Source organism: Pseudochaenichthys georgianus, chromosome 11 (assembly GCF_902827115.2).
Source record: "Pseudochaenichthys georgianus chromosome 11, fPseGeo1.2, whole genome shotgun sequence".
In the NCBI taxonomy this organism is placed as follows: Eukaryota; Metazoa; Chordata; class Actinopteri; order Perciformes; family Channichthyidae; genus Pseudochaenichthys; species Pseudochaenichthys georgianus.
Window position 1 is genome coordinate 23,956,071 of NC_047513.1, and position 144,179 is coordinate 24,100,249.

Here is a 144,179-nt window from a genome sequence, read left to right on the forward strand (position 1 = left end):
CTGCCACTTAGACGACAGCAGCTCCATAAAATGTCGCGAAAGAACACCAGCCCTCAGAAAAAGAGAGTAAAATAAAAAAACAAAACCGCATTTGTTTTTTTCCCCTCATTTCATTGTAATGATGGAAATAAGGGCATCATTTTGAGATTAGTGCTGCTATTTCTCCCCGTCTGACGTTAAACACTATACGAGGGCCTGCTGAAGAGCTTTGCAGAAAGAGTGGAACAACAGCCCACTGAAGAGCAGGGTGGCTGGATATAAGCAGAGGTAAAGAAGACTGACAATTGTGTTTCTTTTCTCTGGGTCACCTAACCTGTTAATTGATCGAGTTAAGTTGGTATAACGAACAAACATAAGTTCACCACTGAAGGGCTTCATGATCTATACATCAAAGTCCTCAAATTGAATGAGAAAAAAACTTAGAAAACACAAATAAAACCTTTAAAAAAAACTGAAGAGATTTCACAGAGAGAATCAAAGGAGCCTCTTACTGGATGAAAATAATGAGCACATACTAGGTCAAATGTTTTACCTATTCTTCAAATGCTTAGTTCCTGATGAGTAGATGGTGGTATGATCTCAAAAGTTAGAAAATGAATCCACTATCTCTAAATATCACAACTATTCGGTCGATTGATAAACATTGTACAGATATTTATGGTCCCAAGAGGATCAATCTTACTGAAGGGGACTGAACTATTTGGGTGTTTTTGTTCTCATTCATTTAAAAAGTAAAATGGCCACAGAGTCACTCTCAAAGGTTATTCTTTGTTCACCTATGTCAATAACTTGACAGATAGCACAACTTCTTCAGCAACATGCAGCACTAACCTTACAAAACCAGACAAACAGCCGATACACAGAACATCTTTTATTTTAGGTTACAGCGTGACTGAGGATCTGTTTAACAGAGCAAAGACAAACTGTAGACACTATTAATGAATTGTACTTCAAAAGTGACAGTCCATTTAGATTTTTCTTCAATACTACGCAACAATATGAAATATACATTATGTACATTTGTTTAGAGCAGGGAGGAAATGTTCCTCGCTTACACTTTAGAGAGGAGAGATATTCAAAGTCAAACCTGGCGAGAGAAAGTGCTAGACAATGAGAGAACAACATTTTGTAGTGAAGAGTAGATTGGTTACAAAATAATACTCGAGTGGCTCGATAAGCAGAAGTTTGAAAGATTCTGTAACTGTATCAAAATGGCCCGGCACATCGCACTGCGATGCACACAGTGCAAAAATAACCAGGTATATATCACAGTATTGTAATGCAGAAGTTGAGTGGTCTATCCAGTGAGGGCTGATGCAACTGTTGTTACAAAATGAAACGTGAAAAATAAACTGGATGACTGAAAAATGAAATCAACAAATAAAAGTGTATACTGGCAGGATGACTCACGTGACGAGGAGGTGATTGAATGACATCCACCTCCCTGCCATAAACAGACAAATGTAACAAAACAAGTGAACTTTGAGCCCATGGCGTGGCTACCTTTGGTTACCTTACATGTTGAGAATATGGGATTTTCTCTTCTCCCAATAGAAATGGGGTGCCTTTAACTCTGCACTCTCTTGCACTGTCTCTTCAATGAAAAGTCCATCACTATGTGAATCCTTACTGTAGCTTTCTTTTCTGTCCTCATTTATTTAGCAATGACAGGCCAGAGGTCATTTGGCAATACGCAGCACAAACCCAACAAAAGCATACCTTAACTTTGAACAATCATGCAGTTATTACTTATCAATCATCTTGAAAATCCACATATTATTTGATTGCTATACTTAAGCCTTCAGTGCCTCATCCTACTTCTCATTTTCCACTCTCAGCCCAGACGGGGAAGAGAGTTGCTTTGTCTCTAGATACTGATCTAAGGTCAGTTTTAGCATTTCCTCCATGCAGGGAGAGAGTCGTGAATTGAAAATATGTTTCAGCTAATGCTATGAGGGGACATGGGCCGACATACAGTATGTTAATTGGAGCGCAGATCTGCGCCGGAGGGCAAGGCCTTCGTCTCTCCTGAGCATAGTGGGATAAGGGGCACTGGGGTGTGTGGTTGTAGTGTGTGTGTGTATGTGTGTGTGTGTGTATGTATGTGTATGTGGGTGTATGTATGGTCACATCACAGTTAACTGTGCTCCCCCTCCATTCACTGTCCTTCCTCCTCGCGTAGGAATTGGAAGACGGATGAGAAGTCCTTGTTAGCGTAGCCGCGGGCGCACATGACTCTGAAGATCTGGTGGGCGAGGGAACCCAGAGGGATGGGTGTCTTAGTGTTGGTGGCAGTGTTTTGAGCCAAACCAAGATCCTAGATAGATGGAGAAAGAGAGGCAGGGTTTTTACACTAACATAGAATCTATTTCTGTATATCTAGGCTGATCAAATAAATATCCTTATTTTATCAGAAGTTTGGCGTGTTAATTTAACTTCCCAGGCTTATGTATGCAGAGCACACATTGCAAGTGTATTAAACGACCCCCAGATGCACTAAATAATACACAGGCACAGACTGACCCATACAGAAGAGCTAATGCAGTGACAGTAAAATGAAGTGGCGCACAATAAGTCACAGATGGGATGGTGAGGAGGAGAGTGGGAGTATCACACACAGACAAAAGAGCAGTTAAAAAGGGACACAACATAAATGACAGGGTTGAGATTGAGAGAAAGAGATTGACAAAAAACAGACAAAAAGAAAAGAAAAAGGGCAAATTAGCCGTAGTTGCTAAAATAATTAGTCAATCAGGACTACATTAGATTCTAACAACTTTGATACATTATTAACCATTAAGGTTATTATCCTGGGAAAAAATCCAGCTTCAACAAAATATGAAGATTTGGGACTTTGTTTTATTTTATTATAATTTGTGTTTTTGCTTAATCAAGACTTAATTGAAAAGAAAGTGACTTAAAGACAGGGGACAGGTTGTACCTTGGCCATTAGTGTGGTTCCAAAGCCCCCCTGGTAGTTGTTGGCAGAGGGGACTCCCTCCATGACGCCAGGGGCTGGATTGTACGTATCACTGGACCAGCAACGACCTGAAGACATGTTGAGGATCTTTGCCAGCAGCTTGGGGTCCAAACCCAGTCTGGGAAAGGAGGAGAAGGGGTCAGTCGGTTCTTAATGCATGTTAACATCAACATTTATGGTTGATTATAGGAGTCTTTCTTTTACTCGCTATGCTGGTTTTAGTACATATCAGAACAAAATGGTATTAACACTGTCAGACTTCCTTTACACAAACTGCATCCTCGATTAAAGGCTCAACCCTCTGGATTTTGCTAGCTCGACCAAATTGAGCATTTTTAGTATTTTAGAGTTTTCTTCAGCTTTCAAGGTGTGGTTAAACATTGACCAGAGCTGTTGACACCAACTAGTCATTATCTGTGTACTGCCATGGAAGGTTGTCCTTGTGTTTGAAGTGTGTCATGTACAGTCATTTAATGATTACCTAAACCAGTGGTTCTCAAATGGGGGTACGCGGACCCCTAGGGATACATTGCAGTACTGCAGGGGGTACGTGAGATTTATTTTATTTTATTTAAACGTAATTAATGCATTTAAACAACCTACCAATAGTAGATTAACTACTTTATTCAAAGGTTTACAGTCATTCTGGATAATAAAATGGGAACAATAAACGGGGTGCTCTCTTTTCCTCTCCCTCTCCTGACAGCCTGTCAGTCTCGTGCAGCTCGCTGAACCTGTAATAAGTGACCCCACAGTAAAGAATAAATATATTTATAACTAGTTTAGCTAGTTCAAGAGTAGATAAACTAGCTAAGCGTGTTAGGTCTAACTCTTAGTGTATTTTGCTCCACTCAACGGTCCGTCACAGCGGCGGAGCTGTGATCATGCAGAGCTGCGTGTTCTCCGTCAGCAGCAGCTGATCTGATCTCTGATCCCTCTCTCGCGTCCTGTTATACTTCACTCGTGTTTATGTCCAAATCTGTCAGATCTAGCTAGTTCTAGCTAATGATATGACTGCCTGCTTATCAAAGGACACCTAAACAATAAGCATTGCTTGGCAATGGCGTGTGGCCGCAAAGTATAGCGCAGCATTATGCTCAATGTTCAATGAGGAGTCAAAATCCCATGCTCATAAAATGCTCATATATCTTTTTCTCTTAACAAAGTTTGAGCAGTGTGGGTTTTATATGAACAGAGTTACACATATTTCAAAACGTGAAGTGTAATAACTGCAGTGGCCTCCCTGTCAGAATGACAAAGGTCCTCAGTGAAGCACAAGCCCATGTTTCTCACTATGTAAGTACAACTTATTAAAAAGATCAGTTCAATGCAACTAATGTCGTCTTAGTGTTATTGCATGATGTTAAAATTGGCTTGCCATGAATTTAGTGACGGATTGTAAACATTTGAAATGTAGCATTTAAGTGTTTCTCAGTTACAATGTTGTTGTTTTAATAAAACAGACAGTGATGGTGCAGCGCTGCACTGTACCTCTTCATATAGGCATTTTTTCCCTAACATTTTGTTTTGCTACTTGGCTGATGTTTTTTTTAAAGGCAGTACATTATTGAAAACATTTGAGAACCACTGACCTAAACTATCAATGCTCATCAAGGAACTTGTGTTGGAAATTATCTTTAGCTACAAGTGTGACACGTTGGACACTTCTAGAAGTCACTGTTATTCTGTACTAATGAATGTCCCTAATGAGTATACACAAAACTACTACATACTAATAAACTAGTAAGACAATGGGACAGATGACTCAGCGATTATTGAATCCAATTTCAAAACTGAGCAAAATAGCAACACGGAAAAAGATGGGTGTTGGGCGGCTGGTGATCGTGGTGACCCCCATTGAACCTTATGCTAGGCTGTGACCATACCTCAGTGTTAATGGCTGAAGGCTTTGTAATGCTGGCTAATGCAGTATTGATGTTTACCAGCACATCTATCCTTCATCATCCCTCTTTCATGAAAGAAAGAGGAGGAGAAGTGGTTAAGCAGCACAGGGGAGCCATAAACCTCGCTGTCACGTATAGAAGAACGCTCTTATTTCTGCTGCCCCATTTTGCAGCAACCCACTTTCATATGCAAGTCTCCAAGCTATGATATGCAAAAAGCAAAAAGACAGACAGAAGCAGGGAGTGAAACAAAGTGCCAACCATTACAGGGAAGAGGGTGTAACTATAGCGTCTGTGTCGGTTTGTGTAGTGCAGCTTTTGTGTATTAACGGTTTAAAGGCCAGTGTAAAGCGGACCACATCAAGCCCTGGCTGCCTCACTTCACTGTTGCTTACAGGCCTGTAACTCTTTTCTGCTCTCAATTTGACTATTAAACCATCATAGGTCCTTAAGGCCAGCAGCCTCCCTCCCTCCCTCCCTCCCTTCCTTCTGCCCTCCCTCCCTCCACCTGGCACTCATTCTGCCATTACTACCACAGTTTTTATTAGCTGTCTACTAACTAATTAAGAATGGGGATTGCGTTTACACTCTCCATGTCTCTCCCTCCTCCCTTACCCTTTCGTCTCTTTTGTGTCCCGTGTTTTTTTAACAAACAGTTTTGGAAATGTGGCATGAGTGCAGCCGCATGCGTGCATATGCGTGTGTGTTAGTTAACATGTGTTTTAGCTTGCAATTTGTTAATGTCAGTCTCGCTCATGATGGCTTTTTTAGTTTCCGTCTGAAGCATCCCTCGCCATCCTGCCTCTCATCTCCTCCGCCTTCTCTCCTCTTCCTCCCCCTCGTCTTCCCCGCTGACACCTCCCTGTCTGAGGACTCTAGGGGACATATGTTTGACATCGCGCACAAACCCCCCATCTCTCCACACACACACACACTCTCGCACACACAAGCAGGCAGCCCCTCCCTGCGTTCTGGGTCAGCAGCTGAAAAGGTTACTGGCTGAGCTACAATAAAGCGCGTCCGAGCGCACAGATCGTTTGTTATAGCGACCAGAGACGCTGACGGGGAGCTGTTGTCCTCTGTTAACGATAAATCAATGAAGTTCCCCTCCTGCTCCCATCACACACGCACACCCGCACAGCCACTCACACACACCGCTGTGGTTATTAGCTGACGCAGTGGTGTTGTTCCTCGCCTGCGGTAATTTGCGTGGAGAAGAGGACATGTCACGCTTTAACAAGATTGACATGGATAAACACACAAAGACACAAACGGTGAAACAAACGTGTTGCTGTGCGATGCCGCTGCACATTAAAGAAATGTGAGAGTGAGAGGGAGAGAGATGGAGAAAAGAGAGGAGGGTGTTGATGTGCTGGAGGGCTCTAGCAGGTGGAGTTCATTTGCAGCGCTGATATTAACTGTCTGTTTCATTGCGATTAGCTTCTCGTCCTCGTTTGATGCCACAGGAGAGGAAGCCAACCCGTGCCCAATTTATTATTACATTACAGTGCTAACGAGCACATATACACACACAAGCGTTTACTATCCCATTTATAGAGGCAACAAGCGCGTTTATCACCCAACTTTAATCTTCATCGGAACATATGCTCACAATTCATTAAAAGGGGGGAGAGATGTTCATCTGTGTGTCCTGTGGCAAACCTATTTCTGTCTCTCAACACAAAGGGTTTTGTTGTTATGCCCTTAGATCCGCCCGTTGTCTTCCTCATAAAAGAATAAAAGAGCAAATATGTGTGTCCCTACTTGTGACTGCTTGTCTTTATGCATGAATGAGTGCAGGTACACATGTGCAAGGTGAACCGTAAAAAGCCTCATATCCCTTCCTGGGCCAGTCGCCTCTCTTCTCTTTTTCCTCTCCTTTCATCTTCATGTGCATCATTAAAATCACTGCTGCCCGCCTCTACCACTGACTGGTTGGCTGCGTGCAAAAATGATGGCAGACAGAGGAGAAATGAAGGGATTAAAAGGAAAGAATAAAAATGAGGAGGGACAGAAAACAGGAATGGAGGGAAAAAAGCCAATCGAGAAGGACGGCAAATAATAGGCTGTGTATGCGGGCTGGGGAGTGTGTGTGTGTGTGTGTGTGCTCATAATTGTCATGCGTGGCCATTCCTTGCACTAAGAAAACGTCACGCTCTGTTGGAGACGGCCCGAGCTTCCATCTGAGATCAACAAATTAGCTCCACGAACGGAACTGTGCATGTATGTGTCTAAGTGTGTGTGTGTGTGTGTGTGTGTGTATAGGTTGGAAGAGAAACACACACTCATACACATATTCGAGAAAGGGCAGCTCTATCAGGCCCAAGTCCAGCATGATAAAATGTTATTGCCATTTTCCTGTAAATTGGCTGTGAGTGTTCGGTTTCCTTTGTTTATGACTGTGTCGTGTGTGTGTGTGTGTGTGTGTGTGTGTGTGTGTGTGTGTGTGTGTGTGTGTGTGTGTGTGTGTGTGTGTGTGTGTGTGTGTGTGTGTGTACATATATACGGCTAAGAGAGCGCCCTCTCTGCATAAGAGGCTGGGCCGCAATGCAGCATGGGAGATTTACGGGTGTGGGCTCTCTCTAAACGATGACAGTCTTTGTCAAACCCCATAATAAAGCCCCCGAGATTGGTTAGTAAGAAGGGGGGGAAACATGGAAACCCACACACACACCATGCATGTATGCGCACACACAATCATAACTGAATAACTGAAGGGTCAGTTTGCATGTAAAAAATAATTCACAATCAAAGTGAAAGGATGCCGTAGTTAGCATTCGTATCCTTTTATTCATTGGCATATGTTTCAGTGATGTGCACAGTCTGTCGCAGTTTGCTAGAAAACTGCTGTCTTCAGTGTCTGTGGATGTGAATCTGTGTGTCAAAGTGTGCGTGTGCGTGTGTGTGTGTGTGCATCAGAGACAGTGTGGCAATGTGTAAATCTGTGTTGCTCCCTTAATGCCTTCATATTTCAGAGGCCTAGTGGGGGGATTTATGTGCGACTGCTCATGCCAATTTTCCTCCTCTGTCTCAGCACAGATAAATCAGCGGCACTAACACAGCTGCACTGTGAGAAGAGCAATTCGCGTACATGCACGCACGCACGCACGCACGCACGCACACACACACAAACACAAACCATTTAAGGTGCAAAACCCATACAAATGCATAATAGTTACACACTAAACAGAGGGAACAGTCTATTATTGGCAGGGGATGTGTAATAATAAAGTAGATTATAAATTCACATTTGTGAGGTCAAAAAAACTATTGTGATGGCTCAGGTTAATTCATTCATGTGAAGAATAACTGATGTGTAGACTTAATTTCCTAACAATTTAACCAACGATTGATTGATTTGGATGTTAAGATACTTTTGAATCCTTCGATGAGCCACATATTTTAGGTCATATCCAAATGATTTGGTTTAATTCAGAAGACTTCATATCCCATCATTCTCAGCCTTTGTGCCATGATGAATGATGGGATATCTAGGCGGTGTTCAATGACAGGCTTGTGACAGGATACTGGTGAGAGCTCAATCAGTAGATGTAAATCAGAATCTTTGGCTCCGCCCCCTCATCCATCTCTCTCCAGCATAGGCGGCTCCCAATCGGGGCTGGGCTGACACACACACACACACACACACACACACACACACACACACACACACACACACACACACACACACACACACACACACACACACACACACACACACACACACACACACACACACACACACACACACACACACACACACACACACACACACACACACACACACACACACACACACACACACACACACACACACACACACACACACACACACACACACACACACACACACACACACACACACACACACACACACACACACACACACACACACACACACACACACACACACACACACACACACACACACACCTGATGTAGCAATTGCTTTTATAGTGACAGCTATATCAAAGGGCCAATATCATGCGTGGTTAAAATGAGGGACCCTCAAACGTGCCACCTCGAAGGTCATGGTGATTGTACGGCTTATAAACAAATATCTTGATTTTGCTTGGCTCAGGAGGAAAAGTCTACTGCTACACGTCCCTCAACAAGAAAAAGGAAGCCCACTGGATCTACTGAACAGCTGGTTTTGACATGAAGTTACACCTCACTGGTTTGCACGAGCAATATATTGTGATTACTAGCTCATTTTCCATTTAACAGCTTAGGTGGTATAAGTTGAAGTAAGGTATATCCATTTGTAATAGCCCAATCAGAGATCACATCCCTGTGTCAGAATGTCTCTGCTCTGCTGCAAAGTGTTTTCCCATGTAAATCTATCTTCATCCTTGCTTTTCCCTTTAGGATAACAGGCAGGAAGCAGCTTAGCGCAGCATCGGCCGACTGTACCTGATGCCAAGGTTCATCGTCTCTGCGGTCCCAATCATCCCGATGGCCAGGAGCATGTTGTTGCAGATCTTAGCGGCCTACAGAAGATTACATTAAAACAGAACAGGCACTTTTATTTTGTGTATAATGAGGTTTCCAAGACAACATGTAATACAGGATGTGAATACATTTAAAAAGGTACATCATACTCAGATACTATAGACTTGTGAATGTGCCAATCAAGTGGCTACCTACAAAGATATTTCACTAAGACATCAAGCATGACAATTCCTGGATTAGTTATTTTTTAAATAATTTTCAAAAGTTAAAGGGCACCGAGCATTCGCAGCAGCTGGCCCTAGGCTCTGGAACACTCTGCCCCTCCATGTGAGGTCGGCCCAGACCCTAGGGGCTTTTAAATCAACACTTAAAACTCACTTCTTCTCTCTGGCCTTCTTGTCTGAGCGGAGCACGACTCCTGACATTTCCCTGTGTGTGATTTTTTTTATTTGTGCTGTTGTATTTGTTGTAAAGTGTTTTTATTGTAAAGTATTTTTATTGTATGTACAGCACTTTGGCTCGACCAAAAATCGTTTTAAAAATGTGCTATATAAATAAAACTTGATTTGATTTGAAAGTGTGATATTCAAACTGCTTAAGATTCCTTTTTTATTATGTTAAAGGAAAGATGGTAGAATAATAGACTGTCATTTAAAAGTTCAAAATGAACAATATTATAGTGCATTTTATAAATATTTAAATACACAAACCATGAGTTGTTTATTTTTATAATAATAAGCTTTATTTGTATAGCACTTTTCTTGCATCAGGGGCAGCACAAACACAACTTAAAACACAACCAGAGTTTTACATGCAGCATCAAATAAAAAATAAATAAAAACACTTTAAGAGACACAGCAGTAAAAGCTAAAAAATAAAACAATTAAATGGTGATCCCTTTCGGTAAAATAAAAGACAAAATCAATAAATAGGATAAAAAAGAAATACCTATTAATTAAATAAATAAAATATAATGTAATCAATGAAAAGACGCAAATCATGGAAAGGAGTACGTTCATATATAAAGTACAGTATGTGTTTAAGTTACTGAAACAAGGCAGTGAGTGTGTGAGAGTGTGTGTGTGTGTGTTAGCATGCATTAGTCTTTACCTGTCCAGTGCCAACCCCTCCACAGTAGACAACATTGGCTCCCATGCAGGTGAGCAGCTCCTGCGCAGCGGTGTATTCCTCCTCCGCTCCCCCCACCATGAAGGTCAGTTTGGCCAAGCTGGCAGCGCCGACACCTGAACGCAGAACACATGTTCAAACTGGGCTGATCTTAACTCGGGTGAACACACATTCATCATGTCCATCCCTGGCTCTGAAATAGTACGACCCAGACCTGTGGACCTGAAAATAGTGTTGGAGGGAAAATTGATTCGTGTAAGAATACATATTGTAATATATATATATATAGAAATTGTATTCATTGGGATAAACCCCTTGAGATGCACCATCTCGTTTTCAAGGGGGTCCCGACAATAAATATTCTGACTTGATTCACAACTTTAAAAAATTGAAGATGTTTTTCTACAAACATAGATTAAGATACAATGAGGACAATCCTACACACCCAGTCAAAGTTGTAAGTAAGTTGTATTAAGCATTATTGTGTGAACTGCCTACCAATTTTATTTATCTAATCAGACAGCCTATTTTTTTTTGTATAACTTAAACTTATTATTTTTTAATTAACTGAGGATTGAGAAATACTAAACAAAAAGTGAAATGTTACTAATGCCCAAGTGTAGCATGAATACCATTTGTCTAAGTTTTGCAAGGGAGTTTCTTTTTTTCCCCTTAAAATAATGTTTAATTACGTTATACGTACTTTCATGCCTTCATGCAATGATATTTCACAAATCCAAAATCAAATCAGATCATGACATAATGAAAAGATTAACAGCTCTGCCTGCAACACACTACACACTTTTATACAAGGTTAAAGAGTGAGTTAAACGTGACAAAAAAAAATAGCGCAGCCGCAGTTTGAGTAAACAGGTGTATCCAACTAAAATGTGTAGATTTGCCACACTAAAGAACATAATACATCAGCCACTTGACTGTTTCAACACTAACAACAGTGTGTAAAAGGTCAAATGTGTACTGTGTGTGTGTGTGTGTGTGTTGGACTCATAGTGGGACAGGCGTGTTAAGTAGTCGAGCACCAGAGGGACAGAGGTATCTTTAAAAGCCGATTGTTGCCATCATCCTCTGCACAACCCTCGTGGGAGCCTTTGCCTTTTGTCCTGTCACCCTTACTCTCTCTGACACACACACACACACACACACACACACACACACACACACACACACACACACACACACACACACACACACACACACACACACACACACACACACACACACACACACACACACACACACACACACACACACACACACACACACACACACACACACACACACACACACACACACACACACACACACACACACACACACACACACACACACACACACACACACACACACACACACCAGCTGTGCCTAAGGCCAGCCCCCCTCATGGGGGTATCAGTGACAGGCGTGAGGGGTAATTAACTTTACACTTTATCATGTTCAATTAGACGTCCCTCACCGTGCCTGATGGCTTAAGGAGCGTGCCATGTTGTGGGAGGCAACCTCACCCCCCCCTCTGCCCACCCCACAGGGTCCTTAATGCAGAACTAACCCCTTTCAGAGTGGGCTCGACCCAGCAGGCCTGAGTCTCCTGTGCAATGGCAGTGTTCCTTGCATGCTTTATTGAAGAACTCCAAACATTAACACATTACACAGCACAGCTGGTACACACATAATGTATACACAAACTCACGCAGGGACAACAATGTAATATCATTCTGATCTCAAACACAATACTTAGAAAAGTACTGAAGTAAAAAGACTGTGACTCTGCATGCAAAGGGACTTTTCAGTTATCTGGGAAAAGGGAAGGCAGAGAGAGAGAGAGAGAGAGAGAGAGAGTTCAAATGTCTCTTTAGGGTGTCGTCTGGCTCTAATGAAAGGGCTCTTAATAGTGAAAGCCTAATAATGTCAGTGTTAATAATTAAAAGGGAATTACCAGGGACAAAACAGCTGAAGTCACATTATAGACTTTACTGCAGAGGAAAGGGGAGGAGAGGAGAGGAGGAGGGGAGAAGAGGGGAGGGGAGAAGAGGGGAGAGGAAAACAGAGGAGAGGAAATAAGGGGAGAGGAAATAAGGGGAGAGGATATGGGAGGCGAGGAGACTTACTGTACTATGATCCATAAACATAAATATACATCTCTTGTTCCTCCCCCTTCTTTAATTGGCTCTTCTGTTGTCAAGTGTATGATGCCACTACACTGTGTGTGTGTGTGTGTGTGTGTGTGTGTGTGTGTGTGTGTGTGTGTGTGTGTGTGTGTGTGTGTGTGTGTGTGTGTGTGTGTGTGTGTGTGTGTCAGTGCTGAGCTGTCAGCAGGTCATTAGGGCCACACAACGAAGCCCACACTGCGGCAGCTGCCGATGGACCACGGCAAACACACGCTTAACATAAGGCCGCCACACACACCCATCATACACACATATGGTTCACAGACCATAGACATGATAGACTCTGATCCTTTCTGTGACTTTCTGTTGTCTTTTTTAATGTCATTTATATGCCTGACTTAGTCTATTTTAGTGTAATATAAGGACAGTTTCTTTTGGTGACAGATTGCTCAGATTTATGGCGATTTTACTGTTTGTTTGGCCAAATAGTTGAAGTTAGTTGTGATACACACGGCGGAAGTATCATAACACTTTTCTCGACTATGCCATCATTATAAATGTATCAATAATCATACAAATAATGACACAGTCGATTAGAGTGCATCTTACTTACAGATAGTTGTAAAAGTTCAATACATCTTATCACTTATTTCCTTTACTAGTTTTCATTCTTCAGGCTTGTGTTCTCCCTAACAGGCAAATAGGCAAATACACATCAACACAAACACACACGGACGCACAGAAAGAGCAGTGTGACAACTGTGCTGGTTCATTAGTGGAGACCACTGTTTGTGGACGACTAAAGAGGAGATTATTGATAACACAGTCAACGTGCTGATCAATATATTTGGCTAAGGAGAGAAAGAAGGAGAGCAAGAGAGAGAGAGCGAGAGAGTTTTAGAGATGACAGCAGAGAAGGAAAACGATCTCTCTCTTCCTACCTCCCAGCGACCCCCCCAACTCTCCCTCCCTCAAATTAACTAATCACCCATAATAAGCTCTTATGATCTGTAGTGGATTTCTATAGGCAGTGACACCGGGATGATGGAAGATCCTTGTTGGTGGAAGAATAACAAATCATTAGCATAACAGTGTGTGTGCTGGGGGTGTCAGCGAGTCTGTTCATTGTGCATGGGCAAAAGTGCATTTGTGTTTTGTTTGTGTGTTATTCTGTGATGTCTATGCAGTGTCTTGGCTATGCTTCTACTGTGTGTGTGTGTGTGTGTGTGTGTGTGTGTGTGTGTGTGTGTGTGTGTGTGTGTGTGTGTGTGTGTGTGTGTGTGTGTGTGTGTGAGGGGACATCCCGTTCTCGGACTGGTCCTGTCAGAGACGGATTAAAGAGGAATCCTAATGAGGCTTCCTGAGCGCCGGGCCCGCCGGCTCATCCATCCCAGCGGGAGTGACAGTCCGGGATCGTTAGCACTGCACAACTACACAACGCCCCCTAGGGGGGGAAGACAAGATGTGTGTGTGTGTGTGTGTGTGTGTGTGTGTGTGTGTGTGTGTGTGTGTGTGTGTGTGTGTGTGAGGGTTGGGGGGGCACTTATGATAGAAGATACAGGGTTGAGATGGAGAGGAAAGAATAGAGGAGGGATGCAAATACTGAAAACACTTCCACAATGGAGAGGTTACGTATATAATGCCAAAAAAATACTTAATAAATATGTAATATAATTTTGAGATTTGGATAAAAAACATGTATATCAGTCTAATGTCTAGCAGGCGATCCTCTTGGGAAATAATTCCCTTGGGAAAAAACTTCTCTTCTCCTCGGTCACTTTCTCTCATCTTGCTCCAGGGGACAAGTTCTGGTTGGTCCTTACTGTGAAATAACCAAACACACATATTCTCACAGTACGCTGAAGCTGGCTGGAATATTAATGAGCTACTCTGTGGCTTTTAATTTGTAGAGTGAAAGAGTAAGGCGCTCCAATAATATGTTGCATGACGTATGGAGGCACCACACAATGTGCATATATGTGTGTGTGTGTGTGTGTGTGTGTATGTGGCCCGTGCAAGTTAGCTTTAATTCAAAAGGAGACATACATCTCCTTCATCTGATCTCCTCAATTAACAAGATTCAAGTTAATAAGCAGGCAATCAAGCCCCATTAGTACAGATGCTTGACAGCAGGCTTCGACGACAGTCATCAACCATAAACATGAGAGGGTGAAGCTGGCTGTGTACAGGCGAAGGAAGATCAGAGAAACAGCTTTGGTTTTGTAGTGAGCACTCAATTCATTAGCACTTCTTTCATTACACACAGCACAATCAACCAAAGCAATTCATGACAAGGTTATAACCTTTTAAACTCTTTTTGAAGTGGCGCATGTATGTACAAAGTAAGTGAGAATGTCTCTGGTGTGTGTGTGCATGCAGTAGCAGTGTGTGTGTGTGTGTGTGTGTGTGTGTGTGTGTGTGTGTACACCAGAGACAGGTGCAGATCCCAGAGCTGGCCCGCCAATAAGACGTCAGTCTGAGCTTCTGAGGCCGTGTCTCGGAGTTACGAGCCGCATGTTAACCAGTAGGCACTTTTTTATTGGTGGTGGGTTTAAATGAAGCTACATTTGTGAATATGAGGCTACGCAAACAACACACTCAGTTGCAAACGCACACACACACACAAAAAGAGTTTGTTACTGAATGACGCATTTGACAACAAGCCACAACCCTTTTTTCTCCCGCAGAGTATACAAAGAAACACTTTAAGCAAAAACAACACCTATAATATAATTTGAGCTCTTCCCTATTTCCTAAAATGATAATGTAAATGTTCTGTGAGGACGCCAGGAGTGATTAAGGGTTACGCTTAAGTCCATGTCCAGATGTAGTTCGTGTAAACAAACTCTGGTTTTGGCATTATTTTCGTATTGTTTGCTAAAGTTCTTAACAATATCCACATGTTATGTTTTTGCTTGCCTGACAGCAATCTGTAAGTCAGACTGAAAATAGCTTTCACACTTGAAGCCCAACAGCTTTGTCGATGGGAGTTGACTGTTGGCAGTGTAAGCCAGTGGGGGTAGGATGTTTACAGGCCAACAACGCAGCATCATGTGGCCCACCATTATAATTACACCCCAGGGCAGATCTTTTTCTCAAACAAATTAAAATCCCAAGCAGACGCTGTAAAAAGCACAACGGATATCAAGTAAATGCGTGAAACTGTACGAGCAGAAACCAAAATCGCTAAATAAAAGAAATCAGCACTTTCAACAGTTTGTCTGCCAACTTTGCTAATGTTCGGAGGTTGTGTTGAAAACAGACTCTTTATCGGCTCCAGTTAACGAGCGCAGAGCCATGAGAACTGACTGCTGCACGGAAACGCTCCGTGAGAACCGCGAGTGGAAGTTTGGGTTTTTAGAAGAAAATAACGGAAGAGATAATTCAAGCGTCAACATAGTTTCTTATAAACTAATGTTAATACAGCCCTAAGGCTTTAGTTTGTAATGCCTGTCCATTGACCACTAGGCAAGCCCTCATCATCATCATTACCATCATCATCATCATCATGAGTAACTGCTGCAGTCCGTGGGGGAGAGGCTGGTCAATGGGAGGTGACACAGGATAAAGGGAGCAGGAAAGGTCCACGATCGATCCCTTCTCCGGCCCAATGAGACTCATCTACGACGGAACAAGTTAATAATGATCCTTGGTCTCAGTTATACACAAACACACTTACAATCCAACGGTTGAAGTGCAGAACAGAGCTGCACTCAAAGATTTTTTACATTTTTTATTAAATCTGCACCCTATTTTCTAAACTAAGTATTTCATTGTTGGTCCATAACATTTCAGAAGTAGTGAAAGTATCCATCCCTGTTTCTTAAAGGCCATGGTTATGTCTTTAAATGTCTTGTTTTGTCAATCCAAAACCTAAAGATATTCTATTTCAAATGATAATAAAAAAAGAAGCAGGAATTGTCCATATTTGAGAAGCTGAAAACAGCATTTTCTGGTGTTTTTGCATTAAAAAGTGACTTCATTATGAAAGTAGTTAGGCTAAGATTATTTGTAGACTTTTGTTCTGTCATTGCAACTTCTTTCTCCCTATAACTACTCTATCAACAAGTACAATTATGGTATACCTTTTTAAGGAAAGTACAATACCACACCATTAAAATACTCCATTAGAGAAAAAGGTTGGACTTAATACTGAAAAGACATTTAGTTTAGTATTAATTTAAAATGAAAAAACAAGGGAATCTCTATACGAGACGCTGAAAACAGCATTTCCTGCCATTGTCTGCATGTAGAATTACTTAATTAAAACAGTTATTGGATTATAATTGTTTGTATTATAGCCGATTATTTATCAGTCAATAGACTAATCTGTAAGCAGACCAATTATTATGGCTCTAGTGCAGAAACTGTCCTTGATACAGACAGAATGCTAATTCCCTTTTGGGTGAGTGACATGCAGTTTGACGTTTGAGCTACATTTGACAGATTGTTTGTTTTGCTCATACACCAGCTTACGATGTGCCTGCACACACAGCAGCTGACATACGGGCAGAGATGTGAGAGCCAGTCCCCAGCTGCTGTGGGTCTCGCCCCATCTGGAGCATGGGCTAGAGTCCCCCCCCCACCACCCCTCCATCATCGACATCCCTGGTCACTTTACCGCCCTACACCCTTTCTCCCACTGCCCCCCCTCTTTCCCCCTATGTCACCAGAACCCGTCAGTGAAAGGCTTGTTATGCTAATCTAGTCTCTGGACCACTGACGCTCTCTAGTACTGGTGAGCCATCAACTTGACGGACTGCGACAGCAACACCCCCTGCCCGTCCAACATGATTCCTTAACTCAGTGTCAGAAAATACCACTAACCTTCACTAACTGCCTTCAGAGCCCTTATGCTGCTTCCTCTCACCAAGCATACCAGTGGCAAACATTTAGTTAGACTGGTCTGAACTGGCTACTGAGTCTTTATTTACTACTTTCAACCACTTAAGTGAGAGTCTGAGTTCTCAGCGTCACATTAATGCACCATATAGAGCCAAGAAAAAAGCCCATCATGGAAAATAAATTATCCAAAGCATGCGAACTCATTTATCAAAAAATGTCACTATTTTTAGAAAATGGTATCATGTTATACTGTGATTCAAATGTGTGACCCAATCAAAACAAATCATATTGCTTTGGGACCAAAATAATTCTGCGAAAAAACTTGGAGAGGCTTCCTGTTGTAAGATATATAAAAAGTATATTCTTGGTAAGAACATTAATATCTAACATGGTTTTTCCCAAAAGTCCAACTATGTAAATGTCAATGAAAACTCAAATCACACCTACTGGACTGAGATGGGCTGCCGAACTAGTTATGAAAAGTGTGCTCATACCTCCTACATTCACATATCAAATAAGCACAGAGAAACTTACTCGTATATCAGATGAATATGAAAACTGGTTTCCTGTTTCAAACTCTTCACATACATTACTCTGCACAGTGAGGCTCAGAAATACAAGGGAAGTAACAGAGACAAAAAGAACATTTAGAGGTTGACTTCAAGTATCAAAGTTCATGCTTTAACGAATAAACATTAGTTTAGACAGTGTAATGTCAATAAAAGTGTTTTGTTCAAATCTTATGTCCAAGGGCAAGAATAAACCTTTTTAAAAAATACAATGATGACTATCTATCTGCATTTCAAGTCTGACTACATGTTAAGGGTTACTCATAGTAAAAGATTATTTTGTGGGAGAAGCCCCGGGTCCTGTTTGCCTGGAGGGAGAAATGGAGTCTGCATCAGTCGGCATGCAGTGGATCTGCAGTGTTGTGTGACGAACAAACTGGTGCCAGCGTTGGTTTGAACACGCTCCTACAGGCTGGAGGATGACGTTCAAACTGTCGGCAAATGACACACTGCAACACTCAGGCTTCAGTTGATGTGGTATGGTTATGATTAGAGCGGTGTTGAGTCTCAGCCTAAAGAGGTAGTTAGCTAAGGATTATAAGAGCTCGCAAACAAGCAACATATCTCGAGTGCCGATGGTCCCACAACAGCTCCTTCTTGCTTTCAATTGCCCCGATAGCAGACTTTCCCAGCGCTGGGAACAACACCATGAAAGCTTTTTAGGGCCTTTTAAAAGCCATCGTCCGTTAGCAATGTGGCAGCCCACCATGGGCACACAGACACAAACACAGGCATTCTGGGTAATTACTGCTAACGACCCCGCAACTTTTTAGCCAGACCTCCTATTTTTGCCATCGCCGTGCCAACACCCTGAGCCTGTGACATCAGAGTTTGTTTTGTTGTGGGTCAACTTTGCATGCGGACGCTTTTAAGGACACCAGAGAGTGGGAGAAGTGTGTGTGCAAGCAAATGCCTGACGAGCCAGTGTCTAAGTTAATATAACTGTGTCTATGCAAGTGTTTGCTCAGAGATTAAAACTATATATATATATATATATATATATATATATATATATATATATATATATATATATATATGTGTGTGTGTGTGTGTGTGTGTGTGTGTGTGTGTGTGTGTGTGTGTGTGTGTGTGTGTGGACACAGCTGGGTCTTGCAGGGCAAAAGCCAAGATAATGGTCGGTGTGCAAAAATGAAAGCAGGCAAGATACCCACGAGAAGAAAGTCACAGTTTTTTTGATAGATCTTTTTAAAAAGGGTTGCGACTCCACTATTCAGATCCCACGGTTGGCATGCCAAACCTCTAGTGACGCACACAATGCACATACACATCTCTGTGTAAAACACACTACCTCACACACCACACATACACGAAAGGATTAATTTTATCTAGAAGTAAAACCTAAATTAAAAACAAATGCAGAAACCACAAAAAGAGCAGACTGTGTCTGCAAGAGTTTACAGGGGATCAGCAAGTCTGTGCCGAGTGTATCGTTACACCAAGTGGACTAAATACATTTTTATTAGAAAATGTCTATATTTATAAAGTTCATTCATTCAAATATAATAAATGATGTTAAAAGAATAGAATAAATCAATGTGTATCATCATTGTGTGTCTGCTTGAGAATAAGCCAGTTGTTTTTTTATGTATTAAAGACAATTTCTATTTTCACATGTAACATTTGGTTTATTTGTGGATATATATATGGCATTTTATAAGTACTGTTGGTCACAGTCAGAGCTGAGCTGAGCTGCTGTCAAACATACTCACAGACCTCCTGAGGATGACAATGCCCTATTTGGGTAGGGTGCCATCTCCTGGTTGGAACAGAGCATGTAACCTCATATCCCACCCAGAGAGATGGGCAGTGGGCTAGGGATAGGGAGGTGGTCATGTTTCTTGCCAGTGTGCGAAAAAGTACACATCCTACCGTCCGGGACGTGTTATTTACAATATCGGACAAGTAGATCTTTCAATTGACTTGTCCGGCGGACAAGTGACGTTTTTCGCCCTAATTTATTGACAAATTATTCATACATTCAGTTTACAAAAGGCAGAACTCATTCACAAATTGTACGTGTCCAGCATTGTTCGTTTAGAAGTGTTAGTTTCGGTTCTGCTTGTTGATTCCTAAGGAAATGCATCTCGCTGCTTTCTGTACAGGGGCGGGAAGTGTAGCACAGTGGCCGGGTTGGGAAGCAAAACTCGGTTCCGAGTAGGAACAAATAACAATTGTCCGTATCGGGATTAATAAGACTTGTGAGGACAGGAGGCGAGGCCGAGCCCCGCGGACCGCAGCTCTCTCTCTCTATGCTCTGTATCAGCTGATCGCTGCACGGTGCGGCTCAGCATCTCTCTCTCTTTCTACACACAGCGGATCCGCTGCCCGTTTAACAGCCTCATCGTTGTCAAACTTTCTTATGTTCTTTCTCTAACACGTAATGAAGGTTATTAAGCGTTTTAGCTCCTGTGTTAATATTGACCGCCATTTCCTTTATGAAGTAAAGCAGCCTCCCTGTCTGTGTCCTCGCGCTGTCCTCACATCCCCGGACCCCCAGACTCGGAGGAGCACAGGGATGTCAGTATTGTTTATGAAGCAGGGTATAGAAAGTACATTATTGAAATGAAAATACTATTTATTTACTTTTACAAACAGTGAGCAGCTGGGCAGCTGCAGCATGTGTATTGCAGGACATGTGTAAGCGTCTTTGAGTTGTAGAAAAGCGCTAGGCCTATAGGCTATAAATATAATGTATTATTATTATTAGGTTATGTCCTATGTGTTGGACATGTGTGGTTGGACTCTGTCTCGCAGGCAGGTTGCAGTGTAACATCAGAGGAGACTGGGCCAATTGTACATTCTCAAACTGCACCACTTAGAACTAGCTAAACAATGCAGAGATTATTTTTATATAATTGTATTCAATAACCGTAAGAAATTCAACAGTATGAAGTGATTTGTAAATATGAATACAGATTTGACTTAATGTTTTCATAAATATATTTTTCTCCCAGTTTGACTTATTTTCACCCTCTCAAAGAACCGGAATCGAGAAACGAAAATAACCGGAATTGAAAAGCAGAACCGGAATCGTTAAAATCCAAACGATACCCAACCCTATGTGTGATGCACGATGACGAAGAAGAAGATTCCAGTGGCCCCAATTTTTGTCCATTCTGGACAAGTGAAAAATGTATTCGGACAAGTAAATTGCCTAACTCACTTGTCCATGGACAAGTACTCTCTAAAAACGTGTTCTCACACTGCTTGCTATTGGGAAAGAAGTTGCCACATGCTGAAACCATCTTTCATGAAATGTATGTCTCCTTATGTTTAGCCTGGGACATTAAGATCACACACAAACTACCTTTCACGAGTCGGGCTGAAAGTCTAAGTGTGTGCATTTTAAAGACATCAGAAACATTTATCTTTCTAAGAAATGTCAGAAACTATTACAAATGCTCATCACATTCCTAAAGACGTGGCATCTTTAAATATACGTTTTTTTGTAAGACAAACAACAATCAAAAACCGGGATGCTCCTTACATTTCGGGGCAAGTGATTGTTTTATGCACTTTGTATTTTTATGCACTCTTGAATGTGACGTGTGGATGTCCCAAGGTGACACTGTGTGGGAAAGAAGAGTGTCTGCACAGCTAGTTGCAGAGGCCAGAGGTAGAAGGTAAATCATTGGTCATCTCAGGCTAGTAAAAGAGGCATAGTTAAGTGACAGGAAAGGAAGAACCTTCACAGAGGACTGCACACACACAAACTGTGAACTGTCTATAGTATGTAAACAGAGTGTGTGTTAAGGGAGAGTAACAGGCTTAAGGCTCTGATCTCACTGACTGCAGTCGGGTCTGTTCTGCAGACGCCAGCTGGTAAACATGCCAGTGTGGGCTAAGTCTGTGTTAGTCAGGGCGAGGGCGGGGAATACAGTGCGTTTTGTGCATGAATTAAAGAGTGTGCAATAAAAGGCAAATCTGTTATGATCAGAGTTAGTCACCAGATGAGCAGGAATGTCAGCATACCTTCACTGTAATCCTGAATGAAAATAAGAAATGTGTGTGTGTGAAAGAGAAAGACGGACAGTTTTACTGCGATGTGTCTCCTTCATGTCTTATCTCCCTCCTCTCCTTTCCTGCACTCCATGTGAGGGCAGATTCTCTCCTCTTTATGACTCTTTATCTGACATGAAAGGCACTAACATGGGATACCCGCCATTACGGCTCCATCAACATGAAAAGCTCTGACACGGGATTCTCCACAGCGGCTCAGCCCATTAAGGACGACTGGTGATCCTGTGCTCTGTCAAAGAGCCGTCACAGGGAGACAGCACCAACATAATGAGGACTTAAAACCTTAACCTTGCCTTTAAGACCTCTGGTCAAAAGCAGCAATAAAACCTCAAGAGGGCACCTACTGGCTGGCCCGCTCAGTAATTACAACCCATGTCCTAGCACTAACCCAAAAGGTCCTATAGTTTAGATATACAAAAGAGAATAAGACCCTTCAGAAGTAAGGCTGAGGGGTCATGGCTCGAACACTATGATTGGTATTCTTAAGTGAACCAAGAGTCTGACTCTGCTTTTGATAACGCCATCCACACCTAGTCTTAAGGGCCTAACTACTGGTTTACAGTTCGTCATAAAGAAAGAAAGAAAACCGGAGATTCCTTGAGACAAAGCTTGCATAAGCAAAAACAGAAAATTACACACAGATCTCAAAATCTAGAATATGCAGAGATGGACTTAGCAGGTGTAAAAACATTAGAGAGAAAGACAGCAACTCAAACACATGCACATGTTTAATAATGCAGTGTTTTATATAGGATGACTGCTTGTGTGCAGCAAATGGGCACATTTATTTAAACACTAATTTGACCAAAACATCTAATTCCATTCTCCAATTTAACACTTTAATATATTTATTTTAAATTTATTTTAATAACGTTTATTTAATAATAAGTGAGTTTATTTTCAAAATATTTAACAATTACTTTTTTAAATCAACATGAGACGCTCTTCACATTGAAATGAACGAGATTCATCGCCCAGCACATTTAAATGTGTCACATTTGAAGCTGGTTTGACTGTTGCCCCCATTTGTTCTTTCCTCCATAACAGTGGGGAAGAACACCGTGAGCAAATGCCAGGGGTTGAGTATCCATCCAGTAAATGATAACTGGTGTGTTAACTGTAGGCTCACAAGTTAAGATGTGACCAGTTGCTGACAACCACTGTAGCATTTTAAAAAAGGCAATTCTTTTTAAATAGGAGTCAGGCAAAATGTCCAATCCTAATAAAAGGCTCCGGCGCTTCATTACATCACTTGCAGCACTTCACGATTCACAATGCAGGCGCAACACGGGTGTAACGGTTCACAGAAGTCACGGTTCGGTTCGTACCTCGGTTTGGGGGTCACGGTTCGGTACGGTTCGGTACAACAAGAAAAAGCAAAAAAAAATCCCAAATGCGTAATTCCAGGTTTGTTGTTATTTATTTTTGAACAGTAGTGCAAGTTTCAGTTTCAAAATAAGGAACTCTGACATTTTGAATAATTAACTGTATTAAACAGTTACAAACAAACCACAAACAGCACCACACACTCAGATGGCCATATTATCTATAATGGCTGATTTCAAACTAAAAGGTTTCATCAAGCTGTAAAACTAAAAAGAATGTCTTGAAAATATTACATCATAAATAATAAGAAAGTGTTTCCAGAGTGCAAAGTCGTTGAAAAACATTATGCCAAAAGCTTCCTTTATTTATTTTGGTCTCACTGCTCTCATGTCTATTGGCTTCTTAAAAACAGCGGGGATCAGCTGTTGAACTGCTGTTGTCTTCTGCCGGGCTCCGTGATTGGCAAATCTGGGTGATGCCTTCTGATATGATTTAGCATGTTTGGCGTGTGTTACCATTAGCATACCGCACCGCTGTAGAACAACGCCGACACACCGTCCTCGTCCGATCCACCACTCGCACACCTCATCGTTATTGTAGTCCACAGGGAACCCGAAATGTTCCCACACAGCTGATTTAAAAGAAGCAGGTGGGTTCTAGCTCCTGTGTGTTATTTGAAATCGCCATACTAACTTTTCTTCTTCTTGTATTTTGTTCGTTTTGTTGTTGTTTCTTCTTGTTCTTCATTTGTTGTTTAAGGGCGGCTGGCAAACAGCTTTTAGGCGCAATACCGCCCCCTGGATTATATATAGTGTAGTGGATACTGCCCTGAATGACACTTTTTTCCCACTCGTAAAAAAAAAGGCGCATTCGCCGTGTGACTGCATGTGCCGAACCGTGACGGTACGGGACGAATACGGATACCGTTACACCCCTAAGCATCACTAATCTGTTTTAACCGAATATTAACTGGTATAGCTCTGGTTACAACACCAAAACAACAGTCTCCCATGACGTTATCATGTCAATCATTATGGAGTCTGTTTGTAACCACGTTATCTATTTTCACTTCAGCTGTTTCTCCACTGCTTCATGTGTGAGTAGAGAAACAAAGCTCTGCACATGGTGAAACTCGAGAGCAGAGAATATGAACGATTCTGTGACATTTTAGCAGAGACGGGATAAACATTGAAACAAATGTGGCTGGCACCTTACCTCCTGACACTGGAGCGTCCATGAACACAGCACCCATCTTCTCTGCAGCGACGGCCATCTCTCTCGATACGGCAGGGTCGATGGTGGAGGAGTCAATCAACAGGGTTCCTTTCTTCACTTTCCTAAAGAGGGCAAAACAAAAAGCATTCACACTTCATGTATAGCAAATGTTTGGCCAAGCCCCTCTGTTCATACATTTAACATGCTGCAATTGTGATGTTTCTGTCTTATAATTGTTTAAGAGGTACATTAGGGTTGCATGAATGCGTGAATAGTAAATGATGCTTACTTGAGGATGCCATTTGGACCTGTGTAGACTTCAATCACATTTGGACTGGAGGGGAGCATTGTGAGGATGCGGTCGGCTTTTTCTGCCACGTCTGCTGGAGAGTCTACTACCTAAAGATTGGAGTCAAAATTGCACAAAACATTAGATCAACAACACAATATTCATTAACACATTGGATGTGTTGAAGTTCTTATTTATGAGAAGCTGTTGGCCCATAGCACATATTTATTTTGTAGCTCTTCTAAAAAGATCTGCATTAAGTTTCAATAACTGCTTCGCAAAAGCTTGCAATAATTGTCAAGTTTGTTGGTTTACTGTTACTTGGTTATATTCTGTTAATTGTTAAAATGTCAATATGTAGTGTTACCTGGGCACCCATGTCCTGCAGCTCCTTGCAAGACTCAGGGAAGACATCAGTGACAATAACAGGATAACCGTTTCTTAGCAGGTTTTTGGCCATGGGGCTGCCCATGTTCCCCAGGCCAACAAACCCAATGGGGGTTTTTGAAGCCATTGATCGCGATGACACTGAGGAGGAAAACAAAGTTGTCATTAGATGTGTGGAAAAGATAGAGACAATTAAGAATCCCAGAGCAACTCAAACACAAGTTATACACAGTAGCTATCTACTAAAGATAGTGCAGTTGATTAGAATATTGGAGTACTTAATATGATGGTGAGACTACTTTCTACTAGCAGTCTTATGGAAAACTTTGGTTTCTATGGCTAATGTCTATCAGGAAACATTCCAGTTAAAAGCAACATACAAAATGACAAAATGTATATTTTCAAGATTTAAATTCTCTATTTACAATCAATAACAACAGAGAAAATCTGTTTTCTGTAATTTAAGACCAGCTTTCAGCGCAGTCTGGCCAGGCTATTAAACACTTCTGGTTCAGCCAAGGTCCAGCCAGGTTAACAGGTACTAAACAGAGTGGAAACCCTGGCACTGAACCCAGAACACAGCAATAGGATTAGGCCTGGACAGTGAAGCAAAAACAACAATCTCTACTGTAAATGTAACAACCTCCTCATCATATACTATACTCCATCACAACGCTATTACTCTGGAGATAAAACTATTCCTTCAAGTTGATATTAACTGTCCTAACATAAGTGTTATCCTAATGACACACCATCAGTTGGTAACATAATTATCTACATGTGATCGATGAAATAACAAAGATTGAAATGACCACATATTTTGCTACTAATGACACTATTTACTATCTTTCTAGAACATGTACGGTTATGATGATGTTTTAAGAGAATAATAATAATATGGCTAATGTTGCTGTTCAGACAAGTGTGGTAACCCATTTGAAGTGATTGCTGTTATTACTGTACAATGGACTTTGAGACTTTCTGTACAGGAATGGGGAAAGACCACGTCTGCTTCATGAAGGTAGTACCAGGGGAAAAGAGAGAGCACTGTTTTTGTTGCCATTATTAAGGGAAATTATTTGTGTAGCCAAATAACACCATTGCAATGCAATGACAACATTAAAGAATAAAAAGCAACAGTTCATACTTCATAGAACAACAATTTGAACACCAGAGAGTTCAATGCAGTGAAGTAAGGAGCAGTGTAACTATACTATCATGGCAATTGTTTTCGAATTACAAGTAGTGTCTTAACAAGGACAATTTATATCCACATTCACTGTTTCTGATACAATAAAACAAGTTTTGTTATATTGTAGGAGGGGCAGGAGGAGTGGGCGTTGTGTCTATGGTTGCAATCAAAAGCTACCTATTAATGTGTGTAAAGAAAAACACACATTGGTGTATTCAGAATAGCAACATCCAGAGCAGACTAACACAATAAGAGCTCAATCCATATCTTAACCATCCATCTAGACTCTAAAGGTGTCTTTAACAAAGAGATCATGGTCAATTAAAATGAGCTGCTGCTGGCTATTGCATCACATTTCATTATGCATTAAGCACACTATCCTAACAGACTGTAGACTGAACACAACGCAGCAGGTGACAGACTCAGGACATTGTGTCCGCACTATCTTACTTAACGAGCATGAGCAGTAATATTCACAGCTTTTTCAGTTGGCTAACGAGCTAGCTAACAGGCTGTAGCCCTTTATGTTCCGCTTGCCTTTTACCCTCAACACACACGGGGGAAAACGTCACAAGGAAACTGACAACATAAGCGAATACGTTACCGAAAGCAAGGTCGACATGCTTTGTCCCCCCCAACAATAGGTTTCGCGACCCTCTAAACAACGCAGCCATGCTTCTTTCCCCTTGACCTCAGCGTACAGTGACAGCTGTCAAGGAAGGAAAGCCCAACCGAACTGCTATGAGTTGCGGTTTCCACCAATCGCAGCTCTCGATAAGTTTCCGCAGCCAATCAGAAGAAGGTAAAGGCGGGACATCCTGTGCTACTGCCTAATGCCCTTTAGCCACTTTTGTAAGTACAGTATCCACTTAAAATGAAAACAAACGTAAAATCATTAGATTTCATAACAAATTATTTAGCTATGCAGTATATATTTTGTATTGTAATGAATGCTATATAGTTACGACATTATATATACACAGCAGATGATCTCCACAGCAATTATGGGTTATTATTGTAAGTGAAATTAGCTATAAATGTATGAGGCAAGAGAAGATAATTATTAAACTGATTGAATTAACTTTTGTAACTAATTTAGTTATTTTCTGTAGTAGAGACATCTGCTTTCTCCCCCTCCTCAGCATCATTGGTGGTGCTCAGCATCCCGGAAGTGGAGCATCATTCAGGAAGAGACGCATCATCGTCAGAGCTTTGTCAACAACCGGGACAGTGGCAAAAACATCGGCCTGCCCGACAGAAACTCGCTATTTTTTGCAAGTGGATTTCATATGCAAAGGTTATTTTTTTTAACTGCATGCTCAATCAATGCCTGTGATTGTCGCGTCTTGTGCCAGCATGCTAGCAGACCTACGAGGAAAGCTAGCTAGTGACTTGACACGACATGGCCTGTTCACAAGCTAATGTTAGCTGCCTTACCACCGTAAATAGATTATCCTCTGAGTAACTGAGGTTATTTTATATACATAGCTCTGCGTTAGATGTTTCATGAAGACATGTTGATCAATGTGGCTCACTGTACAGACAATGTTATGTTAGCTACTTGGCTGGATTGAGAATGTGTTGTGACTTACTTTCACATTTATCTTGAGTGGAAATGGTTTGTTGTTTAATCTTTAATACAGTAAAAGATGCATTGATTTGCATCACTTTTAAGCAGCTTCACATTTACACTTGCTCTTCTTATACTCTGTAATGCTTAGTTTCATTAGTTAAAGCTAACTGCCTTGCTGTAAGGTGATTCGTCACAGTGGTGTGGTGTTGTCTTGTAACATGGGTATAATGTTGCTTTAAGCCTCCTTAATTATGTTAGCTAGGTGATCAATTTGGTGTAAGAAGTTATCTTTACTTAAAGGGTCTGTTTGAGTATTGTTTTTTAGAGGCTAAGAAAAATACTACAAATGTATTCTGCAGTGTTATGTTGTCTTTTAGTAATATGTAACAGTCTTAAAACACACTTTCATTACAGTATACTATATGTCCTACTGCAATTTCCTTACACTTTCATTGCCTTGTTTAAGGAAGTAGATTAGACTCACAATGCCATCACTGTCTTTAAACTAAGAAAGCTCCTCTTGAACCTCAGACAAAACATTCTTCTTCTTCAGAGCTTAGAAGTTATTTCTAATGTTGCAACAGCCGATTCTTTTTTATATTAATTGATTGAAAGATTGGTCTATAACATGTCAGAAAATAGGGGAAATGTCTATCCCAGTTTCTCAAAGTCAAGGGGATCTCTTTAAAAGTCTTTATCTAAGTCCATCACATGCACTTTAATGAGATATAAAACAGATAAAAGCATGACATCTCCATAATAGAGAAGCCAAAAACAGCATTGTTTGCCATTTTTGCATGAAAGGTTACTTTTAACCATTCGTTTATAATCAAGTAAGCTGGAAATTACTTTTCTGTTGATCGACTAATCGATTAATCAACATCGTGACTCCTCAATTGACAAGTAAAATTCCCTTTTAGGTAAATATACAATACCACACCATAAAATAATAAATGTAGAGAATAGGGTTGCACTCAAAATGGTAAATTTGTACTTATTATGTTTACAACCCATTCTAATGTCCTCAAAATTATCCCACGATTGCGCTCCTCCGCCTTCGTGTTATTTACGGACGCTGCCTCAGTTGCTAGGTTACGGTACTGAAGGCAAGTTCGGAGAGAAAGGTTTTCTTTGTGCAGAACATATCCTTGATACAGCATTTATCTTAAACGATTATATGCAGGTTTAGTTCTGCAAGATGGAGACTGTGGCTATTTTATTCGAGTCATTTCAATTATGTTTATACAGCTCAAAATCATACAGTCGCCTCCGAGGCTTCATCTGTACAGCACATTATACCCTCTATGATAAGACCCTTGTATAGTATACTTTTACTTAATATGAAAAATACCTCTGCTTAGGGTTTGGTATATACCACTACACCTTTGCTTGGTCTTTAATACAAATACATTTTCTGAGAGGTCTTGGGAACTCATCACAGAATAAGCCTGTTTGACTACATTTGTACCCTTTTCTGTTTTCTGTGTGCAACTGAATGACATACTTCTTCTTTATTCTGCTGTTCGTGATACTTAACGTCTGTGTCCTGTGCTCTTTTGTCCTACAGACCAATGAAGTGACCGACAGGATACAATGTCATCGTTCCAGGTGGTGGACTCGCCGCCGGGCAGCAGCGTCAGCATCATGGAAACGTCCAACTTTGCCCACGTCATCTTTCAGAACGTGTGGAAGAGTTTCCTGCCCCAGGTGCCCCTGGAGTGTTGCTACACCCTGACCCCTTACATCCCACCCCACCCAAAAGACTGGGTGGGCATCTTCAAGGTACATCACACACAACAGGGAGGCTTTTACCCTCACCATGCATCAAAGACATTGCCAAACATAACCAATTTAGGAGCAGACTTTTATTAAGCTGAATCATTTCTGTTGCAGAGAGATTATAGAGATTGGAACTGCTCCAAGCCCATTACATAAGTGTTTGTTCGATGGATTATGTGTTGCTTTTTCTTTTAATGGGCCGTAGGTTTTGCAGTTGGTAGATTAACACATGTACGTCCGCCTTGACACTAATGGTTCACCTCTTCACTACATGCCTAAAACCTCACCACAAGCTTTGGTGTGGTTGCTGTGCCAGGGAAAGAGGAAGAGTGTGCATGGTGGGCTGGTTGCAGTAGGTCTCGCTGGGGGGCAAACATTTGGTGCTCTTTAGGAACCACTCTGATTCTTATTAGACCCCGCTTCACTTGTTCATCTTTCCATCAGTCCTTCTCTCTGCTTCCTGCTAACCAACCTCACCCTCTGCTCTTTTATCAAGGCCATCAAATCTCACACGTAATTAACAGGAAATGTGAATGAGGAAACTTAATGTCTCGTAAAGCCAAAAGACAAACATTTTATTGTTGTTTAAGAACTGACTTCAAATCTGCCAGCTCAATTTAAAAGGAATAAAGACGCTGTGTTTATATGGAAAAAAGTCAATTGGAAAATGTAATTGTTGTAATCCACGCTAATGAAACCTGTTTGATGGCGTTTCATGTCAGAGAACAAGCAGACCGCGCTTCTTTAACGCTTTTGACGTACATGTCTGTCTTCCTGTGCATAGATGCTGTATCTGTTCAATTCTGGGGGGGAAACGTTTGGCAATGTTGCCATGGCTGCGATTTATAATAATCTTCCATGACTATTAATCTGTCAATAATCTGTATTTGATCGATTAATTGTTTAGTTGTTTGGTGAAAAACGGCGATCAGTGTTTCCAGCCAACAGGACCTTCTAAATATCCTTTGTCGAACACTTAGATATACTCAGTGCACCCTCATAGCGGAGACATATGTAAATATGTAATGGACAAACATGTAATTGTTTAATCATTGCAGCTCTAGATATATTAGGAAGAACCATTACTATGGGTATTATTTACTCTTTTTATGAGGGCGGCATGTATCAAGAGGACTGTAACTGTGTGCTTTTACAAATAATAACCATACACTTTGATCATAATAGATTATTAACCATTGCAATAATTCAAATCCTATGAAATCGCTTGTCTTGGCTTGAAGTTTGTTAGGGAGTTATTAAATGTGATTGATTCGATTTGACTGATGCCATTCTGTCAGCGGAGTCTTTTTTCCTCCCAGAGGCAAAACCTATGTGCAGAGATGACTCAGGGAGAGAGCATGTTCTCCCTCTTACCCCTTCACATCCATATGCCTTTCAGAGAGAGACTGAGCAATAAAGCTGACTCAGGCTGCACAGGCAGGACCGGCTCATTTAAGTTGTGTACAGACACCCCCTAGTGGCTGAAATTGTGAATAGTACAATAATGAGGACCTAATTTATGGTGTCCTCAAACAATACTCACAACAAGTAGTGCATACACAATAAACATCAACCATGAATAATATAATCAAACGCGGCATGTGTTCTTCTGTTTTCCAGCATAGTGTCTTTTTGTTTTATCTATGAAACATTGAATATGTTTGTTCTTCTTTGTTATTTCAGTGAAAGCATAAGTTTGATATTTGAAACACACACAACTCCCTAAAAAGCCCTGTGGAGGTTTTTGGTCGTGACATGTTTGTTCGGTCGACAGGGAGAAACCCGTTGTGTGAGTGTATAATTAAAGTGTCATCGGGCTGTTCCCTCACACCTTGGCTGAGTGATTGATAGTTCCTCTGCCTGTGATTATTTTATAACATCACTCCTGTGTTGGAATGCCACACCATACCTGACCAAATGTCAGTCAACTTCACTCTGCAATTAGCAACATTATTTATGTCTGTTTTCTCTTAAGCAAACACACGTGAGCTCACAAGCAAACTTGGCAGGTGTTCATCGCAGCTTCCCCTCTCGCTGAGATGCTGTTGGATGTGGAAAGAATGTCCTCGGTCCAGGTTTCCAAGCGGACAATTACCATCGGTTTGGAATAGCATTATAGAGAGTGTAATGTCCTGATAAGGCTCACGCGCCAATTATGTATCTTGGAACAGTGTCTTCACACCTGAAATTATGACAGATGTTTTGAGTGGCTCGGTTGATTTACTGTTGTGTTTCAAGCTTTCAACACTTTGTCAGCTGTTGAGCTATTCTTCTTTGTTTTTTCACCTATAGGAATTGATTGATAGTTGTTTATTTAAGTATTTAAGTCCATATATGTTTTTATGGGAACATGGTTAAGAAAAACTGTTATAAATCTACAATCCCTCCCACTGTGTTGTGCATCCTATCATTTCCTATACCATTGTCACACTACTGCCGAGACTGTAATATATTACAATTGCTGTATGACAGCTGTCCAGAGGAGAAACTTTCTCTTGTGCCACTTTGTCTCCATTTTAAAATGTAAAAAATGTGCCATGGAGCCACAGGTGGTTGAGTTATCCACAGCTGAAGTGCAGTTATGCAATGTCACAAACATGTAACGCACATGTGGGTTTAAAACGAGGTGTGTGTGAGTGTGTTTTTTAGCGTGTGTTTGTGTGCGTGAGCGGCCCAGACACGGAGAGTGTGCGGTTGGGCGCGACAGATTTACGACGCAGGACCTGAGTTATGATGTTCACAACTCCCTTTCATCATCTGTCACCTAACAACACATGAAATCCATGGAATTACACCTCCCTTGCCATTTTGTGTAAAATGTTCACCTTTTCTTCCCTCGTTCTTACCCTCTCCGCCCTTCTCATTTCCACGTGGGTTGCTCTTTGGCGTCTCACGAGTCTGCGCATGTGTGCACCACACACACGAAAAGCTACATACACCCCTGCCTTCCCTCCCCATTCTCACACCTTCACTGGCCCTCTTTTTCTGAGCCCAAAAGGGGAAGGAACTGCGGGGAAGGAGAGGAGGAAGGGTTGTGTGAAAGAGTGACGGGGCATGGATTTTAAATGTTTCCATTGCCACTGTGTGTAATCCACCATCTTTTTTCATTCAATGAGTTTTTGAAATCTAATGATGACAAAATAATAACACCTCATCTGTCTATTAAAAATGTAGGTTTTAAAGAACATCTATAACTATTCCCCCAACAGAAGACGACAAGTCGGGCACTACTTTTTGTTGTCGATTAACATTTCCGTTGCCGTTTATTTACGTCCTTAGGTGGGTTGGAGCACAGCGAGAGATTACTACACCTTCCTTTGGTCTCCTATGCCTGAGAACTACGAACCAGGAAGTACAGTGCACAGTACTTTGGTGTTTCAAGGTACACACACACACACACACACACACACACACACACACACACACACACACACACACACACACACACACACACACACACACACACACACACACACACACACACACACACACACACACACACACACACACTATGAAAACCACTATACAGACCTACGATATTCCTACGAGAAGTAGTTCCTCCATTTTACAGCGCATATAAAAACCAACTCTTTTATTTAATATGGGAACACAACCGCAAACTGCAGCCTGGGACCTGAGCACCACTCAAACCACACACACACACACACACACACACACACACACACACACACACACACACACACACACACACACACACACACACACACACACACACACACACACACACACACACACACACACACACACACACACACACACACACACACACACACACACACACACACACACACACACACACACACACACACACACACACACACACACACAGGTTGAGGGCCTGCAAACTGGTTTTACTGGGCCTGGAACGGTCAGATATTACATAGTGAAAATAGGAGAGTGTGCTGTGGTGTGTCAGTAGTCAGTAAAACCGGTTGGCTGCCGGATGTTCTGCTCTTACTCTGCTGCAGAGAAACAGGCCCAACATGTGAAGGATGTGATCCAGTGAGCGCTTACAGTCGAGCTATGGGCTGCTTGAAGCTTAGTCCTATAATGATGTTTCACATATTGAATTATTTGAATATTATTCAATGCATTTGTCGGTCCCTGTGCTGTGCCTGGTTTTTGTGCAGTGTTTTCTCTTTCTCCAGTATAGATGTTTTAGATTTTGTTTGACCAGACATACTTAAAAAACTACCTGATTCAATTAAATAATTTAAAATTGACTCATTCTAGCACACTGTTTTATTTTCAACACCTCTAATTTGCTTACTTCATTTTATTTTCTGGTTTTTTCTTGTTCAACCATGTAACCATTATTGTTTTTTATATTATTATTATTATATATTTGAATAATAAAATGGAATAAGAGAAAACTCACTCTTGTCTTTTTATAGGTTATTATGTTCCTAAATCTGACGGAGAGTTCTACCAGTTTTGTTACGTCACACACCTTGGCGACATTAGAGGAGCGAGTACGCCGTTCCAGTTCAGGTCAGCAACACCTACAGAAGAGCTTCTGACTGTTACCGAGGACGACAGCAACTCAGACATACTGGTCGTCACCACCAAGACTGGCCTTCTAGAGGTATGAATCAAGAGAAGGAGATATTTACTTTTATATTATTCAACGCTCTTGGATTTTGTTAAAAGGCAGAGTACTAGATCAAAAGTTCTGCTTTCCAGTGTGACCTTTGACCTCACTGAGGAGAATGAATCCCGTTAATGTCATTATGATTGATCATTTATTATTCTAGACAGCCATAGATACATCCTACAATATATCATACACATTTTATTTAAAATATTACAATGCGACTTAATACATTTAACTGGTATTTTTGAAAATGACACAAACCCTCCCAAGACAGGGGAATTAAAAGGACACAAAACTTACCATAACAAAAATAAATATTCAATAAGCCGGTATCCTATAGAAAAGGATTAGGGCCACATGAGAAATATATTTTGGGATGTGACCCAAAGTAAGAAAAATATTCGTACTTTCTGATTTTAGTTCAGAATTCTGAGACTTTTGGTCACATCCCCAAAAAAAATTCTCATGTGACCCTTATCCTCTTGCATACTACCCTCACCTTCTTTCTCTCTACCTTTAACCTCCTGTGTGCAGCATGTGGAGGACGTGCAGCAGGAGCGCAGGGAGCTGCTGATGACCATGCGTCTCCTGCAGGAGGAGAAGCAGCAGCTGCAGGAGGAGCAGAGGAGACTGTCCAGGGAGAGGGAGCAGGAGAGGGACACATGCTGCCTGCTGCGGACACACAACCAGGTCAGAGACAGTGGGGGCAGGAAGTCATGCTGTTTTGTTGGTATAGATATAGCAGATATCGTTTTTAAATGCATTATTATACATTTAATTCCAATGCCACAGTAGAAGATACCTTTCCCTTTATTTCAGATGATTACTTTTCTTTTTTAACAAACAAGACTGAGTCTAAGATGAAATCCATAAGCAATGCCCTGTTCTACTCACATTTCTACATGCCTGCTCCAGTAAACCCCCTCCATATATCATAGGGCCCATCATCATCTAATTAACCTTTTAATTTGTACAAAAATTATCTCTCCCTTTAATTCATAAAGTAAAATAAACTTGCATTCTTTCAATGATTGCACAAATTGGGGAAAGAGAATACCACAAAAATAGCTCTTGAGGCTTGAGGTGAGTTTCAGTATGCACATGTGTGTATTTGGAAGTTAGTGTGTGTCTGGGTTGAAACGAAGTGTGTGTGTGTGTGTGTGTGTGTGTGTGTGTGTGTGTGTGTGTGTGTGTGTGTGTGTGTGTGTGTGTGTGTGTGTGTGTGTGTGTGTGTGTGTGTGTGTGTGTGTGTGTGTGTGTGTGTGTGTGTGTGTGTGTGTGTGTGTGTGTGTGTGTGTGTGTGTGTGTGTGTGTGTGTGTGTGTGTGTGTGTGTGTGTGTGTGTGTGTGTGTGTGTGTAAGTTAGTGTGTGTCTGGGTTGAAACGAAGTGTGTGTGTGTGTACGCAGACTCACAGTCTCTATTTGCACACGTGTGCGGAGCCGGTTCCTCACCAGTGATCACAGGTCTGAAAACTTCAAAGGCCCGAATTTATGAATAATCTGTGTCCATGTTTGAGACACACACACAGAGCCCCAGCTTGTTTGTGTGTGTGTGTGTGTGTGTGTGTGTGTGTGTGTGTGTGTGTGTGTGTGTGTGTGTGTGTGTGTGTGTGTGTGTGTGTGTGTGTGTGTGTGTGTGTGTGTGTGTGTGTGTGTGTGTGTGTGTGTGTGTGTGTGTGTGTGTGTGTGTGTGTGTGTGTGTGTGTGTGTGTGTGGCCTAGCATTACTATACTTGTGGGGACCTAAATATGTTTACACAGTCACGTGTGGGGACTCGCCTCCCTTATGGGGACAAATTGGAAGTCCCCATGAGGGGGATCATTAATTTTAGGGTGAATAGGTTTAGGGTAAGGGTAAGGGTTAGGGTTAGGCATGTGTTGGTTATGGTTACGGTTAGGATAAGTCTCCAGGAAATGCATGTAAGTCAATGTAATGTCCCCTGCAGTGATGTGTGTGTGTGTGTGTGTGTGTGTGTGTGTGTGTGTGTGTGTGTGTGTGTGTGTGTGTGTGTGTGTGTGTGTGTGTGTGTGTGTGTGTGTGTGTGTGTGTGTGTGTGTGTGTGTGTGTGTGTGTGTGTGTGTGTGTGTGTGTGTGTGTGTGTGTGTGTGTGTGTGTGTGTGTGTGCGTGCGTGTGTGCGCGTGCGTGCGTGTGTGTGCCAGTCTTTCTTTAACGACCTGACTCAGTGGGCCAGAACGGAATTGGGACTGAGTTTTCTCGGCATCTGGCGTCAGGGACGATGCCATCGAAACCACAAAGTGAACAAACATGACGTCAAACGCACAAACAGAAACACACACACACACACACACACACACACACACACACACACACACACACACACACACACACACACACACACACACACACACACACACACACACACACACACACACACTAAAGGCTCATATGCATACACAAACTGCCCCCGCCCTTCACTCTCACACTCACATTCAGGTTCCACACCATGGAGTCCCTCTAATGTGCATTCACACACGCACACAAACACACTCATTATGCCACCCGCTTGCAAACGCTTTTAGTCTGTGTGTGGAATGAGAGGAGGGTAGTCCGCAAAACCGCCTGCTTGAAAAAAAAGCCCTGCCCAGCCTCAGGGACAAACACCACTCAGTCACGCGATTCAGTGGCCACTGCTTTCTCACCGTCTATTTTCTCTCCCTCTGTCTATCTGCCTGTCTGTCTCTCTACAAATTTGTTGTCTCAATTTAGAGTTGTTTTGTTGGCATTAGAGCAAAAGCCACATAAAAAAGGGGGGGGGGATACATTTGGAAACATAAATAAAAGTTGAACTAAATTGACTTCTTAAATTACTTAGTTTTTTAGTCCATTTTCCTTGTCACTCACCAGGATGAGTCAGATGTCAATATGTTATGAGTCGCACATGATAAGCAGTATCTTGGCACAGACACCTAACAACCAGTCAACTCAAGGAAACAGAAGAGGGGGTGGCAGAAGGAGGGAGGAAGCCAATACTTCTGAGTTTGAATGTAGTCTCTTATCGCCCCCTAGTGCATCTCTCCGGTAAAAGCTCAGAGTGAGGGCAGGCTGCTTTGAGTTAGTCCGCTCTTTTACGAACGACAAAATTGCCATAAATTACATGGTAATACACACACACACACACACACACACACACACACACACACACACACACACACACACACACACACACACACACACACACACACACACACACACACACACACACACACACACACAGTTATTACCACGCTGCTTTTCATTCAACAGGCTTGTCCATCTGTAGATATACGACTTCTCTGAGTAGGTGTGTGTCTCTTTGTAGAGCTTTTACAGTAGGTGCGTTAGCTCCTGCCCACACTGATGAAAATATCTCCAGTTTAACATGAAAACATAAGTACATATTTTGTGGCTGCTAATTTAACGAGTACACTTTTTATAAGGTCTTTATGCACTGCTAAAGTGCTTCCCAAACGCCAGCCGTAAAAATCATACAGTAATCGACGGGCCAAGCCCAGAGGGAGTAAGGCCTGAGTGTGCATTGATGTGTGCATGTCTGTTTTAGATTGATGGCGGTTCTCCGAGCTATCTGTCTCTCTCCATACGTCCTTGAATATGCAGCTGTGTGTCTGTCTTCCTGTAATTGTGTATGTGTATGAGCGTGAGTAAGAGTGTGGAAGCGACAACTAGAAAGGAAGGTGTGTGCAGAAGAATGTTGTTCTGTCACAACCGATATGAGCTATGGATGATTTAACGTCCTTCACTGCTGATTAGCAGCAAGTTCAAACAGGGCTTCGGCTCAGCAGTCACACCACATGGCGGAAACATGTGATCAGCTGCACCAGGAATTTGTCTTAAGGAATCCATTGATAATAGACAGGTTATTTGCATACATTTTTTTCACAACTTCAAATACTGGGTGTGTGTTCTGTGTCCATCACAAGGCTCATTTCAGTCATACTGTAATTTGTAACTGGAGATTTGTTGGAATAATATTTCAAACGAACTAATAGACTTTAAAATATTTTAGAGATGATTGTTGGTAAACATTTCTCAAATATAAGTCCAATCCCAAACAGATTCAACAAAAAAATAACATTGAAACCTACTTACATTTTATTAGCATACTTTAAATATCTAATAAAATCAATGTGGGTACAAATTACATTCATATTCACAAGGGGGGAGTAGCAATAATGAAAGAAAATAAAACTTAAAAGATAAAAAAAACTGCAATTCATCATTGATTTGTAGGCTTTCTTCCCAGTGGTTTCTGAACCTGGATCGAAAGCAAGATCAGCTTCTTCTAGGAATGGTTAAAGCCTCTATGATGTTTTCTTTGACTCATCCAAGTGAGACATACAAATCAGATGTCTTACAAGTGCCTCACATGTAGGAACAGAAGAAAACACAAACACTTGACTGGCAACCTCATTTCCTCCTTGTCAGTCACTGTGAGCCATTGCCTCCTAGTTTTTTGTCTAGCATCGCCTAAGATGTGCTGTAAACATAGGTGTGTGGAGAGCGCTAAATAATGAACATTTTGTACTGACAGAACGCATACAAAACTTGCGAGGTTACATATTTGCCTATTTTTTACGACACCTTTCCAAAGATACCCCTGTCAACGTCCAAACAACCGTGAGAACTTTTTTTTTCTTGCATGTCATGAGAGGAATATTACACATGTGAAACAGTAAAACACATTTCTTTTCAACTGTTATTGTGTCTATCATGTCATGACTCTCTTTTTTGAATGAATGCATTGTGCATAAAAACATATAAAAGCAAACATACAACGTATATTAATTATATAAAAATAATATTTTCTTTGCAACATGACAGTGTTTGTCACATGAAATATAACCATCTGTCATTAATCCCGAGTATTGCATCAGTTCCAGACTTTGTTAGCCTGCTGATTTAGCCGCTGTGATTGGCTGCAGCGCCTGTCACTCACAGCCGCAGCTGCCTCTCTGTCCCGCAGGAGCTGCTGCGCTCGTCGCAAGGCCTGTCAGAGGAGAGGGAGGAGGTGAGGAGGAGGCTGTCAGAGGCCACAGAGCGGGTCCGGCAGCTGGAGGAGGATCTGCTGGGAGTCACCCAGAGAGGCCTGCAGAAGGAGACCGAACTCGATTGGTGAGCGGAGTGGAACACGTGACCATACATCATTCGAGCGCTTCATTTCGGCGCAGACATAACTGTAAAGGGAAGGTTTCTTGCCTGCCTTCTGCGTCCTAAACGTGTTCATCAGTCCTGTTGTCTACAAAATAATACAAATCACAGCCTCAAAAATAATAATTAAATAGACACAAATATAAACATAAGCTCAAGGATGGGATATTTATGACATGAATTTTACTTTGAATAAATACTTTTCCTCCAACTTATTCTTTTTTCAGCACTCTTAAATGATGGTTTGGGGGGTCACCAGGCAAATCTTTTTTTTACAGACATTTAGTGGGTCGTGGTTAATAGTTTAAGACTATAATTACTTATTTAGTCAGCCACCAATTGGAAATACTTTTCTTAAGCATAAATCAATGAATTCGGTAGACGATCAGGCTGTACAAATATTTTTTCATTTTATATCACAGTCTGCGCGACCGCCTGAAGAAGCTGACAGCAGAGAAAGACAGCGTTGAGAGCCATCTGAAGAATGAGAAGGATGAGAGAGACCTCTACAAGGTGGGAGAAGTTTAGTAGCTAAAAATCTTCAACAACGAAAATGTGCATTATGATAAAAAAAAACCTGTGTGATTCTCATCTCATTGAATCTGACATTTGCACCTCTTTCTCTCTGTGTTGTCCCATGTGCAGGCTCACCTGCGCAGCACCGAGCTGGAGAACACGAAGCTGAGCGCGGAGCTGCAGATGCTGAAGGCGGTGGAGCTGAACCGGGAGGTGACCATCGCTCAGTTCCAGGAGGAGCTGGACCGGCTCCGGCTCTGCGTCGCTCAGCGGGACAGCCTGGAGAAAGAGCTGCTGGCTCACAAGACTGATAAGGTAGCTGGGGTTGTACCCACATGTTTGTGTATGAAAGTTAAAAATCAGTTAATCTTTATATATCATTTCTTGCTAAACACCTGAGCTCTGCTAATTGCCCCGATAAACATTCCTGTGTGTTTTTAACCACAATAAACCGTATTTAATTTCATATTCTCTTCTTGTACATATCCTATATTCTATTGACATACAGTGGGGCAAAAAAGTATTTAGTCAGCCACCAATTGTGCAAGTTCTCCCACTTAAAAAGATGAGAGAGGCCTGTAATGTTCATCCTAGGTACACCTCAACTATGAGAGACAGAATGAGAATTTTTTTTACAGAAAATCACATTGTCTGATTTTTAAAGAATTTATTTGTAAATTATGGTGGAAAATAAGTATTTGGTCAATAACAAAAGTTCATCTCAATACTTTGTTATATACCCTTTGTTGGCAATGACAGAGGTCAAACGTTTTCTGTAAGTCTTCACAAGGTTGTCACACACTGTTGCTGGTATTTTGGCCCATTCCTCCATGCAGATCTCCTCTAGAGCAGTGATGTTTTGGGGCTGTCGCTGGGCAACACGGACTTTCAACTCCCTCCAAAGATTTTCTATGGGGTTGAGATCTGGAGACTGGCTAGGCCACTCCAGGACCTTGAAATGCTTCTTACGAAGCCACTCCTTCATTGCCCGGGCGGTGTGTTTGGGATCATTGTCATGCTGAAAGACCCAGCCACGTTTCATCTTCAATGCCCTTGCTGATAGAATCAAATCAAATCAAATTTTATTCGTAGAGCACATTTAAAAACGATTTTGGTCGAGCCAAAGTGCTGTACATGTAATTTAAACACATAAAAACACATTACATCACAATAAATCACAACAGATAAAAACAACACATGGAACAGTCAGGAGTCGTGACCCCACTCTAACTAGAAGGCCAGAGAGAAGTAGTGTGTCTTCAGTGTGGATTTAAAAGCCCCTAGGGTCTGGGCCGACGTCACATGGAGGGGAAGAGTGTTCCAGAGCCTGGGGCCAGCTGCTGCGAAGGCTCTGTGCCCTCGGGTTTTGAGCCTGGTCTTAGGCACTACCAGCAGCAGCTGGTCAGCAGATCTTAAGGCTCTGCCTGGGGTGTAGCGCTGGAGGAGTTCAGCTATATAGGCCGGAGCCAACCCATTTAGTGCTTTAAAAACAAATAAAAGGATGGAAGGAGGTTGTCACTCAAAATCTCACGATACATGGCCCCATTCATTCTTTCCTTTACACGGATCAGTCGTCCTGGTCCCTTTGCAGAAAAACAGCTCCAAAGCAGGATGTTTCCACCCCCATGTTTCACTGTAGGTGTTCTTTGGATGCAACTCAGCATTCTTACTCCTCCAAACACGTCTAGTTGAGTTTTTACCAAAAAGTTCTATTTTGGTTTCATCTGACCATATGACATTCTCCCAATCCTCTTCTGGATCATCTAAATGCTCTCTAGCAAACTTCAGACGGGCCTGGACATGTACTGGCTTAAGCAGGGGGACACGTCTGGCACTGCAGGATTTGAGTCCCTGGCGGCGTCGTGTGTTACTGATGGTAGCCTTTGTTACTTTGGTCCCAGCTCTCTGCAGGTCATTGGCTAGGTCCCCCCGTGTGGTTCTGGGATCTTTGCTCACCGTTCTTGTGATCATTTTGACCCCACGGGGTGAGATCTTGCGTGGAGCCCCAGATCGAGGGAGATTATCAGTGGTCTTGTATGTCTTCCATTTTCTAATAATTGCTCCCACAGTTGATTTCTTCACACCAAGCTGCTTACCTATTGCAGATCCAGTCTTCCCAGCCTGGTGCAGGTCTACAATTTTGTTTCTGGGGTCCTTTGACAGCTCTTTGGTCTTGGCCATAGTGGAGTTTGGAGTGTGACTGTTTGAGGTTGTGGACAGGTGTCTTTTATACTGATAACAAGTTAAAACAGGTGCCATTAATATAGTTAACAAGTGGAGGACAGAGGAGGCTCTTAAAGAAGAAGTTACAGGTCTGTGAGAGCCAGAAATCTTGTTTGTTTGTAGGTGACCAAATACTAATTCATTCATTAAAAATCCTACAATGTGATTTCCTGGATTCTTTCCCCCCATTCTGTCTCTCATAGTTGAAGTGTACCTAGGATGAAAACTACAGGCCTCTCATCTTTTTAAGTGGGAGAACTTGCACAATTGGTGGCTGACTAAATACTTTTTTGCCCCACTGTATATAGACTGTTTGCACTACTTTTTATTTTGTATTTTATTATATATGTTGCATTGTTGGAGGAGCTCAGGTCAGAAGAATTTCATTGCCATTTCTACACTGTAGCTTTGTGCATATGACAATAAAATCTTTGAATCTTGAATCCCTCGGCATGTCTCCAGGCAGATCTGGCCCGTGTGCGTGAGCAGCTCCGTCAGGCAGAGGATCAGCTCCAGGCGTCCCGGCAGCAGGCCTCTCTGCTGGCCTCAGAGCTCCGTGACGCCGCCAGTGCCCGGGACCATACGATGACCGAGCTGTACCGTGCCCGACTGGAGGCCGACAAGCTCCGTGCCAGTCTAGCTGATGCTCAGGCCGAATGCCAGCGCATGGAGAGCCAGCTGGACCGCATGAGGAGCACAGCGCAGAAGGAAGTGGTCAGTCTGACTGTTTGTGCCATGATTCTGAAGACATGGAGAATGTGCTTCACTCCAGTTCTGAAGTCTTTACACTGGCTCCTTGTCTGTCAAATAATTGATTCCAAAATACTGCTGCTGGTCTATAAAGCTTTGAATGGTTTAGGCCCAAAATAAATGTCTGATCTCCTGCTAAATGATGAACCATCCAGATCTCTCAAGTCTTCTGGGACTGGTCAGCTTTCTGTCCCCAGAGTCGGAACTAAACATGAAGAAGCAGCTTTTAGTTACTATGCTCCAAATATCTGGAACAAACTCCCGGAAACCTGCAGGTCCGCTGCAACTCTGACTACTTTTAAATCCAGGCTGAAGACTTTTTCTTTTTGCTGCTGCTTTTAATTGATATATCTCACATAGCACTGTAGCTTTTATTCATGGACCTGGGTTATTCATGTTTTATTATCTTTGCTTTTGAATGAGTGGTTTGAAATGCTATTTTATAATATGTTTCTGCTGCACTATTTCTTAATGCTCTTAATGTTTTTCATTTTTGTAAAGCACTTTGAATTGCTTTGTGTTGAAAGGTGCTAAACTTGCCTTGCTTCTTGGGTGATTTTCACACAAAATGTCCTTCTCTCCCAGGGTGTTGGGACCTGTGGGGAAATGACGCCCAGCATGATGGTGGTATCAGAGGCAGAGGCCGAGCTGCAGAGAGAGGTGGAGGAGCTGAAGCTGCGTCTGCACATGGCGGCTGAGCACTACAAGGAGAAGTACCGGGAGTGTCAGCGCCTGCGCAGGCAGGTGGCTAAACTAAACATAACCGAGTCACAGGGGGTGAGTACTCTACAGTAAAACTCATAAAACAACATGCAGGTCAGTTTTTGTGTAAAGATATAGCAATTACATTTTGTTAAACATTCTTGTTGTTTCTGTTGCAGGAGCCAAAGAGAAATGTGTCCACAGAGACAACACCGGAGCCGCTGACCCCGAGTCCAGAGTCACCGACAGCAGGTGCACACACATTTATCTGCATGTTGTTCATTTTCTTAAATATACTATGATTGCATTTTTGCAAAAACGAATCCAAAACCACTTATACAGTAGGTACCACTGATTATGGTATACATTGAATTTCCATTTCTTAAGTTGTAGAGGATGTTCTGTACTTGCCCAAACATACACAGGTTGACAACATGTATATACAGATTTGTGACTAAACTTGATGTGCATAACATTTCAAATAGAAAGAGAAATTCATTATAGAAAAGTATGTGTAATGTGTTTTGTTTGTTTTCTTTCAAATAAATAATAAATGGTTAGAATATCTTGAATCAACAATAATGCTTTTCAATAGCATAACAAAGGAAAGTAAGTATTGTGACTCGCCCGACTTGACAACATTATATCTTCTTCTCTGGCTTTTATGTTGCTCTCTAAGCAATGTCAAACTGCAATCTTAAAACAACACATCGAAACATATTCTCTGTCTTGGAAATGTACAAGGTAAATAGTTATCACACCCATGTATTAATGAAAGGGTCACCTCTGTTTAACATTTAAAAAAGTTATTGCAGCTTAAAACACTCTTCTATTTAAGTGTTTATACCTGAATCAAAGACTCTTTTGCTGACTATTGATCATCTGTGTTCTACTATAACGTGTTTTACAGGGAATATAGCTATGGCAGTCCTACAAGAAGCCGCTGAGATGACAATCACTCCAGGACTTAATAACAGGGAATCCACGCATGCGGCATGCATCAGCACAGAGAGGGAAGACAGGCAGAGAGAGAAAATGACAAATGAAAGGCCTAAGGCGGAGTCTGAGGGAGAAGAAATCCAAGTGAAGGACGGGGAGAAAGAGGACAGACGGAAAGAAAAAGAGGAGAAGAAGGACAGCCTGCCAGAGAGTCTGAGGATGACGAGCTGGGTGGAGGTGGAGAACGAGAGGCAGAGCGGCGAGGAGAATAGCGAGGCGGAGATGACAGGGAAGGCCGAGGAAGTGAGGGATGTCGTGGAGCACCGGGTGCTGCTGGAGGTGGAGGGGAGGAGCATGGGGGAGGCGGAGAAGGCACAAACCTGCTCAGTGGAAGAGGAGCTGGCGATGATGGAGGAGAAGTGGAGGCAGCAGTGTGCGATCAATGAGACGCTCAAACAGCGGCTGGCCAATGAGGAGGAGCGATTCAGAGTAAGGAACACAAACACACAAACTAACGCACGTTGTGGGTGATCAGAACTCTGCAAATGGAGAGGTGTGTGCAAGATCTACAGCAAGGCAAAGAGTGCAAAACATTCCCTTTGCTAATGTAAGTTAAAACAGCAAGCAGGCTCCATTTTAGATTAGCAATTTTGAAAGGAAGACCTCCACACAAACATATTCTAAATCAATTCTCCAGTACATTAAATGTGGATATTTGTCTTATCCCTGGATGCATGCACTGGATGGAAACACAGAGAGAATGAACTTGTGAGGTTGTGATCCAGTCATAATGGGCATTATAGCATTCACTCATACCTAACTTTACACAGTTGTTTGTACCTAAAATCTTCATTATTTCTGATACATTTTATAAATATATGTTGGTGTAAACAAAAAACACAACAAATAGCATCTGATATGTAACCTTTTTATGCAAAATAAGGGTTAATCAATTACATTTTTTATTTGAAATTGTATCAATTTAGTCCATAAAATGTCACTAAATAGTAATAAATGTTAACAAATTCCATGATTGCATCCTAGGTGGAGGACTATGTCGGAAATTAATATAATTATAAATAACAGAGAACAGCAACATGTCCTCACATTTGGAGGCTGGAACCAACACATATTTGTCTTTATTTGTTCTTACTAGTGCTTGATAAGTCACTTAAAGGTGGGGTTGGTCATTTTGGAGAAACCGGCTCGAGTGCGCTAGAATTGGAAAATACACAGCCGTAAAAAATCTGCCACTTCCTTACAGAGCCCCTCCTCCAACACACACGAACGCGCACATGAACAATGAGGGCACGAGATAAGTTTGTGCACAGATGGAAGGCTGACAGGCAGGTAGGCCATCCAGTTACTTTAGCCGGGCCGGCTAAAATGATTGGTCGTGCTTTTTACAGCACTACGGCTTCCACAGATGACGTTTTTTTATGGATTTTTTGTCAAAGCACTTAAGATATTCATTGCTATCGGGATGTTAAGGGCATACCATGGAATATAACAAAAAGTGTATCTCGAGCCGGTTTCTCAAGCTTACCTACCCCACCTTTAAGCCATAGATTTCATTTCATTTAATTTCAAACCTTTATTTAACGAGATTTGTCCCATTGAGATCATAGATCTCTTTTTCAAGGGAGACCTGCAGCATATAGGTTCCACATGAAACATAAAACAATAAAGGACATCATACTTTATATTTACAGGATACATAGTTATAGACATTTACAAGTGCCCATTGTATCAACGAGATTGTTCCAAGCAAGTGGAGCTGCGCACATAAAAGCTGTCTTACCTAAGACAGTCCTTGCTCTTGGCACATCTAACAATACTACATCATGCGATCTCAGATAGCTGCTTGCAGCTATGAAGAATACTTAGCTTACTCTCTGTGTTATCAGAGAGCAGATATAATACGGGAGTTTACCCAACAAAGCTTTATAAATAAACGTGTACCAATGACTGAGCCTCCGTACAGTAAGTGATGGCAGACCTGCCTTGGCATACAGGGTACAGTGATGTGGAAGTGCTTTACAATTTGTCCCAAATCTCAGTGCGCTGTGATAGGCGGCATCTAACTTGTTCAGGCAATAGGCAGGTGCATCATACACAACAAATCACCATAGTCCAGCACAGGTCAAAAGGTCACAGAGCCTTTTCCTGGCCTCAAGCGAGAAACAGGACTTGTTTCTGAAAGAGAAACCTAGCCTAACCCTCAGCTTTTTAAGCAGGTTAATATGGAAATGGTTACTGCAGTGTACTAAACATTGTATTAAAGCAGAACAAATAGTCTTAAGTGTCAAGAAAACGGGGTACAGTTAGTGGCAGATTATCGAATTGTTTTTGGAGGACTACACTTGGTCTCAGAGTATCAAATGTTCATCAGAGTTGACATGATCATGCATTAACCTGAGTAACCGGCTTCCTCCATGCCACATGTGATCCGATGTGTGTGGTATGTGTGCAGGATTCAGGACCAGCATGTTGCTTTTTGCGTGCGAATGTCGGCCAAAGTACCTACTGGCATTTAATCTCCATGAGTGAGTGTGTGTTTATCAGCGCTGTAAATAAAAGCCCCCCCCTGCCTTTGATGGAGTCTCCCGTCTGAGGCGAGTGCCCCGGGGCCCGAGCCGCTCTTAATGGCCCCTGAGACTGACAGCAGAGGCCGGGCAGCCGCAGAGCGCCAGGCTTTACGGCTGTTTACATCAGCCACCCGAAGGATGGGCCGATGGAGAGGGAAGAGACAGTCAGAGAGTGGTGGGAGGGAGGCACAGGAATACACTGCTGCAGATTCCCTTCACCTGAACCTAACCCGCTAATGCAGTGCAGTAAATCTATAAAGGAGGGGGAGAGCAAGAGAGGACAAAGAGATGAAAGGTTGAAGACAGCATTTAAGAGTGAAAAAAGGTTGGATGGACAGACATGAAGCGGGAAGAGAAACTGCAGGGATTTGGATCCTCTGTGATGGAATGATATGAGAGAAGAGCAGACAACTAGCCATGTAAACTATCCCACAGGCTGCAGTTAGATTTACTACGATCCCCTGCTCTGCTGCAGACTGCCCCGCATGCAGACCCTGTTTCTGTAGCTCTGGCTGGAATCAACAGACATTTGATACCACTTTAGGTTAAGTAAAGCTCCACTGAACATATATTTGTTTACCAACTTGCCACTTCTTTTAAAATGTGGGTTCACTGAGAAAAAGAACAAGAGTTGTTCATCATGTTGTTCATCCAAATATGTTTTTAAATAAAGGGAAAAAAGGTTCCTTTTCAGATTTGTCCTTTTTATCAACTCTGGGAGAACATTTATGCTATTTTCTTCTTTTTTTGTAATGTAAATGGTTTGGTCAATGTACAGATAATTAAACGACAAATATTCCGATTTTTTAAGACAATACCAAATATTTCCGACTTCCAACTTTTTCATGGACTATTTGCTGCACTTCTTTGTCTTAATAAATACCTTTGGATATAAACAAGAGATAAGAACATGATGCCTTGGGCTCTCATTTTATAGACTGAACAATTAATTAATTAATCTATAAAAGGCTCAGGAGACTAATTAATTATTTAAGTATTTGCTCGAGGCAGCCTTAGTTTGTCGATAATGTCACTTCTGCCTGTATGGAGGAATAAGGAGCTACATGCATTGGTGCCTTTCTGTGATTATGCACGCAACACAGCTTTCACTCAAAAGTTCACAATATTCTTTTACTTTCACCAATCAGACAGCTTTTATTTGTAGAACGGCATTTCTTATTTTCAATAGATAGTTGACAGGTAACTATAACGATCGCAGAGGCTTCTGCTCGCACCTTAAAGGGACAGTGAAATAAAAAATATACACATTTCAATTTATGGTCCTGTTCCCCTTTGTCAATTGTTTATTTAGCATTTTTGAAAACCTCTTTATTAAAATGTAAATGTATCTTATTTGTTGTAAACATAGAATTATGCTGTCATGCATTTTCTTTAACTTTCTTTTTTCATTTTCTCTTTATTTATTCTTTCTGTAGGTGCACATGGCAGAGCGAGCCAGCGAAGTGACGGAGCTGAAACGCAACCTCGCCCAGGCCCTCAAAGACAAGGAACAACTAAAGGAGGTGTGCTATACACAGTACATACTATACAGCAGGACATTCATATATCAGAGAGGTGTATTCCAGTACAGCATTGTGACTTCTTTACAGTTATTGAAATAATTCGATTTTAATAATGAATGGGAATGTAGGTTATAGACTTAGAAAAGCCATCTGGTTATAAACTTTCAATATCAAAATGCATTTACTGACATTAAGTCACATTGTAGATAATGTAGGCTCTTCACTAAGGTCTATTATCACATTCAATTATGAGCGCTTTAGTGTCTGAAACCATTCCTGTAGCTTTTCCTTCTCTTCTCCATTCTCCCCTCTCCCCACTAATTAAAACTTACTTGCTTCTTTCGCCCACTGGTACAGTGCCATTAGACAGTGCAAATGCCAAGCGACGTGTCTGTTTCACCTTCCCAACCCTGGTTTAAATGTTAAACCTGATAGCTGCGCACTAATGAAGTCATCAAGAGAGGAGGTCAGGGGGGAATAGCGAGAGGAAGGAGGAGAGGAAATGAGGGAGAGGGCGAGCGCCTCTATCAGCAGAGCCAGAGCACACGGAGCCAGAGTCTGACACCCATTACAGTAATGAGTAGGGTACAAATGCTCCTGCTTCAGATATAATCACAAAGGGCAGAAACAATGTAGAAGGACACTTAACTCGGAGCTGAAAATACTTATTGCCTTTGTGGTTCCTAAAGTGAAAATGTGCTATGGAAATACTTCACTCTTTACAGCTATACTCATCACACTGCTTTAGCAACACAGTTCTGTAAAGGAGGATTTACTGTGAAAGGGAAACTATATATATATATATATATATAGGGAAATATAGATACAAATCACAATGAAATACAGAAAAATAATGAAAAAAATATAAACATTAACATATAAAATGTGTAATAACTTAGGAGAAATGAACAGCTTTGAAAGTTTCTATGTGTCTAAAGGATGTATGTCCTTTTGTTAAAGTTTGGCTGGCTGGCTATTTCTATATTCTCAAATGAATCGCTCCAATGGGCAACAGACTCCTGAGTAATAGCAGTTTAAAAGACATGTAAACTAAATGTAGTTTATCCCTGTGAGGTGCTTGATTTTGTCTCTATCTCTGCTCCAGGAGCTGCAGCAGTTTGTGTGCAGGCAGAGGGAGCAGGAGGCGGGTGTTCAGGCTTCAGAGCCCATGGTGCTGCGCTACCCCCTGCCGTACCCTCAGGACCCGTCTCCTCCACCCCTGGTTCCTCACAGGCCGGCTGAGCTGCAGTACGGCAACCCCTACTCCACTGACACCACTAAAGGTGAGAGGAAGTCAAAAGTTGACAAATAATTTATTTTGTGTTATCTTCAAATCTGCAGTTGCCTGTTCTTCTTAAAGGGACAGTCTTCCCCAAAAATCCCAAATATGGGTTTTTTCCTACCTGAAGTGTATGTATCCATTTAGGTTGTTTTGGTGTTAGCTGCTGAATATTGGATGTATCAGACGTAGAAATGTCGGCCTACTCTCCAATATTAAGGAACAGGATGCCAATGGGATTGTGGTGCACTGTCCCTTTAAGTCATGCTGCTGTTTGTGTTACTTTATTCTAGACCTGGTGGATGTTGCGCTGTCTCCTGAGCACATGTCCCGTCCTCCACCCGAGGCCCCACCCTGCGCCCCTCCCTGTGCACCCCCAATCACGCCCCCGAGCCCAGGCCCCCCAGGCTGGGACCGAAAGGTGGTCTGCATCCAGCCCTCCCGCAGCACGAGCCCCCCCGAGAGCCTGGATAGTAGTCCGGAGGAGCTGCAAAATGTAAGTTTTATAAACACATATACAGGTTGGACGCTAAATGCTAACAAACTAAAATCCCTGTCTGGTAGGAAATCCATTAGTAAGACAAAATAACAGTCCTTTATAAGTATCAATTAAGGTGTCACTTGTGTAGAATTATGCAGAACACTTTTTACTTCTCGCTCTACTTTAAGACACGGAAACATGTTAAAGTGCCGTATTTGATCACACTATTGATTTGCTCTCAATACAGCAGTACCTCTGATATTATAGAACCAGCCTTTGCCTTCTTTCCCCTCATGTCGTGCTTTCAGTATCCAATCATTGCTGTCGGAGTGATCCCTTTCTCTCTTTCCGTCTCTGGAGTTCTCCTCCTCTCTTAATGAAGGGAATAGTAGCTTGCCCTTAAAAATAAAGCGACGAGCTCTTTTGCATAAAGCTCTAATTAACGTCACTCCCTCAGAGCTCAAGAGAGACGAAGATAACAAGGGCTTGGGGAGTAATTAGGGGGGATTTTGCAAAGGGACAAGATCAATTAGAGTCTCTGGGATTATATGTTTTTGTTTGGGAGCAAACTGAAGAGATGCTAGTAAGGAAGGTATTTGTAGTTCTTTAAATAGAAACAAAGCTTTAATGGCTTTAACCCTTTCAATCCATATTTCCCATTTTTAGTGAACAACCTTTTAAGATAGTGTTTGTGTGTGCTCTATGAGCAAATAGATGGCCATCAGTTTCTATCCTTTTGTATGCAATTTTGTTTTATAGGCTGCTGCTGACGGAGCTCAGCCGTCCTGTGATCATCAGTCCGGTAGACGTAGAGAAGCCAGGGGCAGCTTCTGCTTTGACTCCAGGTAGTGTGCCTACACACACACATAAATAGGTAGACTGATGTACAACAAGCAACAATAAGGACATCAATAGACAGCAAAGAGAAGTCACTACATCTCAAAGTTAGTCAGTCAAACCCTGTGTCAGAGATGCGTTAGAAAAGCCAACATAAAAAGAAGGTTGCGGTTTTCGTGCTCATGTTTACCTTAAAGGTTGAATCTTCCTCCCTGCTGACACTATAGATTCACATTTTTCTTCAGTTTCTTGTCAAATGTCATTTCTGTCAATTAAAACTGGGACAGGCAGTACATGTTTAGCATTCCATTGGGTCAGATACGAAAATAACATTGAAGCATATTGAAAGTCTGCCTGGGCTTTTTGGCTTTTCCAAAACTGCCTGCACTGGATTACCACTTGCCCCAGCTAAATCTATCCCCCCCCTAAACAACCACAGCTTGCTGTCTTTCAGTTTGTGCAGGAAATAAACAACATAGAAGTTCTAAAATTGATAGTAAAAACATGATGTAAAATTAGCAAGAATATCTTGAAAGATGCCTAAAACGTTACTTTGTGCATCTGTGTATGCACATGCACCACATACAGTATATTTACAATACATACTGTATGTTGAACAGATCTACGCATGTTCTGTTAAGGATGTAAATGCAAGATGTTCACAACCGCTGCAGTCTAATTTACCTCAATGGTAAACACATTACTAGCATTTGAACTCAAAACTGACATCTCTCCTCCACTCTCCTTTTGTCCCCAGTAGTGTTCACAAGCGCTGCCCGCTGTGCGAGGTGATCTTCCCCCCCCACTTCGAGCAGCGCAGCTTCGAGCAGCACGTGGAGAGCCACTGGAAGGTCTGCCCCGTCTGCTCTGAGCAGTTCCCCCTCAACTGTGAGCAGCAGCTCTTCGAGAGGCACGTCCTCACGCACTTTGACGGCCACGTGCTCAACTTCGACCAGATCGAATGAAAGGCGTAAAGGGCACAATTTTAATCTGACATACCGTGTGGGTAAATGTGTCGTCAGCTTTTAGTTCATTTCGATTGGGTTAAGTTGTCTTGTTATTATACAATCATTAGCACTTTTTGGCAATCTTGACAAAGGTTAGAAAGAATGTAGTCCACTTCAGAGAGGAAGCAGAGTTTGTCCCGTGGCTACCAAGGTGTTTTATTAAGTAGGATAGCTTAATACATCATGGGTAAAAGGACCACTCGGGAAAAGTGCCATGGTCTTTTACTTTTGTATCATTTTTAACGCTTGTCTTTCTGCTTTGAGAAACTAAAGCACCATCAGTAGTGCATGCAATTATTATGTGTTCAAAAGGACAAAATGAAAGCAGTTCAAGCTGAAAGAGTGAATAGTAGCAGGAGCTTGAACCAGAAGAGAAAGTATTTAAGTATGTCCCTGTTATTTAACTAGCCTGGGTATTATTATCTCATGTGATGAAGCAGCCAAGATATATATTGTCTACATGTTTCAAAGCTGAGGAAGGCAGAAAGGAATTATTTTGTGTAAATGCAGAGTGAGATCTGAATATGTGATGTCTTAAAGAATCATCAGAGTGTGTATATTTATTTGAAGAGAGGTGAGGTGGAGATTTTGTTGACTTGAATGGGAAGAGATCTTGGATTTCTCCCAAAAGCACAGTACTACTGTACGTGTAACAGACATCAGAAGGTTCAAACAAAAACAGCACTACGTTTCCATGTATCTGCACTAAATAAGGCTTTATTCTGAATGTACTGTACATATGAAAATAAGTATAAGTTGTGGAGAGACCTGTGACTTACTGTCGTGACTCCGCCTCCCCTCATTGTTACTTCTTCATGTTTTAGTGTTGAAAGAATGGCGGACTGTTTTTACTTTGGTCAGGTGGTAAGAAACTGGGCTGGTCTCTTTGTGTTATTGGAGATCCTGTCATGTTTTAGGCATATACACTGCAGGACATGTGACAACAACTTTTATTGTTATGTACTTCCGCGTTTTAAAGTTTGAACTGTGATGAAAAAAAGTCATTGCTTTGTGTGCAGGTCCATGAGTGAGTGTCATTTCTATGTGTGTCTCCACGGAGCTCCACATCACAGCTTGTCTATTTTCTGTCATTTCAAAGTGGCCCCTGACAGTGTTGTATTCAGGCTCTAAAAATTGCACATGCCCAGTAATCACAAGGCAACTGTGTGTGTATGTCATGTGTCCGACGCAGCCCTCTTCATGTGAGAATGTCAGGACGGTGGTTTAAGTGTGTACTGCAAAGATCTTTACGAATAAAGTAAGCTTGTCTAAATGCACCCCGCTGTAATGTTGTTTTATAAAGAAATAACACCAGTACATATACAGAATGTTTTACTTTATTTTTTTCAGTCATTTCCTGTTTACATTTAGGCAGCTTCTCTTTCGAAAGACAGTTTGACATCATTTACAAGTCACTCTGCTCAGGACCTGTTGTCCCCCCATACAAAAAGGAAACATTGGTCTCCACGTTACATATGAAAATATAATTTAAAAGCACTTGACAACAGACACGTTACAATACATTCACTGTACACAGTATATTGAAACCCCTCCCTCGTCTTCTCCCTCTGCACACAGCCTCCGCACCTCCTCCTATCTCACATGTGTAATACTGCAATTGGCCCCTGTGTAGAGCTGAAACTATTGCCATGGTGACAGGGGCGTCCGTGTGAAGCAGGGATGGTTTTACGAGTGTTTGACAGAGCGCCAACTGGAGACTCTCAGTCTGCGTCCATCCCAGCCACGGAAACGCTTCCCCTACGCTGAGAGGCAGGAATTAAGCTTTTCTATCGCACGCAAGCCATTATCTCAGGGTTACTGTCAGGGTAGTAAGAACACAGACGCTCTTTGAAACTGATACCATGATGTTAGAGATCTAGGTACTTATTGGTGCTTAATAACAGACTTGGATGTCTTTTTTCAGGCACAGATATTTGTGCTTATTTGTTAGGTAGCACACTAGTCAAAGGCATTGTAAGTACAGTAAAGATGCATGGTAATCACTATAATAAAAACAGGATATGACGGAAAAAATATATATTCTTGTAAAATTAAGGGTAACCAATCTGAAAAAAATCTTTCATACTATTCCAGATGTTTCCATGGCAACAAAAGCTCGGAGGACAGGAGGATGTGTGCATGTCTGAGGGACGTTTTACCCCTCAAAAGAAAAAAAGGAGACGCTCGTGCTTTGAGACTTCTGCAGATTTAAAACGTTGTGCACGATGAGGGGAAATGATGTCATGGATCGATATGTGTTGGCACGCGGCGGCCACACAGCGCCGCTTTTGTTTTTCTTTGAGGCAATGAATGATGAAATCTCAGTCAGGAGGGGGGGGGGGGGGGCTACACTACATGAGGCCAAAACACCGCCAGGAGACCAACCGGCTGCCTGGCACAGAAAACACAAGACGCAGAAACACGCAGAATACACAAACACTCTATATGCTGATGACTTGGATACTGCTGAGAAATACACAGGCATACATATCACACACACACACACACATGAAGTCAATGAACTGGAATGCTCTTGTCTACAACAACAAATAACAGGTTGTAGGTGGTAATCTCTTTCAATACAAAACTTTTTTTCTTCTTCTCGTAACGACACAAAAATGCATGCATGAAAACATTCTGTCGACGTACATCCACTCATGCGCACATTTTGGAGGCGCGTTGAAACTATTACAGCTGCCTCACCCTCCCTCCCCCCCTCATCAGGCACATGGTATGGTCAATGTTTGGCAGTGGCGAGCTGATGGCAACATCATGGGAACAAAACACAACAAAGATCTTGGCAACTGGAAATACAGCATGATGGCAGTCACCACTTAGTCTCTTGAACACAGCTCTGGCACTCTGAATGAGGAAACACTGGAGATATGAAATACATGGTCGGCTTTCCGGAGCGAATGAAGCGTTTCAGATATGGATTGTTGGCCTGGGCCGTGTTATAATACGCTGTCCAGAATTAAAACCTTGATTCAGAGTAACAAACAGAAAGGCGTTTTGGCTCCTTATCTCTCTGGGGCGGGGTGAGAGAAAACTCTCTGAACCCGGGTCGGCCAGCTGTTTAACCTTTGACCTCTGAGGTGACAAAACTGGCCATCTCAGCAATTTAGGAATTAAAGGAACACTTACTGATACATAGAAAGAATAAAACACTGACAAAAATATATAAAATAAAGCTTGAAAATAAAGTGTAACTATTTATGTATATGCTAATTCATATTTTTATATATTTTTATGTACACATACATATGTCTATTGTTTATATATCAATAAATCTATTTAAAGTATAACTTGACTCCGGCACTCAAACCCCCAGAAGTTACTGCGAAGGCACAGATCTGAGATCAGCTAACTCTCTGCATAAACCAGGGGTGTCAAACTCAATTTCATCCCGGGCCACATCAGCATTATGTTTGTACTCAAAGGGCCGGTTGTAATTTTAATTATATATAAATATACATATGTAAATGTATTATATTACATTGTTGGCCCTGCATTGGATTATTATCAGTTCTGGTAATATCTTCCTAAATAATTACGTCTGAAATTAGGGCAAATAATTGAAAGTAAATATTCAACAATTACACCAATTGTATGGAATATTATATTCTTTGCAAGCTCATGCGGGCCACATAAAATTAGGTTGCGGGCCGGATTTGGCCCCCGGGCCTTGAGTTTGACACCCCTGGCATAAACGGAAAGGGAGTGTAACAACTACTGAACTCAGATCAGCTCTAAGAGTCAACTTCATGTTAGGGGCAGGGCTTGGTTGCACTTCCTGTTTCACATCTTCTCCAGTTTCTTTCATGTCGTTTGTTTTTGTTTCTTTTCTTTCTGTTTTTTACAGTTAGCACCTTATGTAGATCAAACAATAGAGAACAAAAGAACGTGATAGTATATACGAATGTGCAAATGTACAACAATAAAAATACTACAAAGATATTTTTTTTCAAAAATACAAGTGATATAAAATGGATAGAAAAAAAATATGTAACATACAAACAATTATATGAAAAAAGAAAATTAAACTTAAAGCACGCACTTGACCCTTTAGTGTTGGGGATGGGTGTAAAGGGTGGGTAAGGACAGTCAGGATAGGGCTATGTTCGGGGTAGTGATGGTGAGAGCGCAGGCTCTAACCCTGAATCTTGCGCAGGATCTCGGTGGAGACGGGCGGGTGGAAATTGATGGTGTGATGTCTCAGGCCCTGCGAGGTCTTGTAGCTCTTGCCGCAGCGACACTTAAAGGGTTTCCTCACACGGATCTGCGTGCGGTGGCCATTCTTGGCATGGTACTTAATACCATTCACATTCTGAAGAGACAGGGAAGAAAGAGATTAATTACGAAAGGGGAAGCTGGGTAATAATTGTACCAAATATAAGCTTTAAAGCTCACTATCTGCAAGTGTACTTTTACACACTTGCAGATAGTGAGTATACTGTTTGTAGAGTTCAATATTTTATGTATCATTTATTAAGTTAAGAAGTGCTGATAGGTAGATTATTTATCTTTAGATGGAACCAGGCTAGCTTTTTATCCGGTTTCCTCTCCTTATGCTAAGCTAGCTAACAAGCTGCTTGCAGTAGACTGCACTTTAGTTTTAGTAATCTAAATGTGTATATATGCTTAACAGAGTTAGTCCCTTGCTAAATTAATATAATTCAGCATGTTTACACTAGAAAACATTGGTGTCCTATCAAATGATCATGAAATGTTTTATTTATAGGCAAGGTCATTTTATTTTATTCATATTAAATGTGCAGCCTTGGCCGCTGTTTTTCATCCTGAAGTCCACATATGAAATGACTAATGATACTGATAAAACTGTAGTATATAAACATTCTACAGTTACTTTCTTAAGTTAAGTTCTACTTCATATCTATATATCGTTATATAAAGCTGAACAATATCAGACTGCAACAAACCCTGGTCACAAACTGGGTCAAATTAGATTTGACTACGTGTGTGGATCCATTCAGGTGGTCAGCAAATGTGACTTTATCCCATGACACTATTTTGGTCGAAAAAGTTACAAAATGAATGAGGATTTTCGTGACCAGCTGTAATAAAAGTCAACCAAAGCAAACGCAACATGATATATTTGTCACTGCTTATGTCATTCTTGATTTAAAATGTGATTTTTCCAAATGATAAATGTCCAGACATGTGATGCCAGAGACAAAAGCTTCAATGTGGGCTTTATCAGAAATAACCAGCAACAAGATTTGTTCTACCGTCGCCGCCGGGCAGACGTTACAGCAGGATCAGGAGAAAGATCTTCAGACTCAGGGACAGTTTTATCCCACAGACTGATAAGCTCTTGAGCTCTGGGAAATTGAATAACTTACTTATCTATAGAACATCTACAGTCTAGATATTTATTCATTGACTTTTACAAAACGCTGTATTTATTATTTGTATTTTACATTTTTTTAAATTTGCTTATTTCTGCATTTTACTTGCACCGTTGTGTTGCTTGCGCTATTTTATTTCTTCTTCTTTAATACTGTATATTGTGTGTCGTACTGTTGGAAGAGCATGAGAACTATATTGTAGCTATTAAGCATTTGACACTAAAGCTTTTAGCCGGGCCGCCTCTCAATCCTCGGTTCGGCCTTACCTTGTATCTCTTCTTGCAGCCGGGGACGGGGCAGGCGAACGGCTTCTCCTCTCCCCCGTTCATGCACATGGAGCTGAGGATGGACTCGGAGCTGATGGCGCTTTCTGTGGTCCACGACTCATCGCTGTCCGACTCCTCGTAGTCTACCTCCTCCTCATCATACTCACTGCCTGAAGGCACAATGGAGACACGCAGAACAAAAAAACGCTAGTCATCCGGGATGAAATATGGATGGGGAATGGCCAAAGATTCGTCATGCTTTGGGAATTTAGCAAACAGAAAATATTTGTGGCTTGTTATCAATATAACTCTCTATATTTGGCTCATATTTATGCATATTTCATACATTGGAGAGCAATGTTGATACAAAAAGGCAATGGTGCACTGTGCGTGTGTGTGTGTGTGTGTGTGTACACATGTGAGTCAAAATGCAAGGGCTGGCACTCAGAAAGAGATCATTAAGTGGGAGTGATCCCCATTGCTCAGCCTGGAAAAAGTGCTTTGCTAAGTGCAGAATATTTTCCACTCACACACACATACACATACACACGCACACACACACCACATTACTGAAATGTTGAGGCACACACAAACACACACTTAAGGCCCACTGACCCCCCACCATCTCACAGGAAATGCTGCACCTCAGCATGAGGAAATGGATGGCACCCTGGCACATGTAGAAAGAGAGCGTGTGTTGGTGTGTGTGTGTGTATGTGTATGTGTATGTGTATGTGTGTGTGTGTGTGTGTGTGTGTGTGTGTGTGTGTGTGTGTGTGTGTGTGTGTGTGTGTAATAACAGACACACACACACACACACACACACGCTGGTGTATAGGCCCAGACCTAACACTACGTTTGGAACCATTTGGGCTGGAATTGGACATCTGCTTCTGGGCTGTGCAACACACGGTCCCATGCGAACACACAGCGTGACAGCTGCTATGTAATTAGCAGAGTGTTGACTGGTCTGCTCACTGTAGGAGCCCCTAGTCCCAACACACAAACAACAGACACACACACAGTGGTTGGGCTTTAAGCCTCTTTCAGTTGCTATTTTAATAGAGGAATTAAGGACATGTTGATTAAATTAAAAACATCCACAATTTATTACTCAATAATTATTGTTAGTTTAAAATAAAACATTTGAGGTTTTCAAACATGTTAAAATGTTTCATTCCACTGTGAAGGAGTTTATTTATTTCTGCGTTTACTTGACACTTGCAACGTTCTCTTGCACTATTTTATTTGTATTTCTGTTTCTTCTTGCCCTTTTTTTTATTGTTTTATGTCCTTTGTATATTTATGTAGAATTGTTGGAGGAGCCTGGGACTCAAGCCAAACCCACACCGTAGCTAGTACATTTATGACAATAAAGTCTCTAAATCTTGAATTTTTTTATATTGAGGTGAGCGGGCTCCTGTTTTTTTTTTTTTTTTACATATTCTGAAATATTCTGAAGTAACCAGGTATGAAATAAGCTGCCTTCCTTGCCATTTACGTGACAAATATCTTCATTTGCTCATTACCATGCTGTCTGAAGTTGATCAATGAGCTCCTGATGGCTCAACCATTACGGTGTGCATTAGTCATTTTCAACACTCCACAAATACAAGCAATCCGTCTTTCTTTGTACGCACATTTCGACACACACACACACACACACACACACACACACACACACACACACACACACACACACACACACACACACACACACACACACACACACACACACACACACACACACACACACACACACACACACACACACACACACACACACACACCTGTCGTACCTGTAGGTGTGCTGCTGCGGAAGGAGGAGGAGGGGGTGATGGGGGGCGTGACGGGAGGCGTCAGGTTACCGCTGGTGTGGCGAGGGGGCGTGGCCGTGCTGTTCCTGGACACTCCTCCGGTGATGGACAGGGACAGTTTGGGAGCGACCTTTTTCTTCATGGTTTCCTGCTCCCGGCGTGCGGCATCGGTCATGAACCTAAAGCACGCAAAGGGGGTCACAAGTAAATCCCACGACAAGCTAGGGCTGCTCTGGCAAAAATCATAATCTCGATTATTTGGGTCAATAATTGATATCACGATTATTAAAAACGATTATCCATTTACTTTGAAAACATCAATTTATTGGAGAAAACAGTATGTTTTTAACAGTTGATTACCCTGAACTTTAAGTATAATTCAACTGAAAAACCAATTAAAAAGAAGTTATAATAATAATACAAAAATAATCGTTTTATTTCGATTACGTTATTTTCGTAATCGTTGCAAGCCATAATCGTAATTGCGATTAAAATACGATTAATTGAGCAGCCCTACGACAAGCCAGTAAATCTGATATAATTTACCAAAAAAACCTCCCAATAGACAACTATTTTAATGTTAACTTGGTGGATATACTGAAATACCAAACTATACAAAAATGTATGTATAATTGTTTTAATCGATCATAAAATGTCCCTTTGATTATAATTTATTACGCGAAGAATAATTCTGGTTTGTTACAAATGATTTCCCAATTACAGTTATGGTACAGTTTTAAGAGTTACATTTAAGCACTTTCAAGGGACCTAAATCAAACATTGCAAGACTTCAAAAGTTTATAATGTCAAAGTGTAGGGTTGACAGGATATCTTTAAAGAGAAACAAATGTAGCGACCAGATTGTTTCATTTTAGGTATTTAATTATTTTTGTTTGTATGACTAAACATCAGATTATCTTAAAAATCACGCATTTTCTAATGAACACATTTAAGGGTTATTCCTGCCTTAAAACCATAACATTTAGTCATTTACTACAGAAAGACTGATGGGGTGTTTCACAAGCAGTGAGATCAACTGACTGGGTGCAGGACTGCCAGCGGCAAGCCACATTATTTTGAGGGAAAACCAAAAGTGAGTGCACATAACATGTTGGGAATAATCCCTCATTAAACTGAAAACTGCTCGTACAACTACGGTAAATTAGATGGGGTGATTAAAGCTGTGGTGGATGGTTATAGCAGAGATTTTGGGTAATACTCTTACCTTTGTTTTAGTCCTAAAAATAAGGTGTGTTCGTTTGAAGCCTGTCTGATCTGCTTAACGCTGATGTGTCCTGACCTTACTTCAATTTAGCAAGGTTACCGAGTTCACATATCTTAGTAATTTCCTAGATGAGTACAATGGTTTAATACTGGAAGAAACCATGATCAAAACTACAAAAAACATGTGGAATTACTTTGATAAATCATAATTACTTTTTTACATTATATTTTCTACTGGTTTGTGCTTCGTGTTATTTTTTCTAAAACCGGGGCATTTAAGCTTTCACACATTATTGCTATTCTGTGCACTTGTGCTATGAGAGCGTAAATGTTAGACAAAGACATAATTGAGATGCTGAACGAGCGGCTCCTTTAAATATACAGTCATCACAACAAAAACAGTTAGCATTTACAACCTCACCACTTGAAAACCCCAGAGATGTCCTAGCTGTCTCTGTTTTATCTTCTTCTTCCTCAACGTTGCATCTTTGAGTGATTTAACGGGGCATTAAGTGGGACGTGACACATTGGTTCACCACATATACAAACAGGCAGAAATCTTTAAAGGCTGACTTTGGCTTGGCCGTCTGCAGCGCAGGGATTTAGGAGTGATTGTCTTGTGTGGTTTTCTGAGCCAGTCTGTGGATGAGTCAATGCTGTGTCTATGGGAAGACATCAGTCATATGCTCTCCGCAAGCCACATGTACTGTAGTACACACACATAGAGACAATACTTTCACTGGTGGAGCAATGCTGCCCTGTGTGTGTGTGTGTGTGTGTGTGTGTGTGTGTGTGTGTGTGTGTGTGTGTGTGTGTGTGTGTGTGTGTGTGTGTGTGTGTGTGTGTGTGTGTGTGTGTGTGTGTGTGTGTGTGTGTGTGTGTGTGTGTGTGTGTGTGTGTGTGTGTGTGTGTGTGTGTGTGTGTGTGTGTGTGTGTACCTGTTGATGTAGCTTAGGGCCAGGTAAGTGGGCTGCTGTTGCTCCTGCTTCTCCAGGACCCGCGGATCTGTGTCTGAGAAAGAGAGAGAAGGAGATATTAAGATTAATCATTGCCCTGTAGGAAAAAATGTTTGAGGGAATGTTCTTAGTATGTAGCTGACTCATACATCCATTAGTCCAGCCAGACTGGCTCAGATTACAGGATGTTTCTCACACTGAGTTCTCTGTATCAGTCCACAATATGCGAGAGCCCGCAGATATATTTGCGGACACTTCCATAATTGGCACATTATCATGCCAAGTTCCTGGGATTTATTACCAAAGCCTTTTCGAAAAGGTTGATTAATCATCTTCGGAGTGTGGAGAAATCTGTTCTGAGAGTGAACAAGCGAGTTGGACTCTGTAATGAATGTACACAGTGTATTACTCCAAACATACACACATGCTTTCTTCGGTTGACGTGCTGGGTCAGTAACACTACAGTAGGCAACTTCCACTGCCCCAGGGAAGTGGAGTTAACTTCAAAGCCCCACCTCCCACCCCCTGGAAAACAGGAGCAAGTGTGCATGACAACACTGCGGGTGGGTGCATGTGTGTAGAACCAGTGCCATCAAGTGTTCAACGGGGGAACATTCAGAGGGATCCACACTATGAAAAGAGGACTTGGTTATAGCCATGGCGTGCATGGCTATGTCTGAGTGAGTGCATGTAGGCATAATTGTAGCTTTATGTGTAATGGCTAGCAGATGTATTGCAATGCAGACCCTCGAACTGGATCATCTCTGTGCAACCATTAACAACACACTCCTGGACGCTCCTTCCAACTACTAATCCCAAGTGTGTGTGTGTGTGTGTGTGTGTGTGTGTGTGTGTGTGTGTGTGTGTGTGTGTGTGTGTGTGTGTGTGTGTGTGTGTGTGTGTGTGTGTGTGTGTGTGTGTGTGTGTGTGTGTGTGTGTGTGTGTGTGTGTGTGTGTGTGTGTGTGTGCCTTCTTAGCCCTTTAGTTTTCAGGCTTTCACACCTCATAATTAAAAAAGAATGCAGACTTCCCACAGTGCAGGAGAACACCAAGGAGACCAGCAAACACGAAAACAACCTAGAAAGAAAAGGCACACTGCTGGTGCCTAGCCCAGAGTCTTGTAGATATGAGTACATTTAAAACATTTTAGAGGCTAGCTGAGGAAACTAGATAGCAGGGGAATGCATGTACAAACACATAGACACACAGGCACACACACAAACATCTGTGGTGGTCCACACAGGTGGTCTTTGACAGTCTTTTATAGCAGAGCCTTAATAATCCTACCTGCTGCTCAGACGTGGAGACCAGAGCTCTCTGCACATATCTATCCGCGCACACACACCACGCACACACACACACACACACACACACACACACACACACACACACACACACACACACACACACACACACACACACACACACACACACACACACACACACACACACACACACACACACACACACACACACACACACACACACACACACACACACACACACACACACACACACACACACACACACACACACACACACACACACACACACACACACACACACACACACACACACACACACACACACACACACCTTGACCTACACCACTGACAAGGCTGAGTCCTGATACATTACAATGAGACTTAATGGTATCTTTAAAACCCGTTAATTTGAATATTTTTGAAGCTTGCCCAATTTGTTTTCTGTAATTATATGTATTTATTTGTGTAACAAATTATGTGTAATGTGTATCCAAAGAGGCACTCTGAGGATATTTAAAGACAATCATTTAATTAAGTAAATGTGTGTTATGTAACCAAATAGGTCAGGCTATTCATTGCACTTTTAATATGGCTGAATAAAGTGTAATGAAAAAGGAAAACTGGAAGGGCACTGCCAAAGCTGTTTCTATAAGTGGAAAGTAGTTTGTGTATCTGCCCGGTGATTCGGATCTAAAATGTAATGGGTTCTTACTTAGCCCCAAATAAACCTTACCAACCAGTTTCCTGAAAATCAGGCCATTAATGTTTTCAAACCAACAAACCAAATTGAAAACATGAGCTTATTGGTGGATGTACACATTAAAACAAAACTGATTATTTCCACAGCGGAGTTTCCAACATTTTCTTTTTAAAAGTCCATATTCACAAAATGTTTCGTTTACAATTTTTGTGACAAGAGTGGAAGGAAGCTAAAATCCTGTTAAGCAAATGTTTGACACAAAGGTATTAAACAACAAGTACCAGAATGAGAAATGCCAGAAATGATCATTTGGGATGTACAAGGGCCTCACTTTGAGATGAGGTAAGTGTCTGGTTGTGTCAGAACTTTCTCCAATTAAACAAAGATAAAACTGAGGTAATGGTTTTTGGAGCCAAGTCAGAACGTTTAAAAGTGAGCGCTGAGCTTCAGCCTGCAATGTTCAAAACAACAGATAAAGCCAGAAATCTAGGTGTAGTCATGGACTCTGACCTGAGTTTCAACAGTCACATTAAAACAGTTACTAAATCAGCCTACTATCACCTAAAGAATATATCTAGGATTAAAAGACTAATGTCACAGCAGGATTTGGAAAAACTTGTCCATGCTTTTATCTTCAGTAGACTGGACTACTGCAATGGTGTCTTCACAGGTCTCACTAAAAAATCTATTAGAAAGCTGCAGCTGATTCAGAACGCCGCTGCTCGAGTCTTCACTAACACTAAGAAAGTGGATCACATCACTCCAGTTCTGAAGTCTTTACACTGGTTTCCTGTGTGTCAAAGAATAGATTTCAAAATACTGCTGCTGGTTTATAAAGCTTTGAATGGTTTAGGCCCAAAATACATTTCTGACCTCCTGCTAAATGATGAACCATCCAGATCTCTCAGGTCTTCAGGGACTGGTCAGCTTTCTGTCCCCAGAGTCAGAACTAAACATGGAGAAGCAGCGTTCAGTTATTATGCTCCAAACATCTGGAACAAACTCCCAGAAACCTGCAGGTCCGCTGCAACTCTGACTACTTTTAAATCCAGACTAAACACTTTTCTTTTTGTCGCTGCTTTTAATTGAACTATTCACATCTTAAACTGCACTGTAACTTTTATCCATGTATTTTTTCTTTTAATGTTTATTTTATTATCTTTTCTTTTTAATGACTGATTTTAAATGCCATTTTCTTCATGTTTTTTGTAAAGCACTTTGAATTGCCTTGTGTTGAAAGGTGCTATATAAATAAACTTGCCTTGCCTTGTGTGTGTGTGTGTGTGTGTGTGTAGAGAAGGGGGAGGGGGGCAGGGTGTTGGTGGAAATGGAGTTAGCCAGGTGCAGAGAGAGAGCTGCAGTAAATGTTCACCGGCTTTATGACTTCCACTCACCTAGCAGGACAGGAAGCTAACACACTGCTGATACTACGGCTAGAGCAGGAGGGGACCCACACACACACACACACACACACACACACACACACACACACACACACACACACACACACACACACACACACACACACACACACACACACACACACACACACACACACACACACACACACACACACACACACACACACACACACACACACACACACACACACACACACACACACACACACACACACACACACACACACACACACACACACAGTAAGCTATATGAATATCAATTTCCACTGATTACATTTAACCTAGATTGCCACAAGACTATGTTATGTGTTTTCATTTCCATCTGCATGAGTGTGTGCGTATTCATTTCAGTTCATGTATACTGCATGTCCGAGACATTTCAGAGTCTGGAGGGTCTATAAATATCTCCCTAATTAGCATTCCTGTCATTAAAAACAGCAACCAATCAACTACCACTCCACTCATTTCAACACAGACATCCATCTCTCACCAGCAGTACACTGCTGCCCCCTGCTGAATGCACACGGCATGTATTTGTCCACACATGCATGTGCACATGTGTATAAGTGTCTGTGTGTGTCTTCACATGTGTGTATGTGTCGAGACCAGGCCAAGAATGCATGGCTTGTTTTGCAGACTGCTAATTAAGCCACAGAGAGCATTTTAACGTGTTTCTAGAGCAGCAGGCAACCGGATGGAGGGAGAGCAGAGGAGGAGGTGGAGGAGCAGGGGGGATATGGGTGGGGGAAAAGGCAAACCTCTCTGTAATTACACTTCTCAGAGCTTGGTGGGGCGCTCGGGCCCTGCGACTTCCGAAAGGCAATCTGTGTGACTGTGTGCATGCGGATGTATGTGTAGCGTGAAAAGAGAGGGCCTGCAGTTTCCAGTTTGGGATGCCGATCCACTAATTGCTCCGCTACACCCTGACAGGTCATTTAGGAAGTATGGTGAACACACTCTCTCACATGCACAAGCACACGCCCCTTCCCGTCTCACACCTCGGGAAGTGGGATGGGAAACAATCTGGCAACTAGGGCTGCACTTTAAGTAGGCTGTGATCTGATTCATGTCACAATATGGGCTATGTATGTATGTATGTATGGACAAACACATTTAAATAGAGCGGAAACAGTTGGTCACTTAATCAATTAGTTGAAAGGTCGTCCCACAGCGATCACACAGCAAGAAATATATATTGTTATCTATCTGATGAAGAGTTATAGTTTTAGCTTTTCAGATTGTAAGGATGTGCCGCTTTCTCTGTCATAGATCACTGTAAACGGAATATTTGGAGGGGTTTGACTGTTGGTCAGAACACAACAATACATTTAAAGTTGTCAACATCACGATGTCTTTAGGGTATTGTAGTAGCCTTTTCTATATTCTGTGAAATGTCCTGGACCCTACAAGTAATTGGTTAAAGGTGGGGTAGGTAAGTTTCAGAAACCGGCTCGAGATTCACTTTTTGTTATATTCCATGGAATGCTCTTAACATCCCGATAGCAATGAATATCTGAAGTGCTTTGACAAAAAATCCATAAAAAAAATTCATCTGTAGAAGCCGTAATACTGTAAAAAGTACATCCAATCCGTTTAGCCGGGCCGGCTAAACGGATTGGATGGCCTACCTGCCTGTCAGCCTTCCATCGGGGCACAAACTTATCTCGTGCCCTCATTGGTCATGTGTGTGTTGGAGGAGGGGCTCTATAAGGAAGTAGAAGATTTTCTCCGGTTGTGTATTTTCAAATTTTCTAGCGATCTCGAGCTGGTTTCTCAAACTTACCTACCCCACCTTTAATCAATCATATAAACATCAGATCAACAACCAAGAATTGTTGTTAGTTGCAGGACGCCACACAGAATGTATTCTGAGAAAATAGGGCTGCCATTACAGAATCTTTTTATAATCAATTAGCAATCATTTGTTTTAATTAATCAATCAAAAAAAAAAGTCTGACATGGCCTTCACAACTTGACAGAGCCAAAATGTTTTATTTTGATCAACCAAAAGTCCAAACACCCACACATATTCAGTTTTCTTTAGTATATGACAATAAAAGCTGGAAGCTTCTCAATTTGACAGGCTGGATCAAGTTAATACTTAGGTTGTTGACAAATGCCAATCACAGTTTCTAAGTAAAAAGTGGAAGCTTCAAGTACCTTTTTTTCTGATCAAACACAAAACTTCAAATGATTGACTTTGCATGCAAGACATTTTATTATTATATAAGACAAACAAATGTTCAAATCTGATGAACCTGGAACCAGTTGAACCTTTCCTGGAAAATGTATTTAAAGGATTAAACAATTATCAAAATTGTTGCACATTTTTTCCTTCAATCAGCTCCTCTAATAATTGACTTGCCATTTCCTCTTCAAAGATCATATCACCACAAAATGATTTCACCTGAAAGTCAAATACTGCTCAGACCTACTGGCAACATCAAAGTAACTAATGCAAAGACAAACTCTGGTAATTACCATGATCCTCCTTCGCTATGCAATTATAAAATTATTCAATAAAACTAACAAAAGCAGGAAAGGGGTTTTCCTGCCAGTTAATGACAGAGAGGCAAGACTACCTCACCATAGTGTGTTTGCTTTGCCCTTTTCTGTGAGCCAAGGCAGATAAAGCGATACAGCCAAACATGAGTGATACGTATTTAAAGTTACTGCGGGTTCATTATCAGCATGCTTCAGCAGAGACCGCGTTATTACAACACAATGCTGACCTGACTCCTCTTCTCAAGTCACACCTCAGCCTTTCATTACGTCTATAAAACTAAACCAAAATGAAAAAGTAAATTCTGTCTAAACAAAGCTGAGATGTATGGCATTTCCCTGAGCTTGCCCCCATATTATTCCCATTTTAACCTTTTTCAAATCTCTAACCCACTTTTAATCTCTATCCACCTCCCCCTCTTTGTTGAGATAGGAGGCAGGCCTGTGCTTGTGCAGGCAGGATCACAGCACACCGCTGCACACAGGCAGCAGATGAGCCTGACATCATGCATTCCTCAGAGCTTACCTAGAGTCACTGCACAAAGCCTCCGACAACAACCCAACACCACTTTAACCCCTTTCCCCTTGCTATCGGCTGTAATCCAAACAATGCAGGTGTGTTATTTGAGGGTTGCTTCCTTTTCTCCTAGGATGAGGTCAGCACTAACGACCCACATATAACCTCATTTTCTCACGGAAAGGATCAAGATAGGCTCATCTGGTTTGTTTGCTACCTGCTATTCGGTATTCTGTCAAAGGAGGTCAAATGACATACAAGTTGAGATCATTTAGATACACAGAGGGGGAATACAAATGTGATTTATTGTGGCTATGCAGCACATAGAAGGTTCTACCACAAGAGGGCAGCACATACTACCTTAAAGACCAAGTATTTCTAGCACAGGCAATTCCTTTACCCCCACTCAAGACCTACCGATTCATTTTTACAGCTGTTAACTTCTGATAGTACATTTATGTTGTCGCCTCTAGGTAATCTGATTTATCGTAAGTGCCTGCTTTTTCATAATCTGTGTGCAAACAAACCACAATCAGGGAAAACTGTTATCGGCAAGGCCTCTAACAGCTTATCTGATGTCTCCCGTGAAGAAGCTTTGAGGATACAATTGGCTTATCTTTTGATTGATTCCTGATCACTCACACCGCTGCACTAATTAAAAGGGAAGTCAAAGCTAAATGCCACTGGCCCCTCTTTCTCTCCAACACTCTCACCTCAATCCTCATCCATCTGTCACACTCATCCCTGTGGTAACTGTTCAGAGAGCAGTATTGATTGGAATGAGTGTGTGTGATCTGATGACCAGCCGCAGTATAAAGCGAGCAGAGGGGGAACTCATTAATTCGAGTGATCTAATGGGAAACCGCCATTCTGCTCGGCTGGCGGTCGAGGTCAAAGGTCAAGCTAAGAGCCAGATGGGGCATCTACCGGTGTGTGGATTTGGCTGTAAGACTGAAAGGACAATATATGTTCATGCATTACCACCAGTTTATATAATGTAAATCTTGAACCAAAAAATGTTTCAATAATGTTTTCAACGTTTTTGGTTCTTTTTTCCAAAAATGTAAATATCTGAAAATATACATTAGAGTAACAACAATGTATCATGTTATTAGCTAAGAAAACGCTGTCTATTCATAAGAATATCATACAAAAATATATATATTTAAACAACATTGATGATATAGATGGAATGTAATCGGACTTAAATGACTGTTACGGTAGCTTTGGTTGTGTAATATTATTTGAATAGCTTAAAGTTGTATGCAATATAAAAAGGTATATTTTATTTATACATGGCACTTTTGGCCAAGCCTACATGTAATTGTAAGGCAAGTTTAGTATGAAAATCAATATTAGACATATGTAGTAAGTAGAGGCTCCCCTGGTTCGTGGCTCTATCAACTAAAGGGTCCTTGGCCTGAAAAACATTCAAATGACTATTCACAATGTTAATCTCCACGCCTCTTTGGTTAATTAGTAAGGGATCCATGGAGCATATGGTCTATTTAGTGTGGTCCAAAACCAGATACATCGCTTCACTTTCTGCTCAGTCACAAACACACAAGACTTGACCCCTTTTCTTAAACATCAGTCCCGCCCTGCCTGTGATGTCACAAGGCAGGGCAACCACTCCTCACCACAGCTGGCTGCTCTTTGTTAGGAGACAGCAGGTGTGCAATAACTCACCACATACTCACCCCCAACCCCTTTGGAGACAGCCAGTTGCCATGGAGACTGGCTCAATGAAGCATCCATTCTACCCCCTCACCCGCCTGCCGAGGATGGATACACGCCACTAATAATGATTAGCCCACATCAACTTTGATACAGATTATTGAGTGTTTTTGTGGTTTACAATTCAATAGATCTTAAACTATATCCATTGCCATGATGGATTTTGGGTTAATTTAAGAGTGGATTTGTTAGTGTCAAACCAAAGCATGCGTCTGAACTGTGCTTCAAAGAGTGTTAAATATTTAACAAGATTGCATGGTACTAATTAGACTACATTTCAATGGCTTTTCCTGTTACATAATGTCAATAGAAGAAAAGGGGTACTGACTAATCAAAAACAAGGCAATGCTAATTTACTGAAACTAAAATTTGTATTTATTGCATCTGCATCTATTTATTATTTAACCAATTCATTATGTTTTTCTTAAGAGGCCACATTTGTAACATGCACTGATGGTAAACAAATATAAATTCATCAATTACCAAAATACAGACACATATTACTATCTATGTTACTTGATAGCAACACGTTAAATAGCATGCATTCATATAATATTATTCAAAACTACCTTGAAGAATCCGTGGGGTTTCATTATGTTAAACTGTAGACTAACACCTTGCGAGTATTTTGCCAGGTGAGTTATCATAGGCTTTACCTTCAGTAGAACATCTAACAAACGATGCAACAAGTCCACATGCACAAGTTTGCATGTGCAAGAAAATATAATTGATTGCATGTCTGCCACATCTTGGTTGAAAATATAATAAAGGGGCCAATGGTAATTAAGTAACACCAACATTATCGGAAAGCAATGTAAAAGGTGATGCATTGATGCCTTGTTAAAAAAGCTACAGGAAGCCCAATACACAACCGCGGTGAGGAGCCCCGGCTGCATCAGGCCTGAAACGTAAACACACCGACCCTGCAGCACTGTTAGCTGAGGAACCGCTGCCTGGCCGGAATGCTAGTTACACCTATAAGACGCGGCCCTGGGAGTCGCTGCAAAAGGTAACTATCAAAGCAAATGCAAAATAAACCGGTCACTTATTTCACAGAGAAGCAGTACTTGTCATATGAAATAAAGTCTCTTGTTGCTGAATAACTCGCACTCCGGTGAAACTCGACGGAGAGCGATCAGCAGGAATAGCGGAATGCAAAGCCGAGCCTATTTGCAGCTCTTCAGCTAACTAGCCTAGGATGCTAACAGCAGCTAGCAGCCTGGCTCCGTCTCCCCCCCCCCCCCCCTCCGACTCACCGATGTGATTGTCCTCGATGTGGACGATGAGCTCGGCGAGAGACTCGAACTGGAGACCGCAGCCGCCGAACCTGCAGGAATTGGAGAAGAAAGAAGCGGCGGCGATGCCCGTCATGTTTGCGCCGCTGGTGCATTCACCGGGAGGAGAGAGAGGGGGGACCGGGAGCCGGGGAGGTGACCGCAGGAGGAGGCAGAGTTTTCGGGTTCAGGGGAGTGGGAGAGCCGCAGAGCTTGGAGCGGCGGAGCAGACACCGGGCGGCCAGACAGGACAGCGGCGAGCGCAACTGGGATGCAGGCGGGCCGGTGGGGGTGGGGATGGGGGGAGGAGGATGGTCGGCGGGTGGCAGGCTACGTCACGACCTGCCTACCTGTTGGGACCATGGATCAGCTCTGACTGTGATATTATTATTAATATTGATGATAACTATCACACTAAATTAAATCAAAGTTTAATCGTAGCGTATACATGATAATACATGTGCATGCCTTTGTTATGAACACAATCTGATTTATCAGTGTGTTTTTGCAAATACTATAGATTTAGCAGAGGCAGTTTATTTTAATTTTTTATTTTAATAACACCCTGGTTATATCTCACATCTTAATTCATTGTAAAGGCACAACTTATATATGAGGAATATATGGATTTCAATCATTTTCAATTTGATGTAAATTGTGTGGTCAAATAGCATATGTGTTTTACACCATACTTGTTTGAAGCATAATGCCATATTAACTTTTACAATGAATGTAAAGTTTGCCAATTAGAACCACAAATATATAAACATTTGAGTCTTTGGTTAAACACTACACAGAGAAATGAAATTATATAGTCACCAAAAAAAGCGCATGCAAGAGTATAGTGATTTCAAAATAAATGTATTTGATGGAGACCTATAACAATCATTGGAAATACCAAAATAAATGTAATTTTCACATTTTCATTAACTGTAGACCATCTATAGCAGGTTATTTACTTTACATTTGTCCTAAAGTTGATGATTAAATTAATCAAAGAGTCTAATCAGGACCTTTTAGCTTGCCAATGAATAGGCACTAGCAGTCTTCCAGACATTGTGTGGATGTGATGCAGAGGAGCTACTGAACTCGCAGTGACCAGGGTCACTTAGGAGTGGCAGCGTCACAGTCCCAGAATAACACTTGATACTAAATGCTTGGCTCTATATTCATCATGGCAAATAGCTGTTGGTTTACCATTTTTCCAAACATTCATTTGCAGTCATGTGCTAACAATAAATCCCAATAGCACACATTTCACATTTGTTTCAGAGAGTTGTACAGTGTGTACAGCATACAACACTCCTCTCTCCCTAGAAACCCAACAATTAACGGTGAAAAATGGAAGAAAACTCCGGGATCTGCAACGGAAGATGGATCCCTCCCCAGAACGGACAGGTGTCAAGTGTCTTGTGTAAAGATTCTGAAAAAGGTAATGAAATTACAACATAGAGCGCCCAAATGACCAAATTGATAATGTGAATGACAAAAAATGTCTAACTTGATCGCTGTTTTTAAATTAATATTGCAGGTTTATGAAACATATCAGTGCTTTACTGCAGCTTGCAACTGAATAAAAAAAATACCATTTGCAAAGTTACCCAGAGATCAAAATGGCACATGGGTGCTGGAGTTGGTATCACTGCACTTGTAGGCTATGTGTGTGTTTGTGCGTGCATCACCTGTTGACAACAACATCTATCACATCCATAAAGTTTAAGGATTAATGTTTCCCTGTAATGGCTTGGTTATGAGGAGGAAACTGTAATGTGTGTGTGAGTCGAAGAGAGAGGAGAATGTCCTTAAATCACTGGAGCTGGCTAACCAGGGCCGGCTGGCCTGTGTTGGACCTGTTAATCAAGCGTTAAAATGGCCTGTCATAAACCACTGGCCAGTGATTTCAGCAAACAACCTTAAGACCTAGGAACATTTTTCTGACTGTCCTCTATCCATCCAACCATTTTAAAACCCAGGCATACAAAAACATAAAATAAATTCCCATTCACAGCCGTTACAAACACATGCGCTCACACAAACAACATGACCTCACCTGGTGTCCACACATGTACAGTATAGAAATCAAGTGACTTCATCAACCTAACACAGATGTTCTCTCTTACACACAAACACGTGAAGACACACACACGCAACATAAACACACTCATTACACGCACATGGTGTATCAGAGCAGTGACAGTGACGCAGTTCCCAACACTATTGCGTAAATGAGAAGTGGTAGCATGTGTTGTGAAATGCAAGATAGAAAGGGAGAGACTTGAAGCGAGTTTGTGGTGCATGACATCACTTGAACTGTGTGTAGCGCACAATGTAACAGCTTGGGATGGATTTCAAATTGGCATGGATTGCATTATCAGCTCTTTTTTCGCTGAAGACAAACAGTCCAACCAGTGGATCTGCATGTTGGGAGAGAGATGTGTGTATATTTAAATATAACCATTTGTTACAGAATAAAATGACTGTAACTTGGATTCTGTTTAAAATATATGTTTCCAAATAATTTGCTAAATCCCACATTACCCGCTGTGATAACAAATAGTCATAACCATCATGGATCAAATCAAAACAGTTTGGCAGCGGAGCCAGATGTGAGATGTAGCTACAGTGAGGATAATGTTACGTGGGAATGTAGGTCAGTAAGTTTGTTTGACCTTTGACCTTAAACCCCATATTTTTTACAGACAGGGTGACATCAGCCTGCTCTAGAAAGCTCCCAGTCTGGCTGTTAAAAGCCATGCTGAGGTGAAAGTGCCAGATACTAATGGCTGGTGTAGCCTCTGAGTTATGGAGGTAGTTGTAATCTCAGTGGCTTTGTCTGCTCCAGGGCACCAGCCAGAGACTTCCTGTCTGCCTCATACGCTTTTTAGTGTTAGTGTGCACTCTTCACGGGCAAGCGCGCCGTAAAACATCCCATATCTTCACTGAAAACAAAGCTCAGTGATTCACATCCACATGGGGGAAGAGCCCAAAACAGAGTGACATCATCACAACTTCCTGTTTCTTCTTGTTTCCCTGGCAACCAGAATGTGCATACTCTAGGCGATTGGTGGATGATGAGTCAGTGGGGCTTGGTCTCGTTTTGAACTTCAATCACAACAAAACCATATCCCTCTGTTCAGCTGCAGGCCGGAAAGCCTGACCAAACATGGCAGAGATATTACTGCATGGCTTAGCTCAGCAGAGATGTGAATGACCAAAGTCCCCTCCTCTTATTTTGTACAATGGCCAATGGGATTTAATGTAATCATATAAAGGATATTGATCAAATACCATATCAGGGAGCATTTATTTATTTCAGTCAAAATCAGGATCAAAACACTTTATTTAGGCCAATTTGACAGTTGCTTTATTAAAAAATAATTAAATTAGTTGTATAAACATAGAGAAGTTAAAAAATGCACATTCTACTCCAATAAACAACGAGAATAATTATGTATATTACAATATGTACAGTAGTGCAAAAATATTAATATCGATATAAATTCTGAAAACAAGAAAAGTGCTGGAATTAAATGTGTTACTTAACTGAAAATCATTTATCAAAAAGATACATTTGGCGGAATGATTATCCCTCTCTTTCTCATATATCTATAACATGATAAACAATACGATTTTAGTACAAATCATAATGAATAACAACTTATTTAATTGGGAATCTCTCCATGGACAAATCTGTTTATAGTAATAATAATAACAATAATAATGATAATATGAATTTGTTTAAATTAAGATTATTATTATCCCTGTTATAATTATTATTAGGGCCTATTATTATACTAGCGTTGGACAAAAGTGTGTTAGCCTGATATCAATGGCTATTACAAACTCATTACCTCATCATATTCTCAGTTTCGTTTTTTGGGATCAATTCGGTAAGAAGCCCTATTACATTTGACCTAAACTCAAGCCTGCTTTTGTTTCATAATAATCCTTTTAATGTAAGTTAAAAATAAGTCATAACTATCAGAAAAGATGGGAAAGCATTGAGGGTACTCATTTTCCGCATATAAACTAGATGCAGACACTCGGACCTCCCGTTTCAGACACACACAGAAAGAGGGGAGGGAGGGGAAAAACCAACAGTGTCTCATCCGCCCACCCGGTCTGTCCCGTGTCCCGTCACGTTGCGGTCGGTGTGTCTAGTTGTGTGTCTGTCCAGGTCCGCACCATGCCGCTGTCCCGTCCCGTCCCCCTACCGGCCGGTGTCCTAAACCCCGCCCCCCTTCAGCCCCTCTCTCCGTACGGGACCGCAATGATTTAGAACTTCAGGAATCCCACGTGACGTCACCGGGTGATGTAATGCTTCTGTAAATAGATCGTATTGTAATCTCGCTCCAGTCCAACGTGGTTCCTCTCTGGAGCGCCGCTCGTCCCTCTCCACTTGTAGGTAAGCCTGAGCAACTTTCATTCACAAAACTTTTAAACTCAAGTGACGCGGATACACTGTGCTGAGTTTATATTCTGAAGTGTATTTCGTCTTTATTTATTTTTGACGCTATGGAAAGTTAAGATTTTTTTTTGGCTTGGCTGTCCCGGTGAAGTCTCATCATCAGACGGACGAGGTTGAGCGCGAGTGTCTATTTGGGGGGTGTGACAGCACTCTCCATACAGCTGTGCCGGGTTGTTTTTTAGTTGAACAGGTTGCTATACGGAGCGTTAGGAAAGGAAACACACCAGCATGTTCTTGGGACACATACGGGCACTAACCGTCCGGCTGCAGGACGAGTTTCTGGCCGGATCCGCTGCTTAAAACCTACATTTCGGAAGAAAAACGTATTCGATATTATGTTGTTGACATCCAAACATGGCAACTTTGAGAAGTAAGTAAGTTGCTTCTTTTGTTTTAGCTGGACATATTGTACAGGATTCTCAAGCAGGTGTTTCTTTAAAGTTGTATTATGTCATTTATCATGAGTGAAAATAGAGGACAGAAAAAAGTCTTATATATAATTATCCGTCTTGAATTGACAGCGTGTTGTCTGGTCCGTTGTTGGGTTTATGTATTAAGGATGACGTCATTCCGCATTGATGTAATCGTCCTGACAGAAGGTTTTGCTGAAAATGTGCTGAGTCTGCTCATCTTGTTCAAGTGCTGCTTAAAGTATAGAAAGAGAGCTAGAAAACAGTGGATGATATTTATGATTAACATTAACTACGCTTTCTATTTATTTACGCCTTAATATATCACATTATGTAGCATTGCACCAAGAAAGACTATGAACCATGTGCAGTAAAAGGATGTAACCATTTGACTGTTTCCACTGATTTTCTACTTTATTTATTTATCTATCTCTCTTTCTATCTGTAATTGTGTTGTTGTGGACACTTGCTTCATCATTCCATGTTGTAATACATACACTCACACACAAACACTCACACACACACGCACCTATGAAGTCACCTCTACTTGCAGGGGTTGGCAAATGGGGGCTGAGGCAGGTTTAAACCTGTCAGGAGTAGGCCGACAGTGCATCCCTCCCCCTGCCGCCTCCCACCGTCATTCCTTCTCTCTTCCATTCATTGTGATTTCCTCCCTCTCTTTCCCTCTCTCACTGCCACTTGCCCTTCCCATTCCTCTCACCATCACCCTAATGTCCCTCTCCAACCCCCACCCCACACACTTTCCATTTCTTATGGAAGAGTGTACTTTTGTTGCCCTCTCTTTCTCTCTCCTCACTCTTCTCTTCAGCTCTCACTTTCCCATGACACAAAGACCCACTTTGCTGTCTTCTCAGCACTTAATGCTCACACAAATGCAAAGTTTGCTTCAGGGAAAAGTGTGTAAGTGTAAAAAGTGCCCCTCGCTTTTTTTCTTGTTGTCATCCCTGCCATCTGCACCTTTACCGTTTCCTTTCTTCCTCCTCCCTTGAGTTATCAGTAAACACTTACTGTGGTAGGAGGATGAAAAGTCAAGCGAGGGTCACCCTGCTGACCTCTACAAGTGTGTGAATCTCATTTGGTGACACACAGCTTCGAGGTATGCTTGAGGCCGATGAGTTGAAGGCTCCTTCCTTTTCTCTCAGTGGAAAATTAGGGGTCAGCAGCAGCACTTGAAATAGTTATAATTACCCCCAACAAGGCTTAATATCTCCATTCAAGAACTGAGTGTGTTGATCCGAGAGTTAGCGCTACATGCGGGTTCATCATTGTGCTCTATTCTGTCTGTGTTGATATGTTCACCCTTTCTGATGTTGACTTTATGTTGATGTTTTGAAAGCATTGTATCCCGCGATGAAAGCTTTATCGCACTACATTTACACAAAAATAAATGACGTAAAGCTTTAATTCCCTTTGGCTACCTTCATGTTATTAGTTATATGTAATGAATACAGTATTTATTAAAGCACTTCCTCATGAAAAATGACTATGTAGCAACGCTGCTGCTCTCCCACTGGCACCAAAGGGATCATTTTCCTACAAATAATGTTGTCTCTGGGTGAAACATTTATCATCTGTAGCATCTACCTCATTGCACACCGCCTCAACAATAAAGACGTGATAATAGCAGGATTAATGGATCGTATACGAGCTCACTGTGTGATTTATCTAAGGACACTTTCTCTGAGTAATTAAAGAAGAGCTACAAGCGTCCTGCCGAATTAAATCATCACACAATGAACCGTGCCATCCGTAGTGTGCTTCACACAGTAAGGATGAATTATTTTGTGCTTGCTTCTTGTGTTTTGCAGGCTGGTGTATGACATGAATGACAAACAGGACAGGCCTTATATGTGCGCCGCACCCGGCTGCTCTCAGGTCAGTTTGATGCGTGGTACACCTGCGTATGAGCTGTAATACAAATATATTTGCAGGAAAATGTATGATTGTTAGTATCAAACTAAATTATCAACATGGAATACAGTCATCTATTGAAGATTAAATAATGTTGTGAAGTCATGGTTCTCAATTGTGGACACTAGCAGGCGGATTAATGGGATTTAAATTGTAAAAATAAACAAATATCATCAAATATAAGGTAGCATACTCAGTTCTGTGCCAAAGAGCCATACAAAAAAATACAATGAGAGTTAAATGTATAACACAAACATTGTAAATATAATCAACTACGTTCAGACCATTGTGACTGATTAGTCAGCGATAAGAGACGTCAGCTGATTTGATTGAACATCTCATCCCATGTGTCGTGTCATGCAGCTACATGCATCTCTTCATATCTTTCTCACTCTGTCTGTGTGATGCAGCGCTTCCAGTTAGAAGAGCATCTGACCATCCACGGACGTAAGCATGAGATGTCCCTCAAGTTCTCCTCCATCAAGGCGGATTTGCCCTTTACAGGTGAGAGAGCACAAGACGGGGGAAAAAACATTTAGCCAAGAGCTAATAGTTGAGTGTGTGTATCCCCATAAATACTGGTCTTGAATGTTCACTTCTTAGACGTGCTATATACAGTTACACCCTTTGGAATGACCTGGATTTCTGCATAAGTTGGGCATAAAATGTGTTCTGATCTTCATCTAAGTCACAACAATAGACAACCACAGTCTGCTTAAATTAATACCACACAAACAATGATATGTTTTCATGTTTTTATTGAACACACCATGTAAACATTCACAGTGCAGGGTGGAACAAGTACGTGAACCCCTAGGCTAAAGAGTTCTTCAAGAGCTAATTGGAGTCAGGAGTCAGCCACCCTGGAGTCCAATCAATGAGATGAGATTGGAGGTGTTGGTTAAAGCTGCCCTGCCCTATAAAAAATACACACTAGTTTTGAATTTGCTATTCTTAAGAAGCATTGCCAGATGTGAACCATGCCTCGCACAGAAGAGCTCTCAGAAGACCTACGATTAAGAATGGTTGACTTGCATAAAGCTAGAAAGGGTTACAAAAGTATCTCAAAGCCTTGATGGTCATCAGTCCACGGTGAGACAAAGTGTCTATACATGGAGAAAGTTCAGCACTGTTGCTACTCTCCCTAGGAGTGGCCGGCGTCCTGTAAAGATGACTGCAAGAGCACAGCGCAGAATGCTCAATGAGGTGAAGAAGAATCCTAGAGTGCCAGCTAGAGACTTAAAGAAATCTCTGGCACATGCTAACGTCTCTGTTGACGAATCTACGATACGTAAAACACTGAACAAGAATGGAGTTCATGGGAGGACACCACGGAGGAAGCCACTGCTGTCCAGAAAAAAAAATTGCTGCACGTTTGAAGTTTGCAAAAGAGCACCTGGATGTTCCACAATATTCTGTGGACAGATGAAACCAAAGTTGAGTTGTTTGGAAAGAACACACGACGCTATGTGTGGAGAATCCAAAGGGTTCACATATACTTTTTCTTGCAACTGTATCACTCCGTTGTCTGCATGTGTGTGCGGTGAACTCTTTTCAGGATCAGTTATTGACGAAAAAAATGATGACACAACGTTATACAATATGAAATCAGATAAGCTCGATACAGGCTTCCTTTGCTCAGATAGGCTGTGCTGTGAAACGGAGCTGCTCATGTTGCAACATGTACAGTATACTCCATCAGATTTGACAGAAAGCAGTGATAACGCTTTCAGTGAAGACCAACTTTCATAAACCTCCGAAGATATTTTTAGTCCTTGTTTGTTTATATTGCAAAGTGAGAGGTGCAGGGTTTCAGGTACAGGAGAGGAACTTGAGGGAGAATTGATGCAACTAAATGCTTTTGGATGCCTCAGTTTGTTACTGTGTGTGCCAGGGTTTCACAATAACACTTAGTTTTCTGATTTAGTGAAAATATTTTTACCAACATCAGATGGACAGTTTAATCAGTGCAAAAGTGGCTTTTTGACTGTAAATATACCACTGTTTTTTTATTATTGATTTGATTGATTGCATAATTGTTTTGTCTATCTTAAAATCTCTCAGAAATATTACAAGTTGACATATTTAATTAACTTTTTTTATACACAACCAACAGTCCAAAAAAACTAAAAGCATTTCGTTTAAGCAGAAGCAGATGTAATGCATTTATGTTTGAAAAATGCCTCGACCACAGTAATTGTGCGTGTGATTTCCTTTTCCTTTTCTTTTTTGACTTGATTTTCCCACAAGTGGATCGAAAAAGGGTCAGCATAACTCTTTTTGAAGAGCTGCTAACCCTGAAGAGAAACTATTAATATGTCATTAATTATCATGGGATTATGCAGGGGTGTGGTGTCCCATGATAGTGTTGATGCTATTTAAGATGCTTTTTGTGATTGCAAAAATAGACAAGGGGAAAAAAAGGGCTTTAACAAACGTGCAACAGAAAATTATCATTCTCTCTGCGTCCTGCAGCCTGTCACGCCTCCTGCAGGAAATCTCATGTCAAAACAAAGAGCGCAGCTGACCTTTGACCCCTGCATGTTTAGGCGGCTCAGAGATACAGGCTGATGTTATCACGGAGAGAGACAGAGCAACGCTCAGAGGAGACTTGTTTCTCCTCTTTGCATAACAGATCGGACAACAGTCGATTTACAAATCAAACAGCTATAACAGGAAATACTTTTATGTTGTAGCAATTCATTAATTTTTCTTTTTTTGTTCGTATTTCCCGCTTCTAGACCAGACTCCGACGCCAACCCGGTTTTTGCAGAACTGTGAAGAAGTTGGTCTTTTCAAGGAGATAGAGGAAGAGTTTCTTCAAGCACAAGAAGAAGAAAAGAGCAAACAGGTAAAATATTTCTGACTAAACCTCATCCTAACTTGAGTCTTAACAGCAAGAATCAAGAAACAATATTGACTTGTGCCGTGCTGTTGATAGGTGTTTGCTTATGAGCTCTGTCAGATAAGCGTTTTGACTGACACCCGAGTGTGAGGGAGATAAAACCAGTCAGACTCAATTAGACGATTGCAGATATCTGACCGGCATTGAGGAAAGACACACCGGGCGATCACATTCCCCCCTGTAAATTAAACAGCTACACATCAAACACAAAAGACACTTACACCTAAACAAATGTACGCACTTACACGTAAAAAATAACCACACAAACACTGACTGAAAGAAGACACCGCAAGTTTAAAATTGTCCCAGCTGATTGTCGCTCACACTTCTCCCCACAGACGCTTCCTCATAATGGGCCTTCCTGTATGAACCAGCAGCTAAAATCCCAGCTTCAGCAGCAGCACCCCCAGCCACCGCTGCACCACCCCCAGACCCACCCCCTGCAGCACCCGCAGTCCCACAGCCCCATGATGGGCCCCAGCTGCAGTCTGAACGCCCAGCAGGCCCTGTCGTCCCCGCAGTCCGGATCCGTCATCACCCAGGCTCCTTCAGCCCTCACACACTCAGGGTGAGTACGGCAGCACACACACCTTAAAAGGAGAGTTTAAAGCTGGTGTGAAGAAGGGACTTATCCATAGTCAGTGTGTGAGCTGCAGTAAAGGATGGTCAGCATGCTGCCACTTTGGAGAAGTATGTACAGGCACAGAAGATAAATAATATACAGCTGTGGAAGGGGGCAGCAGCAACACATATTTTCATCACCCTAAAAGAAAGGACCACACAAAAAAATAAAGATCACTTTAAGTGTGAGCTATATAAAGAGCATGTAACGCTTTACCTTGCTATCGGACAGAACTTTCCGCCAGGGAACTGAAGCCGTTTTTTTGTTTGTGTAATTTTGTTGAATCCAAACTAACCTTTAAAAACACTTTAGTCACCAAAAAGCATATATACTGACCATTCAAGGCAGCGGTAGACAATAACTCTTCTCGGCGGTAAACTGACTTTGTCAATGGAGCTTGGTGGCTTTGACGAAAGCGCAGGTAACAGCTGCAGATCCCAAAGGAAAGGGCTGTCTCGGGGCAGGGTAACATGGTAAAATACTCCAAATATAGCGTACATTTTAAATGATAATGCATTTATTTGAAATGGCTAAAATACATTTTGCCTACAAATGTTGTCCACAGCAGAACTTGGCTTTGCTTCCGTGCTATTTCTATTCTTGGGGATTTACTGAGCACCTTGACATATTGATAATTCCCTCATAAAACCCTGCTTTAAAAAACCCGAACTATCCCTTGAAGGCATCTATTTTCAGCAGCAGAACGTATTGCCTTCATCACATATAGACACACACACATATTTCCTTTTAATGTTGCCTTTTCTCACTCTGTCACTCCTGTTTTGGACGTATTATAAATCATTCTGCCTGGGCATTTCCCCCTGCATAATTTATCACTGCACTAATGAACTGAGAGAAAGGAGGGAGAAAAATAATACAAACATCAATTTACTGCAAGAACAAAGTCATAGCATTAGAGATTGATAACTGCTGCACACACCCACTCAGACCCACTACCACTGCCACCCAAATACTGCCTGTGTTGTGTCTGTGAGGCTCAGAGCCTGTGCAGCCTCCTCGGCTCCGCGGTTATCACCCGTCCTTCAGACAGATTAGAGTAAGAGTTCCTGTCTTTCATCTGAGCGGCTCCCAGCAGCTGCTTTCCCTCCGCCTGACATTTCAACATTGGATTTGGATTTATGTCATCTGAATATCTCGTTACATTTACCCTGGGTTGAATTAACAATGTTATACCCATTTTTCTTGGAGCATGCTGTTTGATGTGAAAAATAGTATTGTTGTATTTCAAGCATGTCAAATATAATAAATTATTAACTGATTAAAATACCCAAGACTTTAGCCGATTAAAAAGTAACATTGTAAGCGGCTCTTTAGCTGTAAAAAATACATTCCAGTTTACCTCTAATGTGGACATTTTGTAACTGGTAAATATCTAAAATTGCATCTGTCAATAGATTATGATCAATCTTTATATTTATAAGTATTTATAAAATATGTTAGTTGAAATTATTTAAAAAAGAATCAAACAAAAATAGTCTCTAACATGTTCTGTTTCTCCATGCTATAATTAAACTTGAAACTTTATTTATTGCTTTTGCTTGTAACCCCTTGTAATCTTCCTACTGCCATTTCATATTTACTGCCAGCTTCTTTCACAAAATGTAATTTAACTGCTACTTCAGTGATTTAATTTGTCTTTTCTTTCACTTTTCCATAAAATATAGTTCTTAATTGGTTTGTCTACTAGCCATAATGTCACCGAATAAATCAGAAGAGGCAGTTTTATAATAACATTATACCGTGGGAACATTATGAATACATGGTCAGTCCTTAAAGGGGAACACTTGCAAATCTAATAATTACAAAAAAACATTTCCCATGGCCTCGGAACGTTTATTCAACATTTGTAAACATAAGCAACTCTCCCTTAAAGCCAGACACTAGAGAATAAAGTGTCAAACTTGTGATGTGATCAAGTATATACTGTAGATCTGCTATATAGACAATGACTGGAAGACAGATTTTGTGTTCCAACAGAATGTTTTTGATCTTTCTCTTACCCACAGTAGCATCATTATTTGTAATGTTCCCATTTCCTAAACCAAAAAGAAAATGCCCTGACACACTAAGAGCATGCCCCTTGGTGATGTCAGTGTTACCTCAAACATCTTTCCAAACACATTGTCAATGAAGCAGTGTCAGACCTGATACCTGATGATATCATACACTTGAGTTTTTGGGTTTGAGTCATTTTACAGCCTACTCTTATCCCGACACCCTGTCCTACAAAAAGAAAAGCTCTCTCATTCTGCTTGCAACATATAGTAGATAAACAAAGCCTCTTTCCCACATTAGATGAACCAAAGGGCCAAAGTTACATTATAAAGTCCAAACATCTGTCCCGGGGCAGACAGGACAGGACTGTGGGCAGTGACTGAGGCTTGATAATGGCGCATCAAATCAGTGCCAGCTGAATCCAGACAGCATGTTAGTCAGTGAAACCAGCTAAGTGTTGCTAAACGAACCACGGATCGTGTGTCTGACTGTTTCCTCTCGTGTTTACGACCAGTTTCCATAGCGACCTGGTTTCTAAATGTGTCTGGCTGTTGTCCCGGTAGAACTGTTGTGGTTACGTGAGGAAATGCTGTTTTGGTTTGTCTGTGTTGTATGTTAAACGGGCCGCATACCCCAGATTCAGTGGTGACATCATTGCGGGTGACATCATTGCGGATGACATCACCGCGGCCACGGCTGCCCACGCTCTCTAATTGGCTGAGAGCCAGAGCGGTTAGCTCAGCACATGGCACCCCGGGTCTCTGCACCCCCCGCTGAGATCCCTGAGCTCCTCTCCTCATGCTCAAGCTGTCACTTTTTTCCATATCTCTGTTTTCGTTCACTTGTTTCGCCTCATTACAGTTTCGTTTCTTAACCTCAAACCTCTGTTTACGCCTTCCAGCCCACAAACAATGACAATTTGATTGTTGTTTGTTTTTTGAGGGAATGCTTTTGTCCAGATTGTAAGTGTTTCCTCACCCAGATCATAAAACAGCTCATCTTCTCACTTGCTTTTAGTGGTTTGTAGATAGTTTGTTTTATTTGCCCCACATTTCCACCTCTTAGATTTCTTACCCTGCTAGTGTTGCCAGGTTTGACTGGCTCGAGGTAATCCAATAAGATCCTAAACCCCACCTTCTCCCCTTTTCTCTCCTAACACTCACATGCACGCAACCTGAGATCCTCCCTGTTAAACTCTGAGGCAGGAAAATAATTCAAGAAGTTGAGTCATGCAAAATACGGTCACTATAAAATGTAAAAAAAATCCTTAAATGAAATATATTTTACAGTATTCGCAGAGGAATCGATGAAAAATAATTCAAATTTGATTAGAGCCAGATTGGTCCACATTTGGCAAAACTGCCTCCACCTCAGAACAGTGGAGGTAAATATAATAAAATGGTTGTGCGAACAGCTTTGAACATTTGTTTTTAAAATGATGGAAATAGAAACAACTCTTTCCAGAAACAGATGTCTCCAGAACAAAACCGATAATCCACAGAACAAAAGTGTTTGATTCGGATTATTTCTTTCTAATGAACAGTAAAGTCTGTGGATTATCCCGAGTAATTGGGAACTTGTTTCTGAAAAGACAGTGGAAATCTCTAACTGTTTAAATGTATTTAGCACCTCAAACACAATTCCAATTGGCTTCAAAGTGTTGGGATGGAGGCAGAAAACTCTGAGATGGATATTTAAAAAAAGGGACACAATCTGTTTCTCTTGAGGTAAATAAGTAAATGTGTTGCCAATGCCAATTGTTGGTAAAACAAATCAAATAGGATTTAACCTAATCCATTTTCGATCATAATGTCATTCATTATTTCACCCCTAGTTTACTTTTTGTTGACCATGTCCATTTATCTCTGCCATTTAAGCCATACATGTTTAAACCTGCACCCCTCTCTGAACTGGATAAGTGAAACTTTAGCTGTGGATGTCTCTGACTCGTCCCCCTCTCTCTCTCTCTCTCTCTCTCTCTCTCTCTCTCTCTCTCTCTCTCTCTCTCTCTCTCTCTCTCTCTCTCTCTCTCTCCCTCTGCGGCTGACCACAGGCCGGTTCCCGGGTCGCTGTCCTCCCTCCTCCACATGCGAAACAGACACAGACAACCGCTGCCAGCCTCCTTACCTGGCACGCTGCCAGACCCCGCCATGCAAGGGGCAGCTGCTCAGCACATGCCTGTAAGTTCCAGAGACTCACACACATACATTTGCATCCAGACATGCATGATTTATGGATGCAGGTATAGTGGCCAAAGTGGTCAAGATCCTCGAGTTGGAAATATTCATGGCTGACAGAAAAAATCACTTCACTCTTGTGTATGAATTAATGAAAAGTGTCAAACTCCAAATGGATGTGACCTTGTGAGGAACTCTTTATGCTGGAGGTTATGTATGCGCTATAGCTTTTCCTTGTAACGCTTGAAAGGTTATTTTTGTGTCAATTCCTTTCCTTCTTCAGATGGAGAAGCAAATGTCGTGTGTAATGGGTTTACCCGGTCCTGGACACAACCACGCCTGTTCCTCGCCTCAGGTACTGAGCACACATTTTCTTATTGTTTCTCACTGATTATTCGTTTCCTTTTCCTGTATGAGCACAACATACATATATACAATTGCTGACAACAGTTAGTACAGCTGGACCACTCGTGGCTTCTTGAAAACCTATACCAAGGCCATTGTTTTTGGAATAGAGCTGATAGTAATTTCTTAACCATTCTTATACTTGCACAGTGAGAATAAAGCTACAACCAGGAGCTGGTTACCTCATATTAGCACAAAGACTGTAAAACAGGGGAGAACATATAGCCTGAATCTATCCAGAAGTGACTAAATCAGCCTTTCCCAGCACCCCTAAAGCTCACCTATTTAAATGTTATATTTCATCTTATTTAATCTGTACTAAAACTAACATGTTAAAGTGTCAATTTGCCGTAGTAGTCCCTGTAGGCGAATGCGAGAAAAATAAATGAATGGCGGAAAAAAAGAATACAAATTGGGAAATTGGGTGTTTGACTGAACATTTAGATTCAACAATAATTTGAAGCGATTCTGTAACAGACTTCAGAAAGATAAAGAAAATACATTTCTGCAATTTTACTCACAGCAGCCATGTTGCAGGATGTCGTTTTGTCCTTTTTGCCGCTCAACTAAGGGAGCGTTCCAAAAGGGGAAAGGCTGGTCTTTGTGTCACGGTTTATCTTTCTATGTGCCTTTTTATATTTAGTGCTATCAATCTTCTTATGTAATTCTCCAACTGAAATTAAATAACTATATTACTCAAACTACTGTCCCATCCCTCTGAAATTGAAGCCACAAAACACACACTCTGCCTTTGGCCTATTATTCTCTAATCAGGACAGGCGGGAAACAGAGTGTAATTCTACACTTTAACCAGCACGCACGCACACACACACACACACACACACACACACACACACACACACACACACACACACACACACACACACACACACACACACACACACACACACACACACACACACACACACACACACACACACACACACACACACACACACACACACACACACACACACACACACACACACACACAGGTCCCGCACCACAGGAAGTCCTAATCTACATGCTCTCCCTGGCTTTTCTTGGTTGTTTTATTTTCCTTGTGTCAACTTGCTTTCAATCTCTACCCTGGTAAATTTTACATATCCTCTTTCTAGGTGCATGTAGTATAAATTGTTAAATATGTGTGCTATCAAAAGCAACTTCAAAGGGAAAACTGTGAAAACACCCTGCGTCCACCCAAACACACGGGTTATGACTTCATGTGCAGAGCTTGTATATAGAGTGGCAAATGAAAAGTGGTCTCAGGTTTTGGAGCTGCTCAGGTCGCAGGTTCAAATCTAAACCTTACTTCTTTGAATACAACCCCCTTTTCTCCAGACACATTTAAATTGTATTCTATTGTACTTTAGTCTCGTCTGGTGTTGTGTTTTACAATTCCAAGGTATGAAACATGACCCTGCTTCTGTAAAACCACAAAAGGGGTTATTAACATGCCTCTGTTGTACAGTAACTCCACTCTCAGCTGAAGAGGAAAAGTAAACGTCCAACAAGTGGATCAGTGTTTCATGTACAGTTCTGTCTTCATTCACTGATCCCTCCAGACAGAAATATCAACGTGGTGTGTCATCCAGGCCAAGGAGACCCATGATGTAATCACAGGCCCCAGTGTCAGGCTGTTTCTATGTAGTAAACAGAGCTGAGATACTCACGTCCCGTCCTGTTTGGTGTGTGTGCTCGTGCGGGTGCGTGTGTGTGCGCATGAGTGTGTGTGTGTGTGTTTGACTGGCAGTGGGCTGGCTGGCACAGACCGACTCGGTGACCTCATCCTTGGCAACGGCTAAATGTGCTCCCTTTTTTCGCCGTTGAATGGCTGAAGGGGGGGAAAAATCTGCTTCTTCTCTTAGAGAAATATTGTGTAACAGGGAACAGATAGCAATATTGCCAGAGAGAGAGAGAGGGAGGGAGGGAGGGAAGGAGGAAGGGTGATGTCATGCTCTAAACATGACCTCTCCCTCCTCTGCTGAGGGGAGGAGAAAGGTGAGATGAGGTTTAATTTAGCTCTTACAGTCTGTTTAGTCAGATGATATGCGGGAATGATAAAGTGTGAAGGTACCAAGCTGCAGACTGCAGCATTTATTGGAACACATTATCCCTCTTATCTACAGTTGTTTTCACAGTTGTGGATAATTGGGAGAAAAGCCGATGATGGGAGATAGTGGCTGAGAGCGGTTATCATTTTAATGTTGAGACATTTAGCTACTTAGAGGTAGAAAACTGTGGGATACTAAGGCTCGTTTGACCCGAAATGGCCCGAAGTGGCCTGTATGTTTGATAGCTGATCTGCTTTTAGCATACACTGTTTATATCTGGATAAATATATCTGTACATACAGTCTGCAGTTGTTACCAATTTAGTCGGTGTCGGGGGTCAAGCACACCAAGTAAGAGTTGTGAAACATGTATGTATGACAACAGCTCTTGGTGTTAAGTGTTTAGTGTGTCACATCGTTAGGTTTAATAACCCTGTGGGCAGTAGTGGAAAAAGTACTCATCCTTTACTTAAGTAGATGTAGTAATACCACAACCTAAACATACTCCATTGCATGTAAAAGTCCTGAGTTCAAAATGCTACTTAATTCGAATGAAAAAGTAGTCATTACGCAGATAGGCTTTCTTGGGTGTTGCATTATTATAGAATATTATTCTGTTTATTTATCATCACTTAAAAATACATATAAGAGTTTACGTACTGTATATTTTGTGGATCCAAGTTTGGATACTCTGTTTACTAGTGGGAAGATTATTATGTTTCATAAACCGTAAACATGTCATGTGTTTTTAAACTTTTTATGTAAATTGACAGCATTGAGCATTTAATAAAGTGGCTTAAACAGAACTCAACCCCACATCCATCTAGGCCTAAATGGATTTAAGTTGTATTTCATTCATTGACAAAAGACTTTCAGTGATTCAGAAACTATATTTCACTTGCTGTAAAAGTCCTTCCTATGTCCTCTTATAGCAGGTTCACAAGCCTTTGAGACATTCGAGAGTCTGTAACGTTCCTAGAGGCCATGATACAATCAGAAGGAATCTGCTGTTTAAATGAGAAGATGTGAAAATATACAAACTATTATGAGAGTGTCAATTACTGAGGTTAATCTCTCTTAAGGATATGATATGTACAACTCTTGACTCACAGCACACAGGCTTTTCAATAGCAGAAATGTGATATGTGTGAGGTATGCATTGGTTTGGGTGATTGTTGTGATGTTTGCACATGTGGTCATATAATTCAAAGCTGACATCATATCTCATACATATACAAATCTTGTTATTTTCAGCTGGTATTTAATGTGTTACGCAACATCAAATGTTTTTTTACAGTGACTCAAGCTGTGGAATGTACTTTAACTCAAGTACTGTACTTAGGTAACATTTTGAATGACTTTTATTTTACCTGAGCATTTTCATTTAATGCTGCTGTGTGCTATAATTTAAATCTCCTAATAAATATACGTTGACATATTCTTATAGGTTAAGGTATTCAGCAGCAGTTTAAACAAAGTAGTTCAAATGAGCTCTGCCTTAATGCATCAAAAATCGAATACAGTAATTGAATATATACTGTATTTGATTTTGGAAATGACGCATAACGAGTACTTTTGGTATTTTAAGGATCCAAAAACATTTATGAATTTCCATAAATAAGATTTTGAATTCAGTACTTTAACTAAAGTATTTTTAAATGAAGTATTGCTACTTTCACATGTTTAAAATACGAGTACTTATCCACCACTGAGTGTACCACATGAATACTTAAATATATATATTGGTCTTTTTTTGTCTCTTCTCAGAGATCCAAACAGACGCTGGGCCATCATTTCCAGCAGCACCACCCTGCCATGGTGGGCATCAACAACCCTGTGACAGCCATGGATCACATGATGGAGATGATGTCACAGCGTCATCAGGCTCCACCACTACAACACCACCCTCATCCTCCTCATCATCCGCAGCTTCCTGCTCCGCCCATCACTTTCCAACAGCGATGCCACGCTCCGCCTCCGCAGCACATGGGAAGTCCCCACAGCCTCCACCAGCAGGCTCACCAAGCCCCGCCCCCCCACCTGCACCAGGGCTCGCCTCCTGCACCACCCCTGTCTATTCCTTCACAGGTACGATGCTTTATATTTACTGCTTAGCCCAGTGATGATGGTGAAATCTTTATATCATTACCATCAGTATATATACTGTGCCGATGAAGGACCTACTGTGTGGAGGTTTGGGAAACATTCAAAAACACATCTGTTTTTTTTGCTAGAATACAGCTGAACATTTTCAAAATGGGCTGTTTATCATGAACTAAGTCTTCATTTAAAAATTCACACTTGAGACGACTTTAAAATTGCATAAGTAATATATACACTATACATATATTATTCTGCTTTCAGTCTGTTTTAAGTTCAAATATATGATTGAGGAGGATTGTGCACTAGTGTCTATATGATTGTTTTGTTTTGGACTTGTACACATTTCGCCAAATCATGTCCACAAAAACCACATCACATAGACATATCGTTTTTTTATTTGTTTGTTTTACTTTATTAAAATGTAATGACAATGTTATCAATATTATGAAAAGGATACGTTTAATAAGGTTAGGCTTCAGATGAAAACTATTGGGGGAGTATTCATTTACTTTGGTTTGAACCGTCATGACCTACTATTGCTATTCAGAATTTCTATTTGTATCTGAGTTGTATAGAACAACCAAAATATGCTAAACTAACTACATTTCTTCATTACGGCATGGTAGGGTTACTTTTTAAAGGTCTTTTGTTTTTTTGCAGTTATCACCAGTTGCGCAGCAGATGCATCCATCCCACTCCCAGCATTCAATGCAAGCAGATAGTAGCTGCAGCAGTGGAAGTGGAAGTGGAGGAGGTGGAGGAGGAGGAGTAGGCAGCCACCGCCGCAGGAGGACGGCAGACCAAGACCCCGACCAGCGCAGGCAGAAGTTCCTGGAGCGAAACCGGGCTGCAGCCACCCGCTGCCGACAGAAGAGGAAAGTGTGGGTGTCGTCGCTGGAGAAGAAAGCTGAAGAGCTGACACACACTAACCTGCAGCTACAGGTGGGACACACTCCGCACACACACACACACACACACACACACACACACACACACACACACACACACACACACACACACACACACACACACACACACACACACACACACACACACACACACACACACACACACAAGTTAACACAATCTGCACTTCAGGGATACTAACTGCTTCTCACTGTGTTTCCAGAACGAGGTGACGTCACTGAGGTCGGAGGTGGGTCAGCTAAAGGAGATTCTGCTCACCCACAAAGACTGTCCTGTCACCGCCCGGCAGAGAGAGTCACAGGGGTATCCCAGTGAGTAAAACAACTGCCCCCCTCGCTAGACATCTCACCAGCTTTTCCAGATGCCTGACACCAATCATCTCCATCCACCACTGAGGGAATAATTCAGAAACTTTGTATGTGCACATAAGCGAATACCCCATGGTGACATTGTGTTTTTATGCAAAGCCCCCCCCTCAGCAAAGAGACAGAGACCTTAAACTGTATCTAGCTGAGTGCAACTAAACGGCACTTAAGAGTAAAAATTCTGCTTTTAACCCCCACAGTCTCCAAATATTGGTACATGCACTTTTATTCCTATGGAGAGCCAATCGCGGGGAAGCACTGCACTCTCTTAACGCTCCATTTAAAAAGGAATGCATTTTTCATTTCCATTTTCATGCTCATTTAATGAACTCATACTTGATGGTATTTGAAATACTCTGGAGTGAAATGCAATATCTTGCCATTTTGCCTTGCATGAAGCTAGCTTGGAACAGCGTGCCCATCTTGCACTCCAGACAGGTTCAAATTAATGTTCGACAATAATTGAACCTGTATGTGACCTAAAAAGGAAAGATAAAATATACTGCACCTTGTGGCTTAAAAGAAAGCAGCCATTATGTTTTAAAATGTTGAGTTTCAGAGAACAAAGATGGATGCAATATTGGCATGAGTTACTTTCGTATATTTCTATTGTTGTCTTTTTACCTGTATGTACAGTATTCATTTGTTAAAATAAAAGAGATATTTTCCTTTAATCTTAGCTGTTGTGTTTTTTTTTATTAATTTGCATGCATAATGCTTACAAACGGTGCTCACAGAATGGACAGTCCTCACAGGATCGGTGTGTCTGATTGACAGCTGTCTCTGATTCCAGCTGCAGGGGTGAGCCCCGCAGGAAGTCCCATCCCTGCAGGTCCCGGGCCTCATCTGCAGGCCGTCCAACACAACAGCATCTCCACCTCCTCGGCAGCTGAAGGCATGACAGGGCACGACCCCACGGCTGGACTACAAAGATGAGGGGGGGCTGATGAATTACAGCCTGGATTACCTAACACTTAAGTCCGACTCAGCATCATGTATTTGCATTATGGATGAAAATGCTTAATTGGATAGGTGAATGTATACATCCATTTGAACATTGAGGTATTTTTCAATATTATTATCATCTTTTTCTGGTTGGAAAGGAGACCAGAACCACATACTGATACATTTCCATAACAGGTGCAAAAATGACCTTTACTTAGATGGTTACATGGCAACTGGATCCTTTCTGCAAGCCTGCTTCGCTCTGACTATGCACACACACACCATCATAAAACATCTGTTGCTCTTATATCTTGCACTAATTTAAAAAACATTAGTTTTATATTTCACACTCTATGCCTTCTAGTTGATGCCCAAGCATCTTCTCAAACCTGTATTTTTCTACAAATAATTCATATTTACACAACAGATATTTAATTTAATTTAATCTACGTCTGTCTTGGAAAGCCATTTAAAACGCGGTTGTACAGACTTTCCATTTGGGCACTTTTTTTGTACTTCTCACTAAGACACTAACTTTAATCTGCACCTCATATTTCAATCCCTGTCAGGTAATACAACATCTCTTATTCTGGTCATTCAATATATTTATTATAGATCTTTTGAAATATTGTTTATCATATAAAACATGTCAGAATTATTTTTGACTCAGGAAACCTGTGATTTTGATAAATTATATGATATTATAAATATCTGATTGTTTCTGTACATACAGTATGGTCTAGTCTGCCATCTAGTGACTGGTTTTGTTAGTGGTTATTGACCATGATGGCTGGAATGGTCAGCATAGTGGATCATCAGGTGTGTGGTGCAGTGGGTAGTGCGTTGGTGTGCGTCAGCGGGTCGCAGGTTCAAACCCCACTGCAGTCAGCATGTCGTTGTGTCCCTGGGCAAGACACTTCACCCCAAATTGCTCCTGTGGGGATTGTCCACAGTATTTGTATAGTATAGCTTTGGATAAAAGCGTCTAACAAGTGACATGTGTTATGTTTAGCCAGTAAATAGACATTAGTAATCTGTATTACGCAAAGCAAAGAAAAATCTAACATTGAATTTGCCTGACTGATATTTACTATCAGCAAAGTGTCCCAAACTAAAGGACTTAATGTTGGTACCAGCTGTAGACTCTTGGACTTTTTTGTCAAAAGATTTCCGTTCTGACTTCCTGAGTGTCTCGTGATATTAATACATCTTGTATCCATGCATTTGTGCATATGTGTGCACAAATGTGCATGTGTGCCTGATTTGGACTAAGTGTGGGAGGCACTCCACCCTGTCTACTCGAACAAAGGGACTGACTAACTAATCCCAGACCTCATCTTGACATGCATTCAAAAGCACGGATGCACATGCACTCACACATGCGCTTCTCCAACATGTTATTGCCATTATCTTCCACTCCCTAGCACATGGTGCAGGTCTCCCTCTAGAGCACTTAATATTAGCTGCGTAGTAAAACATCTCATTAATTGCAATTTTAAATAAAATAAATATATTTTGTTAAAACTAGTATTTACCAGTCAATTAAAACTATAGAAAACTACAGAAAACATTATCTAGCATGCTTGGCTGAGGTCAATAACAACTACATATACAACATAGAGTTCAAGAGGTTAACGCTAGTAATCTTTCTGTGTGAATATGTTATTTTTATAAACATATAAATATTGAATAATCTTTTTATATTTTCTAGAAACATAATCCCTTTGTGATGGACATTAGCTGTGGCTTAAATGAAAGATATTTGAAAGCCACAGAGACAGTCAAATCTGAGTTAAATCATCTAATCATCCAATCAACACTCAAATGACAAATCAATCACATTGTTGGGGACTTTACTTCTTTGTGTAATGAAGAATTATATATAAAAGTACAAAACATGATAGATGTGATACAAACGTGTGTGTCCCTGCCACCAGCAGCTATCATTACATACTGTACAACAATGAGACAATATGATGTCTATCAACTCAACGTTAGCACCTTAGTCGAAATCAGTGAGCAATCATTCTTGCTTACACACAATAAGTCTTACTTTGACAAACACTCGCAGGTGCAAGGAAATGAAAGAGGAAAGGCACAAAGCAGGAAAAGGAAGTCAGAGGGATTGTACTTCCTCTGATGTCTGAAAAGGCACTGATGAGCACAGCTGTTCTATTGTCACTTCAAAAGTTGTCTTACGGTCAAGTGAAAAACCAAAGACACAAAATAGTGGGATTGTTGACTTGGTTTGTTCACAGCCATAAAATCACCCAATGTGTTTAGTATGGTACTGTGTCAACAGACGGAAATACACCAACCATTGCAGCCCAATTCCTGTGTTGCTGTGGTAGATGAATTGAGATGTTTACAATTTGGAATGTTTATTTCTAGTCTTTTAATTTTTAATGTACAATGCCATGTCTTTTTATGCTGCTGCAACGCAAATATTTCCCAAATTGGGATCAATAAAGTACTTCTTATCTTATCTTAGAGTGTAACACTTTAAGATATGTTATGGCTCTAGTCAGAAAATCTCTGCATTTCACTATCTCTACGAACACTGCTGCTGTCCAGAAAGCGGTCACAAGGGAACTCGATGAGGTCCCCTTCCTCCAGGGGTGCAAGTCGTGCGGGACGGCTGCTCTGGTAGGTGGTGAAGTCAGCTGACACCGAGGCGGCGGCCATTGCGGTACGAAACGGTCGCCGGGTGGAGTACATGTGCCGCACGTGTACCGCCGTCTTCCTCTTCTGCAGCCTCCTCTTCAGGCTCCGCCCCAGCCAGACGCTGCCGATGACCAGCAGCAGCATGGCGTTCCCAGCCAGCGTGGCCACTGTCACCAGCTCGAGGTCAGAGGTCAGCATGCCTCCACGGCTGAACCCCTGAGGAAGAGTGACCAGTCCTGTGCAATGTTCACGAGGCGCAACCTGGCACACAGATCCTCCCACTACTCCCTCCACACACACCATGTAGGTCACATCTGAGCCGAGTTCTCGAAGGCTTACGGAGCGAGCTGTGCCGCGAGCGTAAACGTACCGGGGGAAACGATCTGCGGTACCAAAGCGGTCAAACTGAATCCGATAGTGGACTTCATCTAGGCCTGGGCCAAGTCCTCCTGAGTAGCGGTGATGATCCCTGGTGGTCCAGTAGATGGTGACAGTACTGGATGTCACTTGATCCACTGACACATTAGTGATATAATGGTGGTTGAACTCACATGGATCTGTGATTACTGGTAGAGCCTCCTCGTGATTTGACCTCAGAAGGTCAAACTTTTCTCCTGACTGGAGTGTGGAGGCAGTGATGAGCCCTGAGTTTGGATCAGTGGAGTTTCTGTCCTGGTTTCCTGTCGGTGTTGAAATAGCTGTTGGTTCAGTTCTGGATGTAACATTTGACCTTCGTCTACCATTGCCACGTTTCCCAGGAGCCTCTGCCGCAGGTCGTGACCTTGGGCTGAGTGGCCCTTTGTTTGGTTTCTTTCTTCCTGGTGAAGAAGATGGGTTGGCATCCTCCACACCTCCTTCGTCCTCCTGGATTTCCTCCTCCTTCTGTCCTTCTCTCTTCCTCTTTTCTCCCTCTTTTTTCATCATAACTCCAAAGCTGTTTGCCTGTCTCAGATCGTCACCTGTTTCCTCCACCTGGACTTCCTCACCTCCCTCCTCCTGCTTTATTGCATCCACCTTCCCTATCTCTTCCCCCTTCATCTTAACCAACACACCCCCTCCTCGGCTCTCCTCTGGCCCAGCTTGGCTACTACACATATGGGTCCAGTTCCCGAGGGGCTGCAGCTGGGAGCTGTTCACATAGTCCAGATATTTCCCCCTTAGAGTTGCAGGGTCATGACACTGCACAAAAACAGTCAATAACTTTCCCTGAGAATGCGCAGCAGTCATCCATCTTTTCAGCTCCTCCAGGCGACAGTCGCACGTCCAGTTGTTGCCCTGGAGATCCAGGTTGTAAAGCACGTTGTTGAGGGCAAAGATGTCTCCTGACAGGCTGGTGAGCATGTTGTTCTTCAGCTTCAGTACCCTCAGATGTTTAAGATGGGAAAAAGCCAAAGAGTCCACGTTAGAAATACGGTTGCGACTGAAGTCCAGCTCCTCGATGCGTTCAAGAGAGTCCAGGAGACCGGCTGGGATTTCCTCCAGCTCGTTGCCATCAATCAGAAGCTCTCTGAGGCTGGACAGCCCCTTCAGAGCCCCGCTGTCCAGGCGGGAGATTCTGTTGTTGCTCAGGGACAGTTTGGACAGCTTTTTCAGATTTTGGAAGACGTGGTTTCCGACGTGCTGAATTTCATTTTCAGACAGCAGCAGGGTTGTCAGAGCTTTGAGTTGGGAGAAAGTAAGGGCATTGTGCACGGCTGACTGCTTGTTGTGGGCCAGGTTTAGAAAGCGCAGGTTGATGAGTTTAGAAAAAGCGTTTCTGTGAATGTGCTGCAGCTTGTTGAATTCCAGATGGAGGTAATGTAGACTGGTCAAACTTTTAAAAACAGAGTCCTGCAGAACTTCTATTGAGTTGCCATCCAGACGCAGTTTAACAAGAGTATCCAAGTCAGCAAAGAGCTCTGGTGTGATCTCCTTAATGTTATTATCATTTCCACAAAGAATTGTTAATTTCTTCAGGGATTGTAAAGTCCCAGCAGGTATACTTGATAAAATATTATGTCCCAAGTACAGCTCTTCTAACTTGGAGAGTTTCTCAAATGCTTTTGGGTGAATAATTTGTATTTGATTGTACTGTAAATTCAATCGTACAAGGTTACTATACCATGTGAAGTCAAAGGCAGAGATGTTCCCAATAAAGTTGCCCCCTAGGCTGAAGATCAGCAACTCCTCGGGCACATGCGTGGCAGGTTTGGGCACAGTGCGCAGCCCTCGGTTGGTGCACATGAGGTGCTGCGGGTGCTGACAGTCACAGCGCTCGGGACAAAGGATTGTCGCCGGTGAGGAAGAGATGAATCCATTGAGCGACAGCAGGATGAAGCAAATCCCCGTCAGGGAATTGCCGGTCTCCATTCCCACTGCGCAGGAGAGACTGGTGCAGCATTCGCTTTCTGTTGTTCAGGTGCAGTCACCCCTCTCCCCTCTCACGCTGCAGATAGACTCGTCCATAATCCACTTGTTGCTCTTAAACATGCAGAGAAAAGTGCAGTAGGCTACACGCGACTCCACCACCATTTTCTATAGAGCAAATTAATTAGTGCAGTGCTCTCTGATGCTGTCTGAGGGAACGCTCACCACCCCAAAAGCCTCCATCCCCCAAGTGGTCATCTGCAGCGAATTACAGAGTTCATGCGCAGACCGTGCTCTCAAACACACACACACAAAGACCCTCCCCCGCAACTCTGCGACCCTGCCAAAACCAGATGTGCACAAGTCTTCACGCAGGAGATCCAGAGCGCTGCGCGTTCACGCACATAATCAAACCAATACACACGTACACGAGATCTAGAGTGAGAGAAGGAGAGTGAAACTGAGCTGCCTGGACCCTTTGACCGTGTTTTATGCGCGCCCCCGCAGCCACCGGGGGTCTGAGATCTGGATCGGATCCCGGGTATGGACAAAGCAGAAGGGGACATTTACTTCCCACGAAATCCCGAGGGGATCCCGAGGTTTTGGATGTCCTTGCAGCGGGGTGCAGACAGAGCAAATTTACTCATGTAACAAGTATAACAAAAAGCTTAGATGGATATTGTCACCGGTTTTGATTGATATGAAAATGATCATTCATAAAACAGCTGTAATGAATAGCTATTTGCTGCATCCTGATAGAAAAAGAACAGACATAGAATAAGTAAGTAAGTGTAATCTATAATCAACACATCAACAGCTCAGTCCACACACTAAAGACTACAGTAGAAACGCCATCATCATGCAGCAGCTTCAGCTGTAATTTACCATTCTCTCATTAACACGCTGGGCTGCTGGGGCCACAAAAGAGGACAGATGGTTCACATTTGCAGATGAGGAATTTGGGAAGTTAAGTGTGTGTTAAGACTGACGAAAAGAGGTGCCAAATCTCAGTTAAAGATCTCCCCAACTTGAAAGTTTGGAAATAAATGCAGGGCGAGTCGAGCACCATTCCCTGCTTGTACATGAAAGTGTATGCTCCAGTTCAGTCTGAAAGCATGCAATGTTACTGCAGAAACATCAGCACATTTATGGCACATGAGGTAGAGTGCTTACTAACTGAAATACAGTACATACATATCAAGGTTTTCCCATCTTTTCTTATACAGCTCTATTAGATCAGTCAGCACCCATTGCATGTTTCCAATCATTTCTACCTGGATTATATTTGGCCAGGTTATTTATATAAAATTGGATATTGTTACAATATGCTTTGTTTCAATGTATTCATAAAAGCTCTGGCTGAGATGTCATAGGGGAGAATGGGGATGTTTGTCACATTATTTAGATCTCGCTCTCTAGAGGGCGCTGTAAGGAAATGCTGGTCCTAAAAATGTTCATGATTGGGGTCAGAGGTCACCTCCAGGGTCATTTCAGGAGTTAGACACTTGATATTGAGCTCAGGGAGCTTTTTAAAGACACCGTTTTTTATCATCGTTTATCTTATAAACGATTTACTTCATTAGTCCCAAGTAAAAAGTGGGACTACCAACCCTGGACGTTTCAACTGTTTCTTGTTCTTTAAGCATACTATTTGAATTGTATTCTTTACTTTTAGCTAACAATTTAAATGTGCTTGTCTATTACTTGTAGCTAAACATTTTACGAGTTCCTGTTCACTTGCTAACTAGTTCACACACTCAGTTGCAAAATGATGTCAATTTCCATGGGCAGAAATTAGTCAATGAATAAGCAGTCATAATTGCTTATGCACACACACACACACACACACACACACACACACACACACACACACACACACACACACACACACACACACACACACACACACACACACACACACACACACACACACACACACACACACACACACACACACACACACACACACACACACACACACACACACACACACACACACACACACACACAGCTTCCCTTGAGAGGCCAGTGACGCAATGGTTTCCAGAGCTGAGCTAACGTTTGACTCTAGCTCTCTGCATTTCCAGCACTGAGCAAAAGCCTAGAAAACTCCCTGATTAGCATTCCCATGCATATCTGTTGGTAGAGATCATATAGCTGTATGTATGTATGTTAGAGACAGAGAGAAATACAACCCTTGTGGAAGCCCCCTCTCTCAGGGAGGTCATTTCCTGTCTCCCATTTCTCCATAGAGTTTCTGCATCTCTGCTCCCCCTCTGTCTCTCTGAGGAACACACACAATGAGAAAACAGTCAGAGATTTGGACTCAGACACTTAGGGACCAGTCCAGTTAGTTTTATGGCAGTCACCTGGTCTGTGTCAGAGCTGAAAGGAATACACAAAATATTTCATCACCACAGGTTAGCTCTAACTGAGCATTACGAAGAAACTTGAGCTTCACGTTGACATATCTTTTGAAATAGGATTAGGGTGTAGGATTCATTACAGGGAGAGTTTAGTGTGTAAATGAGACTAATAGAATAAAAGATGGAAACAATCTGCATTGGGTGGGAGCAGGGGATCAGACGAGGGGGAAGTGAGTGCAATGTTAGACCGATGCAGACAGAGATAGTTGTGTGGGGAAAAAGTCTTCTGACCCAGTTGAGAAATGTTCTGGCACAATAGGCAGCCTTGAGGACCCGTATAGAGCTGCCTGCCACTGTGCCTGCAAACAAAAGGCTGCAGACTTTCAGCCCATCGTTTCATCACCTCCCTCTCCCCGCAGAGGGCCTCTCGCTGTCCAATCAGCCGGCCATATGACATTTCAGTCCCTCTGCAGAGGAAAAGAGTGTGTATGTGTGGGAGAAACTCCAACACAGAGCGCAGGGCTTGTATATGAGTGTGCCTGTTTCACAAGACTAAACACTTCTGTGTGTGCCAAAGTATGTTTGGAAAAACCAGGTCAGTGCAGGTGAGTTTGTGTGTGCATGTAAATGAGATGAAGCTGCAGTGTATGTAGGTCACCGAGCAGTGTTACATTTCTCTATAGGCTTTAGCAGTTGAAACAGCTTATCCACGAATGAGGGACAGAGACAGAGGAGTGTTGGTGTGCCCGTGCGTGAAGGGAGAAATCTTTTTTTTTTTTTATAAAAAAAGTATTTAAACTCGTAGAAGACGTCATGTTGATTACTGATGAACATTTTGTATTCAAAGGTTGCTCGGACCAGTAACCTCATAATGATACAGTCAGTGTGAACAGTCTGCAGGAAATGGAATACTGAATCATTCATTGAGTAGCCATTATTCAGTATATACTGTTTGAGTATGTAGAATGCAACACATGAGTTTGCAATTTCAAACACAACCAGAGTCTCCAGGCCATGCAAGCTGGCCCTTTTTCTTGTCTATATGCTAAGCTAAGCTAACCATCTCCTGACTGTAGTTTCATACCACACACAAGATCATATACATCTACTCATCAAACAGTCTGTAATAATACAAATAAACACATTTCCTAAGAAATGCAGGTCTCCCTTGTAAAAGAGATCCATGATCTCAAGGGACCTATCTGTCTAAATAAAGGTTTGAAATTAAATGAAAATGTCAACTATTATATACTTTAATGGATGTTAATACACGTGTTTTCAGTCAAATACCAATCCAGACCTTCAAATACATTTAGTAGTGTTAAATTGCAACAAGGCTAAAATGTAAAAAAAGGTAAAATGCTGCATCTTGCTGTGGCAGAGAATGCATATTAGTACACATGTAGTACTAAGACATTCTTGCACACAGGACTTCACAATCACATGAAACACTTGCAGCCAGCAGGACAGACCGTGAGCCTCTCACAGAGTCACAAACCTGCAGGAAGTTGTGCCAGTGGAAACATGTGCATCCCATTGTACGTCAGAATGCAGGGATCACAGCGGCTCACTTTTCCCTCAGGGCCTACCATGCATGAGAGACACACAACCCGTATGGGACACGTCCTGGTAACATAACACCGCTTGAAACTAGCACGTATCCGGGCTCTATCATAGTAATCAGCGGGAAGGATGGGCCACAATGAACATGCTTTGTTCCCCAGATTACTCTTCCAACAGCCCTTTAATCAATAGCAAATCGTCCAAACAGATAACAGATTGTCCCTGTGTGTGGAAAAGTTAGAGAGCATGTGTAGGCTCACTTGTACACATCTGTGTGTGTGCACTTTTGCTTGTTTAGGAGCATGTATGCGTTTCTTTGTGTGAAGTCTATATTTGAAGTCATAGTTGCCTTAGAGAACCGATATGCAAGGATAAAGAAATGAGAGCGAGACAAAGGAAAGGAGAAGAGGCGATGAGGAGGTGGGACTGTGTGTGTGTGTGTGTGTGTGTGTGTGTGTGTGTGTGTGTGTGTGTGTGTGTGTGTGTGTGTGTGTGTGTGTGTGTGTGTGTGTGTGTGTGTGAGAGAGAGAGAGTTTACATGAGCAACAGCTGCTGGGATCGTTAAGTGCTTTAGCCGGGAATCATGGATCTCGTCCATGCTTACTCGTATTAACGGTGTGTGCGTGCCTGTATATGTTTGTGAGTGGATGACGGAGTGTGTTTATGCACTTAAGAGGGAGATGGTGAAATAGATTATATCCCCTCTGTGTAACAGGACGAAGAGATTTAAGACGATGCAGACACATTTTAGGTGCAACTTAATGTATAAAAGTGAATAAGAGTGGCGGGAACACATGGGCCCCATGCCTGTAACCCTTCACATCCCTGTGCACACACCCCCAAGTGGTTCCCATAGCAGGAAGTAAGCGAGAAGCGCACGATGGAGGGAAAAATGGACGAGACAGACTCCAGCTGCAGCAACTTAAAGAAAGGTGCTGGTAAAAAAATACAAATCTCATCAAATTCAAAGCAAAAGAGCATTTCACAAACAGCTGGCACTGAAATACAGCGCCGATCGAACGTCTGATTGCACGATCTCACCATGCAATGTGGGAAACACATTTGCTTAGACATTCCTTTCTGCTTTGGGAGAGCTCGAGCCTCTCCTGTCTGACCTCCGAAGAGGTCATGTTTTGTCATTGCAACCAACATGTCGAATGAGCCGGGGGAGAGAGAAAGAGAGGAGGAGGGGAAGGGGGGAGCGGGGAAAGGAGGGCAAAACGTTCCGGGTTTTCAGTCGACCCTGTGAGAGTTAGAAATGAAGGAAGGGAAGGGAGGTACTTGACATCTGGAAAAAATTAGAGAGCATGCTATTGCCTCGTTGAAATGGTGGAGAGAGTGGAGGGGGAGATAGAGGAATAAGGAGAGCAGTGTAAAGGATAGTGTGCGTGTGTGTGTGTGTGTGTGTGTGTGTGTGTGTGTGTGTGTGTGTGTGTGTGTGTGTGTGTGTGTGTGTGTGTGTGTGTGTGTGTGTGTGTGTGTGTGTGTGTGTGTGTGTGTGTGTGTAACCCTTTGATCTACTGAGTTTGATAGAAACTGTCTACATGCACATAATCAGCCTCAATCACATAATGACCTCGGGACAATGTAATGCCTTAAGATCACTGAGCTGAACACAAGATAACACTCATACCCAGGAACTCAAGCACCCTGGAAACTGTGATAGGCTGGCACGAAAGTAAACACAAAACACTCAGATGCACATAAAGTCTGGGATTAGCGTCACTCAAGCAAGCATAATGCAAAACTATAGTCACAAACTAGACTTCAAAACAAAATGTGGGCTTTAAGAGCCATTAAAACAAAGTCATCAGTTAATAAATCTGAGCTGAGACATCTGAACTGCAGCTGTCCCGTCTCTGTCGAAGCCCCACGCTGCATTGCTTCTGTGCAACATCGCCCTCTGCAGACATGGAACATTTTAGCACTAGGGGCAACAGCAGTGATACAGTAATGCTGATTCATACTGAGAAACGTATTTTTTTCCGACTTACCAACCAGGTAAAGAGGGCAACTCAGAGGGCCTCAAGACTCCAGGTTTATTGTATGGCAATTCATTTGGGGTTAGGGTTAACCCAATGCTAACGGGATTTTCTTTGTATGCACCACAACATCACAGGATAAACTGATATCTAAAGGACAGCATCGGGATCATCATATCATCTTAAAGCTAAATGTTAAGAGTTGGAAATGTTTTCTTTCTTGCTGGGAGTTGGGAAGAGTGATTCCACAACATCTACTGCAAAGGAAGGTTAGCTTAAAGGCTAAGTTAGACTACTGAACATGTGGAGTGCACAGGGGGAGAAAGATGCGGGAAACAGCTGGCCTGACTCCGTCCAAAGATAACAAAATCTCACTAATTACCAAGGTATATTTAGTTTGTTTAATCAATAGAAAATAATGGACCCTCGCCAAGAAAAATCACAGCACTAAACTCAAGCCCCCTTGAGGGTTAATAGGGTCAGAGGTCATGTTCAGATATAGAACAGGGACCTTGTCAGTCTTGCTAAAGGGCACTTAAACTTCTGAGAGAGGTTCTCTGGTTCAAGGGTGATGTCTCTCTTCATTTCCCCCCTTTACACTTAAAGTCAGATTGCACAGAGCTTAGAAAATGAAAGACCTTCTTCTGCCGTTCAAACAGCACGGGGATCTCCCTGCAGTCCATGCTCTTTGTCTCTTTGTTAAACAGAACATGAGGTCACTGACACCACCAGTACTGCAGTAACCAAATATAACCTACAGATGACACTGTCTTACATAATCTGCCTGTGTGCACTGTAAATGACAGTAAGATGATAAGGGATGTGAATAGCTATACTGCCACACACACACACACGCACACACTTGCAAGTATCACGTTTCAGCTTACATTACATTGTGTTATTTATGAAGGTCTCGCTGTCAGTTCTCCATCAACCCCATAAGATGTGCTAATAGTGGAAAATGTGAATGTGTGTGGCACGTGTCAGGCATGCCAGGGTGTGTTCCCTTGTGGACTATAAGAACATGGGATTCCAACTGGGTTTGACAATGGAAAAGTCTGTGATACAAACACTGATAATCTATTATTTCTGTGTATTCCCCGTCCAACATCCCGCTTTGGCACGTCAGCTAACAACTTCCGTTTTCTCTCAGTGCCAGGATTCCTTTAAACTCCAAAAACATAGTCATTAGTTTTGTCGGTTCAGAGTTTCTGGCCACACCCAGCTCTAACTCTCCCTTTCTACTACATTTTTCTCCCTCATTTGATGTTTTCCCTGCCTTCTGTTGCCATAGAAATAAGCCCAGGCAGGAAGTGACAGAGTCATGACCATGCAAAGGAGGGAATTTGTTTTGTTGGGTAAACAAATCCAAGGAATGAAGGTGGTTCGGAGAGAAACAAGGGCAGTAGAGGTCGACTTAGCAAAGCTTTTTTCTTGGCGAAAGACGTTAGGAGCTTTAAAACTGACGGATATGAAATAGAAACACATAAACACATGCTCAGTCCTTCACCCACATGCTCACCCTGTCTGGTTGCAATCACACAACTTCTCTCACTTACTCATCGTTCCAGCAAACAGCACTTGTGGTTAAAGCTATCTTTTGCAACCAGAATGTCTGAGGACAAGCATCAGACTGATTATTGTGAAATACTGTATCTCCCCATCTACTGGCTTTTACGCAGGATCAAAACGTGTCCTACAATCCTCAACAGGTTAGAGGATTCATCAGTCGGTTACTGGAAAAATGTTACAATTAATCGCCGAGTCATTGCTCAAGCCAAATCACCAAACAGCCCCTGTAGTTCTTTGTCTCAGTCATAATAGTCATACATCGATAAGTCATAACAAACTGAATATATTTAGGTTTTGGAGCATTGTTCAGACATAAAAAGCTATTTAATGATCATTTTAATATCCATTTCTTCCTTATTCTTTGATGATTAATAATATAATCGTGAAATATCTTAGGATGGCTTTACAACGCATTATTGTTTATTGTACTACAATGTAGGGTGGTAATTTATGGTAGTGAGAAAGAACAGCAACTTTTTTATCTACATTAATACTGGGATTGGAAAACTGGCTTTTTAATAGGCTTTGTCAAGCTAATCCCTTTCAATCAATTTAAACCCCCTTTGATTGACATTGAGCATTGTGAATGTTTTCTTTGAGTTGATCTTGTACCTTATCTCGATGTCCTTGCCCTGTTTTTTGTAAACATTTCGCAATGCATATTATAACTTCCATTGTCTTAACTGTAAAACTGTTTGACTATATTGTATTATAATGAGGGTGTCTTGACAAAGGAAGCTTGTTCTATGGCCTTTCCAAAAATAAAGGGTAATAATAATGTCATTTTTATTGGTTGTTAGTTACATGATGGAGTATGACTTATTTGACCCCCGAAGCTACGAAGTGGACTTTTATTTTCAGAGTTGTCACTTAATTAACATTTCATTAGAATACACCTGACCATCTCTTTTGACAACCTTGTTGAATCAACAAACAATCAACGATTGTATTATCGTTAATCAAATAGCCTCTGGAAAGGATTTTAATGGGAAAAGATCAACACTTCATGGATTGTATTGTTGTATCTCAGCTTTGTAAACAGAAACTTCTCATGCTCACTCAAATTATCATGTTACTCTCAATTTTGTATTAGTGATTAGTCTTTACATTTGTTTGATTGTGAATAAGGATTAAGCGTTTTTAGAAAGTTGTGTTTATATTATTTACTTTTTAAGCTACGCTTTCGTTATTGAAGAAGAAAGGCATCTTTAGCCAGTTGTTCTAACCTATACACATGTTCTGACGTTTCTTTAAACCTGACTGAACTATGTAGTTGCTGGGGTCAACGATTAAGGGCCCGGGGCGAAATGGGCCTCATATCTTTTAATCTAACAGCCTGTTTTTCGACTTCAAGGCACAGTGAAATATAAAGCAAGCTTGTAATTGATGCCAAAATGACCGAAACCAAACCGTCTATGAATGGGGGTAACAAACATAAAGCACATATACATAAACACACTCATTAACTCGTGTATTGTCATGAATTCACGAATAGCTGGAGTTTACCTGCCACATCATTGTTTATCACCAAACTTTCACCTCGATTGTATTGTCCTGTCTTTGACATATCTGCCTACGTCACTCTATGGTACGTTCAAAAAAGTGTCCGCGCATTCTTTAAACCCGCCCCCGGGTGTCTTTCCTGGATTGTGATGGGCTCAGACGAACGTCAGTCACTCCTGCCCACAGAGCAGAGCCCTCCTCCTCCACATAGCTCCGGCATTGTAACGAGGAGCAGTAGCCCAAAGTCAGGTACCGTATGTCTCTACTATCAGGATAGGATGCTTTAGCTTTCGCCACAGAACCGTAAGTATATTCTTTAAATAATACTCATAACTCGCGTGGAACCATGTCTGTGTTTCTCCCCTTAATGTATAGCTTCCGTTTATAGTGAGCGGGAGAGTTGACTCCTGTCGTGGCTTTAGTTGTCAAATATCGCTCTCGATAGAATTATTAATGGACTTCCTCGTGACATTTGGAGCTAAATTGGTGCGTTAAAGCGTCCGTGTATCTCCTGTTTGATGTGCCGGTTGGGTTTCATTGAGGCTGTGTGTGAGCGCAGGGGTTCACGACCACATGGGATATATAGTACATTTTGTCTGGGCTGACAACTTTGAATTGCTGTGTTGGCTGTTGGCAACAGGAACTGAGCAGCACGGGACACCTGTGGTTTCTCCCCGTGGAGTGTATCCCCATTAATGACTTTTTAATTTAACCAATCTGCATCGGTTACAGTGCTGACATCATCCCCAGCACAAGCACACTATTGTTACTGCTTTTATTTAGTGTGTTAATGGTAAATATTGACATTGTAGCCAATTAGGGCTGTTCTTTTGCTATGCTGGTAGGATTTGAAGAGATATTCATTGACATGTTCATTCATTTACATTATAGCAATGCTAAGTGTTTTTATATAGGACAGTATACAATATCCTGTGCTTGAACTACACATACAGTACAGAGTACAGTATGTGTACCTGCAGGCCACACTCACTGATAGAGCTGAAATGATTACTCGATTTTCCATTTGTCGATTGACAAAAGCTTAACAGGGCACACATGTTATAGTTAATTCATAGTAATTTAAGAAAATACAAGATATTTGAAGATTTCATTTTAGAACTTAGAAATGTGTAATGGACAATGATTTTTTTAAATGATAATAAATAATTGTCTGTTGTATCCCTCTCCAATAATGAATAAAATAATCGGCATTAGCCATTCAGGGGTTTCACTTTAGGCTTTTGTGACGCTTAAGGGCTTTGTTGTTATCATACTGTATATCAATACTTGGCTTTACACCTCTTAGTCCAAACAGGATCATTGTATGCATGAGTGGAGATGGCATCACTATCTACGTGCCATTCATTGACTGCCTGTTGGCACACATTGCCAGCACAGGACCCAAGCTAGTGTTAAAGAAATCTATAAAGCCCTGAAGTGTCTAAACTGAGAGGAGGCTGGTTCAACAAATGGTATAAATAAAGATATATATAGATGTGTAGACAGATATTGATATATGCTGTAGATTTCTACATTACAGACAAAAATGAGGGAGAATATCAAAATTGCTTTAAATAAAATGTCTATACTCATCAAAAGCCTTTTATATGAACGAGTTATTCCTCTAATCTAGCAGATGAAACAATTAGTTGATTAATCAAAAAGTTCATACCATATTCAACTGAATACAATTGTGTTTTGGATTGTTGGAAAAATCAGACACTGAGGTTGTCAGAAAGGGCTTTGGGAATTTCTGATATGACTGACACTTTAAAGACCGAGTGATCCTTAACCAATAATCAGAAAATGAACTCCAGCTTTGTTTTGAAATGAAGATGCACACAAGTTGCAGCCCTAGGAAGAGTAGAAGTATTAAAAGGCTGCATTGCAAACCCACAATCTGGGTTAAAGACCCTTGTGTTGTATCTGCCATGAATCCTGTGTGTCTTTAGGGGGCGCTGTTCCAGGCTTTCCCCTCTGAACTTGGTGATCTGGATCCAACAGAGGATTGCAACACATGGATCAATGAAGTCTTTCAGTCAGCTGATTGCAGTCCAGCCCAAAATGTTTATTCCTGCTGCAACATTTCTGGGCGTGAACATCCAGCATGGCTGTCGTGACTCACCGAGTTATCTCTATGTCACTCTCCTTTGCACAACACCCACTTAAAAGCTGGTCCATACACAGCATTCCTGCTTGGACTATCACACCAAGTGGCCACTCAGAGAATAGCCCGCCTGTGAACTCATGGTTTTATAAGGTTATAGGATGCTGTGTCCTACTTCCAGCTGACACTCGTGTGAAATCGTGTTCCTGCTGGTAACGGCAAAGGTTCTATAAATAGCCCCATGTGTTATGCCCTCAGATTTTCCCGAAAGAACAAACAAACTGAATATACTCTTGCATTTGCCTTGTGTTTTTTAGTATCCATAGCAACCCTGTGATTGAGCAGTAACACAAAGTGTCTGTTGTCTCAGCAGGAAATAGACCAAGAAGAGACGTCTTTTGGGATGCAGCTTTGCAAAAATACATCGGTCAAGAATAAATGAGAATGCTTGCTCTGAAGCTTGTTCTTCTCTCTCTTTGAGTGCACATGGAAATATCTGGCTGCTGAATGGCATATTGAGGCTGATTTGAACCTCTTTGATCACTCGCTGCTGCCTAAATGAGTTATTCTCTGCCTGAATACAGAACACGCACGCATCATGTTACGTCAGAGGAAACATTATGTTAAGGCATGTCACAGGTCAGATAAGCAGAGTGCTACTGCCAACATCCAATGCAAAACCATATGCTGCACAGCATCCATTTCTTAACAGCCGGGTAATATTGCCAGATGTGAGACTATTTTAAGCCGGCTCTCAGTTTGATAATCAGCGGATCACGCACAGCTTTAACTCAGTGATTCTGTGAAGAAGCTTTACCGGAAGACGCTCTATTGGAGGTAAAGTCACATATGGTCCATCTGTGAGGACCTTTTTGCCGCCCGCAATGGAGAGGATATACAACTATGTGCACTGTCAGGTTAATGGCAGTCCTGCTGTTGCGAGAATGTGAACGGGGAAAAGCAGATGGATTGGCTGCTAAGTCAATGTCTGTGTGTTTGTGATGCCAGGACTGGAGACTCCAGCCTGACGATTCCTCAGGCTTCACTTGTCTTCAGAACCTGTCATGGATACAACAGATGAGGCTCTGCTGTATGAAAGCCTCAGGGTTTTCTGTAAACACACATTACGTGTCACCTGTAGGCTGTAGCTATGATGCAGGCCTACTTAATGACTTGTTGGACATTGTTTGAGTTTATTTGAACAATGCCTTTTTAATAGCAGCATTCCTGAAGTGCATGCACTCTTGTGAACAAAGTTTGACATGTGAAAGCTTTGAGGAAGCAACAGTGGTTAGTGTGGTTGGCAGTTTGTTGGTTACTGGGATTCAGAAGAATAACACGTTTTCTAATGTACAGTATTTCATTTTGTCTTCAGCACTATTTTATCTCTTGTATGTATAAGTATATGTTATGTTAAATTGTTGGAGGAGCCTCAAGACTTCCATTGCCACAACTAGCTTTTATGCATATGACCATTGAATCCTTATTGGTACGTTCCTTTAGTGCAGTGAATAAGACAATACGCTACAGAAGAGCGTTCGTACAAAAGGTTAATCGGCTTTCTACAGGTTTGTTGTTGGACCAACACGTGACCTTGTGGCGTCTCACTGTTGTCAGACTTTCATACATCCTGACAAAACCTTACTCATTTGAATCGGCTAATCACTTCCTTTCTTCCATCAGCTGATCCCATGAATGCTGACACTTGTTAAAGAAAGAAAACACAAAAACCATCACCTTTTACCTTGTATTCCCTTATTGGAGCTTGTGACTCCGTGGCATTGCCGTGAGAATGACCCCTTTTTCATCTTAACAGATCATTTACAAGGTGTTGTGCTATTAATGATTGACTACCATTACGTAAGACTAAAGGCAAGCACTTCTAGTCTTACAGTGCAGGTGGCTCGGCGGTGTACAATGCTACAGTAATCACTCACTGGAGGTAAGTAGGGCACTCGGTGGGATGTTCAGGGACTGACATGGCCCAGCTTCACTCACACATTTTGCAGTTCATCTGTAGCAGATAGACTAATACACAGCTTTCATGGAAGCTTTTGAAGTGAGGAAGTGTCGAGAGGTAGTGACACTTCAAATCGAAATATGTGCACAGATGCAGTGGAGGTTTTTGCTCAAAGGGAAGTGTTTTTCTGCAAACTTTGCTGCGGAGTTGTGTAAATGTGAAACGGCTGAGGAATAGAGGACGGCGTGTTATGCAAAGGTAATAATCTAGTTGTATTCTTCAAATGCAGTCAAAGCTGGAAATGTACCACCCATGCCCTGAGCTCCTACACACATCCCCATACATAATGTTTTATGTATAGATGCACCGTTTGTTGTTGAAAGCCAAAATAAATTGTGTTCAGTGCAAATTCCTGAACTTGATTTGAGAAGATGCTTCAGTGGCAGCTGGAGACGCCAGACATGTCACAGCCTGAAAAGTGTGAACCCAACAACTTGATGAGCTAATCCGAGCCCTCCAAGTCTATCAATTCAAGCCTTCTCAAAATATGTTGTCTGTACTTTTAGTCTGTGCTCCGGAGCTGTGAAGAAAGTGGGCCGCCCATGTGTTTCAGGCTGCTTTTAGCCCAGTGTTGACCGTAGCTAGCTGTGTGTTATGGTGTGTCGGGGGTATCGAAGCACGGAGCACATTCTTTCCTGTTGATGACTCACGTCCTGGGCAATGGCATGGTACTGACTGTGAGCGGGGCCTTGGGGAACTACTGAACACACACACACGCACACATGCACACAAACCACTAGACCGTTTGCAGAGGATGTAGCATGCTGCACACTTAAAAAAATCCAAGATTTTGCGTCTACACACAAAGCAAACAGACCGCGACGTGCCCTGTTCACATGTTGATAAACACGCCCGAGGCTAGGCTATGACAGTATACTCATAAAAAGGGAGTGGCAATAAAACACACACCCAGGTTGGTTGTCCTTTGTGGCGAGGAGAGGAATGAATGTTACACTCGAGTGAGAAGACGGCGTTCCCTGCTTATCCCATGCAACCATTAACATGCACAGCGCAGACTATCTGTTATCTGGAGAGGCACAATGCAAAACTCTTTATATGTGCAAAGCAAATTGGGAATGTGTTTTCATCGCAGGTGGTTTTGAATTATGATGTTTTCATAAAGATAAATTAGAACTAGCTTAACATACGAAACCTCAAGGCAGAGCTTCAAACACAGCATTTGATCAACACACATGAAAGAAACATTCACAATCAACTCCACAATGCTGATGCAGAAGGAGGAGGAAGTTCCATGTGAGACTGGCCAAGGGTGAACGCTTTGTGTTAGACATCTCTGTGTTAACGTGGTAGCTTTGTCTGGCACATCGAAACAAGTAGCCTGTCTGGAGTTATAACCCTTTTGTTTATTTCAATGATGACCTCACTTGTAGGATGCTCTGCGCACTCGCCTTAGAGAGACTGATCATATCGCTGGATTAGGAATCGGTGACAAATGGCCGACATTGTATTGGAAACAATTATTTTAATAGATAATAATTCAGTACATGTATGTCTTTGTACCGATCTGTTTCATATTGTTTAAAATGAACATTAAATCAAGATGTTGATGATGTTAAAATAATCTTTTATTTGTGTTAGAAATGTTCTGAAGAGTTACTTGTGACCAGTTGGAGCAAAACAAATCCAGCCTGAATTCTTTGTAATACGAAAACAATATCAAATGTTGCATGGTTTACTCATTTGAGTATCGCTGAATCTCTTCCGATGGACAGAAATCTACCATCGCGGTATACTGTGTACCGCCATATCGCCCAACTCTAACTGATGTTACCTTAAAAGTATGATGCTAATGGTGTGGAGTGGTGCATCCCTACTCCATGGGGAATGTATTGCTATTTTCCTGATGATCACATGCTTTTTTTACACGAAGGCCTTTGATCAGCGCACTTGTATGGCACTGCCACAGGGATGAATGCTGACTGTAAACATATATGTGAGTTGTGTGTGTACTCAAAAGTATCAGAGTCCACAAAAAGGCAGACATCATTGAGAACACAAGGTGCAAGTTGAACCCTGATCTACGAGTGCGTCACAGCTCATGATAAAGAATTATCAGCCTCATGTGTTTATTTTGGATATTTGTCTCTTGCTTCCTTAAACCAAGTTACTTTGGACTTAGGGGATTTCTCTATCCTCAATACGGCTGTTCACAGTTAGTCAGACGCTCAATGAGTAAGTGATTCCGCTCTGATTGGACCTGTGTCGTCCTGCACGCTGCTACCTTAGCGCTGCTCTGACATCAGTTTGTTTCCCACCTTTCTCCGCAGTGCTGACTGCTTCGTTGGCCTTCAAAGGTCAGAGTGATGCTCCTGGCGGCTCTGCTGTGATCTCTGCTGCTGCGGTTTCCACAGTAACAAAACAACGGTGGGCAGAAAGCGGTTCAGTCCCAGAAAGATGACGTCGTCGTCGCCCACTCACAGTGACAGCAGCGGCTCCTCTAAGCACGACAGTAACCAGGTATGCGTGTGTGCTACTTTACTGTAGAGAATATGAGTTTTCGCTGCGATTACAAAAAGCTCTTCGGCTAATACCGAAGCAGGTCAAATATTAACACTTCTTATGCGTGTTTTAAAGTGTGCCTGTTTGTTCTCTATAGGTCTGCTTCTAAACCATTTGTAATCACCATTTTCTACCTGAATTATCGTTTTGTCAGAAAATGAAAAACGGACATCCTACTTCGTCAAAGGGGATATATTGTTTTTACACTTTAATATGATATAAAGCAGACAATCTCTATATTTAAGAGGCTAAAACAAATGTTCTGCCATTTTGAATGACATATTACAGTTATCAAAATATGAAATGATTACTTTTTATCGGCTAATTCTTGCAGATCTAGTTAATAATCAATATAAAACAGTCGAAATGTAGCCATTGTTGTTTTCAGTGAACAAACATTAAAATATTCCGATGAATGCCAATAAACACATGAATAACACTGTATTTACACTAACCAGTAACGCAGTCACAACATGATTAAGCCTAAATGGTGTCTGTGAGGATGATGTGTATTGTTTACATGTGGAGACTGTGTTACACCTCTCTTCTGTCAGAGGAAATGCCCGTGTAACTCATACGGTATTGCTCCCGTGTCTCCCTCCAGGACAGCTGGGAGATCGTGGAGGGGCTCCGTGGAGGGGTTCCTGCCAGCATGCAGGAGCCCGACAGACAGGAGGGCTTCCTGCTCAAGAGGAGGAAGTGGCCCATGAAGGGGTGGCATAAGGTGAGCCCCTCGGCAACCCTGTCGAAGCCCGAGTCAGTGATTGCATTGTAACACGTCTTATTATACAACGCCCCCCCCCCCCCCCCCCCCCCCCGCCGCCTTTTGTTCAATCAAAGAGCTATTTTCGATGCAAAGGGTGTCAGATAGTGAGCCACAGCTGGGAGATTGTCAGAGATGTGGGGTTAGGGTTAGGCAAATGGTTTTCTGGACACAGCAGACTTCTTTTGATTTAGATTCTTTAGTGTATTCATTGTTTGTTTTTTAAAATAAGGAAATTCAGCAATTACGCTTTTTAAAGATGATGTCTAAGTTCTGACCTGCTTTCTTTAAATACCTCCAGCTATTTCCAGAGTTCCTCCTCTTCACCATTATGATGTATTCTTCCTTCTTTCCATTCTTTTTATTCCCCGCCGATTATACCGTAACCCTGACTCATCTTCCTCCCCCTCTTCTGTGTGTTCGTGCATACCTGGGAAGTTCTGCCTTGGATTGAAAAGACACTTAAATAGAGAATATGTTCAAGTACTCTCAAAGTGCTTTATCAGTGTGCAAGTGTTCACTGTAAAAACTGGAGAACAAAGTGTGCTTGTAAGCTGTTTTATGTGGTCACTGCTGATCACTTCTTTAACTGCTGCTGTTCACGGTTACAGGTCCACAACAGTGTCTGCATAGCTTTTTTTATTAGTGTTTTTAACTATTGTGTAAACATTAAAACATCATAGGAATCATAAAATAAGAAATGACTGCACAAGCCACGTGTTAAGAAGTGCTAAAAACACAATAAAACATGGGATAAAATAAAAGCACACAGGGTACCCAAAACCTAAGAGTTCAATAAACCTATAATTCAAGGTCGAGAACTGAAAACTCTGAATAAACATGATTGATTTGTTTCCCAATTAGAGATACTTCGTGTTGGAGAAAGGCATCTTGAAGTATGCGAAGCGCGGACCTGATGTAAGTGTCATCATCAAGACTATATTCTTGCATTTCCACAAAACAAAGACGCAAGATAACACATTGTTATGTTTGCAGATGAAGAAGGGAAAGCTTCACGGCTGCATTGACGTCGGCCTCTCGGTCATGTCGATCAAAAAGAAAGCCATGTGCATCGACCTGGACACGGAGAACAACATCTATCACTTAAAGGTAAATCCAGAACGATTATGGTGAATTCATTATGAGTCACAGATATACTCGAACGTCTCGGCGCCTACGTGCTGCGTCTCTTTTCAAAGACACTCAACATATTGCTCCTAATTTGACTTTATGGCACCCAGGTGAAGTCTCCCGAGCTTTTTGAGGAGTGGGTGTCAAAGATGCGTCATCACCGCGTATTTCGGCAGAACGAGATTGCCATGTACCCCCATGAGAGGCACCTCTTCAACCCCCACGCCTCCTCCTCCCCCTCTCTCAGTGATTCCCTCAGAAAAGTAAGTGCAAATTCTAGAAAACATTGCTGCTCCCTTGGATTTCACACGGTACGGATGTTGTTATGTGACGCTGGCAATGCCTCGTGCTCTCTCGTCTGTCTCTTTGAAACAGAGGGCTACTCTGACTAAGCAGGCGTCGGTCCACCAGGCTAAGGTCAGTTCTTGGCTCCACTCCTCAGAAGACATGAACAAATGCTGCAAAGGTTGGTTTATGTTTCTCTCTGCCCACTTACTTCACACATTCTCAGGTGGCTCCTTTTATTGTGTCTAACTAAGTCAAGGATGTCCCTTTTATGAAATATTGCGTAACATCCACATTGTCAAAATCACCTAAATATCCAGCCATGACACTGAAATTCTTTTAGAATACACTAGGCTACGCTTTGTGTACTCAAACACTACAAACTCTGACAACACCGGCACTCCTCTCTCCATCTCCCATTCACATCCCCACCATTGTCTCCCGGCAAAAGGGCACATGACACAATAACAAACCGACTGGATCACGCAAACACCATCAGCCTGTCGTTGGCAAAAACACTTTTAAGAGACGTTTTGGGATGTAATCACTTGGGTCATTCCACATTGACGCTTAGCTCTCTAGTATTGAACCCATTTCAAGAATAATTGTCACTTAAACACAAAAACCTGTTCAGAAATGACCCTTTACAACAAGTCTCAGTTCAATACATCGTTTGAAATGGTTTTATGTATCTCTGCATGCCCACAGTCTGTCATCTAAGAGTAACCTCTCCTTCCCTCAGACTTGGAGGAATGTGAATCGTACCTGCTGGAGCTCAATCTGCTGCTGAAGAGCATGGAGGTCCTCCACCGCACTTACTCCGCCCCCGCCATCAGTGCACTACAAGTAAGCCCAGGCACACATAATAAGTTAGTCATCATACCATGTTGAGGTGTTCTTTGTTTTAAAGGTGGAGTCCGCTATCCTGGAGACAGATTGATATTTGAACTCAAATCCAAAACCAATACACCCCTCCCGTCAACACTGCGGCAGAACGTTAGCATGTGCCGGATGTACTGTCCCTCGCCGCTGCCGTTCTCTTGATACATCATTTTGTCCCCCCCCGCTATCCTAACTGGAATAGCGTTTAGCAGCTCGGTCTGACACACTTTGTTTGTATACTATTTACCGAGCCATGGCTGTGCATGTAAGAATATACGGAACAGAAAGCTACTAGAGATATTTGACCACAAATGTATTTGATTAAAAACGCTGACTCGGGACTCTTAATTAACACTTATAGTTTCATGTCTTGTTACATAAGAATAGATCATATTTGTTAAGTGTTATTATGGGAGAATTACTATTCTTGTGCTACTGCTGCCTTATTAGGCCCATATTGAGCAGAGCATATTAAGACCAAAACTCATGTTCAACAACTTCCTTACTTGTAATAAATAAGCACAAATTAGAGGGTTATTGAGGAAAAACTCTCAACTAATGGCTTATTACTGGTAGCATATGGTCATGTAGAATAAGGCATTAATAAGTGTTTTATAATGACTAATAAAGAGCCAATATACTGCTAATATGCATGTTAATTAACAACTAGTTGATGGTTAATTTGTGTACCTTAATATACAGTGTTACCTATTTAATGAATATGCTTTAGCAAACTTTGTGGGTGTAACATAAACATTGCTCATGTTCCCAGTGAGTAAGAAGTCAAATAAGTATCTTACTCATCTAGTAATATAAGCCCTAATGTCTGTTTCCTTTGGTCCCACAGGCGTCTAATTATGACATGCCCAAAAAAGAGAAGAGGCCAAGGAGATGGCGATCCAAAAACAATGGCAAAGAACCCAAAGTCACACTACAGGTACATCTCCAGATTTTAAGAAACCTTTTTTGAAATCATTCAACAGTGTGGATAAATTATGGTTTACAGCAATTCACCTTTTCTCTGATTTTGTCCACCAGGTCCCAAGCTGCATCTCCTCCCAATCCCCTCGTCTCCACGCCTCTAATCCCAATCTCTCCACCACGGAGGCAAACGCACCGGAGATCTCTCCCGAATCCCCAGACTCGCCTACAGATGGGTCCCGCCTTCAGGAGGACTTCTGCAGGCTGGCCAGCAACAGTGGGTGCCTGCTGTGACGTCTGCTAGTCTGCTCAGAAGAGGCTTTTACATTAGATAGAACAACATGCTTTTTTTTGTCTATATGGTAGGATAGTTTCCATGACAACTGTCCAACAGTTCCTCTGCCTGGCTCTTTCTTCTCTGCAGTCCACACCACACTGAAATCGGCCTTTGGTTCCCTGGTAGCGGAGAGAGACAGACTGAGGCACACCATCGACCTGCAGGCCCCACAGCCGGCGCAGGTCATCGGCCTGAAGACCAGCTTTGCCTCGGTGAGTGTGGTTACAAATCATGCTTTTTCACAGTTACACCCCAAATGGCCAACACCAATCACAGCTTCTCTCAACATACTTCTTATTTTCACCAGGATTGTCCAGGAGGCTCCCACTCCTTAGTCCACCAGGTGTCCAATGAGAGCAAAGGGTCTATCCCAGAGTCCATATCGGAGTTCTTCGATGCTCAGGAGTACCTCCTCTCCTCTTCCTCCTCTGAGAATGAGGTGAGACACTAGCTACTACGTTACCCTTTATGCTTCAAGTCAGATTAATTGTTTTATTAAAAGACTTGTTGTTTTGTCCAGAAAAATTCAAAAACTGGGAAAAATGTCCATCCATGTCTGTACATGACTTGTTTTGTTTGTTTATATTAATGTTTTAGAATATAGGAACAGAAAATAGCATTTTTTTCTTTTATAAATTACACTTTATCAAGATTGTCCACTTTAATAGATAAGATTAACTATTTGTTTTGGCATTATTGATCAAATTAATCAAGTGTAAGGCTAATTAAGGGTGAGCAGTGTGTAATCTGTGTTGTATTACCCTCAGACCTGCTCAAATTAGCAACAAGTTTCAACAACCTTTTTGTATTTGAACCACTTTACCAGTTGGTCACAACAAACAGACTTTACACTGGGTGCATGTTTTCTTTCTTATTTAAATGACCACATTTTGACCTTCTGCATTGATTTTCTACCTCCAGGTGTCCGATGATGACTCGTACATCAGTGATATCAGTGACAGCGTCTCCATGGATACCTACAGCAACGAGGGAGGCAGTGAGAGACACAACTCTGGTACATTATACAGTAACAAGGCGTGCATCTGTCTGTGTGTTAACTCTCTTAACAGAGGGAAAGACGGTGAGAGTTCAAAAAGACCTTAATCTTTCCAAGATGGGCAGAGCTTATGTGACTCAGCCTCTGTGGGTTTATTTCTTAAAGAGTGTTGGCATCAATGAATTATGAATGTCTGGAATCGTAGAATTTGCTCACTTCCACTTCAGGGAATGTGTTGAACATAGTTTACGATGCTGCCTTATGCTGTTTGTGACAAAGCATCCGTGTACAGGCATCATTAATTCAGTGCTGCAGATGGTGCTCGTTTTTAGGTTTTCACTGCTGAAACATTTGCCTTCAGGTAACAAAACTTAAATGTAATTGCATTGTTCAGGTAACAAAACTTAAATGTAATTGCATTGTTCAGTTGCAAATAGAAATATTGGTTTGATTGTGGTATAGAAAACAGAGAATGGGGTTCATGGAAATGAAATGACTGGTTGTTTTATCTCTACTGTATTCGTCTTTTATCAAGTTTGAGAAGTGATATGCGAGTGTTATGAGTCATGTTGGAAAGGGACTGAAAAATTTGTGTGAATAGTTGTTTTTTTGGAAAAATTCAATTTAGCCATTTTCTTCCTCAAAAATATGAAAAGAACACTCATTCAGGCAAACAGTTTGAGTATCTCCTAATACACCCACATTTCTCTGGTGGTCCTCGGAGCGGCATCTAGTGGGCTGCTATGGTACTGATGTACGTACTTTTTGTATCTAAATGTGCTCAAGAATTCACAGTTCAAACAGTGTCAGACTGTTTTTTTTTTTTTTTAAGGTTTAAATAAATCATCATGTCACACCAATCAAATGTGTTCTGAACATCAAAGATTTTACCGCAACTAGTTTTAGAAAATACCACAACCAAGCATCGACGTCTCTCCCATTCTCTCACATGCTCCGTCTCACTGGTTTTTAATAACTATATCTAAATGATCGAACCAGTATGATCTCCACCTTTCTCCCCTGTAGTTAGCAGCGTGGTGACCCAGGCTCGCCGTCGCTCCACGCTGCCGTCTACCAGCCCCACCAGCACCGTGAGCCTGTGGAACATCCTGAAGAACAACATCGGGAAGGACCTCTCCAAAGTGGCCATGCCAGTGCAGCTCAACGAGCCGCTCAACACCCTGCAGAGGCTGTGTGAGGAGCTGGAGTACAGCGAGCTGCTGGACACCGCCAACCAGACCCAGGACCCCTTCCAGCGCATGGTGAGGAGAGAAACACCTGCAAGAGCTAGATGGAGCCATTTAAGCATTCACCAATCCCCACATTAAAGCGTTTCATGTACATGCATATTACACAACGCATGTAAAAAATAGGTCCACTATAAGATTGGCACTACATTTTTTTATTACAGGTATTTGCGTAGTGTTCCGTTTTGTCACTTGATAAATTCATCCTGCAATATTAAAACATGTTCTACTTAACGGTGGAAATGCAATAATTGAAAGGAAGTGGGAACAAATATGAACATCAATGTAGCAAAATATAGATATAGAAATATGTTTCAAAGCTCCAGAGCTTTTTTAAAACTACTCTAATGTCCGACTTCTGCTTTGTGAGCGCTTCTTTTCGCTTTAATCAATATTTTATTCTTACAAGCTAGAAGCCTTTTAATTATTTGTATCTTCTTGTGTCCGATTAGAAGGTTTTTTATCTATAGTATTTTACTCTCATTTGTAGTGAAATGTACATCAAGTGCTGCACATAGTATATCAAATAATAATTATTAACTATACATGCACAAATACCTCTCACTAAAATCATGTATTAACACTGACTCCAACACAGTGTGTGAGTGTCCTTACAGTATATGTCTATAGTCCCATGTAAACAAAGTTGGTGGTTTCACACTCATGCATGTTCACACAGTCATGTTCACAACCTTATGTAGCAAATATGCCAATACTTTGAATACACGCGTAACAACTTTACTTCATCCCCACTGACTTTCCGTGCAGGTGTATGTTGCAACATTTGCAATATCTGCATATGCCTCCACCTACCATCGAGCAGGAAGTAAACCCTTCAACCCCCTCCTGGGAGAGACATACGAGTGTGACAGACCTGATAAAAACTACAGGTTTATAGCTGAGCAGGTAAGAGATCACGGGGTCTAAAACACACACATGACTCACTGTATGATGGGCGACTTTCAGTTGATTTCACATACAGTAGTTTGAATGCAATGAACATTAAATGGAGGTCTTCTGTCCTCTCCCTGTTACTGTTCAAAACAATTCCCAAGACTTCTTTGCTTGACATAGTTTGCTACTAGATTGGATTTAGTGAGACGTCCTGCACTGACTTGCCATTTGTCTCTTAGGTGGTCTTGTGTGTTTTTAAAGTAATCTCTTTGAATAAAGGTAGCTATGGTTTATCATTGGGGAAAAGAACATTATAGGTTTCACTTCTCACACTTTTTGTTTTTTAATGATTCATGTAACAACTTCTGTTGTAGAGCATTTGATAATATTCCTTTATCTCATCCTCTATGTTTCCCAGGTGAGTCATCACCCGCCTGTGTCAGCATGTCACTCTGATTCAAGGAACTTCACCTTTTGGCAAGGTGAGCTGGAACGAGCCTTTATGGAATGAACATCTCATTTCTGTCTGGGCTTATACGTAGATTACACTGCCACCACACCTTTTTGCTTTTCAGCGAGACCTGCTGTTGTGGTCAAGTTTAACCAATATGCCTCACTAGGGACATGTGTTGGGTGTACATTTCTAACTTTGTTTGCCCTTTTAATTTATATGGCATACTGTACCATGGGTTGAGTTTTTTTTTACTTCAGCTCCTATGATATGTCTGTAATAAAGTGTGTAGCTAACATACAGACTCTTATGGAAGAAATATCCCCATTGAAAGCCCTTAAGCCACATTCTTCCAACCTTACAGCATGAAACCATGCATTCTATTATTATTCAGGATTTTTAAGCCCTGGCTTTAATCTGTAATGTTTTCCACGAGCTTGAGCCACTTTCTCCCTGTTGCATATGATTATTTTTCTGGTTTGCTGCACTTAAAAAAGCATACAAATCAATGTTGTTGCTAATCATTGACATTTCCAAGACTGAAAGAAAATCCACCTAGCATTTAGTAAACAGACATTTCTGTATTTTTCTATTTTCTTTTAAAATAATGTAAACAAACTGTCTTTGAAAACGTTGAAGTTCTGAGACCGAATGAATATTTGATAGAGATGGTCAGGACTGAAGTTGGTTAAAAGACCTAGTGACATAAAGGGTTAAATAATATGAAAATGCAAATGTTTTTTGGGCAGTTTGACAACTTCTTTCCTCACGTTGCCTTGGTGATTGCTGTTACTCTCCACTCCTGATGTGCATGATATCCATACAGTATAAGAAATTACTGTGCAGATTATAATGTGACCTTATCCTAAAACTCAAAATCAAACTATTCAGTTGACTTTTGCCGTGTTCGATTATGACAATATGGCAATGTTCATTATCACTCGCACTTACCTTGTAATTCTTACAACCTGTTTCTTTTAGATGTTCGATGGAAAAATAAGTTCTGGGGCAAATCCATGGAAATTGTTCCCATGGGGACCACACATGTCACACTACCTGCGTAAGTCCTTGAACCTTTAACTCATTGCGTGTTTGAAAGGTGTTTACATGAACATCATAGTAATTAGTTTCAGTATACGCTGTACAGCAAATGAGACGACCTGTATTAAGTCCAGCATGTGTTTGATTTCTCCAGGTTTGGGGACCACTATGAATGGAACAAAGTCACGTCCTGCATCCATAACATCCTGAGCGGCCAGCGCTGGATCGAACATTACGGAGAGATGTCCATCAAAAATATCAACAGTGACGCCTGTCAGTGTAAAGTCACATTCGTCAAGGTTAGGAAACACAGATGTTTACATCACAGTTTTGATGTGCTTTTAGAGGAAAGGTAGTTGTTCCTGTTCAGTGTAGTTCCATCGTAGCGACATGCTGTACCTCATTGTACCCAACAAACTATTACTGTTGGTTCTCCCCTCTTAGTATGAGTCACATTCACACAAGTGTCAGTTATCATCACAGGTGCGTGGCTGTAAGCACCTTACATCCTCCTTTTGAACACACACATATATCTGCTCCTCTAAAAGATTACTGCAGTGCTGCCTAGTCAAATATAGCTCCCCCATTAGCACTATCAAGGCAAACAAATGGCGCCCTCTGCTGTATAGGAATCACAATTGAAGTATGCAAAATGAGGCAGACTGGATCCAACCCTCTGTAAACATGACATCAATCCTACGGTATTAATCACATGGGTGTCACATGTCTGCGCTCATTTGATGTCATATATTTCTTTATGTAAAAAAATGCTAACAATTTCCTTTTCTTTATCCAGGCAAGATCTTGGAGCTCCACAGTTAACGAGATAGAAGGCGTGATTACGGATTCAAATGGAAAAGTAGTTCACTCCGTCTTTGGAAAATGGCACGAATCAGTTTTTCAAGGAGACCCGCCTTCTGCCACGTGTATCTGGAGATCAAGTGAGTGATTGGTCCCGAAGAAAGTCAGATATAACGTTTTAACATCAAGGCACTACAGGAACACAAAACTGAGTTTAACTTAGGGCTGCACGATTTTGGGCAAAAATCTAATTGCGACTCTTCTGACAAACATTGCGATTGCGATTCGATTTGCGATATTTGTTTTTTAGCGACCCAACGGAAGTTTATTGTAAAATGTGGCCATAACTCCGGCTAGGAAGGTCGCATCAACATGCTCCCGTCTCGAGCACCCCCGCAGCCCGAGCTACGAGTGAAAGAACTAAACTTACATGAAACTTCCGTTGGGTTGCTTTAAAGTCAAGCTTCAGTTTAAGACTCACCCTGCGATAGAAACATGTGATGGAGCAGTGCTAACCTGACTCAGATGGTTCACCAAACCATCTAGCAAAGCTCCATTGGAAGCCATTTGGACCACCTTCTATCATGGGCCACTTCTGATTGGTTAACAATGGCTGGTACATGTGGAGCACAGCACTTCTGATTGGTGTGGATGACTGACACACAAGAATAAAAAATATATATATATATGTAAAAAAAGTTTTAAAAAATCACAGGCTTTGTGATTTGATAATCGCATAATTTCAAATCGTGATTTCAAATCAATGAATCGTTCAGCCCTAGTTTAACTGTACATTTGTGTTTGTGTGTAGACCCCATGCCAGTGGAGCAAGACCAGTACTACGGCTTCACCCAGTTTGCAGTGGAGTTAAACGAGCTGGACTCCAACCTGAGACCCCTGCTGCCCTCCACAGACACACGCTTCAGGCCGGACCAGAGGTTGGCATCTTCATCCATCTGCAGTGTTTATACTATGATTTCCTCAGTTATGGAAAGTAACTATACGCATTTACTCAAGAACTGCTCTTAAGTACTCAAGTACTCAAGCACACATTTCTCATGAAGCTAAAACCTTTGGAAAACCCAAGGTGTAAATGATAAAAGGCCGGCTGACTGTCACGCTGTCATGGAGTACCAGGAACAGAGCTCTTTAGAGTGTTTCCACTGAAGCGACTTTCCCGAGATGCTGAGAACCTTTTTCAGGAAATAAACCTGGAGCTGAATTTAGTTTCTGTCGGATCAATTACATTAAACATCAAAGTGTGACAGTAAACAGCAGGGTTACTAATATGTTGTTGTTTTTACATGTGAAAACATGTTAGAGTTCCTCTGGTTCCATAGTTCCAGAAACGTTTTGAGCAGAAAGGTGCTATTGTTAATATTCTCCGTAATACCTGTTTGCTTTTCTTCCTATGAAGAGTTAAACTGTCTGGTACAGAAAACGCCTTTTTTTTTAACCCTCAAGTGTTAAGTGAGGACATTTAGTAACTTTATTGACATAGGAACTGAAAGACCACTGCAAAAAATACTAACCTAACCAGAGTCGCAAACAAAATGTTTCTGTTTGCTATCCGACTGCACAAGAAACGTAACAAAATGTCTCGGTTCTTAAAAAGTGTGGCTTAATGGAAGCTAAGGTATTTTAAGGTTTCTGTCTGAGTTTGTATCTTGCTGCACAATTTGGGAAACATAACTAAATGCGATTATTTTGATTTTGGTGGGCATGACGTGCATAAAAGAAATGATGATGCTCTGTACCAAACAGATATGATTTCTTCAGTCTGTAGTAGAGTATACTTTATAGGCAGGGCTGCACATAACTGGTGCGCATGCGCACCTCCGCCAAAAAAAGAGCACCGGGTCATTTGAAAAAAGGCGCATTTGCGTACCAACATTGAGAGAGAGAGAGAGAGAGAGAGAGGGGAAGAGAGGGGAAGAGAGAGAGAGAGAGAGAGAGAGAGAGAGAGAGAGAGAGAGAGAGAGAGAGAGAGAGAGAGAGAGAGAGAGGGGAAGAGAGAGAGAGAGAGAGAAAGAGAGAGAGAGAGAGAGAGAGAGATATATATGCGAGTTGCATATGAACTCAGGGCCGGCCAGTCGCACTGGTGTTATAGATGTTCCCCTAGTGCGCCAGATCTGGGGAGGCGCTGCACTGGCAGTTCTGGGAGGGAAAAAAACATTTGACCGTTGGGGCTCATCCTAATTTTGGGCCTTGATGTAACAATATTCATAATTAAGTAAATGTAACACCCTTTTCACCCCGGTTACACGTTTAATTTGCCCTGTACGATGGGCGCTGTAAGTGATGAAAATGGGGGATGTTGGCTTATCTGTCGCCCGCAGCTCACAGCCAAAGTGCGAGTGAGCGTGGGAGAGAGGGAGGGTGCACCGGTACCGGCGCTGTTGTTATTAGCATCTGGTGCTAGCTGCTCTAACGGATATAAGAAGAAGATGTTTCTACAATGATGTGGAGGGAGAGTCCTCTCCAGTCAGACTGAGAGGCTGATGCTACAGCTCAGTGAGGTAAAGGACTCTGAGTGTTTAGATAGTTCACTTTAGTCTAAGTTCAAACGGTTTGGTCACAATTTATGTAAACACTTATTTCCAAGGCACTCCTTTATAATTATTGGGATAAACAGGTTTGAAATCATTCCAATGTATACTATAGGACAGTAACCACAAATATCCTTTAAAACTGGAGAGATAAAAAAAAAAGCATAAATAAATGTTAACTCGGTAAAATAAGATATGAATGAACAACACAAATAAAATAAGTTACATTCATTTGTTATTGGCTATGGTAGGTTATTGGTTATGTTCACATACTTATTTGATTACATCCACTTGTCTAAGATGACAACAGAGACTTTCGACCCAAACCCAGCTGTTGACTTGTGGATGCAAGCAGCTAATCGCAGACTCAACCAGAGAGGAAGTAGTAGGCCTACATCATCAGCTACCGTGTCTGACGGAGAGGAAGACAGTGAGGAGAACAGTCAGGAGGGTAGTGATGACAGCTTGTAGGATTACTGCTCGTGCTAATGTTGTCTTGTGTTCACCTCTGCGTGTGTGTTCTGTGTTCACCTCTGTGTGTTCTGTGCCGTGTGTCTGGCACATAAAGTCAAGACCCCCTCAAAAGTTATGGTGTATTTCATTTTAAGGATGTGCACGAAGCCACATCTCCAGGTGCTCCTTTGAGAACCAGGGCAAACAAGTTATGTGCACCCCTGGTTATAGGGCAGGATATTGCTGCAGCTCCACGATACTTCATTTAAAATGGTATTTTACCACATTTCGCCTTTTACAAATATTGTGCTTCCTGCGATATGAACATTGCTTAAGCCCGATCAAATGTTGATACATGTGTCAGCCCTACTGCAGTTATTGTAAATGTCTTTAGATAAAAACGTGAGCTAAACGAAATATAATGTGATGTTATCTTCTATCCTGAGTCACTGTCTTTGTGTCCTTGGTCCAGGCTGTTGGAGGAGGGGAACACAGAAGGAGCCGAGGAGCAGAAGCAGAGGATAGAGCAGCTCCAGAGAGAGAGGAGGAAAGTGCTGCAGGAAAACAACATGAGCCACCAGCCACGCTTTTTCAAGTATGTTGATCATTTCTTATCTGCGTGCATCAAGGTGTTGTTGTTGTTTCTTGCTTCGGGCATTACGTCAGCCGAATGCGAGCAATATCCTGTGTGAACAAGTTATTCAACCTACTTGTTCTTAGGAAAATCCTTTTGTTGTGTTTGGCAGGAAGTCTAACAATGACACGTGGGTGAGCAACAACTCGTACTGGGAGATTCGCAGAGACCCGGGCTTCAGTAAAACGGACTTCCCTGTGTTGTGGTGACCTAGGGAGGGAGGGCGGTATACAACTGAAAGAAAACTGAACTGAGAGCAGGCTCCAAGTGTCCTGACCTGGTTAACATGCATCACTCCATGTCATGGTAACGCAAACCTAAGGGACTTCCTGCTTCCTCTTCTGGACCGAGCAGATCGTCTGTTGGTGTTGTTTCTGTTAAAATAGTTTCTCCTCTCATTATCATAACTGTAATCTACAACATCTACATATCGTGTTACTTTGCATCTCAGCATTTACCAAAGTGCCTTTTTTATTGCAGTGCCTCACTCAATCAACTGCTGTTGCAGTTATGCATAAACACTTTTATTCCGAAAAAAGGATTTGGATGATGTCAGTATATGTGGACCTCACTGGAGAGGACCAGGGCTGGAGGAGTCAGCATCAGGACCTGAGGGTTGTTTTATGACTAAAGCCAGAAGCTAATCAGAGGTTTTAGTTATAAAAGAAAGACTTTAGCCTTTCTTCAGTACGCTGCCTTGTTCGAACGAGTCATGACTGTCATAGGACTGTGGATAATCATTGAGGACAAAAAGCAATAATACTACATGTTCAAAGAAGAAAATAAACTGTACAATGAATGGACAAGGTGTTGTTTTGTATGTATAAGGCACATTTTAGTTAGCTTTTTTCCCTCACTGACACAAATAAGTATTTCCAAAAAATATGAATCATCAAAAAGTGTCTCTCCATCAGATCATTATAGGTGAAAATATGATCGTAAAATTAGTTTCATTGCGAATGTGGTTGAAGTAAAAGCGACAAAGAAAAACTGACTGCCATTGAAATTAAATGAGTAATGTGCAATATGTTGAACATCAATTCAGGTCATTCACACCGAATAACAATAAAAAAAACATTCATGGGTTTTACATTTATTTTGTATATTATATCATAATTTAAAATCTCAGATGAACCTAATCAGCATATCTTTGGGACTGTGGGAGTGACCAGACGACCTGGAGGAAACCCACACAGGCATGGGGAGAACATGCAAACTCCACACAGAACGAGCCGCCTAGACACCAGCAATGTTCCTTCTGTGGGGCCACAGAGCTAACCCCCGCACCACCATGCCAGCCTACATTACACAGTGAACCGATGTCCTCCTTTCTTCCCGTCTCCTCTGGTTCAAAATATCCTCCTGGGTTCCTTTGGCTTGCGTTCCTACGACAGCATCTCCTGCAAGCGGTCATTCGTAGGCATGGCCGTGGACCTCTTCTGGTGGGCAAGTCCCTGAGGCGTGATCTGTCCATGGTGCCTGTGCAGAAGAAAAATAAACAGAACAAGTACACAGAAATACAAATAAAGACAGACAACAATTAATCAACTCTGCATATCTTTGGGACGATGGGAGGGAACCAGACCACCTGGAGTAAACCCACACTGGCATGGGGAGAACATGCAAACTCCACACAGAAAGACCCGCCTGATCACCTGAAACCCTACTTTCTGTGAGCTGACAGAGCTAACCCCTGCAACCCCATGCCAGTCTACTTTTTGTTGTTGCCCCGATGTCCCCCTGTCTTCCCGTCGCCTCTACTGCCTCCTCTTCTGCAGGATCTTCTGCAATGGGTGCCTGTCCTTCATTGGGATGATGTTATGCCACAGGACAGAGAACTCCTCCTGCCGGGAGAGTACCAGGAGCATGCTCTGTCCATGGAGCCTGTTCAGAAATAAACAATCCGCATTTAGCAATTTAGTGTCCAAACACACTGTTGGGAAAAGTTATGCAAATATGACAACGATTAAACAATTTAAAGGTCCCCTAGTATACTGTTTTTCATGACTTTATTATAGGTCTCAGATATATACAAAACATGTCTCTGAAGTGTTTGGCTCTAAATACCAAACAGATCATTGCAGCATTACCCATAATCCCCTCTGTTTCAGCCCTGTTTCCAAAGTGCTGATTCTCCGTCTGTTACTTTAGATGAAAATAAGGAGCCCCTCCCCACGCCCCTCTGAGAGGTATTTGGTTAAAAAGAACACAATGGTGCTCTAGGAGGAGATTCAGGTGATAAGGTGGGGGGGGGGTTACCTTGGTTGCTGATTGGCTAATGGTCACACAGGCCAACAAATCATTATGACATAAAGTGGCCAAAATCTGATCAGCTCATTTTCAGACAGGTTTAAATGAATCGGGACAAAAAGTGAGAGAATCTTTTTTTCTGAAACTTTCAGAATGTCTTTACACACTTGACACTTGTTGATGTCGAAGAGACAGGAAAACGTGGATTTTGCATACTAGGTGACCTTTAAGACTTGTAACTCACCTGACTTCTGATGCAGCGTCCACAGCCATCTTGCTGACAGCAATAAGGAGACGCTCTGAGATTATCTTCCCAGAGGCAAAGATCTCATCCTCTCCGATGATGTCTAACAGCTGTTCTAGGTGCAATGCTGTGCACGCCCTCACTGCAGGACAACGGTGGCTGAGAAAGGACAAAAACATGGGAATGTCAGAATGAACTATGCAACATTTCATGTACTTGAAACACTGCTACACCTCTTTGTAAATTCTCCCTACTTCGATCCTATGTTAAGGAGAACGTTCATAACTCTTCCAGGGCTGGATCCCTTCACCAGCACGTCCAGGGCGAGGTGAGCCTGCTGGAGGATGAAGGCGTTGGTCGTCTGTGCCAGCTTCAGCAGCAGGGCGCCTCCGGTGCGCTCCACCTCAGGGTCCATCAGCTTCCCCAGGTAAGAGTGGAGATCTGCTAATGCGTCCATTGCAGCGCAGGCCAAGACCGAGCGCAGGTTATTCACCTAGATGGTCAATAAGAAAGAGTCAATACTTCTGCATACAGGAACATGCAACAACAACAACAACACTATTAAAATAAATACATTACCTGTTCTGCAAGGACTATGCATACTTCATGCAGTTTAATCTTAGTTAGTAATTCCTGGTGGTTTTGTGCAATAGCTTGAATTGTTTTTAATCCCAAAAGCTTTTTCTCCCTATGAGTTGACAAAAATAAAGGCATTGGGACGGTTGTGTCAGCTTGTTATAATCGATCTTAACACTCCTGCAGTGTTGTTGTCTTACCATTCATTTGAGCCAATATTTTGAAAAAAGCTGGACAGGCCCTTCTCAGGGTGGGACAAAGGCTCCATATATTCTTGTCGGACAGCCCTTTGAGGGCTGAGTTTCGTCCCACGGTGAGGTCCTTTTCTGCTGGGTGGGGCTGCTTTTTTTGAGGGTACGGGAACCTTGGGTGCCTCTGCCTGGATGTGGGTACGAGGGGCTTTTTTTGGCGGGGGAGCTTCTGCTCGAGGTTTCAAAGTGGGTTTCCAAGCTTTACGTGCCACATACGAGGTCCTTCTGGGCGCTGCAGGTGGAGTTGGTGCAGGGCTGTCGTCAACCATGAACTTTTTCATTGTTGCTGTAATTCTCTTGAAATTATCTTGAGCTGTTCTGAGTATGCAACCGTCGGCTACCTCCTTGCCTGTTCAGATTAAAAGCAAATTGGTGATGTTTACTCACATTTCCCACTTCTCTACTGTCATTAAATGTCCTTTTTAAGTTTCCATAAAGTCATACATACCCTCTTCACTGTGTTTCTTTTTCATCACTGGTAGACGAGATGGTCTCCTGATAGGAGGACCTAAGTGTGGAATGATCCTCAGCTCATCAGGAGTGTGTGTGTCTATTGAGCTGAGGGAGTAGTCTGGGCTTGGGTTCCTGTTTGCCACTTTTGCCATTTTACAATGAAGTATTGCCACTTTACTGCCCATCAGCAGCTTTTTTTCGAAGAAGGGGTTGTCTTCCAATGACCTCATGTCCTCTGAAACGTGCCTGATTGTCTTTCCTGGCTGAGAGGATTCAGGTCTCCTTGGTTGAGAAGTTGGACGCTGAGGAAGGGTTCGGGTGTCAGGGGGCTGGAGGGACAATCCCAGTCTCTCCAGAACAGCGTCACTGCAGGTTTTCTGTGAGGCAAAGAGCCTCTCAGTACGCTGAACCTGTGCATCCCTCTTGGCTCTGTCAGCTTCCTTGATTTCCAGGATCCTGCACTGTATACTGGATCCACTTTGGTTGATATACCTCTCTTCTGGCTGTATACAAAAACAAATACATATGTTTTAAATGAATTGCTCATTGTTTTTTTCTGTAGTATGATTTGAATTCAAACACTCGAAAGAGATCTGTTTCATTTTGGAAAGTCAGCGTTTTGACATGATTTGACACAAGACACTACATGTTCATTGTGATGCTTGTTCAAAGAGAGACTGATCTGTCTATACAAATAAGTGTCCAGGTCCTAACATCTTTCATTAAAGGAATGTATAAACAAGACATGTCTCCTGTTTAATTGAAAATCTGAATTGTCCAGAGAAATGTTTGTGTATTACATCTCATCGTTTTGAGGGATCATCCTCCTTTAAGCCGGAACATGCTCAAATCTTCAATCAGCTTTGATTAAAAGCTAAAGCAGTGCTGGTGAATGATACCTCAATACATTTTAGAATAGAAAAGTGTAAAACTTTCATTAGCCCCCCACCTTTCTATCTTCCAACAGGAAGGGGTTGAGTTGGTTACTTACATCATTCCCTACATCAAAGTTTTTCCTTGCGTGCCTACGGGACAGGAGAGATTTAAGTGTCCTGTAAAACGCCATTACTATCACAAAAACTCAACTTAATCGAAGGGACAAAACTGTGTTGTGTCTCTGAAGATGGTCAGTTTGTGTGTGAGTGAGCTGGTTAGGAATCTTTAGCTATGAAGGGGTTCTAATGTTCTAGAATTTTTGAACTATGGAACACTGTTGAATCACCATGACAACATAAAGCCAGTTATATGCATTCTATTATCTTTCCTTGTTTCTTTAATGATTTGTATCCATTGTTTTTCAAAAGTCAACTATAATGACATATTTTTGTTCTTGGCACACTTCTTCCCATTTACAAACTTTTCTCCAAGCAACATTTCACCACCCTACAGTTCAGCCATTCATCATCACCCTGCGTTTATATTAATCATGTTTCAATATCAAGGTCACTCATGTTCCATATAAACGTCAGCATAATATGATCCAACATGGAGTAGGAGTTTTGATTGAGAAGGTTAGTTTGCAGGTGTGTCCTCAACTCTATTTTCAGGTTCAATGTGTTTTTACAACAAAAAACAATAATTCAAGTAAATATTGTGTTTTCTGGGACCAATTCAGATAAAATAATTAAATTATAGCTTTATATAATATAATGCATTGTTATATATGTAGGAATCCCACATTATATTAAGTAGTTTACATATTTGTAACCTCAAACAGCAACAGAGTTGTTTTACTTCTTGTATTCACATTTTACAAGTAGTGTATTACTGTCTGTCGGGGAAATATTATGCACAAAAACACAAGTAAAAAACCGTGCGTAGTGATAGTAAAAAAAGAATCATACAGTCTAATACAAATAATTGCTGAATAACTAAATAGAAAGACCATTTTTATTTTTTTTAAAAGGAGCTATCTCTTCTAGTCCTTGCATTATTGTACTTTAAATGTAATCCCCACACATTAATTCCCATATCAAACAACCCTATTGCAAAAGGTAGTTTCTAATATACATACGGTACTTGGGATTTTCAGTATTGTCTTCACTATCTCCTCCAACACATTTCTTTCTCGGAATTTTATTTGGTCACATTCCAAAATAAAATGTCTCCCATGGCCCTAAACCTCTTCTGTACACGTGCGGTGAAATAAAAAAGTAATAACAATTAATTTAAAAGTTTGCGTAAGTGCATCTTTTTTTTAAAGTCTAAAATGCCCTAAATGTTGTTGAGCATGAATAATAAAAATAATTGATGTGTTTAATCTTTAAAATAGGTTATCATTTGGGAAATGGAACATGTGCTTTATTCTCAAATAGTCTAGACATTAGTTTAAGTCATTGTAAGCATGTCGTGCTTGAGCCTTTATTTTGAAGGCAAGGAAGACTTATTAAAACAAGATACGTGCACGTTCCCAAGCACATGCACGTGTCACTTATGCAAGTAAAGGCCCGAAAAAAAACAATTGAATGTTAAAATGAACCTGTTCAACTCATTAAATATACAACTATAAGCGGTTAAGACGGTATGGACTGACAGTGCACTGTTAACTCACAACTGTCCTCGAACCTCATACGTTGTGAGACCTGGGTAAACAAATATGATATCATCCTTTCTATGAAAACCACAACAAGTAGTAGGGTTGACATCTGGAATATTAAAACAATCTTCTAAGCCGTCACTGACAAACATGCACACACTCATATACTGTAACACACTGATACAACACTGATGAAAAGAAGATTTTTGTGGAATGTGTGTTTGAGATGTTTGGGTTCAGTGAGATTTAGTTTGCGCTTGACGTATTGTGTCCTGCTGCTTCATCCACCAATGAACAGTGTCTTTTATTTTTAGATAACAGCAACTGTCTCATTTAACCCTCGTCCAGGTGCGCATAATTTTACTTCATTAATCATATATTTTCAATTATAAGGAGTAGAAATATGATTCAGATATCCGCTGAATCGCTGGAAGAGTAGCTTTCCAGCAGAGACATTTACAGTGACATGTTTTTGCCATCGATTATTTTATCATACTGATGAGACTGTCATAGATTTATTTATATGTGTGCCTGTTATTATTTTACCGAGACTTTGTAATCAGATGTAGCCTATGTATATGTGTGTCTGTGATTTTATACTGAATGTAAAGTAACTGGAAATACCTGTGTGTGTGTGTGTGTGTGTGTGTGTGTGTGTGTGTGTGTGTGTGTGTGTGTGTGTGTGTGTGTGTGTGTGTGTGTGTGTGTGTGAGTGTGTGAGAGAGAGAGAGAGAGAGAGAGAGAGAGAGAGAGACTCCTTCTGCAACCTCCCAAACTTTATTTTTATGTGTGCATTGTTATTTGTGCTTGAGCAACATTTTACTTGAACTTTATTTCAATGAAATTAGTTGTAATTATTGTCCTACACAGGCGGCGTTTATCCAGCAGCCACAACATCCATCTGTGCCGGCCCCCAGGTCAAGATCTACTGTGGCTCAAGGGCCTTCGCCAGAGCCATCACCACCAAGGACCAGCAGACCAGCATCACTACAGCTGCCTCCACCTCCATCTGCGGCTGCCACCAGGTCAAGATACACCTCAGCACAAAGGCTCCACCACAGCCATCACCTTCAACCCAGCCAGCAAGGAGGTCTCGTGGAGGTCTTGTATAGCACTTGTACACCCCACCTACACAGCAGCCCATGCACCATCACCCCCACCTGCACAGCAGCCAGACCCACTGTCTTGGAAGACAGACAAAGACCTTGACACTGTCTTGACATTTATAATGAATAGTTGGTTGAAAGTTCCGATGTTCAATATTGTAAGTAGTGAGATTTTCCAGTTTCTTATATTTATATAAATAGTTGGTTGAAAAAAACATATTTATAATAAATTGTTGGTTGAAAAAAAAAGGTTGAATGCTCAATTTGTATTTGTACACATCACATGAACCTTGGTGTGTAATATGAAGTCATTATTCAGTCCTGATGTATCTCAGTCCCTGCTGTGGTGAAAGTAGAGTGATAAACTCCTGTTTCAAAATTTGAATTTAATTTTTTTAATTTTAGACATGAATAACACATGTATATACAGTGTAATTCAAATATTTCACTGCTTTTGTGATCCTAGGACTTTGGTAACCAAATCTAAAACACCAAAACATTTCGATCACATGAGTAAATTTGTGTTTTCACAAGAGTTTTGAAGATTTTCCAAAAATCGGATGTGACATTTTAAGCTTTTGAGCTACTTATCTCATCAAACAGTGCTCTAAGGTGAGCAATATGTATATATAGCAGCAAGACCAGAGATTGTCCTGAACATTTAGATATTTAACACATGGGGTGCCATGTTAGAAGAAATACATTTAAAAGGTGATTTAAGAAAACATCTAAAAATCGAGAAAATACCCTTAGACTCCAGAGGGTTTTAAGCTGACTTTGTACTTTCTGGGAGCTGCAGATGGCCAATTTACATCGTACAATGTGGCTTATAACCAAAAATCGAAATGCTGATATTTGATGTTGTACACCTCTTTTAAAGACACCTGCTAACATAAATCTAGCTGCTCACTGACCCGCAGTCGAGACCTAGTGTTTGTTCCCAAACATCTTTCAACCCTGTCAGGTTTCAATGCCTGTAGTTTGAACGTTACAGCCTTTCGATACTCTTGTGTGCATTGTGATTCCTCTTGTTTTTCAGTATTAATACAATGATGGAAAAGTAGGCTATACATTTTTGGAGTAACAACTTGTTTATCACCTCAAGAATAGGTTAACCTGATAACAGACATGTTTTACAGAAGAAAATGTATCGTTTTTAGACACAATATTACAAAGATATGGGCAAAGACTATTTTATAGGGACCATATAGTGATAACTTTTATATTAAAGGTATCACTTCATTAGAAAAATGGAGTCAAATTGATGCCTTACACGGCAGGTTGGACCTTTATAGTCTATGGTTGGATCCTGTATGTATAGCTCTTACCCAAACCCAAGACTTTGGCTCCCTCATGTGGAGGAATGATGAAAAGGAATCTGAAATAAAACAGGCTTTGTGATAAAATATAAGACCCAAGTTAACCATGAAAGGCAAACAATAACAACTACAATTACATTAGATAATTAAAGCCAAATTGGCTATAATCGGATAAATGCTGTTATACGCTTGGTTATACGTTGCTATGTAACAAAAGTGCGTTTGTTTTAATTGTGTTTTCTTTACCATTTCATACTCTTGCAGTTTTTTAAAGTTGCTAACACACTAACATGACACATAAAGAAGAATTATTTAATCTCACACTCAAAGAGCAAAACCTCAGCTCAAATCTCCAAAACTCTAAACACATGTTCAGCTCTGCACTCAATTTGCAATTCAACTGGGTACTTTTTGCAGAACACTGCACATATTAACTTTGTCCAAGATAGTCCTACTGTCACCAAAATCACACTGGTGTTTGCTGTCCCCCTCTAGTTTGTGCACACTAAAGCATGTTACTCTGGGCTCAGCAGGTGAGAAACTAAAGAGGGGCTTCCACATGAGGAGACCAGGCGTTGGTGCTGCCGGATTTTGCACCCCCACTATAACTTTGTCCAAGGCGTACTGTCATCAAAATCACACTGGTGTTTGCTGTCCCCCTCTAGTTTGTGCACACAAACATGTTTTACTCTGGGCTCAGCAGGTGAGAAACTAAAGAGGGGCTTCCACATGTGGCAGACCAGTGATTGGTTCTGCCGGATTTGAAAACCTTAAGCTGCTGTATAGCTCAGTGGTTAAAGCAGCTAGGCCATATCTAAAATTGTAAGAGAAGTGGGTTTGAATTATCAGCCTGGTAGAACATTTTGGGCTCTTTTTTTTTTTTAAATCTGTCTTGCCATAAAACATATTTGATAAAGATTAAGCAAATGCAATAAAGTTATTTGCAGCATAACGGTTGAAACTGTGTGACCGTCAGGTCAATGGATGCATGCTTCTTCTGCATGTGGATGAGGCGCTGTGGCCAGACCCAGCTAGGTGGCGAGATGCAGCCTTTTCTTTCCTGTTTTCTTTTTTAAAATATTTTTTGTATTTCTTTTTCCTCAAAGTTTTCTTTTCCATTTACTGTATTTGACATGTTTTTGCCTTGTATTTGAGGCATCATTTTTGTTTACACAACTGTAACTATGTGTTTTGTGCATGAATGTTGCACCAATAACAACAGTATATTTGTGTTCCTGCACATATTTTTGTAGACTTGAACAATCTTTATATGCAGAATTCTCTACGTACAGAACACCATACAAAATGTGTGTGCTTTAGATGGAGCACCACAGCGTGTAGTTGGTTGGACAAAGTGTCTTGTACTATGAATGAAGTGTTTGCCATTTGGTGCAAAAGTTTGGTTTCGGTAAGTGTTTATGTAGTTTTGAGTGCAGTGCTTCATTTTGCAGTATATAGGAGGTGTTTTGCACTTTGTGTGTGGTTTTGTGAATTGTGTTAAGTGTTTTGAGAAAATAAGCCCTGCTTTCAAAAAACGCGTTTCAGCAATTGAAAAAAACTGTAATTTAATTAAACTTAAATTATACATAGCTATTTTAAAATGTACCAAAATTATAGAATATGATGGTTTACAGAAAGGGCGATAAAAGAGCTACACAGTCTTTAGCCAAACAATTTATTTCACATCAGTTTTTCAAAATTCCCACAATCTTATAGCAATTTTCTTTATCATGTTATCCCTGCCTCTGCTTGTGTCTCGGGTTAGTCTTGCAGAAAACAAACAAGCGCCCCCGCCGCCGGACAAAGAAACAGTCGTTGCAGCGCTTCCTCAGGGCAGACCTGGTTTTCATGCCTGCAGAGGGCTGGCTGCAGGGGAGATGCTGACACTGTCCCAACAGAGAGGATCCACACGGAGACGAGGAGCCGGACGAGCAGCACTGGATGGAGCTGACTCTGGTCGGCGACAGGAGGAGCGTGTGTGGAGCTGTGGAGAGGCTGCAAAGACTTCTGTAGGCGCTCGCTGCTGGTGAAGAGAAGGTCAGATTTAATCGGCTCATCTGGGCCACCTGTCGGGTCAGGGAGGAAGCCAGGTGCTTCAAGAGGAGGGACGCCATGCTGTCAAATGCTGCAGAGAGAGACGGAGAAATCATTCATCATATCGTTCATGTGCCATTACAGTTGCTAAACAAGACTTTGTGACATAACAAACATATTTTAAGTCGGGGAGTTGGTTAGTGTCATGTTGTGATGTGACTTAAGTGTTGCTTCTTTATTGTTTTCTAACTCTTATTTGAGAAAAATAAACAATAAATGCCCTTACTTTTTTTAGATGTGTCAAATATTGCATAACAGCAAGAAAAACAGTGGCAAAGACTACTGGCACGTGCATTGAGTTTAGGTATCATCACTTCTCTCCTTGTACAGTTATTCATTTCCAGATTATAGAACTGGTGGAGTCCTACAAGTATTTGGGACATTTCCTAGACAACTAAATGACATTTGAGAGAAATACAAAACATTCCAGAAGTGTTTCTTTCATCTCAGGAAAATGAACATTTTAAGTTGACAGGATCCTAAAAACAAAAATGTTACCAATATCGATTTTCTGGTTTTAATATCAAAGGTGAACACATAGAATGTTCTTAATATGGTGGTCAATGTCTGCAGCAAAATCACTGGCACTGCAGAGAAAATAAGCAAGGCCTTGTTAAGGGAGCAGAATTAATAGAAGAAAAAAGCATTTTTAATTGTAGTCTCCTGGGTTATTGCTTATTGATTAATTGACACCCAACATAATAAGTGAGCCATTATCCTAGGTGTCAACTGTAGAGTCAATACTGCTCGAGTGGTGCAGGAATGAGTCCTCAAACCCGGGAATAACTTTAGCAATTTGGCCCATCCGAGTACCTGTCTTTAAGGTAGTTGGTGGTTTCCTAATTTAAGGGTGGCCGAATTAGAGTGTTTTACTGCTGGCGTTTGAATTTGGGCCTCAGCAGGTATAAAGTTAGAGTTAATCTGGTTAGATATCCTTCGGAACAAAACGTGTCTAAAACATTTGTTTGCAAAATAGTTTTTGTTGTTGTTATTGTAATATCCCATTGGCTAAAGTCACAACTCTGCACTCTGCTAATTCAGCTAACCCTTACCTTATACTGGTTAAACGTAGCCTTATTCTTAAAACAATGAGCAACTATCTACACATGGAGCTGTCTGACATAAATACAAGTTTTAACAAATGCATACAGTAGTAGAGCCCGATGCTGGGTTAGCTATGCGACCATAATAAGCGACATGCCAAGGAGAGCAGCATGTCAGGGTTTGACCTGCCATTGCAAAGAAAGATGTAAAAACGGCACACATGTTAGTCCCCGACATGACACAGTCTTATTCCACAATTAAATTACGTAAACAAACCTTTCAGGGATCCCTTTGTTGTTTAAAATGTGCTTTAAGTCTCTAAATGTTGGGTTTATATCGCCACAGTTTGACCGTAATGCTGCTCTTGCTTGTGAGGATACAGCTACTTCCGTTTTGTGGTTTAATTTTCTATATTAGTGCCCTCAGTTTGGCCTCTCAGACAATGTGATTGTCTGACTTTGGTAAAACCTTGCTTTCCTGTCCAAATTAAACATGCATAATGTCTTTGTTTTTAACTTTTATAACATGTCGCTGAATAATGAGTCAATTTAAAGGCTTGTTGTAGGTGTTACACAGAAGTGTCTTGAGCCTGGCAAGCAAATCTCAGGGCACGGTAGTTCCAATAGCAGTGTTTTCTGCAGTGCAGCTTGGGAAACCAGTCAGTTGTAAACATGGCGGCCGCAATGGGGAGAGTTCTGTCCTTCAGTAGAAATGCTAAGGTGCTTGTTTCACCTTTGAGGCTTTCTGCTGTCCCTGTTCATCGCTACAGCGTCGAGGTTGCCACTACCGGTGAGGCCATTACTCACACGGGACAGGTAAGCTTAAATCATACTCGTATGTACTATGTATTGCTTTTACTTGGTGTCCCTACGTTAGCTTAGCATTGTGTCAATGTTAGCTAACGTCAATTCCATTATCGGACAGCACTTCGTATTGACCCTTAACGTTTTCCTTTACCATTTTTAAATTGGCCTTTGTTTGTCAGAAAACATATACACAGTGATTCAACATATGTTCGTGTTTTAATGACAGCGTAGGCAATGACACCTTGTCTCAGCTAGCAAAACATAGAGTAAGAAAACGAACCCCCCCATATCTAGAGCTAAATATAAGATATGAAACATGATGTGCCGCTGTTGTCTTCTTCTCTAATGTTTAGTGTTTTTCTCTCAGGTGTTTGATGAAAAGGATCCCAGGAGGGCAAGATTCGTTGGCAGGCAGAAAGAGGTAAGAGAAGCAATGAAAAACAAACTTAAAAAATATGTATATTCGATGTTTGAGCTATAATGACAAGACACAACGAGCTTGTCAATGTGCCCCACTACTGGTGTGTGCACCTGTGATAAATCCTCACATGTGCACACTTTTGTATTGTATCTTACATTATATAAATATTGTCAAAGAATGGCATCCTGTTCTTGAGTCCATTACTGCTCCTCCTTTCACCATACAATGCTCAAACGACTGCTACAAAAGAAAGTTCAGCACATAAAGGTAAACACAATATACAAGTTTACTCTATTAAAACTATGTGCACACAACACAATAAGTATATGGTGTGCACAGAGGATACTAATCATAATTAGAGCATTATACTTTCTCCGTTTCCTGTTTTTTATTAAGCCAATAATGACAAAAATCACATTCTTTGGGTCTAGGTGAATGCAAACTTTGCCATCAAGTTGGTGGCGGAGGAGCCAGTGACTGAAGTTGAGGCCAGAGTGGTGTCATGTGATGGAGGTGGAGGAGCCCTGGGCCATCCCAAAGTCTACATCAACCTGGTAAGAGCCTGCTCCTTATATCATGAAATGATTTAAAGTGGTCGAATTGTCCATTTTGACAAAACATGATAAGTTGTACCGGTGCATTTTATCCGAAATGATATGTCATGGTGGCTATTTATTGTTAGTTAACCAACAATCAATACTTGGTTTCTGTGGATCAGATTGAAGGATTCAGGCTGCGGCCACACGAGGACGAAAACGGCTAAACGCATAGGATTAACGCAAACGCAATCGCAAACAAGCTTCCGTCCACACGCAATAGTTATCCAGACAGTGTCTGTCCACACGAGACCGCTCCGTTTAGCTCCAACCGCTGGAGAAGCTGCAGTACATATGCAGGAGCCTGTACGTGGCGCTGTAACTTCCTCCACAAAAGCAGCGAAGAAGCATGGTTGTCATGGTTGCCCTTCTGTTTATTCTCCGCGGTGGGGGCCGAGGGAACCAGGCAGCGTGTTTCGCCAGTCAACGTGTATTAAAGTTGAAATCTTCCGGACAAAATTATAAAAGTGCCGGTCAAAGGTTATTTATTTATTGAGCTTTAAAACAAATGAATAACGACTCTATATATTATAATAATAAAATACACGGAGCCTCTCTTTTTCCTCCCTCTCTTCGGACAGCGCCAGTGTCTGTCTCATGCAGCAAGCTGATCCAGTAATGAGTGACCCGGCCGACAGTAAAAATAAACATATTTATAACTAGTTTAGGGAGTTTGAGAGGTAATTAAAATAGCTAAGGGTGATGATCTGACTTGAAGTATGTGTTTTGCTGCAGTGGGAGGAGCTGCAGGTGAGCAGAGCTGCGTGTCTCCGTCCTGTCAGATTAGACTTCACTCGCGTTTATGTCCATATCGAGAGAAAGATAAATAATCTGAATTCAGGGTGCAGTTTACTTTGACGTGGGGGTGAGCAGCAGAGGTGGGGAGAGGCGGGGCTATTGCCTCATCATTATCAGAAAATAATCGTATAGGGCGTACACACGGAGCCGTTGGACCCCCCAGAGCGTTGCGTATGCCGTTCTATCCACCTTGGGACTCGTTATCGTTTCCTCAGTCGTTTAGTGCCGTATTTGGTCGTCCTCGTGTGGCCGAACGGTCTATATGACAGTAACGCAAACGACGTGTTCGTCCTCGTGTGGCCGCAGCCTCAATGTAGCTAAAGTGCACTTGTATTTATTAAATAGGGATACTTGAGATCTAGTCCAATAATTGACAGACACTATTTAGTGAGATGGCAGGGTTACAGTGAAGTGCAGGAACCCAGTGATTTAGCAAATGTCCCAATTTATAACTATCATGTTTGTCTCTCTTTCTCCAGGATAAAGACACAAAAGTGGGCACATGTGGCTACTGTGGATTACAATTCAAGCATAAGCATCATCACTGAAACATGTCCTCAGCTTTGCTTCTCTGTTTAAATTGCCATATTGGTTAATAAATGATATGTTGTACGTGTGTCTGTCTGAGAGTGGATTCTTTTTCATCATGAAATCAATGATGTATGTGCACCATGTGTCCGTTGAAAAAGGTGATACAAATATGTCTTTAAGGGGTTTCTTTTTTGACTGTGCAGTGCAGTGAGGCATTCTGGGATACTGAGTTAGTTATCTATTTAACCCTTCTCTTGCGTTTCGGGTCAAAAGTAACCGAGTGACTTTGTTTTTCATCATAGATATTGTGTTTTTCATCCAATTGCCTCAAGACCTTATGTTATCCTCCACACTAGGCCTCTGAACATATACAATTGATGATCACCACTTGCATTGATTTTTTTGTGATGTATTCAACAGTGAAACACCCATGATGTTTTCGGTCAGAATTGACCGCCATAGGAAAATGAATGGGTAGGTATTATGTTCATCCTGCAGATGGAAAACAACACACACACACACACACACACACACACACACACACACACACACACACACACACACACACACACACACACACACACACACACACACACACACACACACACACACACACACACACACACACACACACACACACACACACACACACACACACACACACACACTTGTGCTTATGTCCCCCCACACCTTCCAGACAAAACAATTTACTCTAAGTTACGGGAACTTCTCGCTGTATCATACCTTCTCACATGTGCGAGCTCGAGAAAAAAAAACCTCTCACTTTCTCGCAGTAAATGCCCCTCCATTACTGTCTCATGCAGTTATATTTGTGCCTTGCTCACATTTGACTCATTGACACAATGAGTAGGCGACCGATTAGGCGATTTTCTGTCAGAGAGGCTCTAGACAAATGTTTTAAACCAGATGAAAAGGAGATTGAACCAGACATAGAGGACGATGTCTCAGAAATGGAAGACAACAGCGATCCAGACTATGAGCCTGACCAACATTCAACAGACCAGGGAGAGGCCCCTGAGGGAGAGGAGCCTGAGGGAGAGGAGCCCTGAATATTTATTTTTCTCTAAATGATCATTGAGGAAAACGGTATCAGTGTCTTATTTTATATTCATCACAGTGAATGCAGTGAATGCTGAACTTGATGGGCCCACCGGTGGGTCCGGACCATATACTGTAGTTGAAAGTACACAATGAAACACTGGCTTGCTTGTATCAAATCAATACATCCAACCCAGTCTCACAAAAAAACGTGCAATAACTACGTTGGTCCACAACGTAGGACGTAGTATTTCTACAAAAACGCCTCTGAAATGGTAAGATCCCTACGTTTTTTTTCACCATTCATTCCAATGGCTGGCGTCTATGTCACGTGATCTTCAAATTTCTCCCTGCAGAAAAAAAAAACATGGCTGAACTTCGTTTTATTCTCGGTGTAAAATGCCTATTTTAAAGTTAGTTTGGCCATTAAAATGCGTTTTGATCTCATTTGATGCGAGAAATATGAGTTGTTATTTCTGATTATGTGTGCAGTGGATGCACATGATCTTTAGTTTGCTAGTTATTACGAAGATTACTTCAGGAAATTGTCTCTATACAACGTTTTCATTGTCACCAAGGTGGTTGCTAGGTATGCTGCTATCGATATTATTTCTGTTATGTTGTGTAACTGTTTAATGGTGTTATCTTTATTGCTACCCCCTTCCCCGTCAATGTATAGTGTTGGTCCACAGCGCAAACGTATTAGTTTAACAAAATCCGCATCTAAAATTGTGGCATAGATAGGCCCAGAGGCGGCGCTAGGGGGTGGCTACTTGGGCTCAAGCCCCGGATGTTTTCTGAAAAGCCCCGGATGTTTCACTTACATTTTTTTTTTTTTTGAAAATGTCTCGGGAGTAATGTGCAGTACCGGAGTCCACCAGAGAGGCAGCCGCTGCGGGACATTAGCCTGCGTACTGCGTAGCCTTCCCTGCCCTGAAGAAGAAGTGATCCTTCCGAGTGCCTGACGAGTTTTAAGCTAATAGCCTATAAAGTTATGGATATTAGAAAGTTATTTTCATCGAAGCAGGTGCCACAAGCTGCTGCTGCAGCAGCAGTATCAGCAGCTGACAACAATGTCATCACCAGCAGTGAAGAAATGGATGATGTTTCTGGTTTGTGAATCTAATGGTGATATCTGCACTCTGGCTGACTGAGTAAGAAGTGAAAAAGAGTGATGTACTGTAACGTTAATCTTATAGCTAGTAAACATGGAGTAACCAAGGCAAGGCAAGTTTATTTATATAGCACCTTTCAACA

General features: G+C 41.6%; 8 protein-coding genes across 11 annotated transcripts; 4 read left to right on the plus strand and 4 right to left on the minus strand.

The window, feature by feature from the left end:
• Nucleotides 1-856: 856 nt before the first annotated feature.
• Nucleotides 857-27,175, minus strand: hibadha (3-hydroxyisobutyrate dehydrogenase a). The gene is made up of 8 exons (XM_034094617.2): nucleotides 27,059-27,175; nucleotides 25,243-25,403; nucleotides 24,876-24,985; nucleotides 24,587-24,708; nucleotides 10,447-10,580; nucleotides 9,298-9,374; nucleotides 2,942-3,098; nucleotides 857-2,317 (listed from the first exon to the last, which is right to left on the minus strand). Exons 1-8 carry the CDS (start codon nucleotides 27,126-27,128, stop codon nucleotides 2,159-2,161), a joined length of 990 nt encoding a protein of 329 aa, XP_033950508.1. The 5' UTR covers nucleotides 27,129-27,175; the 3' UTR covers nucleotides 857-2,158.
• Nucleotides 27,176-27,604: 429 nt separating this feature from the next.
• tax1bp1a (Tax1 (human T-cell leukemia virus type I) binding protein 1a) lies at nucleotides 27,605-53,691 on the plus strand. Of its 2 annotated transcripts, none has more exons than XM_034095039.2 (17): nucleotides 27,605-27,751; nucleotides 29,595-29,809; nucleotides 33,086-33,188; nucleotides 34,222-34,412; nucleotides 34,956-35,111; nucleotides 39,404-39,552; nucleotides 40,011-40,101; nucleotides 40,234-40,419; nucleotides 42,790-43,041; nucleotides 43,663-43,854; nucleotides 43,959-44,031; nucleotides 44,690-45,207; nucleotides 48,743-48,829; nucleotides 49,935-50,112; nucleotides 50,402-50,604; nucleotides 51,349-51,434; nucleotides 52,187-53,691. In XM_034095039.2, the coding sequence occupies exons 2-17, from the start codon at nucleotides 29,621-29,623 to the stop codon at nucleotides 52,389-52,391; spliced, it is 2,859 nt and encodes a 952-aa protein (XP_033950930.1). In that variant the 5' UTR covers nucleotides 27,605-27,751; nucleotides 29,595-29,620; the 3' UTR covers nucleotides 52,392-53,691. The 2 variants fall into 2 exon arrangements, with proteins under 2 accessions (XP_033950930.1, XP_033950929.1); XM_034095038.2 differs by having other exon boundaries at nucleotides 27,606-27,751; nucleotides 52,184-53,691.
• A 57-nt stretch (nucleotides 53,692-53,748) lies between these two features.
• jazf1a (JAZF zinc finger 1a) lies at nucleotides 53,749-71,760 on the minus strand. The gene is made up of 5 exons (XM_034095182.2): nucleotides 71,464-71,760; nucleotides 62,048-62,120; nucleotides 59,868-60,064; nucleotides 58,069-58,238; nucleotides 53,749-56,760 (listed from the first exon to the last, which is right to left on the minus strand). The coding sequence occupies exons 1-5, from the start codon at nucleotides 71,576-71,578 to the stop codon at nucleotides 56,584-56,586; spliced, it is 732 nt and encodes a 243-aa protein (XP_033951073.1). The 5' UTR covers nucleotides 71,579-71,760; the 3' UTR covers nucleotides 53,749-56,583.
• A 3,953-nt stretch (nucleotides 71,761-75,713) lies between these two features.
• Nucleotides 75,714-94,213, plus strand: LOC117455612 (cyclic AMP-responsive element-binding protein 5-like). Of its 3 annotated transcripts, none has more exons than XM_034095180.2 (11): nucleotides 75,714-75,886; nucleotides 78,189-78,255; nucleotides 78,702-78,795; nucleotides 81,033-81,142; nucleotides 81,535-81,764; nucleotides 85,888-86,014; nucleotides 86,295-86,366; nucleotides 90,237-90,557; nucleotides 91,233-91,514; nucleotides 91,702-91,810; nucleotides 92,658-94,213. In XM_034095180.2, exons 2-11 carry the CDS (start codon nucleotides 78,202-78,204, stop codon nucleotides 92,798-92,800), a joined length of 1,542 nt encoding a protein of 513 aa, XP_033951071.1. In that variant the 5' UTR covers nucleotides 75,714-75,886; nucleotides 78,189-78,201; the 3' UTR covers nucleotides 92,801-94,213. The 3 variants fall into 3 exon arrangements, with proteins under 3 accessions (XP_033951071.1, XP_033951072.1, XP_033951070.1); XM_034095181.2 differs by having other exon boundaries at nucleotides 75,714-75,882; XM_034095179.2 differs by lacking the exon at nucleotides 75,714-75,886 and adding an exon at nucleotides 75,939-76,319.
• Nucleotides 94,214-94,450: 237 nt separating this feature from the next.
• On the minus strand, nucleotides 94,451-98,227 carry tril (TLR4 interactor with leucine-rich repeats). The gene has a single exon (XM_034093999.2). The coding sequence runs from the start codon at nucleotides 97,820-97,822 to the stop codon at nucleotides 95,330-95,332; it is 2,493 nt and encodes an 830-aa protein (XP_033949890.1). The 5' UTR covers nucleotides 97,823-98,227; the 3' UTR covers nucleotides 94,451-95,329.
• Nucleotides 98,228-106,999: 8,772 nt separating this feature from the next.
• LOC117455183 (oxysterol-binding protein-related protein 3-like) lies at nucleotides 107,000-127,644 on the plus strand. The gene is made up of 22 exons (XM_034094580.2): nucleotides 107,000-107,108; nucleotides 113,221-113,410; nucleotides 114,057-114,176; nucleotides 115,080-115,133; nucleotides 115,212-115,325; nucleotides 115,457-115,609; nucleotides 115,722-115,812; nucleotides 116,374-116,477; nucleotides 117,361-117,450; nucleotides 117,552-117,711; nucleotides 117,859-117,983; nucleotides 118,079-118,210; nucleotides 118,693-118,786; nucleotides 119,795-120,030; nucleotides 120,784-120,921; nucleotides 121,328-121,391; nucleotides 122,342-122,420; nucleotides 122,556-122,700; nucleotides 123,198-123,342; nucleotides 124,014-124,140; nucleotides 126,677-126,799; nucleotides 126,951-127,644. The coding sequence occupies exons 2-22, from the start codon at nucleotides 113,348-113,350 to the stop codon at nucleotides 127,045-127,047; spliced, it is 2,454 nt and encodes an 817-aa protein (XP_033950471.1). The 5' UTR covers nucleotides 107,000-107,108; nucleotides 113,221-113,347; the 3' UTR covers nucleotides 127,048-127,644.
• A 9,662-nt stretch (nucleotides 127,645-137,306) lies between these two features.
• mrpl36 (mitochondrial ribosomal protein L36) lies at nucleotides 137,307-137,687 on the minus strand. The gene has a single exon (XM_034094572.2). It carries the CDS (start codon nucleotides 137,685-137,687, stop codon nucleotides 137,307-137,309), a length of 381 nt encoding a protein of 126 aa, XP_033950463.1.
• Nucleotides 137,688-139,356: 1,669 nt separating this feature from the next.
• On the plus strand, nucleotides 139,357-141,949 carry ndufs6 (NADH:ubiquinone oxidoreductase subunit S6). The gene is made up of 4 exons (XM_034094571.2): nucleotides 139,357-139,526; nucleotides 139,885-139,938; nucleotides 140,370-140,492; nucleotides 141,812-141,949. Exons 1-4 carry the CDS (start codon nucleotides 139,383-139,385, stop codon nucleotides 141,878-141,880), a joined length of 390 nt encoding a protein of 129 aa, XP_033950462.1. The 5' UTR covers nucleotides 139,357-139,382; the 3' UTR covers nucleotides 141,881-141,949.
• The last annotated feature ends 2,230 nt before the right edge of the window (nucleotides 141,950-144,179 follow it).

Excerpts from the sequence above, each read along its gene's own strand:
- hibadha (XM_034094617.2), bottom strand. The coding sequence starts at position 27,128 with ATGGCTGCGTTGTTTAGAGGGTCGCGAAACCTATTGTTGGGGGGGACA. Across the intron at positions 10,581-24,586 it reads GGACGCTCCAGTGTCAGGAG|GTGTCGGCGCTGCCAGCTTG; the intron begins GTAAGGTGCCAG and ends TTCTGCGTTCAG. Across the intron at positions 3,099-9,297 it reads ACGATGAACCTTGGCATCAG|ACTGGGTTTGGACCCCAAGC; the intron begins GTACAGTCGGCC and ends CTCCTTTCCCAG.
- tax1bp1a (XM_034095038.2), top strand. The coding sequence starts at position 29,621 with ATGTCATCGTTCCAGGTGGTGGACTCGCCGCCGGGCAGCAGCGTCAGC. Across the intron at positions 40,102-40,233 it reads ATGAGAGAGACCTCTACAAG|GCTCACCTGCGCAGCACCGA; the intron begins GTGGGAGAAGTT and ends TCCCATGTGCAG. Across the intron at positions 44,032-44,689 it reads TCCAGAGTCACCGACAGCAG|GGAATATAGCTATGGCAGTC; the intron begins GTGCACACACAT and ends CGTGTTTTACAG.
- jazf1a (XM_034095182.2), bottom strand. The coding sequence starts at position 71,578 with ATGACGGGCATCGCCGCCGCTTCTTTCTTCTCCAATTCCTGCAGGTTC. Across the intron at positions 62,121-71,463 it reads CATCGAGGACAATCACATCG|ACACAGATCCGCGGGTCCTG; the intron begins GTGAGTCGGAGG and ends TCTCTTTCTCAG. Across the intron at positions 60,065-62,047 it reads GCCCTAAGCTACATCAACAG|GTTCATGACCGATGCCGCAC; the intron begins GTACACACACAC and ends TGCGTGCTTTAG.
- LOC117455612 (XM_034095179.2), top strand. The coding sequence starts at position 76,285 with ATGTTGTTGACATCCAAACATGGCAACTTTGAGAA. Across the intron at positions 78,796-81,032 it reads GGCGGATTTGCCCTTTACAG|ACCAGACTCCGACGCCAACC; the intron begins GTGAGAGAGCAC and ends TCCCGCTTCTAG. Across the intron at positions 86,015-86,294 it reads CAGCTGCTCAGCACATGCCT|ATGGAGAAGCAAATGTCGTG; the intron begins GTAAGTTCCAGA and ends TTCCTTCTTCAG.
- tril (XM_034093999.2), bottom strand. The coding sequence starts at position 97,822 with ATGGAGACCGGCAATTCCCTGACGGGGATTTGCTTCATCCTGCTGTCG.
- LOC117455183 (XM_034094580.2), top strand. The coding sequence starts at position 113,348 with ATGACGTCGTCGTCGCCCACTCACAGTGACAGCAGCGGCTCCTCTAAG. Across the intron at positions 115,134-115,211 it reads ATGCGAAGCGCGGACCTGAT|ATGAAGAAGGGAAAGCTTCA; the intron begins GTAAGTGTCATC and ends TTATGTTTGCAG. Across the intron at positions 117,451-117,551 it reads AACCCAAAGTCACACTACAG|GTCCCAAGCTGCATCTCCTC; the intron begins GTACATCTCCAG and ends TTTGTCCACCAG.
- mrpl36 (XM_034094572.2), bottom strand. The coding sequence starts at position 137,687 with ATGGCGTCCCTCCTCTTGAAGCACCTGGCTTCCTCCCTGACCCGACAG.
- ndufs6 (XM_034094571.2), top strand. The coding sequence starts at position 139,383 with ATGGCGGCCGCAATGGGGAGAGTTCTGTCCTTCAGTAGAAATGCTAAG. Across the intron at positions 139,527-139,884 it reads CCATTACTCACACGGGACAG|GTGTTTGATGAAAAGGATCC; the intron begins GTAAGCTTAAAT and ends TTTTTCTCTCAG. Across the intron at positions 139,939-140,369 it reads TCGTTGGCAGGCAGAAAGAG|GTGAATGCAAACTTTGCCAT; the intron begins GTAAGAGAAGCA and ends CTTTGGGTCTAG.